We start from the raw sequence: 144,179 nt of genomic DNA, 5'->3' as shown, positions 1-144,179 counted from the left end.
TCTTACCTTTTTGCCTAGACATGGTATTCTTCTTCTGAAGGCCTTCCTCCCCGATGTTGAAAAGGCATTTGATGGAAGCCTGGGTACCCCCCTTCCTTGACCCTTCCTGTCTCACTGCACTGACTAAGCCTGGCATAATGAACCACTTGACTGCTCGTGCAGACAACTGCCTGATTCTGTTTTCTTTTCAAAGGAATACGATGTTGCTGGGGCTCTCTCGTCTGTCTCTCTCTTATGCTCTTTTTAGTTCTTCCAATGCTTCCTCTTCTTTGTCTACTCTTCTGGCTACACACAAGCCTCAGTTTGCTCACTCGTATTGCTATCCTTGCTGGAGACTGGCACTGGCCCTGCCACTGGTTGTTTCCCCTTGGTGGGCCGAAACCAAGACGTACTGTGCAGGGATGTTTTTTAAGTACTGAGAAGTTCTTCTTGTGGCTTGTGATCTTCCCAAGCGGTTGAGGCAGGCATTTATAAACAAAAGGGTTTTTGTTCACTTTGGAGATGTCCTGCTTGGCGCCCTGATATTTCAGTGGCTTAGGGGCTATGACACACCTCGTAGAATGATCTGACTTGATTTGTCTAAAGTGGTTTCATAGCTGTCTGGTACTCTTTGTGTGTATGTGTGTGTGTGTGTGTGTGTGTGTGTGTGCACGTGTGTGCACAGGTATGTGAGTGCGTCTGTGAGTGAGGGTGAAATTACGGCCTTGACTTAACACAAGTGTTTTAATGAGTGTGTATGCATTTGTTTGTGTGAGACAATACTGATAATCATGAATTGCATTGATATAGCACTTTCCATGAGCTCTAAGTGCTTTCCAGTGAAGGGGGAAACTATTCTCAATCACCACCAATATGTATCAAGTGATGCCACCTTAGTAATGACAAAAACATACTATCAGCCTAAGCATTGTTTTGCCTAATGTCTATGCATCCATCACTGTGTTAAGCCTGGTCTTAAACAACTCAGCAGTATGTGCATCTACCAAGAATCCTGCCAATCTATTCCGCTCATTAACAAATCTTTGTGTGAAAAATCCTTTCAAGCATCAGTTGCAGAATTTTCAGATCTAGTATATTGTTAAACATCACAACAGCTCCAAGCCAGCAGAACAGCTTGTGACTGAGCAAGGTAAAACACAGAATTAGACATTTTTGATCATGGACTTCCATCTGTGAGGAGTACAGAGGGAGTCAGTGCAGTCACATTTACAAAGATAAGTTGTGTAGTAGCTGTATCATTATTTTGAAGAAATCATTGCATTTGGAACTGTCTGCTGCCACTTGAGTGCCAGGCTTTAAAGTAGAAAGGATTCCATCACAGTGACAATTTCCATCACAATTTAGACCAGGGGTCCTCAACATTATCCAGAAGAGATACAGGGTTTGCTGTTTTTTTGTTCTAACATTGAAACATCAGTCAATTCAGATCCAAGAGACCAAGACTGAGGCAAGTTAAGTGTGTAATCAATGAAAACTGTTGCATGACTAAGTGATATGTTGTGTTTATTATTAAATGTTTTATTATTTTACATTTTTATTTTATATTTTATTATTTTATATTATTTATATATTTATAAGCAACTTAGAAAAGCAAAAAGAATGGGTCTTTTGAAAAAGCCAAGGACAGACCTGAGGGCAAGGCTTTAAAATAGAAAGGATTCCATCGCAGTGAAAATTTCCAATAGTCTCAAATTGTCTCAAATTTGATAACTTCAGACTCAACTTCAAAGACTTGGACTTGAAGACCTATGACTTGTGACTAACTTTGGACTTGAAACGAAATGACTTAAAACAATGTGATCAGATGCAGCAGCCTGTAGCAGAAGGCAGAGCGTCATGATTGGCTAAATCACAATAAACTGTTCATTTGAAGAAGAAATAAAAAGAACTATGAGTAATACAAAGGCTCCCAAAGATAATCAGCTTTTTGTACAAAAAGTAGGCCATCATCAAGACAAGAGCAACCCGCAAGATTTACAACAAAAATTCAGATGTAAGTGCCACAACTTCAAACCTTGTTTGGCACTTGAAGTTACAAAAGCAAGGGTAAGAACGTACTGGTTAGCCAGCGGATTTTTGCTAGCCCAACAAACACAGCACTGTGTTTGTCCAAGTTTACTTGAAACAGCAATAAATTCTTTCTGCATGAAGATCTGATTATAATATGCTTTACTAGCTATTACATAGGAAGACATAATTCTGTTGGTTTGAGAATTTAAAACATTAAATTAAACACACATAAGGACTTGTTTAGGACTCAAATTTTTAACTCAGTGGCTTGACATGATCACCGTAATTTGAGACTTCCCTGTTTTTGCTTGGGGCTTAATTATTGGGACTTCAAGCTCAAGATTTGAGGCTTATGCTTGTTACTGCAAAACTACGACTTGATGAGGTTGTTGAGGATGAAATACTAATCTTCAAAAATCCCATTTGATAGAGTAACTCACAATTGAACCTTTTTTGCGCTTTCATGAACCTTTGTCCATCCACATGAATTACTGATCTGTGCATATCGAGGGCGCAACACTATGACGTAGGCATAACTTCACACAAATTCACACCAATCGTTACTTTTATATGTGCCGCGCTGCCATGTGGACCAGTTAAAGGAGATTGTGTATTATTTGCAATGAGAAAAGCAACACGCAGAGACAGTTGGTTGGACGAACGCAGTCACATGAATGGTATTATCGTTTTGCTTTTAACGAAATAGCGGTTTCAAAATGAATGTGTTTTAAATAATTTTGCTGTGTATATCCTGACTTATTTGGTACCACGCACTCAAATGGATACTTTTCGTATGTTCCCAGGTGACTGTGAAAATCACAGAACATTTCTGTGGTGAAAGCCAGTGCTGTACATATCTGTTGTGAAAGCCATGTCGCCTTTATTTATTACGTAGGAAGTTCAAAGGTCAAGGGCGGTTTGCACTGACAGGTTAAACGTGCGAGCGCTTGTATTCTGTAGCTAACGTTAGTTACTGCAAAATAACATTGCAACTGCTAGCAAACGTTAGCTAGTCTAGAGATGTTGACTGTGCAGCGGTGCACAGGAATGCTGTGCAGATTCAACCATATTCCCAGGTAAAATAATATGTGAATAGCCAGTGGTCTGCGAGGGGCTGTTGTAATGTAACTGTTAGATGGCCATCTTGATATGACAAGAACATGGCTAGCTAGCGCCATAGGCTAACTGTTTATTTCTGTGTTGCTTTTTTCTTGGTTTGTTAATTCCCATTCATACTGGCATTGGTGCCAGTTTACGTCCAAATGTTGTTGTCGTCCATTCATTGCTAACTTGGATAACATAGCAAAATGAGTGACAGCATAACGTTACGCCAGTGTGATTTACTAACTTTATAATATTAGAAATACTATTAGCTAACTGCATTTTAAAGTTTTTATTAGGGTGTTAAATTGGCTGCATCGAATCCTGCAATCTTAGCTTTTACCATGATAAGAGATTTGTTAGGACTTTGTGCTTAGCTTTCATTATGTGACATCTCTGGTGATGCATTGCAAACCATGCTGCCAAGCAGTTAGCTAACATGGAAAATCATTGTTATACAAGTTAAGTTGAAAGTTGTTATTTAGGCTAAACTTTGCTACAGTCTAACTGCGTAGCAGTGTTGGAAGGCTGCCCTCATTTCACCCGCCGTTGAGAATGTTGCTAGTCTAGCGCTTTATTTTTTGTATCGTCACTGATTGCATAACTAGGGACTGCGTTCAAATTAAGAAAAGCGCGACATGTTTATACACTAAAAGACTAGGTTGGATTGAACGTCCAGTTGCAAGCGTTTGTGTGAGTTAAGATGTGACACAGTTCTTAAATTCACATTCGTTAAATTCGTGTTCTAGTTAGGTCAACTCTGAAGGGTGTGCGTTTACGACCCATATCCTAGAGTTCAGTGGATCGACCTGACAAAATTTGTAAGGGCTCTGTGCGTAGGTCAAATAGAAATGAGAGAAATAATCAGAACCGCTGTCTAGCACGCCTACACGTTTGAGAATGATGAAGCGATTGCAAATTATGTAGCCCAACAAGTAATGTAACTTGTGGAGCTATGTTCTCGGAGTTAAAATATTATACGAACCCTTTGGAGTTGTGATAGTGTGGTGCTTAAAATTTCAAGCTGATATTTATTTGGACGACATTAAAAGCATAAAAGCTCCAAAGAATGCTCCTATTGATTTTGGCCACGTTTAACGTATGAAAACAAACATGCTTTCAGATTGTTGCAGAACGTTGCTAGCAAACAGTTTTGACAGAAAGGACACTTGTCTGCTGTTTCTAACAGACTACATCAAAAGAGAGGTAGATGAGGGTAAATTTTGCAGAATGGTAATGCTGGACCTCCAGAAAGCATTTGATACAGTGGGTCATGTTATCTTGTCAATGAAGCTCAAGGCTCTGGGCTTCAATGATGGAGCTTTTAAGTGGGTCAGTTCCTATCTAGAAGGTAAACAGCAGATGGTGGGTGTTAATGGAGTATTCTCCGATCCCAAGACTGTGGAATGTGGTGTCCCACAGGGGAGTGTTCTGGGTCCACTCTTCTTCTTTACATCAATGACCTTCAGCTTGATCCTGTGACCTCTTCCTGTATGCTGACGACTCTGCCCTGCTTGTTTCCCACAAAGACAAAAGCGCAGAAAGTCAGTGACTGGTTAAGGGACAATAAGCTGTCCCTCCATAAAGGGAAAACTGAGTCAATCTTGTTTGGGTCCAAGGTTAGACTAAGGAAATCCCCTGGTTTTAGAGTTGTGGTAGGAGACACATTGATTACAGAGAAGGAGTCTGCGAATTATCTTGGTTGTGTTCTTGATAATCATCTATCTGGAGAGAGCAGGGCACTGAAAGTTCTTATAAAGATTAACTATAAGATCAGATTCTTAGCCAGAATCTCCATATTTCTCAATCAAGTGGCTATGGTAACACTAGCAGGTGCTCTTATACAGTGCCACTTCGACTAATGCTTGTTGATCTTGGTTCAACAGTGTCCCAAAAGTTTTTAAAAACAAATTGCAAACATCGCAAAACAAGTTAGTTAGGATCATATTAAGGTTACCAGCATGTACTCACCTCGAACCCTCACACTATGAGAGCCTGAGATGGCTCAAGTTTGAAGACAGAGTGAAGCAGATAAAGTTGTGCCTAGTTCATAGGTTTTTTTTATGGTGAAGTACCAAGATATTTCAGCGACTGTTTTAATAGTGTCAGGGATACCCATTCGTACTCCACTAGAGTGAGCTCCACTGATTTTGTGCTTGTTAGGTTCAGGAGTCGTATAGGAAAGGAGTCATTTTTTTATTCTGCGGCTGTTCTTTGGAACAGTTTGCCTAGAGATCTGTAAACAACAAGAAATGCAAATTTATTGAAGTCCTGTTTGCAAAAATGGATAAGTGGTGACCTTTAAAAAGGACGAGGCTGTGTACATGCCTTACTGTATTACTGATTATTTTGTATTATATGTTGTTTTTGATGATGATGATGATGTTAAGATGATGCTGATAATGATAGTGATGATGATGATAATGATGATGATGATGATATAGCCTATGTCTAAGCAGTGGGCACAATGGCCTTCTATGGCATTTTAGGTGCTGACATTGGATTAAGTTAATCTAATTGGATGTGCAATTTGAGATGTTTGGGATTATGTAATACTGATGCTGATAGGTAGTTTGATTCGGTGTTGATCTACTGATGTTGTTGATGTGTTGGATGTTGTGTTGTAATTTATGCTGCTAAAACACATTTTTTGCATGCTGCCTAACCACACACCCCCTTCCAAAAAAGGACCACAGTGTAAATAATCTATTAGCTTTATTGTGTCTATCCTTGATAGTTTTATTTTAAATAATGTGTATGATAAGCTTGCTTCAGATGCATGTTTTTCTCTTTTTAAAAATTATCGAATAAAATCAATCAATCAACCAATCAATCAATCAATCAAGGAAGCAAAATACGTTTCGGACATTAACCTCACCCTTAATGAAAATATTTCAAAAGGGGCTTCTGTTGGCACAAGTTCAGACCAGTCAGAGGAGAGCTTGCTGTATGGGCAAAGATTAGAATATTTTTTTTCTCCTTCAGTGAAATGTAAATGAAAGTATATCTTATAAAATTTGACTACAGGTGCGCCATCTCCCTGAGCTGTGTGGTGTCCTCGAAGCAGAAGCACACCCTTCCCGATCTAACGTACGACTATGGGGCCCTGGAACCGCACATCAGTGCGGAGATCATGCAGCTGCACCACAGCAAACACCACGCCACATATGTCAATAACCTCAATGTCACAGAGGAGAAATACAAGGAGGCATTAGCCAAGGGTGAGTTTGCCTCACTACAAGAAAGTGCCCATGTGTGTTGAATTTTGTGTGACTTTATTGACTACCCATGGCTCTGGAAGACAACAACAGAACAGATTTTAAAGATCAACTGTTGCTTTAAAGGAGTAACATGGTGTTTGAACGTGTCACTTCCCAGTTGTCTTTAGGCAACAACAAAAGAAATGTGCATAATTTTTTTATTATTCAGTCATTTCAATGTAATTTAAAACGTATTTTTCTAAGCCTAAATTTCCCACTATAAAAGTTCACCCGAACCGTCTGGGCGTGGTAATGAGAACTGTCAGTTAGCTATGATTGACAGACCGTGCCCCGTTACCATAGCTACCCCCATGATACACGCTCTTTTTGGGAGACTTTTCACAAGCTAGCTAGCTTAGTAGTATATCAAGTATCGATAGATAGCTAAGGTAAGGACGTTGACTTATATCCAATTATAATTTTTGCTATCTAGCTAGCCAAGTTAAGATAAAAGTACAACTATAACGTCCTCATAAAAGCAAACTAGCTAACTAACGTTATCGATAACATTGCCTTATGAAAGCAAGCTAGCTAACGTTAGCTAGCTAGCTAGCTAGCTAAATGAATATAACCAGAAATTATCTAATAGTCCTTAAAAGGCACTCTAATTTAAGTGAACCTGACGTTAGTCAAATATTTGCATTGTCTTGCCTGTAAGCCAGCGGCGCAAACTATGGGTCTCGAGTTATCCATGGGTTTACGGGGCCTGGAAAGGGGAGTGGTTACTGTGTTCGTGACGCACCAAGTTGACAACTTTGTCAACCGGTTGAAAATAGGACAATAAATTTAAAACGCATATTTCTTCAAAAATACAGAACGGACATATTTAATACTTTACTCATTGTGTTTCTTCAATGCCTCTTGTGCAAATAGCACATAAAACCGAGAAAGTGTGAAAATCACTATGGTACTCCTTTAAGTCTTTGGTAAATACTGTTCAGCCCATTGTTTTCACCATAATTTTACTATGTGTTCCTCGTTGCACCAACTGTATACTTTTCTAACTGTAGCGTTCGATGGTCATATTTTTTAAAACAAGACTAGGTCTAAACCTAGTATATGACTGGACCTCTCTGGCCGACCAATGGTGTAACTTCATCACTCAGTCACTCAGTCAGTCACAGACATTCGCGTTTGTAGGGCTGGCTCCGCTGTTGCGGTCCAGCCGAAAATAATTTAAATTGTTATTCTTCTCTATGGATTTCAGGTGATGTTACTGCACAGGTTGCTCTGCAGCCTGCTCTGAAGTTTAATGGTGGTGGCCATGTCAACCACACCATATTCTGGACAAACCTGTCCCCTAATGGAGGAGGGGAACCTCAAGGTAATGCAAGGAGTAAAGAATTTTCACTTTGTGACTGTATAGAAGACCTGGATAAAATGCGCGAGCATCTAATTATTTGTATTTGAAAAAGCGGTTTCCTGTATATTTGAATCTTTCTAATAAAATAAAAAAACAAACCGTTACCTGCAGTTAAAGTTCTCAAATGCTAGGCTATTTGGAACCAAATCTTAATTTTCTGTGTTTAGGTGGATCCCACTGATTCTGGCCAGTTTTACGTCAAGTATTTTGTCCAATTTCAAAGATAATACCACTTTTCTTATTCGCACATTAGAGGCAACCCCCTAAAAGTAGCCTATATAACAAATTCCACATTGAGTGAAATAGTATATAATTAAGTATTTTTTCCCCAAAGTAAATTTGTTATCCTCAAATACTTTTTCCCTGCGTATACCTACATATAATGATTACTGAATATGATATTATTTTTATAGTACATACTTCCATATGTCAAGTTAAATTCAGTTTATGAATGTTGTATTGTTGTATTATTCCAAATGAGGTCACTTATAACATTAAAATGCATATTTTCAAATGCATCCAAAATTATTTTTACATCCAGATTTTTAATTGAAAATACTGTTTTTTTTAAATGCATATGTAAAAAAATATATATTTTCATATGTGAAAATAGTTCTGAATTTATGTCCAAATAATTTATGTATTTAAATACCATGTGTTTTTAAATGACAAAGAACTACTTCTTTCCAAGAGTATTTTTGGATAGGATACATCAAATACGTTTTTTACGTATGTTTGCTGTATGACCATATTTGAGATTTGCCCTTTTGCACTAATCTGTCAGTCACTATAATAGTTGCAGGATACTTCTCTCTGAAAGAGCAATGTGGTAAGTGATAATTAATAGTGATAAGTAAGCAAACTGATAAATAATATTAAAATATTAAACAGATTACACCAGTGTTTCAAGTTGTAATTTCTTCTGTAAAACCCTTAATGAGAAATTGGTTCACTTTAATTATTATTTTTTTTTAAATAAATAAATTTACAGTGCATTCGCAGTGAAGTTTTTGGCCTCTTGCTGTCTCGCAGGGGAGCTAATGGAGGCCATAAAAAGAGACTTTGGCTCTTTCGAGAAGCTGAGGGAGAAGATGTCCATGGCGTCGGTTGCCGTGCAGGGCTCCGGCTGGGGTTGGCTGGGCTACGACAAGGAGAGCGGGCGGCTAAGAGTTGCTGCCTGCAGCAACCAGGACCCCCTGCAGGGAACCACAGGTCAGCCACTTCCTACCTGAGGAGCTGTAACTGTACTGTGCACTTGGGACTAGAAGGACATGGGTTCACATCTCTGGTGGAATCAAATCAAATCAAATCAAAATTTATTTATATAGCACATTTCACAAACAATTGTCACAATATGCTTCACAGACAACCCTGGCCAAAAACCCCCTCAGGAGCAAGCCTAAGGCAACAGTGGCAAGGAAAAACTCCCTGTAACAGATAGGACAAAACCAAGGACGAAACCAGGCTCAAGGGGGGAACCCATCCTCCTCTGGTCGGCTCAGGGTGCAGCTTTGTCAGTCAGTCAAAGTTCACGCTGATCAAATTAGGCAGCTAAGTGACAATCCTGAGGTGGCGGCTCAGATGATGCGCAGGACTGGGTGGCGATGGCGGGGAGCAGCAGGCAGCGACGGAAGCGGGCAGGGTGGAGACGGTGACAAAAGAGGCCGGACCGCAGCGGCAAAATTCTCGGGATTTGGGGCAAGAGCCCCGTCGGAAGCATGGCAAAGAAAATTGAAAAGGCCATTACAGGGAGTGTAATAAAGTACCAGGAGTAATCTATAGCTGCATAGCTACTAGGATAGGGATTGAGATCCCATGCTGTCATGAGGGGTAGACAACCATAGCCGCCTATCAAGAGCCAGCCCAAGTAAAGTGGGGTCACATCTGATTGACAGGTGACGGTAAGGAAAGTAATCTATGGCTACAGGCTTCTCCCACCCTGTCTCCAGACTATAACTGATTATAAGGAATGGGTTGGAAATAATCCTAATCCATAGCAGTTTGAGCAAATCTAGGTCTTACCATAAGCAGGCTTGTGTGTACCACCAATTGTAGGACTCTATTTGTTTCGTTAGCCTGATTCAAGTAAAACCTGAACTAGATCATTAATGTCCAGCTGAAGCATTGAACTCGTTAACGTGTTCTGTGAAAACTGGGCATCTAACATGATCATTTCAAAGGCAGGTGAAGCAAGAGTAGGTAAAAACCCAGCCCTTTACCCATACCACTAACTAGCAAGTAATGTTGTAAAGGGTTTATTGGTAAAGAAGGGGTTTGGATTTTTCCTTTGGAACAAATCATAACCTGCATCCATGACAAATATTTGAGCCATATTACATTTTAAATAGATTTTATTTCAACGGGAGTAAGAAAAAATCAGTAATACTGCTATAACCACTCCTGTCTCAATGCTAATTATAATACTTGTGGCCACTAGGGGGACTGATGTTGTTCTTTCTTAATTAATTAATTAATTAATTAATTTATTTATTTTCTCCTTTTTTAGGTCTTATTCCTCTCCTAGGAATTGATGTGTGGGAGCACGCTTACTATCTCCAGTACAAGAACGTCAGGCCGGATTACGTCAAGGCCATCTGGAATGTTGTGAACTGGGAGAATATTACAGAGAGGTTTCAGTCGGCTAAGAAATGAGACCTGTCACACTACGCTAATGAATACTTCTCATTAGGACATACCCTTGCCAGTACACTTTATGCAGTGATTCTGACCAACTTATAAAACACTTATTCAAAAGGCAGGTTGAGAGAATGGGTTGAAAAAATAGTAATGTTCAGATGAGAACGCTGTTTATCCCAGTCAGTCAGTTGAAAATCTAAAAATGTTAAGAATATGGTTTACTTGTGTTTAATAAAAATATATAACAATTTTGAGTTGTTTGTATTGGACTTCTGCTCACACATTTACAGTTTATCGTAGTAGTGTAGTTGCGAGGGAATTGGAATCTGAAGGTTGTGGGTGTGAGAACCAAATTAGGTATCCCTTATACTGCTTGGTACTTTATTTGACTTTATTCCAACTTCAGTGACATAATCACCAGTACTGTTGGATCAGATTTAAGCAACAATATGTTTCTTTTTATTTTTTATTTTTGTTGCTTCTTTGTTTTTTGTTTTTTTTAAATCCCAAATTGGAATGTCTAATTGTATTTATAGGCCTGTCTCATTGCTGCAACATCCTTCTTTGGGTCAGAGGAGCACTGATGAGGATGTGCCTTCCTCTGAGGCATCTGCATCTAGTCACTGCTCTTCACTGTAGTACTTTAGCTCAGCTTTGCGAAGTCATTGCGTGGGAAAATACACTTCACGCCCAGTCCTGCTGAGTGAGCCCACCTTTTTCCGGGATAATGTGCCCGCTAATAATGCACCAGGCTAAGGGGCTGCCTGCAACAGTCACAGTGATGCCAGGTCATGGGACGTATTTACACACTGGAGCACTGTTGTAAAGGTTTAGACACCCAGCAGCACTCGTAATGCATAACCTGATTATAAGCAGGTCTGGTCAGCACTCGCTGTTTAAGTAGCCTCGTGAGCCAGTCCCTTTTTTCACTTTGTTCAACAGAGCCTGGCCGATGCCTTGACGTTCTAGGCATAAACGAAGGAGGCAACCTCCCAACCAATCAGAGTACGGAGCGGCGGCGCTCCAAATGTGGTGACGATTTTGGCCAGGCGTAGTCTGACGTGCACTGGAATAAACATTACCGGAGGCCAACTTTTCCACAGACCCGCATCAGTTCGCCACTATTTGGGGAAAATGGCTAACGTTAATGTCAGAGCACCGACCACACCATCAAAGTTTATCACCGAGATATGCAGAGTCTGTGGTTCGAGGTTCGATAATAAAAGAAACAAACACAGTTTATTTATCGGTGATAAATTTATTTACTTTTTGGTTCAACAATTCCACTTGCTCCTCCATTATTGATTGTAACGGGCAAACAATCAAAACCATTGCTTCTTCTGGCCATTTTTCTGGTATTTATTTGATAGGAGACTGCATACCGTAGGCCACGCTTGAAAAATTAAACTTTTGCCAAATCCTGTAGGCAAGCAAGCGAGTACATCTCTGTTCGATAACAGCGTGTCCAAACACACGTGCTGAAGGTCCTTCAATGAAGTCACGCCATGTATTTGGCAAGTCGGTGATATAACAGTATTTAAATCTTCGAATTTGTCCATAATTCTGTTTTTAGCAGATAATTTGGGTTAGCTCGATAGCTTTGTCCGTTTCGCTGGTGTGTTTCAGTCGAGACTTAGATTGCAGTACACGCGGAACAGAGGGAGTGTCGGGGGGGGAGGACGGAGAACCGGCACACTGAGACAGACAGTTTGATTAACCAATAGGGAAGCAGTTCGTCCTGTTTAAGCCACCATGAAAGCAATCAAGAAGGAGGAAATATTAAAATATGACTTTGGCGTACACATACCTAGCTTTAAAAAAGACACATTGACACCAGTAAGTATTTGTTTGAGAAAAATTCTCTCCTGTCCACAAGCAATGTGTGGCACCAATACCTACTGCCATACTAAACTTATCATAAAGTACGAGTGGCATGCTCGGTTTGCATTAGTTCAGATCCAATTCTGTCTTCATTTTAATGTCCACAACAAAATGCTCCAAATGTTTTGTGCTTTTATTGAAAGTGTTTTAACCTTCTGCATCTTCTGCTGGTATGGCAATGCTACTGCGGCACAGAAAATGACTGTCAGAAAAACTGTAACAATGGCCAGTAAACTGTTAAGGATTACATTACCAAGTATGGAATGCATCTACAGAGGCAGAACGGTGAATAAGGCAAACAACATTGTGGGTGACCAGAGGCACCCCCTTGCCTTGCCTCCTCCACCTTGAATTGTTGCCATCTGGGTGACGATATCGCCCCCCTCTATTTACTAAAAATAGATCCAAGTTTTCAATTGTTCCACAAGCCATTAAGTTTTTGAATGGGAAATGCACTAGCACCTTATCCCCCATGCACTTTGACCACTCCTTCCTGGTCACAAAGGATGTCCAGCTGGTCTGGGCAGGAGTTGCCCCCCGTCCTAACTATTGTTCTTTCTTTTTTTCTTTTTTTACACCTAATTTATTGCAAGGTGCAAAGTATGTGTATGAGTATGTCTATTAGTGATTTTTGTGATGTTATGATGAAATGCCTTGTGATTATGCTGCAAACCAATTTCCCCACAGGGACAAATAAAAGTATCTATCATCTATCATTTAAATCCCGCCAGTTAAATTTCTTTTCCCATTGAATTTTCTGAATTCAGTTCCCTTTGAACAATTTTGAGTAAATTCAACAAACAATTTAAATTCAATATTCTCACCACCACCAGTTCCTTTTATTCTGTCTGTCGATTAGCTAATTCCCCATAATTTGCTTCCCTTTATTCTGAAATGGTTATAAATTCATGCATGGAAAATAACAAATGATTGTGGTTTTATCATTTTTTTAATGTAGATAAAAGGGACATTTTTATAATTTTGAAGTCATTTTTGTGCTGTTGCGGTGAGAAGCATTACAGTCAATTATTTTGGTTTTTGTCATTTACATAAATCTATATGATGTTACTTTTCAGAGTCATTATACCTAATAAACAGGGTTGGGCTCAGTCTCATTAATTCATTTCCAGTTACAACTGCCCAAATTCCAATTGCATTCTTTTAATTCCAATTCATGAGAAATTCAATATGCCATGTTTTTTGCTGAAATCATCCCATCTTTTAAATAGAAATTGACCCGTACCCTGCATCTCACGAAATGCAGCTGATTTTTCCTTTTAAAACAACCACTTGTCCAGTAATGCTGCGAACCCTAACAACAGGCTGTTGAGGCAGATGTATGCCCAAAAAGTGATGTAACAGGGTGAAACGTTGCACCACAGCCAGGTGGCACACCTGTAGGGCCACTGGGGTGGAACAAGATCAAGGTAATTGAACTGCAGTGGAAGAGGTGCCACAGCGTGTGCCCAGATCACGTTTCCCAGTCAATAGCACCTCAGTGTGTGGGGCTTATGGGTGGCGGCGTTGCAGGAAATGACTTAGGCTGTTTCAACTGGTTTATAATTTCCGATAATGTTAAATCCTAAAAGATAAGTGTGGTGAAATATAAAATCTTCAATATAAGAATGAATTTCAGAAGTAAAAATAGGCATGATAGAAAGGTATCAGTTATTGCCACTTACATGTATATACAGTGAGCACCATAATTTTTGTTCCAGAACTCTTGGAGCTCTATTAGGTGCTTTTTAGCAAACTGTAATCTCGCCTTTCTGTTCTTCAGGCTTTTCAGTGGATTGCATCTTGTAGTGTACCCTCTGTAGTCCTGCTGCTGTAGTCTTCTATGTATGGTAGACTTTGACACATCTACACCTGCATCCAGGAGAGTGTTTTTGATCTGTTGGGCTGTTGTCAGGGGGATTTTCTTCACCATAGAGAGTATTCTCCGGTCATCCACTACAGTGGTCTTCCTCGGTCTACCGGGTCTTTTGACATAATTGAGTTCACCAGTTGTTTTTTTCTTGTTAATGATGAACCAAACTGTGGACTTGGGCATGCCCAGGGCTTTTGCAATGTTCCTGATTGATTGATTTTCATTTCTGAGCCTTATGACGACCAGCTTAATTTGCATCGACACTGCTGTCTTCCTCATGTTGTCACACCCCAACAACAATCTCCAAAGGCAATTGCAAAGTCTAGAATCAAGACTAGACATCAACAGCTCTCTTCTGCATTCACTAACGACACAAATGAATACACCTGCCCAACGAAACACATCTGTGAAGCCAATTCAACAAATACTTGTAGTACCTTTAAATGGGGGGACCATGTACTAAAGGTTCTATAATTTCTAAACGGTTCATCCGATATGTATGAAAATACCCTCAAATTAAAGCTGACAGTCTGCACTTAAACCGCACTGTCATTGTATCCTTTCAAACTCAAAGTGCTAGAGTACAGAACCAAAATAACAAAAAATGTGTCACTGTCCAATAAATTATGGTGCTCACTGTAAGTATACATTGTGAGAATACTTGAAATATATAGTTTATATCAATTATGCAGAGTATACTATTTTTCCACATGGTATGCAAATGATTTGTACTCTTTATAAAAAATAAAGATATACATCTTGAGAGACACAGGATAAATTGTGGCTAATGGTGCAGCTTTGCTGTTTTATTTGGTAGGGGGAAAGACACGGTCTGTTTGGTCACTGCTGATCTTTTTGATGAATGAGAAAAAACTGAGCTGACAGATAGAATTGGAAGAAGAGGCCATCGTGCAGGGTTACTGAACAATGTCCACTCAGACAGAAAAGGGAAAGGGAGTGAGATGAACATAACTCATGTAACTGGCATGAGTAAACCTGAAACATCTAGCTAATCCTTACAGAATTTTCTCATTTTTAAATATCATAAATACCAATGGTGAGTTTAAAGGTTCAAAATCCCCCAAGAGTTGTTAAATATACCAAGAAGTCATAAGTAAGCAATAAGCAATGCTTCAGTATAAATGGATGCAATGAAAATGCAATGTAAAAAAAGAAAAGTTTAAGTCGCTCTGGATAAGAGCATCTGCTAAATGCCTGTAATGTAATTTAATGTAATGCTTGCATTCCAAGTTAAGTAGGGCCTATCTGAACATAGCCTAAATGATATAAATCTCATGACCTGCTGTGGCCTGTTCCCTTGCATGCGGAGAACAGTCATCAGTCATTTCAGAGATGCTGTATCATCCTCACTACACTGTTATTGTTTGCAGGCCCACGTCAGGCCGTCACATTGGAGTCCTCCTAGACAGATCAAGTGTCTGCCCTGAATGCCTATGCAGCAAAGACACGCTCTGAGTCGCGTCAAATGTGATAGGGCCGTCTTGGCATTTCTGAACTGCCTGTTCAGTTAAATTGTCCTATTCTCCCTGCCTGCAGACTGTTACAAAACATGTAAATAAATGAATAAATAACAGCAGTTACTGAGCCCAGTTTTTAGCTACTTGCATGGAATGGCAGTTTGGTTGAAAAACCCTACAGATCACAGTGCCTCATCAATTACACATACAGAGTGTAAGCCATACACTGTCATTTAATGCTGGCCATGGTATCGGGTGAAACGAGGTGTTGAATAATGCAAGCATCTCCACCGCTGCTCCATGTGTCACTGCCTTTATGCCAAGGTATCCGTCACATCAGTGGGAAATTGCTAACACTACAGTTATGTGCTTTTTGTGAAAAGAGGTGACGTGGGGACTCAGTCTGGGACCACTGCTTGTGCCAATCATAGCCAATGGCAACCAGGTCTCACGTCTTTGCGTTAAAAGAAGGCTGTCGCCATTTTGCAAAAGTGTGTCCAGTCCCTCTGTTATTTGGTGTAGTGAAAATGGATGTCAAGAAAGGCTTGTTTAAATGGGGACCACTGATTCCAGCCAGTTTTGAACAAAGTATCATGCTTTTTCCAATTACAAAGATTTTCATTTTGATATTCATGCTCTGGAGGCAATCCCCTTAAAAGAATATAACAATTCCTTGTTGAGGCAGATTGGGTTGGAAGTCAAATTTCCCTGAAAACTCTGAAAATTGAGTTTTATAGTCCAATACATTATAGCTGTGCACCAGATGGCAAGCTCTAATTCCAATTTAAGACATACATCAGACAATTAACCTGGGGATTATATTAAATAGTTGCCATTGTGAATGAACAAACCTGTTCTTCAACAGGCAAAAGTGTAACACGGGGTTGCTAATTGTAGGCTACTGGGTTGACTGGTGCTCACCCAAAAACTCTACTATATTGTATCCAATATCTGAGACCCCCAGGGCAATGTATCTCTGGGCTTCTAAATCTGTTTATCCTCATGAACTTTTAATATGTGTGACCTGTGACACTGTTTTTGTACATATAATTTGAAGTATTTATAACTGTACTATATTCTGTAAGGTTGCCAAAATAATTGGATAAAAATGGAGAGGAGAGTGAAGGAGAGTTGGACTTTATGAATGGACAACTCCTGATGGTGGGATACAAGAGGTGTAAAAGGAAAATACTTAAATATTGTCTGTATTACTCACATCCTTGAAGGTTTTTGAGCTTGTGAGGTAGAACAAGGCATCACAAAACCAAAAATGGGTGGAGCTACTATATGCCATCATTGACTGCATTGATTCATTTCATTGTGGTTTTTTGTGGAGAGCAAAATTGTTGATTGGCGCAGTCAAGTTAATGATTACCCACCATTATGCAGTTGCCCCAGTTATGGGGCTCATGAAATATTACTACCATCCCTAAAGGATTGGTATCATAGGCTAATAAGGTTTACATTTATATTCTGACTTGATGAAGGCTGTTTGAGCCACTATGCATGGATGATTTACAATCAACCATATACTAGAAAAAGAAATCATTGAACACAATTTCAAGCAGCCTAGACCTTGTTCCGTTAATTGTGTTTCTCACAAATTGAGCCATTTGGGAAAACAGGTTAGTGATAATAATGGAAAAGGCATGGATAGCTGCATCTACTGTATGAATTTACATTGAGATATTTGCAATCCAAATCATTTGACACAACACACATAACCAGAATTTTTTGATGTTTCTGCTACCAGTTTCCAATAATCAAGGCCTCCTACTGAATACTAGCTAACGATTAACAAACTCTTTTGGAAAACAAACTTTTATGTTTATAAAGAATTTTCTGCCCTTTGGATATGTAATAACTGTGACTCTCGTGTCCCGATCTGATGGACAGTGTGGCAGAAGGAGTATGGGATACGTACCATGCCGATGACATAGACACATCACCACAGGTGCAGGTTTCTGCCTGTCTCTGCCAGGTGCTGAGCTCGAAGGCTAACCGGCGCTATCGCCTACATCGGCTGCGATAAGCTCGCTGGCTCATAGCTGTCATCGTCCCCCTGGGGATGACCTGGTTCTTCCATGTGTATTTAAAGTGGAAGAAGGTAAGAGATTCTACAGTTACAATCCACCTCAGTCCAACTGCGGCTACCCTCTACACCATTTTTGTATCCCACAACAATCTCTTCTTACCAAAAGTGAAGCCTGGGCCCTCTATAACACAAGGCTTCCAACACAAAATCCAAAGTTGCAAAATAGGAATTTAGCTAAGATAAAACAGACCACATTTATAAAGGATTGAAAATGTGTATGTGCGATGCTATATTCATTTTCAGTGCCTACCAGAATGTTTAGAATATAACATAAAGCATAGTATATATACATATTATGCATATAAGCATACATATTTTAAAATCTCATTTTTACACGTAGATTTTGTGTGAATAGTTCACAGTCACTTATCTTGACATTGTGGAAGCGGATGATGGTGCCTTTTGGCAGGAGAGAAACACAATGATTTAAAAGGTAAAGCTATTACACTATGTAAACTAGAAATCAAAGAGTGTTATAAATCTTTGTTTTACCTGGGGGGTTGTTATATGCAATCCAGATAATTCTAACACTCAGTTTTCAAATTGAGAGTTACCTTTAGAGTTTTAATTTAGAATTATTGGCAGATTACAGTAAGTATACTAGAAAACTGTAGTATACCTGTAGGCAGTGGAGAGGAACCTTCAGCTCTGAAAAATGCAAGCTTAATGACAGACAGACTCCATGTTCAGAGACAGACTGATGGAATCCCTATGCACTAGGGCCTGGTGAGTATACCCGGTGTCTCCTGTCTAAGAGATGCACCTTGTTTCCAGTCTGAATGGAAGGGTTGCCATGGTTATACTGAGGCTAAGTACTGTAAGGTCTACTCTCCCCCACCCAATCCATCTTCTCTCCTCAGAATAAGAAAGGTTCATAAAATATTTCATTACATAGCCTTAAGAATAAAGGCTTATTGTTTGCTTCTATTTGTTTAAGTGTTCATAAACTTGAGGCAATTATTATATTGCATAGTGTTTCATTGACGTTTTCTAGAACAGGCAGTTGATAATCCGGCAATGTACTCCGCTAGCTTTTCCAAGGACCAACAGAACTTCACATTAAGCTTTTTAAACAGGATTTATGCTCGAAAGGTGGGCTAATGAATGGTAGGCCCACAGTTTTAATTCCTTTGCTATTCCTGTCTAGTAGTTGCCTAATTAATTGGGATTAATCCATTTGATTATGTAATGGAGTTGTTTGGCAAGGTAATAATGGAGATAGTGGAGTCTAAAGGTTTGAACCAGGTAGGTGTGGGTTGAACAGGGATCACTGAGAAGAAATCTATTTTATTTTTAATAGTATTGTCCTTTTGATAGTATAGTTTAAGCCAATGAGAGATAGTGGTTGTGGTTCATCCAACATTGAAGATCATCATCTATTGTTTTGCGTAGTTGGTTGAAATTGAGTTTCAGATTCAGATTCTTTAATGGCCACACAGCCAAGGCTGGTGGAATTTGTTAGCGGTATAGTATAGTAAAGAAAACAGCAGGGTACTAACATTTAACACCAACATCACAATAATTTATAACACAGTACAACATGGAACATCCCAGACAATTTAACACAGTACAATATGAGACATCATAGACACAGGATATGACAGACAGCACACAAGAGGACAGGTGATTTGCAGAGGGAGTTCAGAGTTCTTATGGCAGTGGGATAGAAACTGTTTTTGAAATGGGTTGCTTGAGAACCACTCCGACAACTTATTATGAAATATGAATACCTAAATAAGTGATGTTACAAGTATGCAGAGGGGTAGCATTCCAGTTTTTCACACAGAATGGAAGGATGGTGGATTTGGACCAGTTAATAGAATAATTGGAAATCTTGGAGACTGTTTCATGAAGCTGGATGGGCTCTTGTAATGAGGAACAAGGGTTTTGTTAGAAGAATAAAACATAATCTACATGAAGACCAAGTTTATGTTGTATGCAGAATGTCTGAATTCTGCTGTCAATGGCTCCATAATTTGGAAAATAGGGAGGGCGTGCCTCCCTGGTACCTCCTTGGTCCCTCCCATAGATCATGAATCTTTGTGATATTGGTTTGTTAGTAGTGATTGTGGCCATAGGTAAAGTGTATAGTACTTTAATTGAGTTTATAAATGAAACCAAATTTTTGTAAATCAGAAAATACATTTTCCAGTTGACCTTGTCAAAAATCTTTTCTGCATCTAAAGAGACTATAACTGCTTCTTATTTTTGAAGAGATTAGTAATGCATTAAATTGAATTGTCTGTGCATATTGTTGTATGTGAGTCTACCTTTAATAAAAACAATCTGATATGGATGAATTATAAACTGAGGTGAGATTTCAATTCTGGCAGCTAAAGCTATGAGCAATGAGCAATCTGTTAACAATTGGTGCTAGGACAGTCCAAAGCACCAATTGTTAACAGATCAAATAGGTCTTGATGCTTTGTTATTAGACATATGCTTAAAGGCATGACAGAATTCATCTGGTGCTATTGATATCTGTAGTGCATTTGCTTGTTCTTCACTTAGCTGCAGTAAATCTATATTATAAAGGGGTTGATATCTTCTAAGGTGGTGTTGTGTTCTGAAAAATATAAGTTAGCATAAAAGACGATGAGCCTCATGCTTGATTGAATCCCGACCATGCCAGTGCTGACTGTGGCTGGTAATATGCATGCTGTGTCACCCAGGGTTAGGGAAGCTTCAGTCGGTAGAGATCCGCTTCTCATTATTCTCCAGTGAACCGTGCTGGTCAATAGACACCTGGAAGGCTGCCTGTTTGGCTACAGATAAAGTGACTTCCTCCATCTCATCTCTGTGCAAGGCCAGGTTGAGGGCTGCACTGTGGTAAGAACTGCAACATGGCATCACATGCTTCAAATGAGTGTGTGTGCTCTCCTCAAGGCTCCAGTTATGAGTGGTGATATAAAATTTGGCATTCCAAATTGGGAGATAAAAAAGATGGGCAAAAAAGTCACACAACATAAAGAGTTGGAAGCAGTTACAGATTTAAGCCCATAACGGCTAATCATCTGCCAAGCAGTAACGCAAATAGAGCAAACAATAGAGCAAACTACAGTGCTGTCTGGGACCATCCTATTTAGACTCTGCTAGCACATTCCAAGACCCAGACATGTTCCTTTGCAGCTTGCTACAGCTTCCCTTACATTGCATTACATTGCATTGACAGAAGACCATTTTATAATCAATAAGAGTACAGCTAACTAACCAACAATCAGTATTGTTATCAAAAGTAAATGCCGATTCACAGCTAACCAAGTTAGGACAACTGTACCTATAACATTACTATTCTAGAAGGAAATTCAAGAAGAAAGTGGATAGCTAAAGAAGGTCAGAGGAGCCATGATACAATCTGAAACATGTCTTGAGTCTGAGTAAGAAGATGGATAGGGCCTCTCTTGTCCTGACCACCGTGGAAAACTCACTCCATCACCTGGGGGCCAGAACAGACAGAAGAAGCACCACCAACAGTACCTGGTCAAAATATCATGCTGATAAATCATTTCACCTCAGAGAATTAAAATTGTTTCCTAAAATTATCATGTGACAGTGAAACATTTTGTTGCATGTAATTTCATATGTAAAGATATTGTAAACAATTGTATGTTATATGCAAACTAGTAGCCCAACTCAGGCAGAGTGAATGAGTCACTTAATTACATCCTTGGTTCCAAAGTGTGCCCTATGATTGATGGAACAGTATGTGTGGTGGGAAGAAAGAAAGAAAGAAGAGATGGGAGAAGAAGTGGATGTCGAGGGTGAGGGGAAAAGGAGTGGGGAGAAAGAAATGGAGAAATAAAATGACAGAGAAAGGAGAAAGAAAATGATGAAAGAGGAGGGAGGAGAATAGAGAGAAATAAGTTACAGGAGGCAAATTGCGAAAACGCATAATTTACACAGGGCAAACAGTATATTCCTGAAGGGGTACCTTTTTTGTTCTCTCCTACCCCAGTGAACAAGATATACCAGCAACATAACGTACGCGAGTGGACTGTGCCATATTAAGACCAACTGAATTCATCCATGTGTATCTTCCTCCTGAAATCTTTTATTTTCTCGCCTTGGCGGTAATGGAAATAGACTAAGCTGGATTTGGAACAGAGCTGGATGGTTTAGTAGACAATGGCAGAGAGAACAATGCAAGGCTCCATATCCACATTGAATTCCCACGTGGAACAGAACACCATTAACAATTGAAGACGAAGGGCTCCAAGCTGCCATCACATGATGTGCCAATTTATTGCCACATCATATTATTAAACACGAGTAGAATATAACCCCGAGGTCCATAACATTATTAAAGGCCAAAGCAGCATAACCCAAATTGTCCACAGATATGCATTATTAAGGGGCTCTAGCACAGGTGCAAACAGGCTAACTGTCTTAAGCATAATTAGACAGCTCCCAGGGGAGACTGCTCATTCTCCAATCCAATGAAACTTTAACTGTCCTCTGCTGTCCAAGAGAAGATGAGGCCATTCACAATTAATTATTCATCCCTGTAGGTCTCCTTCACTTATTTATTTGATGGATTTTATTAAATCTTTATTCTTCTTCAGCATTACAAAGTAGTTACCACTGTTTGCAATGTTTTTGCACAGTTTTTCAAGACCATGTGTTTTGAAGAATTGTCACCAGGGGATTCACACAGGTTGTAGTTTTTTCCCTAAATGGAAAACCTTCTTTGTCAAAGGGATGCTAGAGTTTTTTTTATTATTAAATTGTGGTAACATACATCTGAACAGCTTTACCTGCGTTTTGTGTGTGAATTTAATATCAGCAGAATTAGTTGTGGGAGCTGTACAAAAGGCATTTTCTTAGTGGTTACAGCTTCTATAGTCTTTATCTTCCTGCTCTTCTCTTCCATTCACACTTTATTCATTGCATACATATTATGAAATTTTAGAAATATATTTGTCTGAAAGTCAGCGCCACCATTTGAGGCCAGCCTCTATTTTAAATTTCAGCAAAACAAAAAGAAAAGCCTGCTTACCTTTTGTAATCCAACTATATAAGATGATAGCTGAGAACTGAATTTATAAAACATAAATAAATAAATAAATAAATGATAATTTCTCTAAGCGGTTGAGTATTAGCTGCTTTAGATAGTATTGAATCTGTCCTTACTTGAGCTTTACTGTTTTGCCTGAAAACAGAGGTTGATGAATGAGATGCTCAAGAAAGGAAGTTTGAATCTCTCCAGAATTGTACTGCATGTTTTTAAACAAGCTGAGTGAACTCTGAGATGTCAAGTGGAAATTAATTCACAAAGCAGCACTCAAAGTGCATTCTTCGATGTTTCATTTGATTATTAAACCACTGATATCCTCAGTAATTTGTTTGGATCACAAATTACCCTCATCACTTTTTATCCCAAAAATTGAATATATGCTCTAGATTTGCATTAAGACAAAAAAGTAGTAACACATCTCACACTTGTTCATTTGCATTTTTTAAATATTGCAAAGTCTTACAGTATGGCCATTGCCAGCTCCCAATATCAAATCCTTAAATTTAATGTTTATAGAAGTGGTTTAACAGAACAATGCAAGAAACCACTCTTACTTTGCTGCCTGTATTTTGAATCAATGTGATTTGCTAATACATTTTTATTTAATACAAGCTTTTAAAAAAATACAACCTTCATTTTTATTAATTCACAGAACTATTTATAGTGAAGATGTGCATGGATGGGGCCTTATAAACTAATGAAATTAGATTTTATTTATATAGTACTTCCCACAGAGGGACTGTCAAAAACATACAATACAAGAAAAGCTAAGCAGTCTTTGCCAATTACATAAAATGTGGCATGTAATAGAATATGTTGATAAACCATACTCCAATTTTAATGGCATGTCTTGCTATCTGCTGGTATTTGTAAGTGTTACGTTTGCAGTCTCACTAAAAATGTCAGGTAGGCTAACAAGGGTAAACCTGCTGAGATGAAACTAGATACCTTTTTAGAAACTGGGAAGTGGATGCAGAATACAGTTTCAATTTTAGCCTTATATGCTTGCACATTCAGCTTAGAATCTATATAGCATTTGTGATAAATAATTATATTATTAAGTACAAATTGATGATCAACACATTTTAAATAGTTTCCAAGAAACTTCACATATTTGGAATTGTGATTGCACAACAAATTTCTCCCTGATAATCAACTCTGACTTTGTTCTGAGGCTGCATCCCTTTTACATAAAACGTTAGAGTCAATAAATAGAACATTTTGCTGTGTGCATAGGCCTACTGGACCAGAGTAATTTTCGTACCGTTTTTACGTGTGTAAGTCATTGCTTAAGGGAGACCTGCTGGTATTTTGAAGATTTTGGGTACATTCAACGCTCTTCCGGATAACCCAATTATTCTTTTATTTTTTATTCTAATAATCCATAGGCTTTTGGAACTATACGGCATTCAAATGATTATTTGAACGCGTTGGGCCCTCCATCACTTAAAGCCCCATCACTAAAAGCCGATTCATAATGCCACATACTTAACCCGTAATTGTTTCTTAAAACTCTGAAAATATAAGTTATCTTGCCATTGTACAGATATGAGCTTTTTGATGGCACAATGTTGGCTGTCTTGGTCGGTCCAGTTCTCCATGACGTCGCGGTGTAATATCAGAGGGCTCCAGTCATAGTTACCGCAGTCTCGGATTCTGTCCTGATGCAATATTCATGAACGTATCGCATCTCCCAAACCCAATTCCTGCATTTGACCAAACCAAGTTTTTTCGTGCTACTCAACTTTTGTGGACTATGATGGAAACTCAAAAAATTGGAATTTAGGACGTCTTCTTGGGGAAAAATATATTACTTCTGGTTTCTCCGCGAGACCTGCAGGCCTGCTGGTACGAAGAAAGTGAGGCGTTTTGATGCGGTATGTATAGTTTTCTTTGAGCTAAGTTTTGGTTGTACTTGAAGAACGTTACACTATGGACCGGTGCTGAGGTGCCTCGTTATTTTCTACAATTGGGCACTGTGCGCTTAACTTTGACACAAATGCTTAATTTAATACTCGTATATTTTAATAAAATGAATTGTCTGGGATAAACTAGTTCTGCTTCATAGATGAACGTATTTTAAAATTAAACTTAAAATTAAAATTAAAACAAAATATATTGTGAAAAGTACGTACTTTAGATAAGAGAAGCATGTGGTTTTTTCCACGACACCCGACAGACAAATTCTGCGAAGATAAATTACTGAATTTACAGTAGTTTAGGCTAGTCTAGGTGATATGAGTTATATTAGCACTGCGTTGGCACTGTTTGCAATGTATTTAGCTTGGTATATATTTAAAAATGAGCTCTTCCGTTTTGCAGAAAAAAACAACTCTTTTATGCTGGTTGTTGCTTTCAATTAATAATTGTATTGAATATGCTATGTCAATGTACAGTACAGTAGACATTAAATAGGATCTATAACATGCAAGTTACTATGCTTCATTTTAGTGTTAATGTGCTTGCAGTGAGTGTCACTCACTGCAGGCGCATTAACACTAACCCCCAGGACTCCAGAATATCCGTTGGATATATATATATATATATTCATAAGAAGGTTGTTCCAAGCAAAAAGACTGACTCTTGACCTTAGTCCAGACATGGGTAATTCTGGTCCTGTGGCAGTTAAAATACCTGCAGGTATTTTCCCACCAATTACCCTGACTAAATTAATTCATTGGCTGAATGCACCAACATTGGTTAACTGGTTAACTAGATTAGATCACAAGGGCACAAGAACAGTCTTTGGCTGTCAGTCATGTGTTTATGGAGAAATGTTGGTAAAATGTCAGTTGGTGTAAATATTACAGCTAATTAAGTCATTAGCAACAAAGCCCTCGTTGCCTACCTCTGCCTTTGTCTCAGCCTTCTGCTTCATGCGCAAGTACTATGTAATAAAAGACTATGTAAAAAAAAAAATACAGTACAATAATTAAAGGTCATTTGAGAGTGGTCTGTAAAGCTTATCAGTATAAATTTAAAGAGAGACATTTATTTTATCCTCTGTTTTCACTAATGTTTGAAGGTAGTTATTTTTATCATATCTACCAGATGAAGGGGGACTGCTTATGCTAATTTTCTTTCTGGAAAATGATAGGTTACTTTCTCCACAATTTGATAGAACAATGCATATTAGTGAAGCATATCATACCCACATATTTTGCTTTTATTTTATTTTTAAAAAATACAAAAAACAAGGAATTGTTTGAACCATTTTCTTCTTTTGTTCCACGTAGCACAGAGAATGTGAAGAAAACAGCCGACAAGTCTATTGCTCATTGATGGATTAAGGTCAACCTTTTGAATTATTGAAAAGTTCTTGAAGGACAATCAGTGACTCCATTTGTAAGTGTACTCCAGTCTCTTCTATGGTGGCAGCAATATCAGTGTGCACATGCTTGTTCTTTGAAATATATTTTTTGTATTAGATGCTCCTTTTGTTAAAGATGTTCAATGTTAATCAACTCTGATTGGTTACATTGTACTGTAATAGAATGTATTTGATCCCTCTTGGACTCATTTAAATATGTGCAGAGCCTAAAAATTATCACCACAAATGATTAGTTAAGCCATGAGTGAAGTCCAGCTGAGTCTGGTGCACGCTTCCTGGAGTAGAATTTCACACCCCTGCCTGAACCCAGATGACCTTGACTGCTGTTGTGATGCATTCTATGGTCACCAGAAGTCAGTATACACCCCAAAATAATTAGTCTGGTAATATTTTCAAACATCACAACAAAATTGTAGCACCCACCACAAAGCAGGCTTGGAAAAATGAGTTGTCATATTGATAGGGCTTTAGCTACAATGTGTGAAATATGTGTGGTCCTAATGGAAAATCAAACACATTTTCTTTCTCTTCTACAAGTTATTGATTGTAGGGTATGGCTGTAGATCTGTCATCTGCCAGTCGCAATATAGTTTGCATTCGTTTAATTCTCCACCAATGTGAAGAAATTCAAAGCGCTTAAACAGCGCTGTAGGCTGCGGGGTGGTTTATCCTTATAAGGCTCTGTTCTAGCGCATGGATGGGTCCCGTGGTTTGGGATTGAATCCTGACTGTGCCAGTGATAATTGTAGCCAATAACCCCACATTGCACAGTATAATTTGTGGTAGTCTCTACAGTTGGGAAGGGTTCAGTTGGCCCGGATCTGTGGCTCATCACTCTCTAGCATACCCTGCTGGTCTGCTTGCTAAAGCTATATTTGAAGTGTCTTCTTCTACTTTCTCTTCAACCTTGGATTGTGGGCTGTTTTGTGAAAAAAACAAAACAAAAAAAAAACAGCTGGCAACATTGCAGGCTTTGCAGGAATGTGCATGCTTGTCTACGCCCACCCACATCAGCATTATGAGTACGGATGTAGCCTATAAAATTGGACATTCCAAATTGGGGGAAACTGTGGGAAAACATGAATTGTTTGAGGTTATTTTCCACCAATGAACAGGGAACACAAAGGGAATCCATGCCATCATCATTTCTTTATGACTGTGTACAATTAACTATTATTCACTAGAAAATTGAAAGTGTTAAATCATGTATGGTGCTACATTACATACTATTTGAGCCCATTTTATCAATTTTATTTCATGATGCAAACACTCATTCTGTTGAATTAACACCAGACATTTGCTTTTTATGGAGAGAGATAACTCCTCCAAATAAGTTAAATTCAAGTCGATGTTCAGCCAGTCACAGTTAAGATGCAATAAAGTTTGATTATTGCGCTCAGAAACATCAGATCATCTAATTGTATTTTCTCTGGAGAACTTGCCTTATAGCAAAGTGTTCAGTATAATATCAATTGTGATACAACACATTTTATTCTCGCACTGTGTATTTTATCCCATTGGACTATGAACATAGTCAGCTGAATTAATCCATCCCATTTTTCTGTGATTTCATGTGATTCCTATACTATGTTTAACCCTGGCTTTTATCTACTACGCAGAGCTGGTTAGGGAGTGTTAGCAGCCATGCCGATTGGAAAGAGACAAAGCTCTAAGGACCATCACCATAGAGGAGGTAGGAGTGAAGGCTTGGGTTAAAGAAATGTATGGGTAGAGAACAGGGTTCCATTGTCCATGGTAACTACTGTGCTCAGTGGTATGTGGAACAAAGGTTTTTTCCTCCATGATAAGTCCTCAGTTCCTTAGTGTTATGTTTTTAATTCATGTTTTCAGTGTAAGCTATAAAACAAACATTTTGACATTCCAGCCATTGATAAGAAAATGGTAATGCTTAGTTAACATGGGAATCCTTCTCTAATGGCAGCTGTCTGATTTGGCCAATAAAATGTCTGAATCTCATACAAATCTCTCACTGATGCCAGATATTAGATATTCCCTCTGATTCTTGGATCAATGCATTTCAAATTCCAGAACTATGATATTTCCTGTGAAATATATTTTCTCAGATCTCTTTGGCACCAGATCTCTGATATTCCTTGTAATGTGCCTGATTATCAGATGAGCCGGCCATTCTTGACACAGAGGACGTGGACGGGCCAGATGTACACTTGGGAGGGGGTCCCGATCCTGACACTGTCTCGCTGGCCTCTGTCACGGCAGTCACCACCAATGTGTCCAATAAGAGGTGAGCACCAAAACATCACAGCTCATTCAGGCTGTAATTTATGTGCACAGTTACAAAAATTACTTTATGGTATATTATTATTATTATTATTATTATTATTATTATTATTGTTATGTGGGTTTTTTACTATGAGAAAAATATACAGCATTTTTCTCCCACAACATAATTTTTATGTAGTAGTAATTTAAGGCAACTGTCCTTAAATCTCATTTTAAAGAAATCATACACAAATATACACATATACACACACCAAAACACAAACGGACACAAGCACGCACACATGTGTGCACATGCACACACACACACATACAGGAGAAAGGGTACATTAATCCTTAATTTTTTTAATTCAGCTCTCAGTTTTACATTTTATATATTCTGTTAAGTATTTTACATAAATGCTACATTTCTAATTTAGAATTGGTGGTAGTAATAGTAATTAAGTTTATCTTTTAGTTGTGCTGATAATATTATTCATGTGCATGCTAATTTCAGATCAAAACCTGATATCAAGATGGAACCTAGTGCTGGGAGACCAATGGATTACCAAGTAAGTAGAAAAGCATCCTGTTAAATGTTAAGGTGACACTTTACATTAATCAAGTATTACGTTATTCTGTAATTTAGCATTGTTATTGTTTGCAACTATTATGCCAGGTCTTTATTTCAGCTGAACATTATGCTAGATAAATTGATAATTAGTAGATAAATCTAATCTCATGTGACTCATAGCGCTTACAAATTTTATGTTGTCATTATTTATTCAACAAAAAATTAGACAAAGAAGTCATGTGTGAAAAGTAAGTGAGCCTTATTGCTTCCATATCAGTTAAGAAGGCAATTAGAAACAGATGCTGCTAATCTAGCACTCACAATTAGTTGATCATCAGGAAGTGCTACCACATGTACATAAAACTGTAACTTTTGAATTTTGCCTGAAGCATTCAGGTTTGTGTTAACTGAGAATACTGAGCATACCGAGCACGGACAAAGGATATCTGAAATATATGAAGCCCATCATTCCACAGTGGGACAGATCATTTACAAATGGAGAACATTCACAAAAGTTGCCGATCTGTCCAGGAGTGGGCATTCCAGCAAATTCACCCAAAAATCACACTGTATTTTCTCCAAGAAATCACAAAAAACATACAGAAAGAATGTGACATACAGGCATCTACAGACCATTGTCAACATGGTGAATGTTAGATTTCCTGACTCAACCATCAGTAAAAACTGTATAGGTTGCATGGACGGGTAGATAGGAGAAAACCCATTCTATCCAAAAAAGAACATTGCAGCATTAGGTTTGCAAAATTCCACTTATATGAATCATAAAACTCATGGAACACTGTCCTCTGGATAGACAAGACCAAATTGGAGTTGTTTGGCTGTAATGCATAATGCCATATTTGGCAAAACCGAACACCAGTCACCAAAAGAACCTCATCAAACCATCAAACATTGTGGTGGAGGCATGATGATCTGAGCCTGCTTTGTAGCCACAGGACTTGGATGTCTCACAGTTATTGAATTCATCATGAATTCCTCTCCAGTGTATTGTAGAAGAAAATGTGAGACCAATAGATAAAGCTTGGCCGAGAGTGGATCAGGTCAGGCAACAGGAAAATTATTTGAAGTACACCAGTAAATATACAACTGAATGGCTGTAAAAGTAAAGATTCTGGGTTTTGGAATGGCCAAGTAGATGTCCAGACCTCAATCCTATTGAGATGTCATTGGCATCAATGAGCTTAAGCAATTTTGTAAGGAGAATTGGGCCAGAATTCCTCCAATGCAATGTAAGATACTACAATTAAAAACAATTACTTCAGGTTATGCGGCTAAATGGGGTTCTACAACCTACTGAATCATGGGACACTCTTGTGCATAGGAGGCTTCTGCATTTCAGCAATGACAAAGTGAAATCTGTTTTGAGTTATTGTACATGAGGTTACATTTATTCACAATTAGAGTGCATTATGAAGGTATTTAAATATAATGATTAGGCTTACCTTACCTGAACAAAAAATTATCACTGTAACTGAAACACCAACACAAAATCGAATCCCAAAATGAGCTTTGAATATTCAAGTGACCTTTGACTACAGGATGAGGGGCTTGTTTAAATTTGCAACTATTCTTTTGGGAGACAATGCTGACAGGTGAATTATCATGGGCTCATATAGGTTCTTGACAGCACCTCTGTAACTGAGTCTGAATGTGTGAACCTACCCAGGTTAGTGTTACCATCGTCGAAGCCCGACAGCTGGTGGGATTGAACATGGATCCTGTGGTCTGTGTGGAGATTGGGGAAGAGAAAAAATACACGTCTATGAAGGAGTCAACAACCTGCCCCTACTACAATGAGGTGGGTGGCTACCATTTCACTTTTTCAATTGAAAAAAAAACAAGATGCACCAGCCGACGTAATATGACAGCCGACTAACAATAAACACATTTTGATGTCACAGGAGAGAGAAAAGTTCAGATCAGTTTGTTACAGTGGTTACTAGCCTCCAAGAAAAATTCTTATTTTTCTCTTCAGGCATGCAGGAAGTTGTTACAGCGGCAACCTAATTCATCTTTTTCCCTTTCAGTACTTTGTGTTTGACTTCCACGTGCCTCCAGATGTGATGTTTGACAAGATTTTGAAGCTGTCGGTGAGTAAAGCAATCCCAGTGTGAAGCTTGTGCCCTCCTGGTCCTACCTCATGCCCCTCAGCTAAGCCCACTGTTCTCTGACACTTAGATTTTAATGACCTGCTCTTGCCATAGGTGATCCATTCCAAAAACCTTCTGCGCAGTGGGACGCTGGTTGGGATGTTCAAACTGGATATTGGCACTGTCTATTCTCAGCCTGGTAGGAAAAGCACAGATGCTTTGGTCTGTTTAGTCATTGTACCTTTTGTATTTTAGAGTCTATACAGGGCCCTGTTTTCAGCTCTACACTGCTGGGTGATTATGGACTACAGTCCTGATTAATGGCAATGGAAATGCAGAAATGTGGCTGACATTCAACCACCATTTGCCACACAACTGAATGCAGGTGTTAGTTTTTTCATCACAAACAGTGAGTTCAGATATTGCCAAAAGTGACTCACTAAACTTTTTTTAAAGTCAAAGTTAAGGAAAGAATGTTCTCACTTTTTGCAAGGCTAAATGCATCATGTGCTCATATACATCAGAAGTCATCATAATTGTGTTTGTACTGTATATAGTTAATTAATTTCTGATACCTGTTTGTTCTTTATGATTACTTTTAAAATGCTGTTCATCCTGCTTCTTAACCCTCAAAGAGCATCAGTTCTACCACAAATGGGCCTTCCTTTCTGACCCGGATGATATTACTGCTGGGTGTAAGGGCTACATCAAGTGTGACATCGCTGTGATGGGGAAGGGAGACAACATCAAAACTCCTCACAAGGCCAACGAGACTGATGAAGATGACATTGAAGGGTAAACCATGTCGGAAGACATTAGTTTGAGTCCAGAGGTCAAATCCTGTTCATAGCAATGAGCTAAGTTGAACTTGGAAAAAAGTTAGTTATAAACACTTAATTGTTGTCCTCAAAAAAAGTCCTCAAAACATACTTTAATTGCAGTCATGTCTGGCTTTTTTTCACTGTTGCTGCCTTATTCAATCAATAATTTGCTTGATCTAAATTCATTTAGGGCCATATTTACTAAGAATTTGTGGGGGTTTTGTAGACGTTAATGAGACAAATAGCATTTTTCTATATTTACAAACATCATCAAAATGTAGTTGCAAATGCACACATGATCTTTAGGAACCTGTTCGAGAAGTTTGGGAGACGATGACTATGGAGATGGCTATTGGGTACAGAATTAAACAACGTGAAATATTAAAACTGTGTCCAGAAGTTTTTACGAATGAGACGAGTTAACATTTTCTCGGAACATTTAAAGGTGACAGTACCTGTCCATTACATCCATGTATTTTGACACCTGTCCAAAACTTGACTTTAACCAGAGAAGGAGTGGTACAAGGAGGTGCACATCCGCACCAGAAATGTGGTAGAACGCACATTCGGCATCCTTATGAGCCAATTTCCTTGTCTGGACCGTACTGGTGGAGCACTCTTGTACAGTCCGGAGAAAGTGGTGCTGGTGTGGTCTGCTGCATGATCCACAATATTGGGATATGCACAATGGAATGGCAGAGGAACTGTTTGAAGTGAAGTGAGAGGAGAGCGGGGCTCCTGAACCGATGTGTAGGAGATGGTAGACAGAAGTGTGCAGAAGTGATTAGCTATTTTTTATAATGAGGATTTTTAGAGTTTTTCACCTTCGTTTTTCCAGCTCCTGAATAAGTCCTATTTAAAGGGGTAGTTCACCCAAATTGCATAATTCTGTAATAGTTGTCCATGGGCAGTAGTTTCCATAAACTGGCCCATCTGTTTCTTCTGCTATGCTGCAGCTAATAATGGATTTCAGGGTCCAATTTCAGTATTAGCAGCAACATAGCAGGAGAAGAAGGGCTAGTTTGTGGAAACTACTACCCATAGACAACCATTACAGAATTATGCAATCCCTTTCATTAATGATCTTATTATATGGCATCTTTTCTTTGGTGTGTCACCTGATGTATTGCCAATTGTTTGCGTCCCTGGCGGCTGGCAGTAATTAGCATGTTTAGTAAATATGGCCCTTACTGTCTCAGCTCTGAGAATGATATTGATTAATATCATAAAAAAGAGAGCTGAAAAGGAAACTTTATGGAAAAAGTGTTAATTTATGAAAATTTCCCATTTTCCATTTTCATTGTTAGAAAAATTATAATGTGTTTCCTGGTTTACCGAGTAGAGTTATGATGGTTCCAAAGAGCTGCCTCTGAATGTATCCTTTACAAAGTTGTAATTCTGTATGTGAGCTTGATTTGCAATGTACCTGGTGTCAGTCTGTTTGAAGAAAAAAAAGATTTTCCTAGAAACATAATCTCTTATTATATTTCAGGAACCTCTTGTTGCCAGAAGGAGTTCCAACAGAACGTCAATGGGCACGCTTCTATTTGAAGATTTACCGGGCTGAGGGGCTACCCAAGATGAACACCAGCATCATGGCCAATGTGAAAAAGGCCTTCATAGGAGAGAACAAAGATTTGGTGGACCCCTACGTTCAAGTGCTCTTTGCAGGGCAGAAGGCAGGTTTTCTTAAGCAGGGCTGATATTGTATTGGTTCATTTAATATGAGCTGATTCTGTTGTTGGCAACGGAGAAAATATAACAAAAATGTTCACAAACAGGGGAAGACCTCGATTCAGAAGAGCAGCTATGAGCCCATCTGGAACGAGCAAATCATCTTCACTGAAATGTTCCCACCCCTCTGCAAACGCATGAAAGTCCAAATTCGGGATTCGGACAAGGTGAACGACGTGGCCATTGGGACACACTTCATCGACCTACGGAAAATCGCCAATGATGGAGACAAAGGTGGATCTGGGCTGTGTGAGAGCAGAGTGACTGCATTGGGCTGTGTGCGACAAACAGGTTCCAATTTAATCAGAAATGTTATTTGGTAAAGCAGTAAAGATAACATGCTATTAAGACTGTGCATGGATTTAGCGCTACTCGATAGCTCACTCTGTTAAGGTACCAGTTCAGTGAGTGGATGGGCGCCATGGTCTGGACTCTGGAATTTGCCTACTGTGGCCAGCAGCCTTGTGGGATCACGCTTAATTGACAACTACATTGCCTAGAGAGGGAGGGTTTTATTTTGACCTGCGCGCTAGAAAAGCTTGCACAAGAGGGGGTTTTGCGATCACTTGTGTGTGTGTGTCTGTCTGTCTGTCTGTCACAGGTCCTACAGTTTTGCTGATTTTTCTAATCAAATCAGTCAAGGATAAATAAAAAATGTATATTTTTCATTAATGTCTATTGACATTAATGTTCAGCATAAATGTTACACTATTGGAACGTGCAAGCGTGATACTACACTTTTTGCACAACGGTTAGTATGGCTACACAATAGACTATTGAGTGGATTAGAATAGTATACATGGGCTTCCCAATTTCACAAATCTCAACTAAGACTATATAATTCACTTTAACTCTTTATGTTCTAGTGAATTATATTTCTCTTTGTGCTGACTAAATTTGTAATGGGCTATGTGTGTGACAAATAATTACGTATATTTAATAAAGTATATACCACTAATACTACTGGTGCGGTTACTGCTACTACTACTGTTGTAATAGTGGAGGAATATTAATAATGTTAATAGTGCTATTGTTATTCCTCTTCTTTCATGGCAGGATTCCTCCCGACCCTGGGTCCAGCCTGGGTGAACATGTATGGCTCCACTCGGAACTACACCATCATGGATGAGCACCAGGACCTGAACGAGGGGCTAGGCGAGGGCGTGTCCTTCCGAGCGCGGCTCCTGGTCAGCCTGGCCGTCGAGATCCTGGACACCAGCTCCCCTGACGTCATGAGCTCCACTGAGGTGCAGGTGGAGGGTATACCCAACATCTCAGAGGTCAGCAGCCCTAACCCGGTTCCCAGAATTCTACATTAACTGAAAACTTGCAGGTTTAAATCCAAGGTGGGGCATTGCCATTAACCCAAACTGCTTAATTAAAAATATCCAACTTTTTATATTTATGCATTTTAATAATGACACAAGAAAAAATGACACATTATTAAAAAATATATTTAAAAAATGGCTTTTCAAAGTCCTCATCTGAGCAGCTTCTACTGACATATACACATGCCAAATCTAATTTGATAATGTTCATTTTGTCCTTGTTATAGTTGAAATATCACTACACATTTTGCGGTCATCGCTTGAAATTTATTTCACGTTTTATATAAAAATAAAATAGAGACCTTGTATTGTTTTGGGCATGCCTTTTGAAGACTTAGTTTGTATTCGGTATGTCTACTCAAAACCATAATTTCCTTAATATGTTCATTTGTCCTGAGTATATAACATGTGTCTCTATGTGTGCTGGCCTTGTCTCTCCCTCCCCCACCACCATTGTTGTTGTTGTTGTTTTTTTTAAAAAATAAATAAAAAATATTGATCACAAAAAAAAAATCCTTTCTAACAGGCCCTCCCTAAAGCCTGCATTCATACTTTGTCGCATGACCCTTTCAGCAAGTGTCCTACGACAAAAATGACATATTTACAACTATTATTTACAAAAATTGTTGCACAACACTTCTTCAGTGTTGCTGCACAGTTTTGTTATGCCGTGGACCACGTCATACTTTGTTGCTCAGTGATTTGACAGCCAGATGGAACACAGAAATTCATAGTCATAGATGCTTTTTTTTCACTCCACTCCATTATTTTGTTTTTTACCTATGTTGATAAACATGGAGGGAATAGAGGAAAAACTGTCAGAATAAATAATACTGTATGTGCAAATGGATGGATTTGGTTAAGTCATTGAACCAGTTTGCCAGCATCATAAAATAATTGAAATGCCTGTTTTCATCCAGCATTTAACACATCTGCTTCACTTGGCTAGAATGTATTTGCCTTGTTCATCCGTCATTTGGTTTATCTGACTGGCAGACCACCTTGTTTTTCTGTTCACATCATTTTTTTAACAAGATTTAAAATTTCTTTCTCCTCTGTCTCAATAATTTCACTGGGTGACACCATGTTTTCATAAATGTAAACATCAGCAATATGGCACCTCTCATTACCATAGAGACAACAGGTCCCTCCCCGCGGGCCTCCACTGAAGAATGAATGCGAAACGTACAGCAACACCTTCATTTTTGTTGCATGACACTTGTCAAAAAAGTTGTGCGACGAAATATAAATCAGACTTAAGATCCATTTTGGCATCACTTATAGTAAATATTCCTATGATAATGATTTCTCTGTCTTGTGTTACCCTGCCGTAGTAACGCTCTTTTTGTTTGGTTAAGTCCTACTATAGTATTATTTGTTACATTTGGGTTGTTTTAGAATGCCACTGGAAAGATTGAAGAGTTCTTTCTCTTTGGAGCCTTCCTGGAAGCCACCATGATTGACAGGAAGATTGGAGACAAACCCATCAACTTTGAAGTCACAATAGGTAGAGTTCCCGAGCCTTGAAAATGTCCCCATCATGTCCTGTCTCACAGTCATATCAGCAGCATGTTTCAGCACACAGGGAAAGTTAATTTGTGCATTAACCATTAGACTACCATATTAGGTAACTATGGAAATGAGATTGACGGGGTGACCAAACCAAAGACGGGGAGGAAGAAGAAAGATGGTGGAGGGAGCGATGAGGAGTCAGACCTCATCCAGGGCTCCAGTGATGAAGAGACGGAGGACGACAGGGACCTGGTTTCAGTCGCCACCACCCCACCTATGAAGCCCGTCATCACAGACAGGTTCGGCCCACCAGGATAGTCTGGAACGGTGCTGTGGAGAGGTCTAATTCGCTTACAGCTTTGAGAATACTCAATAGCACTGTATGACATTCCATGGCACCAGGGGTTGTTCCAATGGACAGTGAACCATGGCCTGGATTTCATACTTGACTAAACAATAAATGCAAGTGTAACAATGGTTAATGTAATGACCACTGGTTAGTGCAGTAAGTTATTGCATTAGCTGGCAAAAGTTATTACAGTAACCATTCAAGATTTTTATTACATTAACCAGCTGTTATTGCATTAACTAGCAGTTATTACATCAAAGAGGACACAGTTAATACATTAATCGTTTTTTTATTACATTAACAATTTTATTACGTTAGCCATTGTTACAGCCAATGATAGTTTTTTGTTCATAAGACCTGTTTTGTGAGTTAACTCATATCTTTGCAAAGATTGCGCATTTGACCCAAGTATATGTATGTGTTTTCCCAGGAATTATTTCCATTTGCCTTACTTTGAGACAAAGCCATGCATTTACATCAAGAGCTGGTGGCAGGACCAAAGGAGGCGACTTTACAATGCCAACATCATGGGCAAGATTGCAGACAAATTGGTTTGTCTTTTTCTGAACACTGATTACTTGTGTTTTAAATGCTGCAGCACATCATTGTCCATGTAGACTGAAGAATGGTGGTATCACACACTGAGAAGGAGAGTGAAAAGAATTCTCAAAAGAGTTGAGAAAGAAAAGAAGACTGCTGTAATTCAGGAAAATGCAAACAGATTGGCTCGTTCTCTTGCTAATACTGTAGATCAGAGGTCTAAATACTGAAGAACACTATCACTTTTGCAGGCAGAAATGCAGGTGTGTCTCTTAAAAAAATACATGACTGCAGATGTAGGGTATATTTCCGCCCACAAGTTACATTTAGTTGGATTCTTCTTTCATGAGTTCATCACACTGAGCCAGGTAGCTTCTGTTGGTTGTTTGTCACATGATCACCCCGTTTGTTTATCCTGTGACAGGAAGAGGGGCTGAATGATGTCCAGGAGGTCATTAAGACTGAGAAGGCATATCCAGAACGCAGGCTGAGGGGGGTCCTAGAGGAACTCAGCAATGGGTGCAGGTTCGTAGCAGTTATGAATTGTCCTTATATAGCAGCTCAGTGGCCACCACAATCCTATGCTTTACACATTATCATTTTTAATACACATTATCATTTTAACACTGGTTGTGTGAAAAATTCAATCAATCATTAAAAATTTATTTTTTCACTGCATTACCAAGCACCCGGCAGAGTATGGTTCTTTCACCAGGTGAAAAACCAGACAGCCTGGTGAGAAAACACATAATTAACTGAATCCAAGAAAAGGCTGTTATGAGAAACTCCTGGAAATCAGTCAAATAGAAAACCAATGAATTTTGGCATGAAGATTTTGTTTTGGTACTATTCTTAAGGGCATAGCTTTAGAGATTCACCAGGGATTTAAACTTTCATCTACACTTGCTCACAAGCCTATTTCTCTTACCAATAGCCTTTTTTGTCTATTTATAATGTTTATGCCTTCTTGTTTCCTAACAATCTTAAGTCATAGCATAGAAACTGTGCAATATTAAAATTTTGGCTCTGACCATCATGTAAACACTGATTGCCATTTTTAACTTCACAGTCGTTATGTAACTCTGGCAAACAAGGACCAGAATCAGATGGGAAGAACCAAACTGGACCGAGAGAGACTCAAATTCTGCATGAGAGAACTGGTGAGACACATCAACCACATAATATTGCGTTGTGAATCACTGGTGATTAAAGTCTAATTTTCCTCAGACTTTGGCTTTCTTGTATGGTTATGATGATAATGTTATTGTAATGTAATGTTTCTTTAATTTTTTGATAATTTAATTTTTCCCATTCAAGGAGCAATTTTCAATTTCACAACTATGTTAGATAAATCAAAAATCTTTATTGATTCAATTTAAATGATAAGAACTAAATAATTACAGAAATACCATCCAGTAACAAACATTTAGGAAAGCTAATCAAGGTTTGGCAAAGCTAACTTATGTTAAAGCAAAGCTAACCTTTTATGTACTGTGGCTGTAGCTGCATTGATAGCATCACTGGGATTTGTTATGTATGGAATGACTGTTATGTGTTTGTATTTGAGTTGTATTTGAGGAAGATAATGTGTTGCAGTTTTGCAGGATCGCTCTGAAACTGTTAAAGCTGGGATTCTGGTTTACTGACTGGTACCGTATATTCTTTTGATTTGGTTCTGTTGGTTCTGCTAGGAAAATATGGGTCAGCAGGCAAAGATCATTCGCTCCCAGGTGAAGAAGAACACAATAAAGGAGAAACTGAAGCTGGTTCAGAATTTCTTGCAAAAGCTGCGATTCTTGGCAGATGAGGTACTGCACAAAAATACACTCTTCTTCAGTTTCATTTCAAGCAAAAGCTGATCACCTTGGTCAAATATTAACATTATAATTTTGACCAAATGCTGAAATGAATTCAGTTGCATGCTGAAACAATCATGGTGATCAAATTCTGAAATTATCATTTCTGTCAAATGCTTAAATGTTAAAATCAACATTGCAGTCAAGTTCTGCAATGCTTATTTCAGTGGTTTACTGAAATGCATGTGTTCATTGCGTGTCCTTTAGCCTCAGCACAGCATTCCTGACATCTACATCTGGATGATGAGCAACAACAAGCGCATTGCGTACGCCCGTGTCCCCTCCAAGGACATCCTCTTCTCTCCGGTGGATGAGGAGAGTGGCAAGGACTGTGGAAAGCTCCAAACACTCTTCCTTAAGGTACCATTCAGATTCCCTCCTGCTCTTTTCTATATTTGCATTTGATTTACTAAATGTTTGCAATGTGAATATGAAAAATAAATATTTTATGACACCTCTTGACACTGCACTTCTGCTGGTGTTGATCTTGACTTGAGGTGTTCTGTAAGTTGCTCTGCAAAGTGTCATGGCAAACTTGATGAGGCTTCTTAATCTTTTTCTTCTCATCTTAAATTTTTTTTTGTAAGAGAACAAATATACTTTGGGAAATAATTATTAACCAGGACCCTTTTTATTGGTATGTCTGCAGTTCATGCATAATTCCTTCATTCTTCAGCTCCCTTCAGCACCCATAATTAACCCATAAGCTAAGACCATCTATTACTTGTTCTCTGTGTCCATTCAGCTGCCGGGTAAGAAGGGCTTTGGGTCTGCTGGGTGGACAGTGCAGGCCAAGACGGAGCTGTACCTCTGGCTGGGTGTCAACAAGCAGCGCAAGGACTTTCTGAGCGGCCTTCCCAATGGCTTCGAGGAGAACAGGGCGGCAAAGGGGCCTGGCATGCTGTCATCTCCTCCCATCAGTCTCACCTACACAAGTAATAGAAAATAATAAACAATATTTTAATATTTAATTATAATAATGCTCATAATCATCATCATGATCATCATTGCCATGATTACAATGTTAATAATAATGAATTACATTTGTAATCTCGAAGTGTAAGTGTCTCAAAAACAAAGCATTTTATAGTTAGGGTGGGGAAACTCGCCTCAAGCCTTGTAAATGTGATGCATGGCAGCCATTTTGTGCCGGAAAGCTCACTTCTCACCAGCTGAGGTGGAGAGTGTGAATAAGCAGCCAAATGAAATGCACCCTTGGGCTGCTGGTGGCTTACTCTGAGGTGCTCTTCTAATGGATAGATAGGCCGCATGCTCTGGTATGAAATCCTGACTATGGACGACAGCCATGCACATAAAGCACTAGCAAAACCCAGGGAACAGACGTTTTCATTCAGTCCGGGTGACAGCATCCCATCATGCACCCGCAACCCCTGCTGGTTGGTTAGGCAACTGCAAGCCATTCAAGTCTTCCTTGAACTCTTGTCTGTGCAAGCCTGAATTACAAACGGGGCATCAGAACAATTGGTATGATAAGAATTGGGGGCTAACATTGAATGATTCAGAGGAGAGCTTCTAAGAGCTGTCCCGGATGTTGCAGCAACAAACCCAGGTTAATATAATTGGGCAATCTGAATTGGGAGGAAAAAAGGGAAAAACCATAGAAAATGGCTGCCTTTAGCTTAACTTTATAGGCCAGTCAACGGCTCTGTGGCATTGGCCTTAATGTTGCTCCCATGAAAAAATATTACTGTTGAAAGCCTGGTTGAGTCTGTATGATTTATGATGTTTTCTTCTCTGGTGTGTTGTCACCTGGTTACCTGGTTAAAATAGTTGAATTTATTTAACCATGGACCTCACGGAATATTGGCTTGTTAGCCAAACAATGATTCACCCTAGGACATACTCAAACATACATGCAATACTCATCTTCACTCAACAGCACTGCTGATGTGGTGAGAGATTGTGGGGCCAGTACTGGTTTCAGTGTGCCTTTGTTCAGACCGAGCTCTCTGGTGTGTTCCCCTCAGTGAAGCAGGTGTTCCAGCTGAGGGTACACATGTACCAGGCCCGCAGTCTGTTCGCAGCCGACAGCACGGGCCTCTCCGACCCCTTCGCCCGCGTCTTCTTCTCCACCCACAGCCAGGTCACCGAGGTGAGAGGGACGGTTGCACACTTTCGGGCACTCGTCCGTGCATGTGATGAATGCAGCAGACACACGCGTGCCTTGGTGTTAGAGAAAAGGCTAACCCAATACACCGTATATGTAGACCTCTGTTCTGTGAACCAGGGAGTGATTTATCTCTTAATGCTGAGGGCTAAATCCACAAAGAAAAAAAATTACAAGCGCAGTTTGTGCTTCTTATTGCGAAACAGCCCAAGTTTCATATTCTCTGTTGCATTAGTTCACATTTGAGGCTGTGCATCCTCTCAGTTGTACGAGGTCAATTTTTTTCAACTTAGAAATGATTCTTGGTGCCAAGTTGTCTCCGAATGCACAAATAAAGTTAATTTAAATTTGAGGCACAAATAATGGTGCAACAATAATAAAGACCAAACAAAGAAGCAATGGGCCACAGATGAGATGACCTGCAAATGAACCTCTTCAGTATTTCTTGTAATAGTTTACTCTGTAAATTTTGGGCCACTTTGAATGAATGATTTTCATTGAAGTGGCACTGTTATTGGAGTTTAATTGGAGTCTAAATATTTTCTTCCATAATTAAATAGTCTTCTAAAACTGTAGCAGAAAACACATTGCAGGGGTTAGGTTCAATGTAAAGATGAATAATTTACAGATGATTTGCTCTCTTGCATGCCTAACATGTTAGCTCTATTTCCCATTACAGCTATGAGTTGTAGCTGCCTAGTTTATGAATTACATGGAAATGGACCACACATATTACCATCAGATTTTATGTAATTTAAAAAAAAAAACCACATATTTTGCAAGTGGTAATTTAAAATCTTTGTGAATAGGACATGCCCTATATTGAGCCGCATTTGTATTAAAAAGTAGTTATTTTGGTGCTGATTTATGCAGATTACCCTATTTAAATATGCATGACCTAGACGGCGCACCATTTCACTACTTCCCTGGTAATGCAGTTGTGTGCACTTTCCACCCACTGCGGGTGCTTTGCTAATTATATGTATTTTTTTTCTTAAAGTATTTAAGACATTAAAAAAGGTTACGTAGTGCATTTAAAAATATATTTAAGGCATCCATGAGTGTGCTGCTTTACAATGCGTGCTTAGTCTAATGTAGTACCTATTCTTGACTATGTATTTTCTTCAGCATTTCTTTACAGTACATAACACCTGCAATATCACTTTAGGACTGAATTCAGTCAAAATGAGTTACAATTAAATTTTACTTCAAAATAACTACAACTGCTTCTTTTCTTCAGCTGCACAGTTTCCTAGTTGATTTTGGTGATTGCTGAACTTTTCAACTTCAGACTTGATTGTGCTTCAACTTAATACTGGAATTTAATTGTGAGTCAGGCAAAAATGTTGGTTTGCCAATGTCAGGCTCCATAAAGCACATAAGTATGAACAGCATCATTCTGATCATCGTTCCCTCATGTCTGTGAAGGGGAAAGAGGGAAGATAAATTGGGCTTAAGACATGTCAAAATGGTGCCCTTCTATTTTGTCACCTCAGGTGTTGAATGAGACCCTGTGCCCAACATGGGATCAGCTTTTGGTGTTTGATAATGTGGAGCTCTATGGCGAGGCCAGCGAGCTCCGGGACGACCCGCCCATCATCGTCATAGAGATCTATGACCAGGACACAGTGGTGAGCTCTCTCTGCATGGCTTCTCATTCAAAATGCAATGATATATATGTATATCTAAACAAACTAATTTGATCACATAGAAACATCATTAGAATATAATTAATTATGCATTATTATATAAATTACAGATTTCCAAATTGTATTTATTGATCTGAAATGTAATAAATAAATTCATTTCAGAAATAAAAATACAATTGTCTAAAATTAGTCATTTTAATATTATACCTTATACATCTGTCGAACTGCTGTTTTATCCAGCTTCCAGACCCCCACCTGTTTGTCATTGTGTAAGCTTTAATCTTTCTCATACCTGGAGATTGTTTGTACTGTACTGTAGTCATGATAACATCAGGATGGCATAGGAGCAAAACAAGTCCCCATACAAGACAATATTGAATCTTTCAACTGGTAATACCTCTGTGGGTCGCAAATCGATGGACACCCAACATATCCCTACATCCCTTTGAATTTTACATCCCTATGTTTTACTTATTGTCTCACTGATGTTAAAAGGCTGTGGTGCTGACTGTTTTTTGTGGCGGGATTCCAGGGCAAGGCCGAGTTCATGGGCAGGACGTTCGCCAAGCCTGTCACTAAGATGTCGGACGAGGATTATGGTCCCCCTCGCTTCCCCCCTCAGCTGGAGTATTACCAGGTTTACCGGGGAAACTGCACAGCAGGGGACCTGCTGGCCGCCTTCGAGCTGCTGCAGGTGAGCCAGGAGAACATGAATGTGCTGTTTCATGCTCATTTAGTGCCTATGAAGAGACTGTATAGTGCTTATACAAACTTTATGTAGCTCACATAGAGGATCCTTGATTACTCATCATCATCATCATCATCATCGCTGTCCAAATGTTTATTTTGCTGCTGCAGCTTGGCATAGGTGGAAGGGCAGACCTGCCCCCCATTGATGGCCCCACTGACATGGACCGCGGCCCCATCCTCCCGGTACCCATGGGCATCAGGCCGATACTGAGCAAGTACAGGATTGAGGTGAGAAGCCTCTCTCTTCATCCAAACAAGTTCTGTCACAGATCACTTAGCACTTGCCCTGTGATGACACCTAGGGGTGGAATGTAGTACAAACAAAGAGACAGCCAGTTGTAGAAATGCCAAGGCAAATACAGTCCTGGGTTGTAGATTATATTGCGGTAGTGTATTTAAAAACTTTTAATCGAGTAAACTAAAACCATTATGTACACATCCAAACTTCCAAACTTAATAAATACTGCACCCCTCCACAAACATATTTTACCTAGATGCAACTAATCTGGTGCAAGATATTCACTAGATAAAAGCATTTTTTATCCACTTGTTATACCTGAGCGATTGGTTTTGTAAATCAACTGTTATAACCCGTTGCTTTGGTTACGTTTCCTTCTATTTTAGGATTTCTAAGCCAACAGCTTGAACATTTTTGCATAGTGATTTAGAACTGAAATGAAGCAAATTACCTGGAGTACCATGCCTGTACACAGATATAATGCACGTCTGTCAACCAATCAGAATTTAGTATTTATCGATGCCATGTATAATAACTGTATACCATGTCTATGATGTCTGATGCTTCTTTACAGTTCTGTTTCAATTATCACTCCGCAGCTAAGCAGTCATTCAAGTCAAAATATAAAAAGAAGTTACATGAAACAATCATTGTCAGTCACAAAATGGAAACATTTCATGTCAGCTTTGCTATTCAGAGCTACACCAACCACTGCCTCAGCAGCACCATAATCCAGAAACTGATGCAGGTCTTCAGGCGGGAGTGATTATGCCCGTAAGTGGGCATAAGCGCGAGAGCTCTCTCCGGAGCTATTGGCGACTAAAATTTGGGGTCTAGAGAAGGTCACCAAGTCAAGAAATGTGCCTCCTCATCCTAACAAAATGAGTAGACCTATGCAACATGATCCCACTGATGTTGCAGTTTTTCAGGGGCTGCGCAATAAATGGGAACATTCAAATAAACATTAATAAGGCATAAACTCTTGTTAGCTCACTAATGGTAGCTTGCTAGCTACAGTAGCTAGTTTGGCGCAACAGAAGAGAGGTTATTAACATTGCATAGCAACCACCTGGCACTATGTGCAGGCAGCCAGTAACTGCTTTCTTGAAAATTATTTTTTCAAGAATGTTGAATAATTGAAAAAATAACGAATTTCACTCTACTGTTACCATGCTTTTAGTGGGCACTGTATTAGCTTAGCCTAGACTTGAGTGATCAGTAGCCTAGTGGTCAGTAGTCAGATTACTCACTGTGCTCACCGCTACTCAAATGCAATAGCTTAGTGATTATGGCAAACGTTCGTTGGATTTTGACTCACTGGCTACCTTGAAAAAAAATCTGAAAGATCAAGTCGAACATGAATCAAATTATAATTTGGACATGTCTTTAGGGATCTGGATACACCCCCTACTTCCCCCAGGTCATCCTCATCTGACTCTGGCTGCATGTGAAAATGTGTATCTCGCTGGTGGATAGCTGACTGTAGCTTCTCTCTGCACTTACTTACCAGCCAGTGTTATGTGAGCTGTTGAGTGATAGCAAGCGCATACCCACCAAGGAGTGTTGGCGACTGTTTTTCAAGAAAGCTGCTGTCTGCTCAATAAGTCACTTGGCCTTTTTTAAAATAAAGTTGCTAAAGCGGTCTGTAAAGTTCTTAGTGACACAGTTGTCAAGTTTGCAACAGCACGTACATGTAAGGCATAATAATGTGCTGTTGCCATGCTGCTTTTGGGAAGTCTTCTGGTTGTGGGTGCCTAGGTGGGGTCAGTAAAAACTGGGAACCAATCGCAGCTACTAGACATTACATATTTAAATGAGAAAGGCAAGATGCTTGTGTGGGTGAAGAGCCAGAACAGGTTCCAGAAAATTATTTATTAGAAATAATAATGAGTTTTTTTGACTGAAAAAAAGAAAAATTATCTAAAGGCATTAAAGAAGGGCCAGGAAATTATAGAAAATTGCTCAAATGTAGTAAAAAAAAGGACCCCTTTAAGTGTAGGATTCAGCAAATGCCCCAAACAACATGGCAACAATGAATGAGAAACAATACAGAAAGGCAGTGGTTCCCAAACCTCTCCTCAGGGATGCCCAGCCAGATCCAGATATTTGATGTGTTCCACATTAAGCACACCTGATTTAACAAGTCAAGCCCTTGATTAGTTGCATCAGATGTGCTTGAGATGGAACACATCAAATACCTGGATGCGACTGAGGGTTCCACTGCAGTAACAAGCCCCAGGATTAAACACATCAGAACACAGGACACATAGAACACAACAAAGTACATATTAGTGTATTAGAGTAATGAACGGGGCAAGGTTTATAGCAGTAAATAAACAAACATACAAGAACTGAATGAATAGGGAACTGTGAGTTCTGAAAATGGCTAAAGGTGATGAGAAAGTTCTTGTGTTTCCAGGTATTCACCACTCCATTGCAGGATTTTAAAAGAGAAATACTGAGCCCAGGATTCAGTCATTTAACATTTAACATTTCCTCTTAAAAAATAAAGAACTGAGTTCAGTGATTACTAAATTTATCACGTTAAAATATTAAATAAATCCTATGTTTAAATTTAGACTTACAAATAAGTGCAATTTTTTTCTTCCCCAAAGCTTTGGTAAGTTCAGCACTCACCAAGAGTGACTTGCCAAGATGTGCGTGTTAAATCACATCTGCATTCATTTGGAAGTTTGAGTTAAATTTGCGTTAAGGACAAGTGCTGACTGAATCCTGGCCAAAAAGCTGAGGCAGTGATCTTTCCACTGTCCTGGAACATTTTTAACAGTGAAGCACTGTGATGCAGGTGCTGTTTTGGGGTCTGAGGGACCTGAAGCGGGTCAACCTGGCCCAAGTGGATCGGCCCCGTGTTGACATTGAATGTGCCGGAAAAGGGGTCCAGTCCGCCCTCATCCAGAACTATAAGAAAAACCCTAATTTCAGCACCCTGGTCAAGTGGTTTGAGGTGGTGAGTATCTGCTAAAATTGTGCCATGATGTCAGGATCCCTCATGACATTCCAGGCTTGTTATCAGAGCATACCTCCTAATCACAATGAGTGCACCGCTATTGTTGATTCTACATGTGCAGCGTTTTCTTTCCCTGAGGGAAGTGCTTGTAAAATTAATGACATAACAGAGTAGCTTTATCTGGTATTAGCTTTGCCTGCAGTGCTGATCCATATTTGTGTTTTGATCATATATGATTGAACATAACAATGTATGGCCAAATGCAAGATCTTTTGTCTTAATGTCATTTGAAAAGTTACATTTTCCCCCTGCCGTGCATTAAGTCTACGGGTGGCCCATACACCCCATACACAGTAGGATCCTTTGAAGCTTCACTGCTTATTTTCTCCAAGGACCTCCCTGAAAATGAGCTCCTTCACCCTCCCCTCAACGTCCGGGTGGTGGACTGCAGGGCCTTTGGCCGGTACACTCTGGTTGGGTCCCACGCTGTCACCACCCTTCGCAAGTTCATCTACAGGCCTGCCGACAAGAGCGCCAACAGCTGGGCCAACTCAGGTTCAGCAAGTTATTCTCTTAAGTGTAAAAAACCAGAAACATTTGATGATAAAGATAAATCACCAGAGTTAACACGCCAATCCTATCCTGTTAATGAAGAAGAAAATTTACACAAACACATACATACACACACACACACACACACACACACTCACACACACTGATATATTATATATAATATATATAGCCCACATCTAGAATATACTGTACAGTCCTATGAATTTAGACTGTACTGAACTGGAGTGACAAACAGTCATGCATATGGCTTAAACAAGTGTCATTCACTCTGTCTTCCCACAGAGGAAATAGTCATCAACACGGAACCAGAGCCCCACGTGAAGAAGGTGGAGACGGTCGTAAAGCTGGACTCCGTAAGACTCTTCAGCATTTTGTTCCTTTCTACAAGTACCTATTCATTGTCTGATTAAGGAACGTGTTGTTTTTTGTATTTAACATTAAATTTGATCTTTTCTTGTAAATCTTCTCCTTTAGACTTCAGATGCTGTTGTCAAGCTGGATATGGTAAGTTCTGAGGATGTCAAATCAAATGGCTGATAATTGGTGTGTGCACTGCAAAGGTCTATTTTATGTGTATGACAATAGGTATTGGAAAATTCTTCAGAAAAACACCCCCCACACTTACTATTTTTCATTAACTTTGACATACACCCCAAAGCCGTACAAAACAAATCCAAGTTAGAATTTTTTCAATACAGATGTATTTTTTCAATGCAGTGTTTTCACTATGGTGACTGAAACTTCCCAAACTCTGTTTTTGAAGAAATAAATATGAGACTTGCATTTAATTGCTTGTTGAAGAAACATCAATCCAGGGGTCAATTCTTATAAATGCAGTCCATTTACCATTTACCATTAAAATGGTGGAGATGCTTGTGAGAGTTAATGCTAGTGAGGCTACCCTTTATGGTTTGAGAATTAACATCAATGATATACTGTATATTGTCCTTTATCACAGAATGAGGATGAAAAGGGGAAGAAGAAAAAGAGAAAGAAGGGAGAAGGGGAGGTAGAGGAGGAGGAGCTGGATGAAAGCATGCTGGACTGGTGGTCCAAGTACTTTGCTTCCATTGAAACAATGATGGAGGTAAGTGTTATTGGGGCACCTCCAGCTCAGTCTTGTTTCCAGTGGGATAAGGAAGAGAACGGCGAATGGGGATTTACTTTGTTGACAGATTGCTCAATAATGGTAAATCAGCTATTTTGTCTGTTAAGATACATGTATTGGTATAGAAAGTTGGCAAGTTACCCATGTAATCACACTGTGGTTAAAATTTGCACCATGTCACTGCAAACTGTTCTGTGTAATTTAAACGCAGCTACATTAATTACGGATAAATATTATAGAGAGAGAAAGAATATAATGTTCAAAAGTTCATCTACATGTATGCTGCTGAGTAATTAATATGGGAGAACACTGTGATAGGTACCGTAATGCCAAATTAATTAATGATATGAATAAAGTAGGCTACTTCATTTAGCCTGCTTTTTTCAACGTTCAGCTGTTGTTTTTCATAAATATAGAATACATTAGAATTCCAAGAGTATGACTTTCATTTGTAACAACTGAGGTCTAATTAAAATACACTAATTAATTGTTTCAGTTAAATTGAGCCACCATGTGGCCAATGCTGTAAAGTTCAGATGTAGCGTTTAACTGTGGTTCCTTCACCATAAATTCTCATATCTAAAGATTGTATCTTATTTTAAAAAATAATACATTTATTTATTAAAAAAATATATTTTAGTGTACAGTACGATAGCTTCTGTATTTCAGTAATAGCAACATTTGAATCTAACATAGCCTTAAGTTGTGAACTGATAATATGTCAAAAAACCATTCCTGTAATTGCTGTGAATATACTGCTAGTAAGAAAAAAATATTCTGGGATTAATGCTATTCTTTCAAGCTGGTCTTTATGTTTTTTTAAATCACAACATAATTGTTATAGTCTTGGGTTGTACATTAATTTGTAAAAGAAATGACAATGATTTAGCATTAAAATAAAAAGAAATGAATCATGTCTGTGTCTCCCAGCATCTCAGGGCCCAGGAAGCTCTTCTAGCAGATGCCGAGGACAAAGAAGACATGGACATCGCAGCTGAAGGTGGAGGTAACTCCACAGATATTATTTCACTATCAGTGTGCATCACAGGAAGTTCACTGGCATCATGTGGGTCTTGTGGCTCAAAAGCTCTCTAAATTGTAGTACATTCACAGCCTGTGGAAGCAGGAAACATGGAAAAAATACATGGCCCTGCATGTTGCATCCTTGAAGATTATGGTTCTAGTACGATCTTGAATTGTTCGGTAGTCTCAAGAATCTCTATATTATTTAGCTATCTTGTGAGTTGACAGGAATTGTGCCACATAGCTATTTCTTTTTCATCTTCAACCCTTTTTAGAATATACAGATACCTCTTTGCTGATGGCTCTTTGGTACATCTGCTGGATTTTTTATTATCTGGGTTCATGAGCTGCTCCCAGTATATAAAATCATCACATTCGCTGCCTGCGTCAACCCAACTGAAGGATTGCTCGTCTCTCAGTGGTGTGGCGTAGCAACCAATGAACTGCGTGCAATGCTTTTGTGATACCCCCATACCTGCGTGAACAGGAACCCAGCATCCCCCTCCAGTCTTCCATTCCTCTATCCCTTCATCCATAAGTCATGCATTTTTCAAGACATGAATGTTTGTGCTCACTCAGTGCTTTGAGACTCCCCCTCTCCCATCATGCACAGCATATGCTTGTGCTGCCATGAAAGTTGGCCCAAAATCACATTTAGTGATTCAGTGACTAAATTAATCCAGTTTGTTCCCTAATCTATCTTTTAAATTGAATTAATCTTAAATCCAGTTTGTTCCCTAATCTGTCTTTTTTTTACTTAATTCAATTTCATTTCTCATTCATGCAGAAAGCCCTAATCTAACCTGATCCTACCTAACCAATTGCAGTCAGAACACTTTCATAAAATCATTCCCAAATGGCTGTAAAATAATGCTGACTATAAATAATGTAAATGATATACAAACATTTTACACAGTGTACTAAAAGGGCCTATTAAAATGATTAGTAGTGACTTTTAAATCGGAAAATGAACAGGTAAAAGGCTAATAAGAGAAATATTGCAGGCAGATTTGGCAGATAGTCTGACTGATCAGAATGACTGAGACTGGTTTCTCTTGCATTAGCCAGAATTGGAGGAACAACTTTCATGGAAAATTCATGTCTCGGGCGCTGTGCGCTTCCCATCTCCCCCTTTCATCCCCACCCCCAAACCCCCCTCCACCCTTCGTCCCGCCACCTCTCCATCCCCTGTCCCTCACCCCTCCCCGTGCCTCTACCCTACCCCCCCCCACACAATCAATCCCCATCCCCCTCCTCCCCTCCATCTCTCTCCCCACCACCTCCCCCATATTCAGAGATCAAACCTGATGACTCTCCTATAAAAGGCTCCAAGGGGAAGGAGAAAGGAAAGCTAAAGGCTAAAGGGGCCAAGACCAAGGGGCAGCCCGCGGAGGGGCCGGAGCGAAAGAAGCAGAAAATCCATGAGTTACAGGTGATTAGTCCCCTCTGGCTCATGCATGGAACCGATACATTCACATCTGTTTATTTCTCTTTTTTGAGATTACCTTACTGTATATATGACAGTAAAAGCAGATGAAAGTTTGTCGCTTATGAATGTTTTGCTACAATTTACACACTTTTGGTTGAAGATGACTTCTTTACACAATTTACATGATAGGTGTACAACAAAGAGCTGGAGAATGAGTTTGAGAACTTTGAGGACTGGCTCCACACCTTCAACCTGTACAGAGGAAAGAGCGGAGATGATGACGACCAAAATGTGGCGGACGAGGACAGACTCATCGGCAGATTCAAAGTAACAGAAGAGAGAGGGTCTTTTTGCCAATTTTGGGACTTTTACAGCTAGGGTTATTATGCAAGAGTGCTCACAACTACTGTACATCAGTGATAAAGAAGCACATTAGTCTTTGTTTTTATCTGTTAAAATTTAAACCTATCGAGGTTAACACCTGCTGGTAAATCCACAGTGCCAAATATAATACAACTATCTCTGGATTAATGCAGCAGAACAAGTACATTACAAAGATGCAAAGTTAATGCCTTCATAATAAATGTACATGAATTCACCCTGGTGGTAACCTTCTGTCTGTTGTAGGGCTCATTATGTATGTACAAATTACCACTTGCTGAAGACATCACCAGAGAGCCAGGCTATGACCCTAGCATGGGAATGTTCCAGAGTATTCCACACAATGATCCTATCAACATCCTCGTCCGTGTCTATGTCGTCAGGGTATGTAAATTTAGTAGCCTGGTTCTGTTCAATTGTCTGGTGGGGATATTGCTTGCTGTTACGGATGGGAGCAAGCACGGTGAACATATCATTGTGACCTCCATTTTGGGGTTTCCAGAACCCTTGCTTTCCCATTGATACATGTTACTAACCAAAATATATGTATACTGTATATGTCATCCTTATCAAGCAAAACCATTGTTAATTTTTTATGATTTCGTTTTTTCTCCTTGAGCTCTGTTTGCTATAACTGTTTTATACAGCAAAAACTAATTTTGGTACAAAATCCCATGTGACTGAACCATAATGTTCCATTTGTACATGGAAAATCGAAACAATAAGCCTTATTGCTGAATTAAGTAGCCATTTATGAAAATTCTTTTTTTTTTGGAGATACAGAGTTTTTACAGTGCACCAACAGTGCATATAAAACACAGGGAAGATTTGTGAGTCATCATTTTTTTGTGGTATTTATTAATTTTTTTTTTACATTTTGGAAACATTTATTTTTTAATATATTTATCTATAGACCAGAGAGAAGATACATAAAGAGATATAAAATGAAAGTGTAGCATTTTTCATTGAAAATGTACTTTTGAAATTTTAATTTTAAATTAATTTTAAATTGAAATTGAAATTTAAAAATGCACTACAGTCTGTATGTACAGTATGCGGACAGTGACACATTTTTTTGGGCACATTGGATTTCAAATAAAACAATGAATGCAAGGTTAAAGTGCAGACTGTTAGTCTTAGTTTGAGGGTATTTACATCCATATCAGATAATGTGTGTAGGAATTACAACCCTTATAGCTCCCCCATTATGGGGGACCAAAAGTAACTGGCTGGGCAACTGGCTGCTCAGCTGTTTCTTGACTAGCTGTGTCTATTTGCATCATTAGTTCACATACAAGAAAGCTAACAAAAGGTCTAGAGTTGACTCTTACTGTTGTCTCCCAACATGGGGACCATGTTGAGAGACATTTTGTTGTTTCATTTCAAATCAAATGTCCCGGATACAGAGCGAAATCTACAAAAATTGGATCACTGTCCAAATACTTCTGGAATGCACTGTATCTTCAGAAAATATTATGAAAAATACAGATCCTTACAATAACTGCTGTAGGATATACAATGGATTAGCCTACATGTAACACATTGCAATCCACCTCTAAATATTAGTAATATAGCCATTTTTTAAACCCCCTCCCCAAGCCCTTGAGGATCCCCAACAAGTGGAAATGAGCTCATGTCATCATGTTTTTCATGAATTTGCAGGCTACTGATCTGCACCCTGCAGACATCAATGGAAAGGCTGATCCTTACATTGCTATTAAACTGGGAAAGTCAGAAATCAAAGATAAAGAAAACTACATCTCCAAACAGCTGAACCCTATCTTCGGAAAGTGAGTTGAGGCACGAAATCTGTGTTGGAGACTTTATTATCCCAAGTTGATAATGTTCAACTTTCCAGAAATCTCATTCAAATTTGGTTTGGCTGGAACAAGCGATCCCTCCTGTGTTTCTGTAATTGTTTGATACATATCATTTTATAATATGCCACAGCAGATTTTAAATGGAGTATTCAAAATGATTTAGTTTATTTAATTTATTCTGTAAAAAGAAAAAAATTGGAAGTGACCGCTTTATCGCATGCATATAGTGTCTTTCCGGTCCAAGTCTGCTGTACCTTATAATAGAAGGTGTGAAACAACATTTTCTTTACCACTCAGTTTTGCCAGCCATTTAAAAATAATGTCTTTTTATAATCTCACAAATGTGCAATTATCACTAATCACTGAATATTTCCCCCTCAGGTCTTTTGATGTTGAAGCCACATTCCCCATGGAGTCCCTGCTAACCGTGTCGATCTATGACTGGGATTTAGTGGGGACAGATGACCTCATCGGGGAGACTAAAATCGACCTGGAAAACCGCTTGTACAGCAAGCACAGGGCTACCTGTGGCATCTCATCAAACTACGCCATGTAAGGAACTCTCAGAGATAGGGCAGCAAGGCTTCATCCCAGCAAACAATTGTTGGATCCCAGTGAAGCTTTATGACCCTTAAAATTGGCAGAGCTATTCAGTGTTAGTAGAGGCTGGTTTGGATCAATCATACTGTTTTACTTTTCAGAGAAAATTATTTTTGAATGCTTGAAAGCAAAAAAAGTATGAATGGTTGCTCCACCCACTATGGGGTCATCAAGCCCCATAGCCTCTCACCTTCTCTCAAGTTTCTATAGCAACATTACTGCTTGTCTCTAACTGGCCTATCAAGGGTGTTTCACTTCATACATTGTGTTTAGGACCATACCATTCTTCATGTTAAGTCCTTGGTTGGTGTGTTACCTAAACAAAACTATGCAAGCAAGCGCTAGAGCTTAACTAAAGTAACACTTTCATTAGAATTAAATGTACTGATCTTTGTACTGATCCTGTTTCTCATCACTCTTGGTGCCCAAATCTTTCTTCATCTATTTGTTTTTGCTCCAGAACATTTCTTTCTTTCCCCCTTGCTTGCAATATAAAAATGATAAAAAGCTGAATAGTTTTTGTGTGAACTTGTGGCTGAAGAGGAACGTCTAGCATTTGAGGTTTTTAGGTAGGATGAAGAAACCCAGCAAAATAGTGTAATAATTCACCATACCTTATGCTATGTTTGTTGTTTTGTTTTTATTTGGAAAAAGATTTGGAAAATCATTCTGTTTCCTCAACTGATGAGAGCAATGCATTGTTGAAACTCTGGTTTGGTCATATTTCGGGTTTGGTCACACACGGAATCTGGGTGTTTCTATACTGAATGTTTTGATTGGAGTGCACTTTTCTGTCCCTTCAGACATGGCTACAATGTGTGGAGAGACCCCATGAAGCCCACTCAGATCCTGGGCAAGCTGTGCAAAGATGCGAAGATCGACGGACCGCACTACGGCCCTGGTGGACGGGTGAAGGTGGCGAACCGCGTCTACCTGGGACCCACTGAGATTGAAGACGAGAATGGTGGGAAGGCAATCCATTTTCATTGTTCTTACACTGATGGAGCAAAGCCTTAGGGCGAACTGATTATTATATTTGTCTGTTTCCCTTAATGGTAACTGTAGTAGAACGTCAGACATACAAAACTTGGAATTACAGACTGGTCAGTCAAACGGCATGAACTTGAAAGGAGCATATGGAATTATGCAATTACCTTTTCAGGCTTCTTATTATGATGCATAGATTCACTTTGTTACTATCACTGATGTAAATAGTGAAAATTAAAGGGGAAAGAGGCAAGCTTTCCATTGATAAAACAGCATGTTTTAATGTGTTTTGATGGATGAGTTTATTAATTACCAGTATTTCAAGTTGAGCTGGGTAGTCAGAACCTGCCAGCGAGTCTGCTGACCTCTGTGCCCTTTTCAACGTTTCCTCACTGATACCATGTCTTGTATGAGATCCAGTAGCCACCCCTAGCTTACTAATGAACTTACAGTTTACAGTCCAAGTTAGAGCAATGCAACCATTCTGATCATTAACAAATAAATTACAATTAAAATTTGATTTCACTTTCGAAGTTCCAAACATTTCTAGCAACCCACTTTCCTGATTTCCTGAGGTTCTGCTGTATTTCAGTATTTCATAGGTATGACCTGCACAAATGGATTAAGTGACTGGCCCTTTTTTTCTTAAACATCTTGGCAGGGTTATGCAAACAGGAACACTGGTTATGCTTCATCCATAATAATCATAACTGATACAGACATTCATTATTCATACAGTTTTGATTCACACATAAATGCATTTGCATTTCCATTTCAACTATATCAATTAAACTAGAGTGGCACTGAGAAGATTAATCATCTCTGTCACTCATAAATTTTTTTAAATTTTTATCTCAAGCCTCCTGAGTTACTGAGTCATTAATAACACTGAGGCAGATATGTACTGTGAGGCATCTAGTGTGGAATATAGGTTGTGTTTATGCGGCAGGGCTAAAACCTTGATATGAATATTTTAGAATTTCTGTTCTTTTTGTCAGCCTCACTTTTACAGGCAGGCTTACCCATATCCAATCAGAGACATCGGCTTGAATCATTTTGTCTTACTTATGACCTAATGATGATGGCTTTAAAAGAATAGATTTTCAAAAAATACGGTCTCAGAGTCCTTGCTCAGGTTTGTATTGGAATTTAGATACAGTTTTATTTCATGCAGATTTTACTGTTTGCATCTTGAGAAAAAAAACTGAACTGCATTGTAAATTGTAAATGCAAAAAATCCGTAAATTATGTATTGTCACATAATTTACGGATTTACTGCAAGTGGATTGGAGGAGTACATGAATTTCAGCTGCAATTTTCACTGTAGCATGCCTAGCACATCAGTGACTCTGCAGCCATTCTGCCAATATTGATTCAGATCTGTCTGTTACATTTTTAGCTGTCCTTTTCACAGACCAACAGACATACTGAAAAAAAAACTGCAGTGATGGCCGTTTCCTCCAAGTGGTAGCCCAGCTAAAAGTTAATGGTAGAACATTCTCAGCACTTTAGGAAAGTTCATGTAAACATTCTCAGCGCATACTGTACATTTTACAGTTTGCTAGATGTCCCTGGAATGCTATCTCTAAATCAAAATAAGCATTGCAGGAATGGGCTGAATGATATTCAGTTTTGTTATTAAATGAAAAGAATTTAAACGGTGGATGGTGATTCAAGTTTATTTTAGCAGCAGGACTGTTTGGAATGTTGAACAGATCTGCCAGGTGGATACATTCTTTTGGTACAATCTTAAAATGTTTTTATGTGTTTAATGTATTATTTTTGAAGCGTATACTCCATGTTTTTACATGACTAAATGACAAACCACCAGGGGACACTACCAGTAACTTTGTTATGCCTCATACCTGGATATGTTACTGTGACTGACATAACTTCTTTGGAAAAGTTTTTTTCTCAGATCGTTAAGCCAGCCTTTTTTATTATACATTTATTTCACAACAAAATGAGAATGCAGCCCCACATTGTTGAAACATTTCATGCTAACTGGCTTAGTGGAATGTGTTTGGCTCATGGAAAAACTGTGTCATGAACAGTGCCTGGTGAATGCTTGTGTTTGGAGTAGGTGTAGGATCATAGGGGCCTAAGTGAGTTTAGAAAGGTATGCTGCTGGGCACAGGGAGGTTTTCCCAGGGATGTGAGCCCCAATAACCAGTCCATGAGTGTTGTGTCCTGCAGGTCTGAAGAAGCAGACGGAGGAGCACCTGGCCCTGGCTGCACTGAAGCACTGGGACGACATGCCACGGGTGGGCTGCAAGCTTATACCCGAGCACGTGGAAACCCGCCCCCTCCTGAACCCTGACAAGCCAGGCATTGAGCAGGTAGGCCCCTTCCCTTTCATGCCCTGAAAAACCTGTGTTCGAGCAAGCACATTAGACCCCTCCTCAAGCCTGAAAACCAGGCATCAAGTTGGTAGACCCTGCCTCTCCTCAACCCTCACAAACCTAGCCTCAAGCATGCACCTTAGATCCTTCCTCAACCCTGACAAACCGAGTATTGAGCAAGTAGATTTCCATCCACCCTAAAAAAACAGGCAACTAGCGGGGAGACCTCGCCCCTGATGAAGTCAACAACTCAGACCTGTACAGTGAAGCATGTACAGTGAACCCCTTTCAACTCTGGAGAGTATGGCATCAAGCAGGTAGAATGTACTAGATCACTCATCACACTCCAGCAGACTTGGAGAGATAATTAATTACTGATCCAGTTAAACTGGAAGATGATTCATTGGCAGGTTCTGAGAACCACACTGGGAATATTGCCAGGACACTTTGCAAATTTTGTGAGATCACAAAGACCACAGTGAGTCAAACTTTGGTTTACCATCTCACCAGAAAGATAGACTAACATACTGCAACTCAAGCATTTTGAAGGCTCCACTACAAGGAGAGCCACTTCTGTTTTTGGCAATCAGTTGAGTCAATGTCTTGATAGTCACTGTGGGAACATTCAGCTGTACAGCTGAATAATGGCTCTGCGGCCAGCACAAGATAAAACACACAGATGCATGTACTCATACCATTTTATTTGCACATACAAGTCAATAATAGCCCTAACCATAAATATTGATCCGCAGTGACACTGTCTTCTCAGTCTGGGAGTTTAATTGAATTCAGCTGGATTCAGTCAGTCAGTGTTAGGGTTAGGGTTAGGGTTAGGGTGACAGTGAATTCTGTTTGAAGAACTGCACTGAAGAGCTACATGTCTGGTCAGCTGTTGGAACATGAATTGATTGATGTGCCTTAAATCCTCATATACTCATATTTTTGTTCTACAGGGAAGAATTGAGATGTGGGTGGATATGTTCCCAAAGGATATGCCAGCTCCTGGACCTTCTGTTGATATCTCCCCTAGGAAACCCAAGAAGTAAGAATCATTTTGCAGTGAAGAAATACAGTTGGCTGATTCTGAGAATATTTTAACAGATATTTTGGCTTCAAGGCCTAAAATTACTAAACACAAATCAAGAGCAAACTTCAAGAACCAAATGGAGACCTGGATGTTCAGAATATTACCAAAATACCTTTTATTACAAAATTATTATTTTCAAGCAAGTGCATAATGTGTAGCTGCGATCATCTACATATTGTTTCAGCTATTTAAGCTAAATGGTTTTTGCTTGTTAATTAATTTATGATTTACATAAAGATATGCTAACATGTTCAATTTTGTTTACATTCAATGTTTCTTAATGGTATTAGATTAACTTTAAGGCCAAAGCACTTGTTACAGGTGTAATTTTAAATAGACTGAATCATATTATTTCACAATTGTACACTAATCATGCACTGAACTGATTCACAATTAGATCCAACTGTATCCATATAGTCCATTGGTTGGAATATGCAGCGAAAAGCAGTGCTTGCTTTTTGAGTTCTCTGAGCCTTCTTGACCCTAATGCGTGTTGTCATTTTGCAGATTTGAGCTGAGGGTGATTGTCTGGAATACAGATGAAGTCATTCTGGAAGACGACGACATCTTCACCGGGGAAAAGTCCAGTGACATTTTTGTGCGGGGGTGAATATGACACATATGTGTTTGGTGTGAGAAGTGTCTCTGGGTTATTCGTTCTGTCACAACACCCAGTGCACTTTTATACAGTAAATGCAGTAACAAAGACCAACAGGAGCAGGTATGCAGTTGCAGTAGTTATCCGAATACAATGGACACATTATGCATTAGGGCAGTCATAGTTTCCTGCTTTTAAAGTAGAATGTTAGTTTTGTCAATATATGTGAATAGAAACCTTTGAGAATGGTTTTGAGAAATGGCATCCCAGTGAGACATATGGTGTCCAATGACTCATACAACATAGCACAGAATCTGGGTATGTTTCCTTGGTAATAAATTACTTTAGTAATTTGACTTGAATTTAGACCCAATTTTATACTTGTTTTTTTATTGGACCTGTTTATAGTTGTTTGATAAATCTCATACATCTGACTGATATTAGATGATTATGGCGCGCACAGAATGTGCAAAGCATGTTCTGTCAGGGAACTCAAAAATCACAGCCGACCAATCGGTCGGCCCCATTAACTGCATACTCACGCGTTTCCACAATCATATATTTACATATATTTACAGTCTAGTGTAATAAATAGCTACAATTTGTATAGTTCCATGACATTATTACATTATTTTATTATTACATATTTGAGTTGGGGCTCCTCAGCCATAGGGTGGTTATCTCAGCGGGCACTAAGAAAAAACTGTTTTTGAAACCACTGTAGATGGTGACAGATGCATGAGGATCTTTAACTAAACAAAATGTCCTCCAGTCATGAGGTGAGTGTCTAGTTTTGTTATTCTGACAACTTTTCCCAGCTGGCTGAAGGGACAACAAGAGGACAAGCAGGATACAGATGTTCACTACCACTCACTGACGGGCGAGGGCAACTTCAACTGGCGCTTTGTCTACCCGTTCGACTACCTAATGGCTGAGGAGAAGATCGTTATTTCCAAGAAGGAGTCCATGTTTGCCTGGGACGAGACCGAGTACAAGATCCCCGCCCGCCTCAACCTGCAAGTGTGGGATGCCGACCACTTCTCGGCTGATGACTTCCTGGGTACCACAGCCCTCCTGTGTTTATGTTCTGTCAGAGATCTTGTCAACATGGCTGGCTTTGATCCAGCTAGAGCATTAGGCTGTTCCACAGTACTTTTTTTTCATATTGGTAAACACTGTAGGCAGCATTATTGCTGTTGTGTGAGTGTGTTGTGTCATCAGTGGACTATTAGCGGAAGTCTACTGTAGCACAGTGCAGTTCTTCATCCCACACTAAGTCTGCAAGGGCTCTTGGGGCCAACCTTAGAATTCCAGGTTTACCTGGTTTTTTTTTCACCAAAGAAAACAGGTGAGATTAAATATCTGTGAAATTATTTAATTGATCAATTAAGTGTTACAAATGAACACTGACACCAGTACAACCTGCAGCACTCCAGGACCAGGGTCAACCACCCTTGCTTTAGCCTAGATGTTACTGGTTGTTTTCAGTGAAAGGAGCAGCTGTCCTACCCAGATTCCCTCTGTCCACACGGTGGGTTTGAGATTGTGGTTTCCTGTGTGCAGGTGCGATTGAGCTGGACCTGAACCGGTTCCCCCGTGGAGCAAAGACAGCTAAGCAGTGTTCCATTGACATGGTTGTGAATGAGCAGGAGATGCCAATGGTGTCCATCTTCAAGCAGAAAAGGATCAAAGGCTGGTGGCCATTCGTTGCCAGGGATGAAAACGATGAGTTTGAGCTCACGGTAATTCATGAGCTGACTTTTTTGTTTACATTTCATACTGTTGCCAGCAGGGTGCACTGTTATGCAAATGCAAATGATACATCACACCACAATAGTGTTTATTAAGTGAAATCCATGTTAGTTTATGAGGGGAGAGTATTGCAGCTAGTTAAAGGTTCATGAACCCTGTAGTGAGTGTTTTGCTGGAACCAAATGACATGACAAAACATTATAATTGGTTTAATTAAGTGGCTTGCAGATAAAAAAAAGTGGTGTTCCCCATTTTTGGGAGGCTATTTACTATTTACTACTTCCATCGCTAATTTCACCCACGGTGGTTTACTGCACTGTGTGTCTCATAGTAGGAAATTTAAACAAATATAAACTTGTGCACGTTCATCCTGTTACCTATAGTGTCAATTCAAAGTTCATATTTTAACTCTAGACCTTTTGTTCCTGTCTATAAAAATTGTCAAATATATAATAACCCAGAGATTTTATTCAATTCAATATGTCTGGGTTGGGTCTGCTACTTGGTTGATTATCATTCAAAAGGGAGATCACCCAACCCACTCTTAGTCACCTGACATAACAACCACATACTTTGCTATTCCCCAAAGTAACATTTGGGTTCCTGTTATGGTACATTGTTGCCTCTGACTTTCTTACTACTGTTAATGTGTGAATGTAAAATAAACATTGTGTTAGCCCCGATAATGATACATTCCGCTAATTGTAGAATTGCCTCCTCTTCACAGTATTAGCAGTAGCAGTCTTTAAAAAAAATTATTTTTTAAACTTTGCAATGTATTTTTTCATTTCATTTGCCCAACTTGGGGCTGAACATTCCCAATTTCCACCGCAACCAAGCTCTAACGGAGTGCAATTGGAGGAAGCGCAGCCTGTAACTCTGGTTCATATCCTGATGAATGAATGTTGTCCCAGCTTTTTGGCACACAGGTTCATGCGACGATCGTGTTATTTCAGTAGGTTTTCGGTATATGCGACCTGCTATGATACAGCTGCCTTATATACTGTATGTCTGATGATATGTGACCTCAAGACAGAGGGTCAAGGCTTGAGATCCAGCCCTCATTGAGATTGCAGCATGCACACCCTCACTAAGGAAGATGTGGAGGGAAAGGATCACATAGAGGGGGATCTCATACATTCTCAGGAAACAAGGGTCCCTTAGCTTGTCTCCAAAAATATGCATGTTACTTTTGGTATATTCCTACCATTGCCCTTGAACAAGGCACTGGGCTAAGAACTGGAGTTGGGCCCTAGGTGCTGCACTGTGGCTGCCCACTGCTCCTAAGTTGCAAGGATGCGTTATGTGCAGAGGACAAATTACCCCACAGGGTTTAATAAAGTAGATCTTATTTATTTTACCACAGGGGAACCCTTTTTAGTTCTTCATAGAATCCTCTATGGTAGGTGTGAAAATAGTGATAGCTTGCAGATTTAACTATTTTAAGAATCCTTACACTAGATATGGTTCCTCTATGGAGACACAGAGGTGCCTTTTGGAACCCTTTCTTCTAAGAGCATAGCATGGACACTGTGCAAGCAATCAAAAGACTTCTCTGAAGCAAAACTGCATGACTTTATCTGTGAAATAAGTGCAGTTCAAAGTTAATGGTCAGATGTAACTGACTACAAATGTCTACTCCATTTGCATTAAATAATTCCGTCCTAACAGGTTCTGAGCCTTTATTCTATGACACCCCTATTTCTTCATACCAATGTCCTGGCTGTTCTCACAGGGCAAGGTGGAGGCCGAGCTGCACCTCATGACAGCTGAAGAGGCGGAGAAGAATCCCGTCGGACTTGGACGCAGCGAGCCAGAACCCTTGGAGAAACCAAAGTAAGTGAACCATTCACAACGTCCTCCTTTATTTCAGCTCTTGGGTTGAAAAAAGTACACAAAAAACCAAAGAATACGCAAGCTTACAATCTGGAGTTTTATTCGGAGTTCCATCACATTGTTCCACCAGTGTACACATCCCATATAAGCGCAAATCTGCCTTTGTAAAAAGACTGGGGGTTGTGTGTATTTGTAAACAACAAATGTTGATTGAATGCAAGCTGGTATCTCCCGTTTCTGAGACTTGAAAAGTGTAGTGGCATAGGAAATGTAGCAGTGGGGAATATTCAGTGTTTAATCCAGTGGGACTCAATCCTGGTCTTTGAAAGCCACAGGGTTTGTTGGTATTTGTTCTTTCCTTAAAATTGACTAATTCACACTCTAGAAACTAGGTAAAGACTTTGAGACTTCGTGGCCCAATCCATGTGGGGCCAGCTGCCAATTTGTGTAAAAAATAATCTTCATGTGCTCTGTGGTTTGACTCCAAGCCATGGTACTTTTTGCACCATTTCTATCATTTTTTCAGCCAGTGTCCCCATCAGAATAAAGTTTTAAATTACATAAGGCTGTCTGCTCTCCTTTAAAAAAAACTAGGGGAGGTGAGTTAACTGTGCAGTCAGCTGCTTTAATTGAAGTGCTTAGTAACAACAAAAACTAGCAGACTCTTAGGCTTTCTAGCACCAAGGTAGGGGACCTCTGGATTAAACATTCCTACAGATCGGTGCTAATCATTAACCTCTGCTTAATTATATGTCTTTGCTCCACCACCCCCTCTCTCCCTCCCTTCCCATGTACGATCACAGTCGGCCTGACACCACGTTCCTGTGGTTCCTCAGCCCCCTCAAAGCGATCCGTTACCTCATCTGCGCCCGCTACAAGTGGCTGATCATTAAGATCGTGCTGGCACTGCTGGTTCTGGCCATGTTAGGCCTCTTCCTCTACAGCATGCCGGGCTACATGGTGAAGAAGATGTTGGGGGCCTGAAGAAAAGGCACTTCCCCCATATGAGACCACACCCCTTCCCCAGCCTCTTCCACTAATCTGCACCTAACTCCTCCCCTCGCCACCCACATATTGCATGGGCACTACAAACATCCTTGATTTTTGAACAGTTACTCATTTGTTTGTTGTTTTGGATCCCCAGTTCTGTGGAAATTTATGATATGGTTTTGATCTAATATCTGAATATCCCTTCCATTATGCCCTACACTAAGTGATGCAGACACCTTATTAATGTTAAGGTTTGAAGCTCCACTATGTGATGATTACATGCAGTGGTTTAAATTATGACATGCATGCCACTACATGCCTCACAGATTGCCAGGAGACATCCCATGTACTCCTTAGGCATACTTTGAGCTTCAGTTTGGAAATCAGAGGGTTTCTGAAAGCACAAAGTAATTTGATAAAAATTCAACTGACATCCCCGTAACTATTTTTACTTACACTTCTCTGGTCCTTTCAGTGTTTAAACTGTCTCCTCTACTAAAACAGAGTACACATCAAATTCAATTCTAACAAAACGAATAAAAAGCAGTTTACCTGATCGCTAAAATGAGCGCTAACCACTAACTCCCGCTTCACTTATCTGTCTCTGCGATCCCCCCTCTCTCCCTCCCTTCCCATGTACGATCACAGTCGCCCTGACACCACATTCCTGTGGTTCATCAGCCCCCTCAAAGCGATCCGTTACCTCATCTGCACCCGCTACAAGTGGCTGGTCATTAAGATCGTGCTGGCACTGCTGGTCCTGGCCATGCTAGGGCTCTTCATCTACAACATGCCGGGCTACATGGTGAAGAAGCTCCTGGGAGCCTGAAGAAAAAGCTTTGCCCTCCCCTAAAGGACTTTCAACAACACATTTGCAGCCTTTTACTATTTTCTTTACTTCAACAATTCTAGCACTACTAACATTGTTTTTTTTAGACTCAGTATATTAATTTGCCATTACATCCTTCAGTAACGTAAGAGCAAACATACAATGATGGCAAACGAGGCTAATGTGTAGGCCTATGCGTGTCTGTTTATTCTAGCTAAAATTAGCCATCATTTGCATGCTAGCTAGCTAGCTACTGTATACTATGGTGAGAGTATGATTTTTTGGGGTTTGTTGTTTTGAGTAACCTGAATCCATTTCCATTTAGCTGTAGTTCACAGTATAAAAATTGCTTTGTATTTCAAGACTATCACTTTGCAGTTAAATTAGCAGAGAAAGATGTTAATATTTAAAGGCTTTAAACATGATATTTTTACCTCCACCAACAGTTGATGGGGGTTATGTTTCCACCCCATTCTGTCTGTCTGTTTGTCTGTCTTTTAGCAGGATATCTCCAAAAGTTATGAACATATTTGTTATGAAACTCTGTGGAAAGGTTGGTCATGTGGCAAGAAAAAAATGATTTATTTTTCACACTGATTGGTCAATGGGGGGCATGGCAGTGGGCGTGGCTTTTCACCCAAAGGCATATAATTTTCGAACAGATTCATGTAACACCACAAAACTTTGTTAAAGGTTTGACCGGGGGTAAAGAACAGATTCATTTATCACACCAGCTGGCCAAAGGGGGGCGTGGCGGTGGCCATAGTTTATCACAAAAAGGAACGTAACTTCTGAAAGGGTTCAGGTAACACAATTAAACTTTTGTGTGTCTATCAGTAGGGGCGTACTCGAGGACTCATTTCTGACCACTGAACAAATATAGTGTCGATTGGCCGTGTGGTGTTGCAATAACTGATTAAAATACTTCAGAGTGACTATAATTTAAACAGGCATATCTCAAGCCTGATTCGAGTAAGTTATGAAAATGGGAATCTCCTGATGTGGGGGGCATGGAAGAAATGATTAACTTCAGGTGAATATGTGACATGTGGAACTGGCATATCTTGGCAATCGCAGTGTTGGTGGAGGTATGCGCTCTACTGAGTGCCATCTTTTTGTGTTGTGTGTGTGATAGATAAGTGATCATTTAATACCCATCCTAAAAGTGGCCGCAAACATTATGGGCTTTAGTCTGGTAAGTATCTTCAGTTTGAACACTGGTGGAATTAATGTGCCTTGCACCGATAGGCTACTGCTGTGGTTTTCAAAATTGGTCCTGGGGACCCTCTCTGCATGCTGACTTCTGTGAAAGCCAATATCATGATAAATAAGTTTTAAAATAATTTGGGACTGTTTTGCATTCCTAAACACAGCAGGTTTGGCTCAATTCTATTTGCTCCTGCATTGAACTCTTCATTTTTTACAAATAGTGTAATTTCAGTGGCCAGGTGACCACATTTCAGCAATTAGGACCCAAATGATTTTACCTGTCAGTCTATAATTGGATGAATTCGAAAATGTGACCATTGTTTGAAGGAATCATTTGTCACATTGCACATTACAGAAAATTAAAACATTAGTTGAAATTCCCCATGCCCACAGCTGTAGCTATTTCTGACATTATGTGACCATAAGAGGGTAAATCATCCTTTGGTAGTCAATATCTGATTAAGAACAAGTTACGTCTCATTAATAAGGTTATAATTATGGTATGAGAAAAATCAGCATACACAGTGGATCCCCAATGAAAAATCCTGTATAAATTAATGTGTTTTTGGTAAGATGTGTGGCGTAGTCTGTATGACTAGTGTCTACTGTCAAGCCGTACGTGATTCCCTCCATATGGGCAGGGATTCAGTCCCCTACCATGGCACCTTTTGAGTTCTGGTCCCTTCTCTGTCTGTTACTCTCTCTCTGCTTTCTAAATCTCTGAATACATTTTGCATTTTTTTTTATTATTAGTTAAAGGTTTTTATCTGTTTTGCTTCCCCTTGTCTATACTCTGAGAAATAAAGGTACAGTGGAGGTAAATTTCTGTTCTTTAGGGAACAATTTTGCCAAATATACCTTGGAAATACAACATTGTTCTATTAGGGTACTAATAAGTACCTTTCACTTATTAGCAAATGAATTATGTATTTCTGGCTAGGGGTACAATGTTATGTACCTATAGGGTATCACCCCAGTGACAGGCATGTGTACCTTTATAGGAACTTTTTCATGCCCTTCTTCTGAGAGTATAGATATTCCAGCCATTACATGCTACTCAGCCACTTCATTAATTTGACTGTTTGAATAATGCTTGAAGCCACATGGTTTGACATACAAGTTACGACAGTTGTGTGCCACACATCTTGCCTGACATACTCCCAGGGATATTTTGTGAACTCCAAGGGGTACTGTGTGCTTCTGTTTGGAAACTATGTTTCTGAAAGTGTAGGGTACAATGATAAAAAAAAACTTAAAAAAAACAACTAAAATGGCAGCACTGCCGCTGTTTAACTTATCACATTCAACAGAAACAAAAGGGAATTTATCGTATGCTATGTCAACAAGTAGAAATCAAAATCAGTTCTCAGTGCTAACCACTAACCCCTGCTTTGCTTATCTTTCTCTGCGATCCCCCCTCTCTCCCTCCCTTCCCATGTATGATCACAGTCGCCCTGACACCACATTCCTGTGGTTCATCAGCCCCCTCAAAGCGATTCGTTACCTCATCTGCGCCCGCTACAAGTGGCTGATCATTAAGATCGTGCTGGCACTGCTGGTCCTGGCCATGTTAGGCCTCTTCCTCTACAGCATGCCGGGCTACATGGTGAAGAAGATGTTGGGTGTCTGACAGGGAAGAGTCTGTACATCCCACATGACACCATGACCCCTTAGGTCCACTCCCTGCCCTACAGAATGGTGTAATAAACTCTTCCACTCTCTCTCACCGGAAACAATTCTGCCATTTGCTTCCTCTTCATTTTGAAATGCTGTTTTTCCACATCCTGCACATTTTTTAAACATGCCTCTGCTAGGCTTGTCTGAAATGATAACGTGATTAAAAAAAATGAAAACTGCTTTGGTTATTTAAGAGTGACATTGCATGCACTACTGTAACAGATGTAATATTATGATTTTGGTCTGTAAAATGTAATGAAATTCTTGACAAAAAAAGAGGTTTTTGAGACAGAAGAGAATGTTTTTGTTTTCTAACAATTATTTTAAATGAAAGAAAGAATAGGCACACCATGTAGGACATGGATGTCACCCTATGCAGTGAGACAAATCAGTTTGCACTTTGTGGTTTTTCAGATAGCTTGCCCTTGTTGAAATTCCTACTTATTTAATTCATATTTTACTTGCGTGTATCTGTGTTCAATTCAAAGAATAGATTGCCGTACTTGGTTTTGGTTGTTTATATGTGTGCATGTATATTTCTTTGTCCAACAGGGTAGAGTATTTCTGTGTGTTTTAAATCACAATGAATGAATAAAATTAAATAAATTCATAAAAAATGGCCCTGGATTGTCCCTACAGTTTAAGGGTGTATCTAGATAATTACTTATGGGGTGGCAAGGGGATGGCATGGGGGCAAGTTTTCATGGTTACAAAGGTAATTAAAAAAACAATAATATATTTGTTGATTTTAAAACAAATAGGCTCTAAATTGTGATACTGCCTATAGTAAATGTACAACCTGTTCTGCCATTGCACATTTTGTTTCAGTTTTAATGGTTTGATGTGAGCGTTATATTGCAGAAAAACACTGAGTTTATTATTACATGTTTGTCTTCATGGCAGTTGTTATCTACCTATCATTCAAGTTAGTAGTAACCGCACTGGCTCGATCATTGAACATAATAGGTTATATGTAACATTCTTATACAGCCTATCTAGCGAACAAGTTCCAGATTTGCCTGAGTCTGAGATGGGATTTGAACTCACTCATCCATTTGTTTCATAGGCAAATGCGTAACCAGTCAGCTAAAGGGGAAATCAAGTGCAACGCCCTTATTTCTTTATATTGCGTCACCAGGGAGTGTTGTCCTGAATTGAGGTGGCAAGGCATATTTGTGGGGTGGCAGCCCACCCCAGAAGGTCCACCACTGCTCCAGGAAGAACTACCACTCCACAGATATTGGTTTTGTTTTTGTAACAGCTTGATTTACCTGAATCTGTTAATGCAATGTTGGGGGGTTTTCAATCAGTGGTCTCTGAACATGTCCTCACCTGTATTTAGAAAATTAATTGTGAACATGAAGAAATTGTGAAACATATTCAGTTCATAAATAATTTGGAACAAGTGTTTACCGTATCATCACGGTTTATGTAAGGACCTTTAAATCTGGACTAAACCTGGTCTGGACTAATTTAGCAGGATGTCCAAATTTGCCTTTGGCAGTATATCCCAATTATTAGAACATGTTCACAGCTTCTTCTTTTTTTTGTTTCAAATTATTCCATATGATTCTGACAGTGATTGCTGTGGACAATCTCTGAATTCATAAAATGCTTGTGTCAAATTTCAATAGGAGGTAAAATTATATCTGCATGTAAAAACTATTAACAAACTCCATACCTATTGGTGCTATATTAAAGGTTCTGCAGATTCTCACTAATCAATAAACAACAAGCTTTCCATCCATGATACACAGACCCTCACAGAGAAGAAAATGGGTGATTTTTAGGATTTTAGGATAAAAACAAGTGGGTGGCAAATTTGCTTTGAAATCCAGTTGGAAAAGTGCTGTCTGTTACATTCAGAGACTCATAAGCTACATATCCATTGGCATTCTATCTTTTACACAACTGAACATAACATCCCAGATCTTATGAAGCAGTCTGACCATATCACTATGAGAGCCAACGACAGAGAGAATCAATGTTTTCCAACACTAGTTTATTTAATCAATAAAACTCAAACAGAGTCTTGCACACCAATGTTATGGCCACTGTGTTCCCATTGAGCGTCTGGTGCGCGGATGCAGGTGGGAATGTCCAGTGCAGGTGACTGTGGAGTTTAACTGTAAAAAGCTGCAGAGGAAGGGTGGGGACAGCTTGGACTGCAAAACCTATAGTGGCGTTAACATCCTTCTTGAACTCTTGAAGTCTTCTTGAAGTCTTTAAAAAAAAAAAAAAAAAAACCTGCTTAATGTCAGATTGACTTTTTTCCAGGTTTCCTGCATCCCACAATCTTGCCATTTTCAGATCACAACCTTTGTGGTGATTGAATCAGGCGTACAATCAGATACAAACAGAGACAAAAAAAAAAAAAAAAAACAAGAAATTTAGCAGCAATTCATTCATCCACTGAAGATGTCAACACTTTTCACTCATTAACTTGTGAGATGACTCTGTTCATTCACCTTTAAAGACCACAGCCTGCCTCTGGTTGACATGTAGGGCTCTATTATCTGGAATCAATGTAGCACGGTGCATGGGTGCACTCAGTGGCATGCCATTTACAATTTAAATAGAACATACATACAGAAAGGAACAGAAGAGGAAAACCTGGTTTCCACCTCACGCATGATTAGTAACTGGCCAGCAAATGATGTAGAGCCTACAAAAAACAAGATTGGCTAAAAAAAGTCTCTGTATTTTTGCTTATTGACATGACTATATAACCAAAATAAGTGTTTTTAAAACATTCACATCTCATCCAATCATACTGTTTTTGGTAATAAAAAATATAACTTTCCTAATTGGTTGCTGGTTTAAACATCCATGCATAGTATGCTCTTTTTGAACCAACATTGTATTGTCCTGTAAATACTGCAGATATTAATGATTTATGTTGTTATTTTTCATTGTTACAATTGTACCACACCTCTGTTACAACTGTCCTACACATACTTTGCAGTTGTAATATCGGACAACGTTAACGTTTGTTGTTTAAATTGTACATTGTACAGTTTGTGATCACCTCAAACTAAATGTTGTTTATTTATTGTTAACTTATTGTTGCAGACAAGTGTACACTCTTTTTACTGAAATCTCACAGCTTTTGATCACATTCATTTTAAGTAATTCAGTAAAAATATTTGAAATATCTCCTTGATCATGGTAATGACATTCAATGATTATCAGTCATTTGAAATAAAGTATACAAGCCAAAAAAAATTTTTTTTTCTTTGCATGAATATTATCATTTTATGTCAGAAAAAATACTGGACAAAGCAACGTGTGTTCCAGCTGATTATTAAATTTCCACCAGTAATGCATTGCTCAACTATGTTGGTATGAAATAATACATATAGGAATTTGTAATGATTATTATTCTAACTCAGATGCTTTTTGTTTTATGTTGATATTACGTTTCTTACACATTAGATTTATTATGCCAAACATAGATTGTTGCAAAATACTGCATGAATCGTCAAACTTTTTATGAATGCAGTCTATCCATAATTTGTGCCAGTACTGTAGCTATCATTTTGACTACAGTCAATTAAAATGAAAAGATTATTCAAGTTATGTTTATTTTCATTCTTGTCATTACAGATGGGTGTAATAAAAAGAAGGAAATATAGTACCCCAGGAACCACAATGCAGTATAAGAATTCATAAACAATAATCCATAAAATAATAAAAAGACAATAAATGCAAAAGTATGCATTTTTCCTGCTTCTGGGATTTGTCTCAACATCAAATTGGACAGCATATAATCCACCAAAACCATTGATTGGCAAATCGAAATCCATGACAAAATTATTTTTCCAGTATGATGGCTTGCAACGTGCCATGCACTCGCCAGAAAATAGAGCCCTTAGTCATTTTGAAGGTATTTCACAGTACACTGAGGCATGATAGCTGAAGAATATTAAGCATCTGTACAGAACACCTGTCACGTCTCTGCAGTTCACATTCCTCAAAGCTTTGACTAAGTTTGGACCAAATCCCCACATAAAAATAGTTATTAAAAACAGAAATATGACACTGACATGCTCATTGGAGATATGGAGAAAAGGTGAATGGTGAGCATTCAAAATAATTCATTTGCCTTATGAATAATAATAATAATAATAATAATAATAATAATAATCTCCAGTTTTGTTTCTTTTCCCTTTTTCTTCAGACAGGGTACTATCCCTCCCCAGTGCAAATAAAATTAATAACAAATGAGAAAATAAAGCTTCATGCTCTGTCAGACACAAATAAGTAGTTTTAAATAACTTGAAAGAAAACTGACCGTCATAATTTTCAAGTCAGTCATTTTTTAAACTGACAACCTTGAAACAATACACAAAGTACAAGTAAAGTCATTAAGAAAAATATTTACATATTAAATATGCTGTTTTCTAGCTTTTCCTTTTTGTGTTTTGTTGTATATAATACATTTCCAAGTAATCAAATGGGAGCAGCTGACGTGATACAGAGACGGGTAGTTGGTTTTGTTGCATTGGTTATTCGCTTATCCCTTACCCAGCTAGATTTACATAGGCTACATTTTACAAATTATCCATTTGTACAGCTGGATAGTTACTGAAGCAGTTTTAGGTTAAGTACCTTGCTCAAGGATACAACAGCAGTGAATAACCCAGGATAGAACCTGCTACCCAACCAATATGCCACACTGCCGCCCCTCACTGCCATGTGTGGTATCATTATGAACCCCAGTCAACACATTTTTAACACTTTGAAAATAGAGGTGAGAAAGCAGGTAATACTTTACTTGGACAATACTCCAAAAGGTCTACCTAATGCTACCATACACCTGTCATAACCAGTCATAAAAGCATATTATAGCTTCCGACAAATGTCATGACATTGTTTCATTATCTGCAGGGATCATTTTGAAATTGTTATTTTGATTTTTTTATTGGTAAAATTCATGGTAAACATTATGACAGTGTTACGACATCTCATTAATTGAAAGATACTGTCATGGCTGGTTATGACAGGTTTTATACCATCTTTATGACAGGTTTATGGCATGTAATTCAAGTAAAGTGTTACCAGGAATGGTCCGGATGAGTAAATACCTCCTTTTTTTGGGGAAGGGTGTTGGCAGGTTCCTTAAATCTCTTTTTATCAGAATACTAAAAGGTCAGCCTGCTGCCTTACCCTGACATACAATACATTAACTTTATTTGTTCATTCCTCATTTTCTACGCCATGCTAAAACAAAATTTTTGCGTGTCACAAATTTAGGAAAAAGTCTTGCTAGACTGTCACTGGCTAGACAAGGAGGGGCAGGGGTTAAACGGCTGCTTAATCCAGGAAATGTAAATGTGGTGCATGTAGATGGCCAGGGGAGAGAGAGGGTGAAGGAGGAAGGGAGAGAGAGAGCGTGCAGAGGTCATGACAAGAGAAAGTCTGAGGAAACCGGAGGAGGGATGGCAGAGTAGAGAAAGAAGTGCAGTTCAGTATTCGTCCTGGTCGAAGGGCGGCTGCTCATCAATGTCCTCGTCCTCTGGTGGAGCAAAGCCATCCTGGAACACAAAGGACACAAACCCATTACATGTCTAAGAGATCACACATTTGATCACTGTATAATTACATATATGAACTTGCCAATATTGAGGTGTTTCACATAGAAATTGCACTTACAAGCCACAAACGCGTTTCAAAAACCGCGTTCATGCAACATCAGGCGTTTCGCTATTAGTAATATATTCAAATTAAACCTACCCACTGTCACATGCAACGAAGCTGTGACACAAATCACAGTTGCTCCAAATGTAGTTATTGTGTGTGCTTTCATTGTATTTAAGCGCAGGATCTAGTGCTCTGTAATTGTCATTACATGGGCTACAACTTGTATGTTTATCGAGTGGTGCCCTTTCACACACACAAAAGTGTGCTCCTTCTCAGTCGGTGCACTGATGGGAATTCGAAAACTATCAACTATGCCTTGTGTTGGGGGTCAGGAAGCGGAATGAAATCAGTATTTACAACACACACAGCTGCTGTTGCTTTACAGATGCATCTGGATGCAGAGACTTTGCATATTCCGGCATTGTCCGACATCCCCAAGAAGGCAAGCACAGAGCTGCCAAACCTCATACTCATACAAATTTATAAAACAAGTTTATAAAACTATGCCATAAGTATACTTTTTCTGAACTAAATCCCAGGTAGTGTACTTAAAAGTGCTCTTTCACTTAAATGTAAACTTTGATCATGGTTTTAAAGTACTTAAAAATGTTAAGCTATACGCATTCAGGAGATGCTTTAGGTATACTTAAAACAGGCCAATTTAGTTTTTATAAAGTATTTAAAATATACTTTAAAAATAAACGTGATGCTTTGTACATTTCCATACTACTTTTCTGTAAGGGGACACTTGAAATGAGACAGGTAGGGCCATGCTTCTGTTAGTGATTTATCTAAGATCTCTGTTAAGAAGGTGGCATACACTTAATATTTAATCTATATGGAAATCTATATCGTTTGGTAACTTCATTTTCTCTGTAACAGTTAGTTATCTAAAGGATGGGTGAGATCATAGAAGATTCTTTCTGAAGCATGCCTCCCTCTGCACAAGCAGAGGAAAAGCCATACTTTGAGGGAATGGGCTGTGTGAGAGGTCATCATACTTTTGTTTGCGATTTGAAAGCAATGGATTTTCATGAAATGCCTTTTGAGGAGATATTTACGGTGGGTCTGAAGTGCAAAACACAAAAACAAAAAGAAAATGCAAAAACAGAACTTTCGGCCCTGAGGTGCAGATGCAACATACAAAAACAAAAAGGAGTGGTCCTGAGGTGCAGATGCAACATACGAAAACAAAAATGTGCAGCCCTGAAGTGCAAAACACAAATACAAAAAGAAAATGCAAAAACAAAAAGGATGTTTGTTTTTGTATGTTGCATCTGCACCTCAGGGCTGAAAGTTTTTGTTTTTGCGTTTTCTTTTTGTTTTTGTGTTTTGCACTTCAGAGCCACCGTAGTTATTGCTGTCTGCGAGTGAAAATCCTTGCAAATCGCTTCACATTAAGGAGCCCGATTCACATTAAAGATTTCATGGCATATGGAAAACAGAGGACGGTTCCCCAGAGGTCTATAAAAAATTCTCCAATGTGCCAGTGCTTGCTGTGGCCAGTAGCAAAACAGGAAGCCAGGTTACAGTCATCTGCATCATCTGCAGTGAGCTCGGTGTGGTGGCAGTGGTGACTGGTTACCTCTGTGGCATACAGGATGTCGATAATCTTGCCGATGATGGGATTGTTTTCACTCTCGTGCTCCTGGCAGATGAGCTCGATGTCCCGTAGCTTACTGAAGTAGAAGTCTCTCTCCTTCTCCAGGCCATCCACAGTCAGCTTAAGCTCCATTAGCTTCAGAAAAGCGATCACATTAAAAAAAAAACAGGTACACAAAAAACAGATCATACTTGAATTACACAACTTTTAATCCCCTTTTTATTCTTTTGCAGCTATTTTGATGTGTCAAATATTACTATTTTTATATTAATGCTCTGTTTTAGTGTTTTTTACTGCAGTCATCCCCAGTTTAAAGATTTGTCATGGTCCTGTTTTCCTGTCTGTGTTTCCCCTGTTGGGCCGCCAGATGGCGGCACTTCTGTTTTGTGTCCTGCTCCCCCCCTGTTAATTGTATGATTGTTTCATTGTCTCGTTATCCCATCATTGTTCCCACCTGTCTTATCCCCTCCTTCTGGTTTGATTGTTTTTTGAGTTCACCTGTGTCTTGTTACCCCTGTCTATTTAAGTTCTCTGTTCCCTTGACTCGGGTGCTGGTTCCTTGTGTTTGTTCCCGACTTGTGTTTCCTCAGACCCATTGTACCTCCCTGCGTTTTTTACTTGTTTGTGTTTGTTTCCTGACCATATGTACCTGCCTGTGTTTGTTTCCGATGTTTGTTTGCAAACCACCGATGATACCTGCCTGTTTTGTTTGACCTGCCCTTGTGCTCTGTTTGACCTGCCCTTGTCCTCTACCTGCCTGTGTTCTGCCCTGCCCATGTTTGTGAGTTCCTCTTGTTTTTTGTTTTATTTAGATATTTTTTGAGTTTGTGTTTTTGCCCTTCGTGTCCTTTCTGTTCCCTGTTTGTTTGCCTTATTTAGATTTTTTGAGTTTGTGTTTTTGCCCTTCGTGTCCTTTTCTGTTCCCTGTTTGTTTGCCTTTCTGTAAGTAAAGTCTTTGTTAATTCTCTCCCTTTTGAGTTTCGTGTTTTTTTCCACTCTGCGCCTGGGTCCCAGCACCCGAACCGTTACAAGATTACCTGCTCCCGACATCCATGTGTCTAAATTACAAACCTGAACTACACAGCACATGAAACTCTCTGCAAGCATGACTTGAATTTGCTGGTTTTAAATGTGCTTTTAGACACTTTGCATACTTCCCTAGATGTGCACATTGCATGGCATAGTTAAAATTATAAGATACTATATTAAGTTACCTTTGTCTGTCAAACTAAAATGGGAGCATTGGCTAAAATATAAACTGCAAGCAAATGAAGGACACCTCCAGTGTTATAAAAAATCAGTGAGTGGATCTCCAACATTTCCTTGGTGTTAAGTGTCCCATGTGTCTATAATGTGCCAAACAGGGGATGGGCAGATGTGTATGTGCTATTACTCTTACAAAAACGTTGCATGTGTTCAAAAACCACATGTGAACACCCAACATGTGAAGTGTACACATGTGAACTATGAAAATAATCATACAAAATAAGAGTAGAAAAAGGTAACCTATGTTATTTGAAGTCACATGTTTTGTTTTCACATGTGAAAATAGTATTCCACATTTCAGAAAGTCAGTGACGTGGAAATGTGAAGCTGAAAATGACTCAATGTGGGAATGTAGCCTATAGACATAAAAAAGTGCAATTATATCCCCTGTGCACAAGACAATGTTCGGCATCCTTCTGTATTGAGTCGGATGGAACAAAGAAATATTGCATTTTGCTAAATATTTGGACAGATTTCTTGCCTCTGTCCCAAAACTTCTCCAGTGCTATTGCAGTGCAACTGCCTTGTGCCATGGGAGTTTTACAGGGAGTTTTGTCAATTTAAGTGTGCAGACTTGCTTCAGGTCAAAACCCCTAAAAGCCTCAATGGTTGAAAGAAACGTGGTTTCTTATGGAGGTTGAAATATGTTGTGAGTTTCTCAGAGACTTCTCTGAATGTTTTCTGTGCTGTGCTATGCTGTTCTGCGATTATGCTGTGCATCTGCTGAGCCAATGCTTGGTATTGATGTTTTAGTTGCTTAATGTTATTGTACATTTCATGTATTCTCATTTAAATGAGTCCTTTGCCATGTTGCATGCTTAATGTGAGTTAATCCCCTAAATTCTGGCTGCATAACAACTCCCTGAGCTGTGCCAGCTTGGTGAGATGTTAATCTCGAGGTCCACAGATCTGGAATAGAAGTTGAGGTCTTGGGAATGATACAACACAGAATACTGTCTGCCCCATCTTGCATTCCATGGCTCAGGTGGGTGTTTCATCAATAGATATGAACCTTGCTCTGTTATTGTGTTCTCACCAGTGCCGTAATGTTGGCATTTCAGGTTAAATACACAACATTTGGAATCAGACCTTTGAGGATTTCCTGGCATGTTTCCAACATGCGACTTGCATTATTCGAGAAGAATGCAGTCACGTTGTTGAAATCCTACTCAAAGTCTAAAAGGCATTTCTTTATGCCATCTGCAACTGAACGAGAATTTCCAGTATAGCAGCAAGGTACAATGACTACTTTCTAATGTGATGTAATTGATTTTCCTTGCAAAACAAATACAGATGCAAATCATTGTCTGTGCCATCTGTTTGACCCCGTTGTGACTGCAGACATGCCTTTAGCTGACTTCACCTGCTTTATTTTTTCTTTATGTGTATCAACAGCCCATAGCACATTTACCTAAGCGTTTTGCAGAGGGAATTGACCTGCCATCAATTACATGCTTTTTGAGAGACGTGCTTAATTTGGGGTTATCCAGTTTGTCTAGCGCACTCAAAAATACATTGGTCAAAAATCGTGGATAACATCCATCGGCCACTTAAAGCTGTCTTGCGTCGTACTCACAATGATTCTATCTGGCTTTTAGTCTTCGTACAAAAGCTAATTTTATGTTTTTTGATTTTACATGTGTTTGTGTGTGTACTATAAAACTATTAAATATAAATCTTGCTAAAGTGAAATATCCTTTTATTTTTCAGTGTCAGGATTTTCAGAGTCAGTGGTTTCATACTGTCCATGGTCCAGTTATGATACTTCTACACATAAACAGCAAAATAAGTGTTAACTCAACTCTGATGGTGTACATTTGATCTCGACTCATAAAGACTGTGTTAATGTTGAACTAATACCAAGCACTTTACTTTAGCCTTCCTCAGGATTCTACCTGTTGATTTAGTTCCATGATTTCAGCATCGCTGCCCCCATTTCTGGCCATAGAGGGATTCTTTCTTATGCCCGTGGAGGGGGTGGAGTTGAGGGCCCGCTGCGGGGTGGGCATATTCTTGGGTACTGTTGGTGATGTCCTCTGTGGCACTGACAGTGGGAAGAGAAGAGTGGCTGGTTAGCATGCAGCCTGATATATGTCAATATTTCCAACAGACCACAAAATGCACAACTCATTCATACTGTGAAATTGTGATTGTGGCCACAATTTTCTTTTATCTTTGTTTGACTTTGTTTTTATTTAATCTATTTTAGCTCTTTAAACACAACACCATACACACTAAACAACACATCCAACTATCTATGAAGTTTGGCTCATTTGGCTCTTCTGTGAATGGCAGTGCAGATGTTTTTCAGGTCAATGGTCACATAAGAGTGTGACTTAATGGACCACATAATGAGTGGAGCTACCACATGGTGAAAATCAAACACCACAGCTAGTCCAAGTCACTCATGAAATCTCACATTCTGGTCAGTACAGATTACATAAAAATCCATAGGCCACCGCATGCTCCAGGCCATTTCAGGAAGACGTGGCAGAAGCCTGTATTTTCACCCAGAATGCCATTAGGTGTTTGTGTCTTGTGTTTGTGCAGAAACACACTCACATTGATTGGGGTTTGGTGCCATGTCCTGGCCCTGCCTTGCTTGCAGTGGATCATACTCCTTCCCATCATAATTGGCATCGAATAACTTTTTGAACCACTGAACAAACTCGAAGTTGTCCTGGAATTTTCCCTTCACCAGTTTTTCAACCGGGATTATCTGTTGAGAAAATAAAAAGGGAACAGAGGCCTCCTCTCAGTCCAAATGCAGTGTGCTTTGTCCTTTATACACTGTCCTCAACTTAGGGATGATGAATACCCATGCATATTAGGTTCTAGAGAGTTGAATTTCATGGTGTTTTAGTGTAAGAAATTGACAGAAGAATAATTCACTCTAACACCACATACACTCTTACATTCTGTCTTTAATTGCAGAATTAATTTTTACACACAAATCCAATGTTTACATGGGTTCAAACAAATTTTTGTTTGCAGAAGTTCTGCTACAAAATGAAAACCATGAGACTGGCTCTTTCATTTAATGTGAACTGAATATATGTGTGAGTATGTATGTGTGTGTTATTTTGGCTTATGGGGGCTGCTTAGTGTCTCATCCTGTTAAGGGAAAGCACTGTTTCAGTGCTTGGATTGGCCCACCAGTCTGGTTTTCAATCTGGACCATGCCGACTGTGGAAAGCATTCCTACAGGGAGACACACAATTGGCTCTAGCTCCATCCAAAGATGGCTGGGTAAATCAGTCGGCTGGTATTACAGCATCTCATCACTCAATAGCGACAAATCTGCCTGTTGAGCTGAATATGAAGCACCTTCCTCTGACCCATCTCTGTATGAGTCTCACTTGCAAAATTAGAACAGATAAAAGACTACATGTGCTTTGGAGGAGAACACATGCTAGTCTGCACTCTCTCAAAATGACAGCAGAAGTCATATCAGTGAGCACTGATATATACACTGCCTGGCCAAAAACAAAGTTGTACACTCTAATATTTCGTTGGACCGCCCTCAGCTTTGATTGGCATTGTTTCGACAACCTTATGCAACGTCACAACATTTATTTCCGTCCAGAATTGCATTATCTTGTATTGACGACGGGAGTCAAACCACTCCGTCAAGTCTTCTCCAGCACATCCCAAAGCCTTTCAATGGGGTTAAGGTCAGGACTCTGTGGTGGCCAATTCATGTGTGAAAATGATTCCTCATGCTCCCAGAGCCACTCTTTCACAATCTGAGCCCGATGAATCTTGGCATTGTCCTCCTGGAATATGCACATGCCGTCAGGGAAGAAAAAATCCATTGATGGGATAACTTGGTCATTCAGTACATTCAGGTACTCAGCTGACTTACTTTTATTGCTGCATAACGTAGCTGAGCCTAGACCTGACCAATTGAAGCAACCCCAGATCATAACACTGCCTCCAGAGGCTTGTACAGTGGGCACTGTCCAAAAAATCCAAACGGTGACTTTTTTTTTTTGTCCAGGCAGTGTATATATATGATCAAGCATTCCTAACTGCAGAGAAGAGAGGGGAAAATCAAGTTATTTTTATTTACAAGTCCTACCAGGAACATGAATGGTATTCACCGCACATAGAAACCAACTACATATAAAATATGACAACCACTGAATATCTGCCGTTGCAGTTCACAATGCATAGACTGGCTTTGGATAAGTGATGAACAGACACTCACTTTATCGACGCTCATTTTCTTGAAGGCGGCTTGCAGCACTTTGAAGTTGTGTATGTACTCGTGTTCCAGCCTGGCCTGGAATTTGACTTTCTTCAGAAGGACACAGCCGGGGAAAAGCATGTCCATGAACTGGCAGTATGCTGCTCCTGAATAAGGAGAGACAGGCTTCTGGATAATGCATCTGTGATACGACATTTGCTTATTTCTAACAAGTTTTTACATATTAGTCTGAACTACAAGTATAGGTGTGTGTGTGTGTGTGTGTTGGCTGAAATGTTTGGTAATCCTAACAAGAAGCCTTCTGGTCAAAAAAAAAAAATATTCAAAGCTTTGAAAATGCTTCATGTTTGTGTGCATTTTGTTTGTAATGAAATGTGAAGACACGGAGTGGGGTGCATGGACGGCGGTGATTGGGGATGACCCCCACCTGAACACAGCTGCTCCACCTTGGTGTAGGTGAGCTGCAGGGAGTCGTTGACCCACGCCAGCATGTCATGTCGACTCAGGTTATCAATGGTCACAGAGGTGGAGTACACATTCACTGCCATCTCCCAGCTGAAACATACCAGGGGTGCTCGTAAGTAAAGGATTTTAAGGCTCTAAAAACATGCAGATTCTTGCCAGTTTCCATCCTGGGGAAGCTGAATTGAATTTAAAGTTATCAATGCAGCATTAGAAATGATAAAATCAGCTTAACCTCCTAAGTCTTGGTATGCGATCTCTGTGTTCCAGTTATGGGGCTCCAATTGGCCCTTTGTAGTTAGGTTGGGGGGCATTGGCCCTCTAATACAACTGCTAAATAACGTAATCAATTCCATTAGCTACAGCTTGCATTTATCTGGAATATTACCCCACAACCGATGTATCCTATCTGTGCAGCATATATTCTTGGCCCTGATACACTGCCTAATTAATTATTCCACTCTAATTTGTGCCATACCTCTTTCAGGTTATCAGCACTCAGATGAAATCAGAACTTATTTATGCATGATTATCATGTGTCTGTCACACCACTGATTACCACCTGTGCAGAAAATCATAGACTGTAATCCAGATTTGCTCAAGGTATTGCTGCTTCATGTTTGATGTCTCACTCCTGATGAGGTTGATGAATAAAATCATGTGATGAATATTACATAACTTCACATTCTCAGTGTACTTACTACTCTATATCAACAATGGCAATGAAAATGCCTCTGAACACTAACAATGTGCACCCTTGGCAGTATTTTGCTGTGCTCTACAGTAGGTACTCTAGGCCGATGTGGATGTGTGTTGTGGGAACTGGACTTAAAGTCAAGGCAGCTGCAGTTTCACCTATAAACAGTAAGTATCCTACTGTATTAATTAGACAATGTGGAAAACTGTAGGAGCTCTAACCTAAACAAGGCTGCTACTATGTGTGTCTACTGTTTGGCTACATCATCATTTAGCTCTCCCAAGGCTGAAATTTTCAACATTTTTCATATTAATTGCTTTACATTTTGGCCTTTAGCAGATTCTCTAGACCTGAAGTGATTACATTTTTACATACAGCCCATTTATACAGCCAGTCCATTTATATAGCCAGACATTTCACTGAAGAAGTTCAGGTTAAGTACTATGCAGGGTACAACAGTGAATGACAAGCCCAGTTCTCTAACCATTACTGCTTACTTCGCAAGTTACACGAGGGAGAGCACCATTCAGAAGGAAGAAAATTCATACCCTGAAGAGGACAAACCAAAGATTTTATAGACCAACAAGATGCTCACCTTCATGTTCTTTTCATAGAAAGCACTGTCTCCCTACTATTGAAGCCAAAATATTTCAACTGGAAATTGGCTATTTATGAACTGTAAAATTGCATCAGAGCCTAGCCAAACCTCCCGTAGCTGTAGGATGTATAGAGGATGGACGAAATACAGGAGCTGTCCATCTGTTTAGTCTATAAAATCTTTGATTATACAGCCAGTTGTTAGTAGACCTCAGAATATTGGAACATCTGCAGGTGAGATCAGGCTATTTAGCCAGATCTTGATCTTTATTTAGCTCTATCTAAATAATGAAAATACATTTTGAAAAAAATAGCAATGATGAAATAAAGATGATGCACAGCAGACCAGCAGTCTACACAGATAGAGTGATGGATAAATTGCAGACAACTCAGCCAGTGAATTTCTGACTGAGAGGACGCAAGACACCACTGAGTGAGATAGGGCTACAGAGGGCTGCATAGTGGGTTTGGCTGTTTGTACAACAAACACAAGCTTAAGATGAAGAGCTTTTATAATACAGCTTATATCATGGACAAAATTGCCCATGGACAAGTATGTTGGTGAGTTTTGCATTGTAGAACAGATAAGACAGAGCAACTGCATTGCAGCCAAGAACATCTGCTAAATTTCAGTAAAGTAAATAACTGAATTGCTTCAAAGCACTTTCCTAGCTTTCCTAGCATTTTATCTAAATCTTTACAATTAAGATTGAGTTCACTGTTTGTGATTTGAGCTGTACGACAGTATGTTCTGATGTATTGCTTCATTCTCAAGTGATGTGGGATATCCCCATAACTTATCAAGGCCAATGTATTTATACATCTATTGATTCACTGTTGCACCAGAGATTCATAACCCTGCTTAACACACAATGTATGTATTTCTTTAGAATGAAATGTGAATTCCCTTCAGTATCTCCCATATATTCATTACTTTGTCCAAATCCAAACATCTATCAACCATTCTGCAATGTTTAATGCCAGAAGAATGGGTTTACTTAGCCCCCTCATGTATCACCCCCCTTTTTTAACAAAAGCCTGAAAATGGCAGGCATACCGATTTCACCGTGATGTGCGTTGTCTGTGTATTTCAAAATGCAAAGAAGGTGAGGTCCCCCCAAACTTATTTTCGAACCCCAGGTGTTACAAAATAAGGAACTGTTATTGTTAAACAATTTATAGATATCGGAAAAAACAGAATGAATGCACATAAACCGATTTGGGACTTAAGGAATTAATGGACTTAAATTAGGTTACTTACCAATTTCCAATGACAATCATAAAATGACAACACATATATTTTCATTTTTGTTAGAATTTTATAAAGGTTTATTACTTTTTATAACCTTTAAATAACAAAGACACATGTAAGTTCCCCTCCCCTAGAGTACAGTACCTTTGTAGAGAGTGTCTTGGAATGATCAGTTGAAGTGTTTGATTCCTGTGGATACAGGTGGAACCTAAAAATTAAGAAAATGAAAGAAAGAAAAATCACAACAAACCACTTCTGAAACAAGACAGACTGCATCATTTCATATAACAAATAACGCAAAAGTTTTTGCTTATTTTAAAAATGATTATTATTATTATATTATTATTATTTCCTTGTAGCATAAGAGAATGCAGACCTCAGTAGTGAGTTATTATTTAAACAGAAAGATGCACTTCTCACAATGCAATGGAAATATGATGGAATATTATTTGATTATTCAGTCTTTGGAGCCAGAGACAACATAATATCATTTTACTTAAAATGTATTTCAGAATTCAACAGAAAAAAAAGACTGCTGTAGCTGGCTTGACAATATACAGTATACCAAGAGCACATCAAACATGTACAGAGCAAAACAAAGCAAACCTTTAAAACATATCCCATACCAAAAAGAAATATATTGGCATATATTTCCATATATTCATAATGTATGTGCACTATATGTCAGTATATGTTCATTCCTGTTCAAATATATTTCTTATATTCAGAATATACAGAACATATATTTGAATATATGTTTAAAATATGTCACAGTATATTTTGGTTAGAAATATATGGACAAGAATATATGCATAAATATATGGCACAGTACATTTTGGCTAAGAAATATATGGACAAAAAATGCAAAGGTATACAATTAGCCTACACTCCTAGCTATGAAATGTACACTAAAATGAATGTATGTGGCATGTTTAGGTCAAGTACTTGTGCTTGAATAGCTATTGTCTATTTGATTCTGTGGGTCAAGGAAACCCCAGACATCCTTGTGGAAGTTAGGTCCCCTGCAAATGAGGAATAGTAAAGTTTCATTATTTTATCACAATGGCAGACAATTAAGAATCTTTTCTAATCATAGGTTTCACTACCCATCTGTGTACAGTCATAATCATATCTAATTAAAATTTTCTCATATGGGGTTCCTGGGACAAAATCTCAAACCTTGACATGAAATATTTTTTATGATCGATATACAACATGGTTTAAAAATAAATTCTATACAGATTGTCTTCACATTATAATAGTCAGAAAACATATATGGAAATATATTTAAACAAAATATATTTAATGCGACAATTTTTTATATTTACATATATTGTTAATATATATGTTCAAATATATTTTACATATGGAAATATATTTAAACAAAATATATTTAATGTGCCAATTTTTAATATTTACATATATTGTTAAAATAAATGTTAAAAATATTTTACATATAGAAATATATTTAAACAAAATATATTTAATGTGCCAATTTTTAATATTTACATATATTGTTAAAATATATGTTAAAAATATATTTTACATATGGAAATATATTTAAACAAAATATATTTAATGTGCCAATTTTTAATATTTACATATATTGTTAAAATATATGTTAAAAATATATTTTACATATGGAAATATATTTAAACAAAATATATTTCATGTGCCAATTTTTAATATTTACATATATTGTTAAAATAGATGTTAAAAATATATTTTACATATATTTCTTTTCAGTGTGGGATGGCATATAAAATGTATAAAGTATGTATTCCATGTTAATAAAATGTGTGTGTGTGTGTGTGTATGTGTGCTGCTCTATTAGTCAGAATCAGGATGATGTAAGTTAGAAGCTGTGCTTCTGGAGCATTAGTGAATATATGTGAAGCTACATTTAGCCACTATCTACATGTGCCCCAATTTCAAAACCTATGGTGTCTCTGTATAAGCTGCTTTGGAGCTACCTGAAGTGAATTTTCTCACTATAAACGACAAGCCCACTGATGCTCCGACACCTGTCATTGAGAAGCTTCTGTCACTATCCTTCATAAAATAATATTTTTGTATTTGTTTGTGTTTTATGAAGGATATTTTTGATACTGTGTTCTGTTGGCCAATCAAAACATGGGCTAAAATGGAAATATTTACAAAACTCCAGAAAGTGAACTATCCCTTTAGGTGCTCAATTGAAGTTTCTGATTGGCTAAAGAATCCACACACCTAGTTACCTAGGCCTAAATTGGACTGAAAGGAAACCTAAAAAACCTGCAGACACCACAAGCCTTCAGGATAGGGCTTTGGATCTCTGTCACTTCTCAACACTTCAGTTATGATGTAACACCTTCCCATGTCATAGACATTAAAACTGGAGGATTCATTCATTTGCAATTAAATGATTACAAGCGAGTGACCTTTTACAGAAAATGTGGCATGTTAGTTAACAATAATGATTTGTTCTAAAGTGCTTTTTCCTTCACTTTAAGGACAATTATTAGACATTAAGACAGCATGATATAAGGCCATTCATTCATTTTTACATTAATTCCCAATTACATGTCTACTCAGGGCACATTGGACTCCCATTTGTAAGGGTCTGAGCAATCCAGTTATTAGACTTTAAAACACAATGTAACAATTCAGGTACCCTGTTTATATAATTCAAAGGTGAAAATGCAACAAAACGTGTGGTGTTGTATTAGCTGTACATAATAATTCAAGTCTAGAAAAGTGTCCTTTTGTGAAAACAAATCATACAATTAATAAAAATGTATCAATATTTCAGATGCATTCAGCCAAACCAATATCAAAAACTGTCCTACTATTACTATGTGTAAGAATTGCAGTATTTTTTTTTTAAAAAAAAAGGAAAAGTCCAAACCACCCCTATCATTGTATCTTTTTGCTTTATTCTGACAGGTAGAAGGCAGAGAAGGTAACATAGAGAAGGGATTACAGCTCAAAAGGTGCCATGGCAGGGGATCAAACCCATACGCACAAGGCAGGACCAAGCGGCCAAAACCGGGCTGCATTTCTAAAGCTCACTTCCTTGTCTTGTTGAGAGACATTGCTCACAAGTGCCAGTGCGGCTGGCACCAGCATAGGTGTCAATGCTAACAATACGGTAAAAATACAATGTCAATAATTTTTTTCCCCACAAGAAGTCGTCGCAATAGGTGTTTTTTCTTTGTCTAATGTCTCCACATGTGGCGATAATTTATTGTGCTATTTGGACAAGACAGTAATACTTGGACGAATTAGGGACAGTTTGCGTCACAACCAAGTCACTGTATCTCACATGCTTAGTGGATGAGACTTCATGTCCCTACTGCTCAGTATTACACAGAAACACAAGCACATGATTCCACTTTGTCCGACATGGCGGCGCTCACAAACTACACTTCCTGGGTTTCAAAACTCTTTTCACCGAGACTTAAGGAGAGACAATGGGTGACGTCACAGTGACTTTGTCCATATTTCTCTACAGTCTATGGGCAGGATTCGTATATGCTTTGAGAATTGGCCACCTTATAGACAGCACCACACATCAAGAATTGTAATCTGAAGATGGCATACACTGTTAAATTCTCTGAAAATTATTATAGAGGGAACTAACTGACATGTCTATATGTTTTTTCTCTCTAAATGTTTCTATAGGCAACCTGCATCATTAGGTAAAAAAACTGTGGCCAGAAATACGCCAAAATTAGCCCTTGACCTCAACTTATTAATCCACGCAAGTGTTGTTTTCTTCTTCACAAACATTTTAGCAATTTAATGTTGATTGCTGAACACAACAAATATAGTCAAATGAAAGGTCCATTCTGACGGTCATAATAGCCAAAAGTCAGCATTCATAAATATTTGAAGTATTTTATTTGTAATTTATCAAGTTAAAGTTTTGTACTTTTGCTATTATGGAACTCTATGATCTTTTCAGTTAGGCCTTTTCCCCATTTTTCCATAGCTCATTCAGCCTCTTAACTTAAAGACATGTTGACTACATTCAATCACCACCGTTACATCAGACTCAAAAGTTACTTTGATTTGATCAAAAAGACTTTTCTGCTACAGGTCTCCAGATCTAGTAAATAGCAGGAAAATTAAAGTTTTGTAAAAAAAAAAAAAATAAATAAATAAAATAAATAAATAAAAATAAAAAATAAATAAATGTCTCAAAAAGCAGACAGACAGGCTTGGATTCAATAAAAATCACTCTTTTTCTCTGCCTCAGAACTGAAATGCATATATTATTGCTTCTTCACAATCAATTGGTAAGTTCAACAATTATCAAAACGAACAACTTACTAAACACTAAATCACTATAAAATAAAAAAAATTCAAAGAACCACTTTGAATAGAAATGTTGCTTTTTTAAGTTTCTCGATCAATAAGATTTTTAAAATATTTTTTTTATTTTATTTTACCTTAATTTATCCAGACTGGTTGACTGAAAACTAATTTCTATCAAACTGGGTAGAGACTGGAAGAGACTGAGCAGCCAATCAGATGTAGGGCGAGATTGTGTGGCCAGATGGAGACAGCCAGTTTCATGTGAATTCTGGTAACTTTGGAAATTATAATCAAAATTATAAAGGCTTTACAAAGTTTTAGCCATAAAGGTACATTTAGAATTTGCTAACTTATGCACATTTAGTTAATATGCCTAATTCGACATGGGAATCTTACATGGGATCATACATGTGTACTGCATATAAGTTCCAGGGAGGAATCCAGACATGTATTGTAGTTTCTTTGACAATGGGAATGCAAAAATAACTCAAGACTGTATGTACAGCGCAATACAAGCACCCCTGTCCAGGAAGTCATTGTTTACTGGGTTGGAAGTGACCTCATCACCTCATCGCCTCCTCATTTGTGGCAGATAGGCTTATATTTATATGGGTGTGTGTATGGGGGGGGGGGGGGGTGTGAAAATCCAAGTCATCTGTCTTGCCATGGAGTGGGGAACTAAAGAACGAGTATTGATCTTCTGAGTGCCTACCTACCACTAACTTTTGAATAATTTATGGATGTGATGCTGGGCATCTGTCATGTTCCCTGGTGGAGCTGAGATGCAATGATGGTATGAAAGACCAGAGCGATAACATTCTGTAAGAAAGGAAATAAAGATTCACGGCAGAAGACATGCAGCCTCGGAAAGCAGAAGGGTTTTTTTCAAGTGGTGCATGACACAGTGCTCAAATGAAAATGGATAAATAAAGAGCACTACAACACTTGTCTTCAAAATGGTTTTGTTGTAAGATGTATGATTAAATTAAATGTATGCTTCTCATTTATTTAGAGTATATTCTTTTTAAAAAAGGAGCGTTGCCTACAGGGCTCCTCTACTCTCCACGTTCCTCATGTAAAAAAACAAACAAACAGCAAGAAACCCCACCCTACCCCCAGTGTGGGCCATAATGAATGCCTGTTCACAGAGAATATATTATGAGGAATACAAAAACAAATTCCAGCATGATAGAGCGGAAAAATCACTCAGAAGGAAAAAAAGGCTTCCTCTTATTGGAACTGTAATGCCCAATGACATGGTTTTCAATAAACCCTATACACTCAGTGGCCATTTCATTATGTACACCTGCTCATTATCACAAACAGCCTGCTCCTCCAAAGTGGCTGCAACTCAATATATAAAATACGCAGACTTTGACCGTGATGACTGTTGGTGCTAGACGTGGTGGTTCCAGCATCTCAGAAACAGCTGCCCTCCTAGGATTTTCATGCAGTACAGTCTCTACAGTTTACAGAGATTTGTGTAATGAACGAAAAACATTCAGTGAGTGACAGTTCTGTGGGCAAAAACACCTTGTTACTGAGACAGATAAGAGGAGAATGGGCAGACTCATTCAAGTCAGCAGAAAAGCCATGAATGCTCAAATAACAGCTTTTTACAACAGTGGCGTGCAGAAGGGCATCTCTGAATGCAGAGATGCAGGCTGTAGATCCCTGGATTTGGGTGCCAGAGCAGACCCTGAGCCTGTCTGCTCTGACTGAGAGACGCAATAATGACCCCACAAGCAACTCCATCATATTGGACATCCACGGCTGGTGGGGCCCGTCTGGAGCAACGAGCAGGACCCTGGCCCTCGATGCCTTTATCCTCATCAGAACTGCTAACAAGAAAGGAAATGGAGGGAAAGCACATAGCAGAACCTGAGGCCACCAGTTTGCCAAGGTGTCAATGCCTAGCGTCCCATTGGGGCCCACCAGGGAATACCACAGGGGGCAAGGAGTGGTTTCTTGAGTAGCAAAGAGGTCTACTTGAGCTTTCCCAAAGCGAAACTAAATGGCCTGCACAATGGTGAGGCACAGACACCATTCCCCTGGTCTGGGGCTGCAGTTACTTGCTTCTCTACAGTAAATTGGGAAAAGCTCTCCATAAAGACATTGGTCCTCTGTGGTGACAGAGAAGTTTTCATCAAAACCAAATTCAGCACCAACCTGTGATACATCACTGTTCTCGAGTGGACAACGCAGCTTTTTTCCTGTTTAGGGTCAAGCCCAATTTCAGCAGATGGACCAGTACCTTTCTGTATTGCTACTAGTCTGTTCCTCTGTAGGAGCACAAATTACCCAATCATCAAGGTAATTTGCGATGTGGATGCCCTGACGTCAGAGAGGGATTAGAGCTGTATTCATGCACTTTGTAAATGAGCAAGGGACTAGAGCCAGGCTAAAAGGGAGAACTTTGTACTCGAACGCATTGGCTTCAAAGAAAAAACAGAGGTACTTCCTGTGGGAATGTGAAAATATGCATCGGTTAAGTCTACAGTAGCGAACCAGATACCGCGCCGGATGGATGAGAGGAGATACGAGAGGCGGAGCATCCGGAAAAGACTGGAATTTAAAGAAAACGTTGAACCCTTTTAGACTCAGGATGGGACAAAAGCCCTTGTCCTTCTTTGGTATGAGGAAATAAAAATCTATCTTGGCCACTTCCAAGGTGTAAAAAGTGTTGTGACGGCTGATGAAAGAGCCTGAGAATACATGTATGTACCTTTTATTTATTATGAATGTGACTTTTTTACATTTTGTTTTTCATTACCCTAGCAGATTTAAACCATGCCCCGCATGCATATGCATCGCAATGCTATCCCTTTCTTATATTTGTTTGTTCTTGGAAAATCAATCAAGAGTTGTTAACAAAAAGAAAAAAAGAGCCTGAGAACTGGCTTTGTCCCTCAGCAAGGTGGGAATGACACCCAGAAAACAGGGAGTTTTGGTCTTGAATTGGGAACCCAAGAATATCGGGTTCATTGGTGCCAGTAAGAAATGGCAGGGAAAAGACTTCACAAACTTAGGTTAACTGAAGGCGTGCCTGCCTGTGTAGTTAAATGCCTTGAATTGACTTATTTCAGATGTCTTTTGTAAACTACAGTGGTTTCTTTCATATAAAATGTTACCAAAAGGTCACCCACCAAAGTTGCTGGTTAGAGTGAGTAAGTTACACACCACTACCAAATTCTACCCACATTTGTCGGGTGGCAGATGTTAATGTCAAGCCCTATATATGGGCGTCACGGTGGTACAGTGGGTAGCACTGTCACCTCGCAGCAAGAAGGTTGTGGGTTCGAATCGCTGCTTTCTGTGTGGAGTTTTTATGTTCTCCCCATGCCCACGTGGGTTTTGTCCGAGTACTTCGGTTTCCTCCCACAGTCCAAAGACATGCAGGTAGGCCTCTTGGAGACTCTAAATTGCCCATAAGTATGAGTGAATGGTGTGTGTGCCCTGTGATAGATTTGTGGCCTGTCCAGGGTGGAATCCTGCCTCTTGCCTAATGCATGCTGGGTTAGGCTCCAGCATCCCCGGCGACCCTACCCAGGATAAGCTGCTATAGATAATGGATGCATCTGTTTACGTACGCACCAAAAGTATGACCATGGTAGAGTGACATTTGTTATTTATGCTAAAGGCATTTAGATATGAGACAAAGGTACAGACAATCTGCTCTCATTTCTTGGTACTTACATGCATGCATGCATTACCATTTTGCAGAAACAGCTGTTTTAATGCTGAGTCCCATTTTCAGCTGTGTAAAAGTTAACAGATTAAAATAAAAGTAAATCAAAGCAATAAAGTCTAATATTTAGTTGCACAGCCCTTAATGCAATAACGGCATCAATTTTACAACCCATAGACATCACAAATCATTTGGTATCTTCTTTTGAAATCTTTCCTTTCCATGCCGCCAATGCAGCCACTTTTCTTTATTCTGGGGGGTTTCTGTCTTCAGTCACCTCTTCAGCAAGTGAAATGCATACTTGAATGGATTTAAATCAGGTGACTGACCTGGCCAGTCCAAAATTTTCCATTTTTTCCCAATAATTAATTCTTTGGTTGCATAGGCAGTGCATTTGGAGTCATTGTCTTTTTGTCGGATGAAGCCCTGGCTGAAGAGTTTGACAAATTTCTTTGTAATTAGTCACACAAAATGTGTCTGTACAGTTTCAAACTCATTCTACTGTGGCCATCCTCCATTATATGATCAATAAATATGAGAGGGCCTGTTCCAGAAGTGGCCATACATGCGCGAGCTGTGACGCTACCTCCTCTTTAGATCACGGGCAGTTCCTTCCTTTCTCCACACTCTTGGATTTCCATTAGTTTCGTTAAGGTCTATTTTGGTCTCATCTGTCCATAAAACTTTGTTCCAGAACTGTTCTGGCTCACCTGTATTTTTTTTGGCAAATTCTAATTCGGCCTTTTGATTCTTGCTGCTGATAAGAGGTCTGCATCTTGCAGGGCCAATAATTCTGCTCTCAAAGTATTCTACATTATGTTGGTTTGTGATATTTTCACCCCTGTCCCCTGGAGACTGATGGTGATATCACTGACCATGGATTTAAGTTTTTTCTTCACAACTCTCAGGATTTGTCTGTCATCAACCGTGTTCCTTGGCTGACCTATACAGTGTTCATTTATGATTCCACCAGTGGTTTCTTTCTTTTTCAAGACTTTCCACATGGCTGTACTTGATATTTCTATACTATCCTTCTCAACCCTTAAGTCACCCATATTCAGGCCTGCATAGGTTTATTTGTCTTCATTGCATTTTGTACACTGAAATTTTCAATCAGTCTGGTCACACAATATACAGTTTGAAAGAGTTAAAACTCACGGTTCTATCTCTATAAACTATTTTACAATGCCAATGTTTTACTGACAATAATACCTCATTTTGTAACATGTGGGGAGGCAAAACAGGTTTGGGGGTCCTCCCCTTCTATGCATATTTGAAATGGAGATGATTTGAATCAAGGTTAAAGGTATCCTTATCATGGCAAGGGTCCTATGAACAAAATCCACAGAAGTTTTGAGTCCCAAAAACGTGCTAACTCCAAGAAACATAGATAGAATGGCCACTGTATACTTAGCAATACTCCAGAGGAATTATCATTGTTGTCCATTTTACCCTGACATACAAGACAACAGTACTGTTTGTTAATACTACAGACCATATGTTACTATCTTTGGTTTATAGCCTATATACACTCTGGAACAAGATGAGCCCACCTACAAGGTTCTCTGACCAGCACTGGCCAAGCAGTCTCGCAGCTAGCAACGACGTGACATGGAGAGCATAACTTCTTCTCAGTACATAGCCAGACAATGCCAAGCTATTATAGTGATGACTGAGAAGCATTTCAGCCAATGAAATTACATTTTTAACAGTGTATATTTTTTTAGGCTTGCATAAAAGTCCAGACATTGTTTCTCCTGCATACACAAACCATAACATTTTTCAGTACGCAAAGGCAAAAAAGCTCTGGAGACTTTCTACCTAATAAGGTTGTTGTTTTACAACAAAAAATGATTTTGCAATATCTAAGTCTAAACAGGAGACTCTGCATTTGGAGGCCTTGAAAGAAATCACTCGTCTGAGTGAATGTTTCTGGGGAGGACAGTGAAAACAGCTTTGATTCCACAGCCGAGGGCATGTTCAATGAAGAGCTGGATCGCATTTTATTTCAGCGAGTATCTAAATACATTCTCAAAATATTTTTACTATTATTCAATATGGTTATAAAGAGTAGCCCTGATTTTCAATAATAAATATAGCATGTGAAATTGTGGCATGTGTTTGACATGTTGATGGTGGTGGGATATTTGACTAAAACTTCAATCCATGGACCACAATCAATGGATTATTAAACTAGACAGGTGTGGTTATTTTCTACAATCTTCCAGATCTGCTAGAGGTGGCAAGGGGAAAGCGGGTGGGGGGGCGGGGGCGAGAGTTCAGAAAAAACAATGCAGAATATACATTTTTGGTTGTATTGTCATCAAGTTTGAACCAGAATTTGTCCAGTGTTTTCTGTGACTCCATTGTGTTTCTAAGCTGAACAGGCAGAGCCTCAAACGTCTGTAAAAAAATCTTTTAGGTGAGAAATAAGCTTCCACTTACACTGTGTCTGAGCTTCTGTTACTTTGTTTCAGTAATATTTAGAGTAATTATGCCTGTAGTCAAAAGGTTTCAAGTATTTTAACCACTTCATTATTTGTCATTTCCAGGCGTGTTTTAAAAAGGGGGCATTACAGAAGGGGTTAATGAAATTTCTGTCCTCTCAACATACAGATCAGTTGTTCTCAGCCAGTTAGTGCTTTGGTCTTCGTGATGGTGTATGCCTCTGACTCCAAGTGGAGTCTCCACATAATGAAATTATGAAATCAAAGGCTAAAACCAAGACTAGACACTTACTGCTTTTTTATGTGTGCATAATCCGTGCAAAAGGAAACACCTGAGCAATAGTGACTTACTAAACAGTCATCTATTAACTTACATCTGCAGACCTGAAAATGTGGGGACTCAAGATGAAAGCAGACGTTTCCGTAAAATGGTAAAACATATACGCATGCAAATACCATGAAACAAAAGCGGATTGCCTGTAACTTCGTCACATATTCATCTTTCAAGCTCAAATCCAAAAGTATATAGCAAAAAAATTATTATAATAATTCACTCTACTGTTCCCATATATTTTGAGGACAATGCAGATACATCACACAACAAACTGTATGGTTCTGAAGCCAAGAAGCCTTGTACAGTCTAAAGTTCTTTCAGTTGGGGTACAGCTTCTGGGGAAAACCAGCCTGCTAACATTTTCAGGGGATATGGACTCGACACCAACTTACAATTGACAAATCAACATCTGTCAATTGACACAAATAAAAATGTAATTTTTTTATTCAAGCACAATTTGGCAAATCCAGTGGTGAGGAGAAATGAACATGCTAAACTGTATTTGTGAAGAAAAAAATCACATTTCAAGTGAATTATGAGTCAAGCCATTTGCAATCTCCTGTACAGTAACATCCAAGAGTTTGAAAAGTATCATCAGATGTATGCCATACTGTACAAAAGGGCTCTACTGATTCTATACTGATTTAAAATTCCTTTAAATTGTGTTTTCATTTTGGGTGCTTTTCTCTTTGCCCGCAAGACTCACTCACCTCTGACTGGCTCCGATGCGTCACATGGTTACCTGGCCTAATCAGACGAGACTGCACCTTGTGCACAAAGAGAAAAACAACACACTCTGCCCTGAATGCAACTGAAAGATTACACTGGCAAAATCATTAACAGCTGGTCAGGTTCAAAACAGCTGACTCCTGGCTTGCTACTGTAGCTTTATCTGTTTACTTGGTACAATTGAAAAAGGAAGGTTTTTGTATGACCTCAGGCAATTAGTTGCTTACAGTATATATCCCTGGAGGTCTGGCAGGCATGTATTTGCTTACTGTGGTAAAACCTGTTTAGTGGTCGAGAGGGTAGGTTTGGGGAGATAGAATGAGAAATATAGTAGACCAATGAAAAGAGCAAATCAGACACATGTCAGAGAAAATGAGAGATAACTTCCACAAGATATCAAAACCAAACTTGCACACAGTTTGCAACTATATCTTCAATCAATTATTTAGCAATTATTTTTCAACCATGCAATCACTAAAGGACTACTTGGATTTGTAGCTATGCCAAGGCTGGTTTATTAACAAACAGTCCAAAGCTGTACTTTTTCTCAACAGAATTAACAAAGCTGATCCTTATGAAAATAAGAGATAATCTTATTAATTTCCCTGCTTAGATATGAAAGGATGAGCAGATATGTTTGCAAGTCATTATTTGCTTGGAAAAAAGGTTGATGTTTCACTCTGTGCTAAGGGAATAAACAGCAGGTCTTTATTACGTTTATATTTTTAAAAATAAGTTTTCTGGAGCCATCAAATTATATAATTAATTAAATGCACAATTTTCACATTTTAATCTTGGATACACTACATTACTTATATAAATCTAAACATCAAATCTCAAAAACCGAAAAATATAGCCAATTTACAGAAATGAAATAAAAAACATAAATCTGGCCTACAAATATATCAGCAAGACAGGAGACACATATTTCAAGCCAGCTGAGAAATCAAGATAGCTGACAATCATGAAACCACATAGCCTATATTATTGTCCCATGTTGTAAATGACTAGAATTTAAATATGCTCATAGGTTGTATGTGTACACTAGTCGCTCTGCTACACATATTATGTAGTAAATACACTTAAAATGCTGTACAGGATAAGGAAGAACCGACCGACCCCAGTACAGACTATTTGTCTACATGTAAATGCACTTTCAATTATCTGTTTTACAATAGATTACTTTTTGGTTAATATATCTTGAAAGCCGGACTTTACACAGTAGCTCCACAAGCATACGCGCACCGCCCCCCCCCGCGCGCACGCACACACACACAGGCACATCTACATACAGATTTAAATAAAAACTCAGAACTGTTAAGAACGTTTCATGTATGTAGTTCCCAACATTGTATTGCAGCAGCAGTATTTTATAGTTGTATTTTTATATTTATTTTTTAAATAGGAAGTGTAACTGTATCCCTGGCCCTGATGCAGACTGACTACGCCAGCCGCATATGGTACCGCCGTATATGAGAAGTTGGCCTATGTGATACATTTCTTATGGAATGGGGTAAATCATAGGCTGACATGTTGCGTCATTACAGGAAACCATATTCCTATACCTGTAACTTATAAGTCCGAAGTAGCTATAAAGTACGCCATTTGAAAGCATCGTGAATGATCAACCCTATTGTCCTGTTTCCACACTCGTCGTAAACCATATGAATCCCAAATGCTTGAGTAAATATACAATGAATTAGCTATCAAAAGTCGCACAACTAACGCTTCTGCGAAACTAGTGCCATTTAATTCCATCGGAGGGGGGTCCCGGGATCGTTCGAACAGCAATGTGCTTTGTCATTCAGGTCGGTGATGTGTTGGATGTTTGTCATAAATGCTTTATATTTTACCACACACACAACTTTGTTCAACAAGCCAAAAATCGTTGTTGCTTTCAGTGCTAAACTCTTTCGTCTTTTCAAGGTAGCTCCATCTCCCTGCGCTTATTATGCGCATACGAACACTTAAAAATTATCGTACGCGTAATAATTTATGTTAATGGATTGATTTGCGATACGTAGGCTACACATAGTAAGACTAAATGACTTACACAATTACGCCTGTGACAATCACACTACAGCAGCTTTTATGAAAGGAAATCTGGAAATTTTGCACTGAATGAGACTTTGAATCTATTGCTTTAACTTTGAATACATGGTTGAGAAGCAACTGCTTAATCTGAAATTGCATGCTGTCATTAATGATCGAATCAGACAGACATGCGGTCGGCGGGTTTGGGGATTCATAATGATATTATTCCAATGCAGGCTATAAACCTACTAGCCCTATGTTGGTCGACTAATAGGCCTCTGTACTACAATCAAATCATCAACTGACTTTAAAATGTGCATGTGGCTGGAAAATGAAGACTATTTACACGATTTTATCTCATGCAGATGCATTAAAAATACGTTGTATATGCCGAGGGGTGGGAAGGAAAATCACCTGCGCATAAAATGCAACGTTATAATGACGCCTATGTATCGACCCCCTCTGCAGGCCTTGCTGGAAATATCATACAACGATGACAGTGTTGCGCCGAGAATATTTCCCAAGCTAAATATTTTCAGTTTATACAACTTAACTATTTCTGGGCGGTAATTGCCGAACCGAGGCGTTTACCAACTGGACATGATGATGCTATAAGAGACACGTTTGACATTTCCCTTTATTTATATTACTTACTGCGTTCCAGAGATCCCCCCTTCCACTGTTGTTAGCCAGTTATAGCAGTATTCCTTATGCGTAGCCTGACAGTCGCCGCTGCCGTTGCTAGCTCTTGCGCTGTGTAGCGGTTGGGAAGCAGCTCGGCAAGGTTGCCAGATTTACGACGCACTGACTTATCATTGTCGAATCATCCTCTTGAAGCATTTTCTCATGTGTGTTAAATAAATTATAATATGATATAGGCCTACTTAAATATTTTTGTATCATTCTAAAGTAATTATGATTTATTATTCTAAATTAATGTAGCAGGCCATGTTTGACATAGGCACATTGGTTCCAGTTGTAATTAAGTACTTGAAGTAATTAGTAGCCTGTATTTGAAACATCACCCCTGCATTTTCTCAGCACTGACTGTGGAAAGATAGTGACATAATGACAGGTGTACATCTGGGAAGTTATCTGGTGCCAAAGTTATGCGCTGACTGGAGTGTGATTTTAAGTTCATAAAATGGTGGATGGGATTCATGCTGGAGGTGAGAGAATAAAATTAATTCCACGTAATTGTGTGTATCCCTTGAAATTGGTGAATCTTTGCAACCATCATCACTAAACCAATTTCAGTTTCCTCAGTTTCCTTTTAGGATCTGTGCCACATGACACTGAAAATCTGAGAGGTACTGAAAATTTATTTTTCAATATACTTTTCATGATATCATTATGACTTAATTTACCATTTAAAAGAAGAGAAAAAAAGAATGGTAAAGTATTCCATCAAACCGTGTTTTATTGTTATCTGAATTTAACAAAGACACACATTATGTGCAAGTATTGTCTATTTCAGGTGTAGTTTAAAAGCAGTGCCAGAAAGTTGAACGTTTTTTTTTTTGTATAGAGTGATGTCTGTAATGCAGATGTAGTCCTATTTGTTTTCAGGTAAAAACCTTTCTTTTTACTTGAATCTCTGAAGTAGCAAGTATATTCCCATGAAATCATTCCAATTCCATGTCATTTTCAAGTCTCTGGCAACCCTTTCAAAAATGACGTAATAGAGCTTCCTTCTGGCAACCCCGCTGCTACGCTACAGCGTTCTGTATCACAATGCACATGCGCATTTCATGGGTTTTTTATGAAAATGATTGTCCATTTTGCCCAACGATATAAGCCAGGTATCCAATCGATTGCTTTAATAGATTGGGATGTCAAGTAGTATAAATGCTGATTTTGCCGGATTTCTAAAAACTTTAAAAATGTTGTTGTTTCTTTGCACATCGGACTAAAAGCAAGTGCAGAAGCAACATACGTAGCCTACAACTGCACCACGCCTCCGTTCTCTTTAGACAACGGCAAAATAGGCGAACACGGTATTCCTGGTGCAAAGAACTTGAAAACCATTGTTGCACAAATATGAGGGAATTACTGTCTCAAAAATAAATAAATAAAATGAGCTTCACAAACATTTTTCATAACTTACAAATAAAGTAATTGTTTCACAAACAAATGCAAATGATCCACAAATGAATGTAGCTGATTCACAAATAAATGCTGCTGATGGTTCGCAAAGAAATGTAACTGGTTCACAAATAAAAACAATAACTGGTTTACAAATATGTTTTTGCACTCGCAAACAAATCTCTCCCGGAAAATGACTTGATGTGCATTTATGCATCATCTGGTGAATGTGGAATCACGTGCATTTATCTGTGGAGTTTAGAGACAATCCTCACAGCACAATTTGCAAATAGATCCACAAACAGGTTTTTCCAAGGAGGTTAAATGCATACTATGTAGAATTTTTTTTACCTTGAAAATACTATAAAATAAGGCATAGCTATAATGCACTGACAATCTCTGTTTTCACACACTTTTGTTGAATTTGTTCAACTTTAGCTTATATGTTGTTCTAAAATGTGTTTGAGATGTTTCAGAGCATACCACTCATTTCTGTATGGAGAGGGGTGGGTGTGGCAACAGAGCCTGTGGTTTGGGATCAGATTTCAGTGGAGTGTTTGTAGCTAGCTACAGTATATAGCTGCTGCAATAGCAGAGGCGAAGCCCAGATACAGCGAAGCAAAAAGACAATATGACAGGAGTTTTAACCTTGGAATTGCTTTTTCCTCAGAGGCATCAGCTAAAGCAGGGGTTCTCAACCTTTTGCAGACGCCCCCCTATCGAATGGCCAAGTCCCATACCTCCCCCCCCCCCCAACAAAAATGTAATTATCAGCCCAAAATGTAGGTTATTATTTGTTGATGTTCGTGATATTATGTTTTTTCTTTTAATCAAACAAGCCTACCTATGCTGTTTAATTTGCAGACGAGAACTACATTTTAGCTATGTGTCATAACCCTTGTTATGTGTCTTGTCTAATCTTTAGTATTCAGTGCCTTACATTTGCTGGCTGTGCTCTTTTGTGCTTCTTGTTACTTGTTGTAATCGTGCTTATTTTATTATAGTTTATTAAATAACTCTTCCTTGTTTATCCTGGTTCCTACCTTTTGTTTCTCTGTTCAACTCAGTACCCTACATCTCGTAACAATTTGGCATGCTCTTTTTATTTTGGGGCATATGCTGTGTTTTTCATGGATCAAACAAGCCTAGGCGATTGTACAGGAAAGAAATATTTTGGCCACAATAGCGGCAGCCTATAGCCCAGCAATTAAATCCTCATTAATATGCCTATGAATTAGCCTACCGCTACAGACAATGACACAGAAAAATGCAACAGACCAGTCAAAGTACAGGAAATGCTCAATGTTCAAAATGTAATTAAATGTTAAAGAGGAACAGCCTAGCCTACAACAGCCAATAAAATGCAAAGCAGGTTGCGTGCGCAACATTCGCGGCAAAAACAGGAATGTTCAACAGCCAAGGGATGGGGGGAGCAACTTAACAAGCTAATCACAAAGGAACACAATACAAAACCAGAAAATGTATCGTTATTTATTTATTAATTCATTTAAAATTTAAACGTAACTGAATATTTTTTTAATTACCTAAATCAGCCAATGAAAGGTGGGCAGGTGAGCGCGTGCAATGCGCCTTATAAAAACAAGGACACGTTCAAACGTGTTTCACAACAGAAAGAGCAACAGTAATAGGACGGCTGAAATCGTAATGTGAGCCCTGTGCTTGGTGGTTCCGCGCCAGTTTTTTCATCGCTGGTTGGAGAGAGGTGAGCTTCAGCTGTAATGCGCCTGAGGTGGTCAAATTCAGACGGCTGCGTTAATTGGGCTGCATATAGACCACTTCGCTGAACCCCTGCTCAACGAGATATGATGTTGGGAACTCCAGAACTAGCAGCCTGGTTTTCTCCCAGAGAGTGGGGTAATGGTGCGCATACACCGTCCACATGGTGGCCCAGCCGGAGGTGCGGAAGGTAGCCTGAGCCTCCTCGTCACACTGCAGGTCGAAGATATGCTCTTGAACAGCTGGGTCACAGTCGACAGCTGCGTCACCCAGTCCGGAACATCAAGGGCCTGGAGGTCTCGAAATCTTGCCGCCATCTCCTCCTTCATTTTGAACAGGTGGTTGGTATATCAGAGGCAGTGTTCAGCCACCCAGACACCTAACATAAGTTCACCAACCAAAATTTGCAGAATTGATTTATTATTATTATTATTGTTATTATAAGTAGTAGTATAGTTATTATTTAAAATGTATTTTTCTCTTAAATGCATTTTCTTTAGACCTACTTAGACTGTAGCTATGAGATGGCAATTGACTACCTCAGAAAGCTTTAATTATGGTTTTTCAGTCAATTGACAAAATTATTCATTATCTCACCTTAGTCAATTGAGGGGAATGCACCAATTGTTTCCTGCCGATGTTCTGCCTATACAGCTCCAGCTTGTTGTTGAAGCTGTGGATGACGGCCTTGGCGTGGACAAGGGTGACTGCCTTTCCTTACAGTTTGAGGGCCACCTCATTCAATTTGTCGAATATGTCAGCCAAGTAATGGATGTCACATTTGTATGACCTCACTTGCTCGCTGAGAGTGGGGTCGACTCTGCCAAGGAACTCCACGACAGAGTCATACAGCTCGCAAAAGCGCGCAAGGCAGTTTCATTTTGAGAGCCAGCGGACCTTGGTGTGGAGAAGCAGACGCACAAAAGTTTTGTCATTCTTGCAACATAGTTGCCTAAACAGTCTGTCACTCAGGGCATGGGCTTTAATTTTGTTTATGACCTTGACTGTAGCGCTCAGCGAATCGTGGAGAGGTGGACTGATGTGCTTCGCAACCAGATTGTGTCGGTGCAGCACACAGTGCACCATGAGGATGTGCGGGACCTTCTCCTTCAACAAAGTGGTGAATCCATGGTACCGACCAACCATGGCTGGGGCACCGTCAGTGGCGCAGGCAAGGATGTTGGTGATCGGGATGTTCTTCTCCTTGAGATATGCATCTAAGGCAGGGGTGCTCAATACGTCGATCGCGATCTACCAGTCGATCGCAAAGGTAGTATTGGTAGATCGCATGAGTACCATGGTGGTTGAACGTGACACTTCCCAGTTGTCTTTAGGCAACAACAAAACAAATGTGCATAATTTTTTTATTCTTCAGTCATTTCAATGTACTTTAAAACGTATTTTTCTAAGCCTAAATTTCCCACTATAAAAATTCACCCGAACCGTCTGGACGTGGTAATGAGAACTGTCAGTTAGCTATGATTGACAGACCGTGCCCCGTTACCATAGCTACCCCCATGCTACGCGCTCTCTTTGGGAGACTGAATTTTCACAAGCTAGCTAGCTTAATAGTATATCGAGTATCGATAGATAGCTAAGGTAAGGACGTTGACTTATATCCAATTATAATTTTTGCTATCTAGCTAGCCAAGTTAAGATAAAAGCACAACTATAACGTCCTCATAAAAGCAAACTAGCAAGCTAACGTTATCGATAACATTGCCTTATGAAAGCAAACCTCCTAGCTAGCTAACGTTAACTAGCTAGCTAAATGAATATCTGATATTCTGATAACCAGAAATAATCTAAAGGCACTCTAATTTAAGTGAACCAAACGTTAGTCAAATATTTGCATTGTCTGAACAGCAGGACGGTGTGTCCTGTCAGATTTCTTTACGGAGCGTGGAAATGGGAGTGGTTACTGTATTCGTGACGCAGAAAAATGACAACTTTCTCAACCGGTTGAAAATAGGACGATGAATTTAAAACGCATATTTCTCCAAAAATACAGAACGGACATATTTAATACTTTGCTCATTGTGTTTCTTCAATGCCTGTTGTGCAAATAGCACATAAAACCGAGAAAGTGTGAAAATCACCATATTTTTTCCATCAGACGTCAGCCTATCATCCATCCCGTCACTTGATTGATATAGGGCAGCCAGTTAGATGACATCTGAAATTTTCTGACACTTAGGTCACTGCGCATGCGCAAACAACGGCGCCAAGTGCAGCAAAACTAACAAGCTAGTCAGTCCAAGTACCGTTCCACCATGACTGATGAACATTTGGAAGTGTGCTTGAGGCTGGCTGTCAGCAGCTACTGTCCGGACTATGTATCCCTGGCTGATTCAATTCAGTGCAAGTCATCAGAATAAACTCAGGTAATGACAAAAAAATGTACATAGTTAATTATGTTGTGTTGTGCAATATTGGCTCATGCGGTTATGCAAGGAACATCAACATACATTGTACATATAAAGAATCCTCAATATATTTGTAAATAAATATATGTTTTGCATTTTTGTAGTGGGTAGATCATTTTGACTTGGTCATTTTATAAGTAGCTCGCATGCTGAAAAAGTGTGAGCACCCCTGATCTAAGGTGTCAAAGATCGTCTGGTCTTTTGTGTCCGTCTCTAAATACTTTGCACCTGCACTTCCAGAACACATCTCCTGTCTGTTCTGGCCCCACGATGGTGGAATGACCTCCCTGTGGAGGTCAGAACAGCTGAGACACTGACCCATTTCAAACGACGACTGAAGACTCACCTCTCCCCATCCCTCCCTACCCCCCTGTAAATGACTGTAAGCTTAGGGTTGTAACTAGGCAGCTGTTTCGTAGGTGACTTAGGTGCATTAACTGTCTTAACTACTGCTTGTATTTTTTCCATAGATTGCGTTGTTGCCGTTCTCGTTGTGTTACTGTTAATCAGTTTAACCTTCAGGGTCCAAGTTGAACTATGCGGTTGTTCCCTGCACTTGGACCGGTACTTCTCTCTAGGGGTTGTCATACTTGTTCCTGGTTATGGTTATACACTTTGTTGTACGTCGCTCTGGATAAGAGCGTCTGCCAAATGCCTGTAATGTAATGTAATGTAAGAGGAACTCCTCAGCTATTTCCCTGGAGGCTACATAGCAGACGTAAACCATGAGCAACGCGTTGTTGTCAGAGGTTGTGGTCTCGTCCAGCTTTATGCAGAACAGATTCCGTCTCAGGATGCTGCACAGCTGCTCCTCTGTATCCTGGCCCATTTCATCAATCCTCGTCTCAGTATTGTTGCTCTGCGGAATGGACTTGATTATTTGCGTGGGATCGCGCTCCAAGACAGTGGACATAACCTCTCTTATGGCAGGCAGTACCAGTTTCTCCCCCACAGTGAATGGATATCCACATTTAGCTATAAGCAGAGCGATGTTGTAAGATGCTAAAAGCCCGCTTTCATCCTGGCTAGCTTTTTTGGCAAACAAACTTCTGATCGTGGTACGCTTGGCATGTTTCTCCTTAAGGCCCTCGATATACAGACGCCCCTTACCGGCTTTGTCCGGGTGAATTTTGCAAGGCATGACGTTTCATAGCCTCATTAGAGAAAACTTGTTCGCACACAAAACACATCGGAAGTTGAGGGTTGGTAGGAGATAGCTAGTATGAATCCGAAGTTGAGGTAAACTACAGAGTACTGTCAGCATTTTTTCTTGTTCTGTGCCATTTTGTACAATGATGACAAGTACAATCTTTATTTAATGTATTATGTTAGCCCACAAAGCTACGGTAATAAAGTTTCAGTTTGTGAAGTTGTCAGTGTGCTTCGAGTTACATACCGGTACTGGCTATGGTGACAGACAAATCCGAATTCTGACATTGTGGTGTACTCCAAAATAAACTCAATTGTGCTTTAGTCAAAATAAAAAAAGTGTTTTTTCGTTATTCAGACTAGACCTATAGTACTGTCTTTGCATAGCTATTCCCCGCATTTACGCTAGCTTGTTTCAGCCACAGGGTAGGTGAAAGAATGCAAGTGAAAGGCGTCTAGCCGGCTACTAGCTGGTGAGAAAGGACAATCTGGGTCTTATGACAGTGAACTGGCATTAGGCTATTTAAAAATATTTATAAAGAACCAAAGCCAACAATGATTGAGCGGACAAAAATAATGGGAATGAAAGAATGTTGCAAAAACACAAGCTAAATTGTGACAATGCAACGTCAGTCTGTAGCTATGTTGACGAGGTCAAACAAAAAGAAGTAGCCTATACACACAAGGAAATGGTACTCGCAATAATAAATCAATCAAGGACAGCGAAAATATTTGAAAACAGTGACTGCTGAATTTAACCAGGGCCTGTGACATTAGCCTGCCCTACCGTATGTAACAAGATACCATTAACTAGCTAGTTACGAACACCTCTAAGAACCAATCGCCTGTGAGCTAGCTAGCCAGCTAGGCTAATCCCGCTAGCCACCACACTCGCAGTTGGCTAACAGGGTTGCTACTACTGTTCATGGTTGTATCCGACCAAGACACTTTCCTTCCCTCAGTGACGACTGGAAGGCAGCGGTTGCTGAGTAGTTCTGAATGCGGGTTCAGCTCAGCCAACCACAGATGGTTAGCATTACAAGGCAGTTTTTCTTTTATGTAAGGTTATATTTCTATCAAATGTATCTGTAGCTACGTTACTAAGCTAGCAATGTTGCCAGACGCATGAATTAATTCCCCCTAAAACACTCCTCAAAATCCCCCATATCCAATTGACTCCCATACCCTATGGATTTTTAAATCCCCCTACATTAGGTGTAAATACCCAGTCAGGCAACCCTGCACAGAACTTTCAGCCATGTTGTGTATGCGTAACATCCTCTCTGTGTTCTTACCGGCGAAGCCACAAACTGTGGGCGGAGCGCAGGCATCTATGAAGCCGGAATTCTATTTTTTAATTATGGTCATTGTGATTTCTTTTCTCTCGGACCTTATAGGCTATCTGTTAGTTTGCCCCTGTGTTTGAACATTAATACTGGGCAAACGCCCCCCGTAATGGCCACAACGCCCCCCTCTCATCCATCATGCTTCCAGCGCCCCCTCGCAATCTCAGAACGCCCCCGTTGAGAAACGGTAAGCTAAAGTGTGCCAAGGGGATGGAAAACGATGTGGAGTTAGCTTGTTTTCTGTTGGACCTGTAAGTAATGTTACCTCTAGCTATCCAGCTAACTACATTAGGTAGCTAGATGGCCGAAGCCAGATACTCATTACATTACAGGCATTTAGCAGATGCCTTTATTCAGAGCGATTTACACAGTTCTTACATAGCGTTTACATTGCATCCATTGATATAGCTGGACATATACTGAAGCAACGCAGGTTAAGTACCTTGCTCAAGGTACAACAGCAGTATCCAACCCAGGAATCGAACCTGTGACCTTTCGGTTACAAGATCGGATCCCTACCCATTATAATACTCGGGGTGAGTGGGCGTGGTTGAAAATAGAGGAGGAGACTTCTTTGATTGTAACCACAGGACCACAGCACGGCTAAAAAAATCCAGCATAGTATGCCTTTAATAGATAACATTTTTTTTTTACTGCATACAGTCCAGCCAATCAGATTTTAAGATATCCTTAATGGCCACATTACTCCAACCAATCACAGCACTTAGATGGTGAACATGGCTGCGCTTTAAGATGCGCAACAAATGAGTATCATCCTGATAACAGTGTGCAGTTTGTTAGTTACAACTTCTTATTTTTAAGTTAACTAGTTAGCTTGCTAATTTTCAAACTTATTGAATAAAGTCATATAACTAAAGACCCACGAGGAAATACTGCAAATAACATTTTTCTGGCATAGTTACTCAGCTAGCAGTCGCTAGCTAGCTAAAGTTAGTGTGTGTCATGCCATGGCTCAAAATACCGATCACTGCCTTCAGCACTTTAATGACGCCAGCCCCTTCTATAATTATTCTGTAGTAAACTTGATAATGCTGACAGCGAACTCCTTCACATGTAAACAACAAAAAAGGGGAAATTGTCTTGATTGATATAACCCTTTCAAATGTCCGAGTCACCCTAGCATCAGAGGACAGGGAGAAGGAGAGTGCTGAATGCTGAAGAGACAGAGGGAGTGAGAATATGTGCCTGGGCAGGGTTTGTTATGGGCTGGCCTGGCCACAAGAATCATTTAAAATATTGTGGGGTCATTTCTGAATGCAAAAAAGTATTACAAGACATCCGCAAAGAATTCACAGATTTCAGTTTCCTGGATCCTAATGTCATTTTTGCTTTTCCCCCCCAACATGTTAACACATTCATAGCTGTAATATAAACAATACTGTGGTGTGTTCAAAATGATCACTCTGATATCTCAAAACTGTACTATGGATGGAACCCAATAATTTGACAGGTTTTTTCCCTATTAATTTGGGATTCAGTTCTATGACTATGATTACAGTAACTGCAACGTTTCCGCTGGTAAGGTTTTGCCGTGGCCTGGCGCCATGGCAAAATCCTTGCCGCCATACCATACATTTAAAAAAAAAAATTTAATAATAAAATAAAAAAAATATTTATATATATATATATATATATATATATATATATATATAATATATATATATATATATATATATAGCCTATATATTAAATTCTGAAATTAAAAATGTTAAACTTTCTAAATATTTCTGCCTAAATGCGCTTTCAAAACCATACTGCCGCGTCCACATATTTATTTTCAATAAGAGCCTAGCGCTCCATGCTTGCTCCTTTCTCCCTCCTTTCTGACTTGCAGTGCGTGAAGGTCAAAGCGGCACTTTTTTTTCAGCGAGCGAAAGACAACGAAAAGGTAGGTAGCAACACTTCAAATATTACAAAAATACCATAGTGTTAACCAATGTTTGAACTGGATCAAAATAAGTGCCAGTACCTACTCCTCAAAATACATACTGAACTGTCAGTTGGTACTCTGCTGAAGGCATCGGCACGGCACAGATTGTAAATACTGATTTTGTTACTGACATAAATGTGATTAAAACCACAAGCGGTGTTGGGAGGGATCCAAGCATTGGCACTATTGCGCCCCCTGTGCAGCGATTTTAAAATGATTTTGTCCTCATGATCATATTCCCAGCGTGTTTTTGTGCGTTTGCAGAGAAACTCAAATACTATCAATAAAAATGGTTTAGCTATTTCTCAGCATAATGACGGATTCAAAGACTAAACAAATTCACCCAATATTGTCTTCAAATGGATCCATGCAAAGAAAAGTAATTATTCATCCTCTCAAAAAGATTTACTAACAAATTTTAGTAGCATGCACTCTGGCACTATCTTCCATTGCTTCCCCGTGGCTAAAATTTGGGCGTGTTTTGTTGACATAGTTAAAGCACCGTACATTCACCTGAATGACTAAAGATACATGCCACTCAAAGTTCCGACCCTCCCCTCACTGATAAAAACTAGACCCGACAGTGTTAGTTGCGTCGCCATGGATGTCTCCTAGCTGCTTGCCGTAAAGGCCTTTACTATGTCGTAACACTTAAGATGGCATGTCGTAACACTTAGATGGCCCTGCGCATATGTAGAGCAGCAGCGCTTCCGTGCCGCAAGTAAAAAAGTCAAAATGGCGGGCAAACAATATGGCGGACATAGGAGTTATGGCCTTTCAAGCATGACCCTTTGCTATAGCGCCACCATCTGGCCAACATAGGCGATGTGTAGTGCCTGAGTAGTGAGGGGCCATAGGAACCAACCTACCACATTTGGTTGGTCTAGGACTTATGGCTGCTGAGCCTCAGACACTTTTAGCAGAGAAAGCTTCTGCGCCGTAACTAAAAAGTCAAAATGGGGGCCAAACAATATGGCAGACATAGATGGTCCCAATAGCAAAGTTGTAGAGCACATTCAGATGCATAAGTCGATGAAATTAGTGTTGATGACTTATGGTGTGGGAGTTATGGCCTTTTAAGCATGCCCCTTTGTTATAGCACCACCACCAGGCCGACATAGCTGATTTGTAGTGCCTGAGTAGTGGGGGGCCATAGGAACCCACCTACCAAATTTGGTTGGTCTAGGACTTATGGTTGCTGAGCAGAGAATAATAATAATAATAATAATAATAATAATAATAATAATAATAACAGATATAGGGTTCCAGCAGCATATGTCTGCAGCAGCGCCTATTCTTCACTGATTCCTATGAACAACTCAGGATTATTTAGCTCGTATGCAGCCTGTGTGAGACAGTAGACCGTATATACCTCCCCTTTGCCGGTGTTACTGTCGTCTCCCGAATCACAATGAAGCTCGACGAGAAGCATCCAGGTTAGCCAATGCAGAACCAAGAGAAGAGGCGAGGGGCGGAGGCAAGGCGGGCCACAGAAATAGGGTGTTGTCAATGGCCTTCTCTATCGTGGACAAGTAGCCTTTAATAAGAATTGACGGGAAAGCGTAGTTGTTACGTCGGTAAATAAACAAACTTGTAACTTTTGAAAATACTTGTGCCTTTCCGAGTCGAGTTCCATAAGTATTTGGTGTGAAGAGGGATGCTAACCATTTCAGTTGGCTAGCTAGCAGCTTGCTAGCTAGCTAGTTTGCAGAGTACCGGCTTGAGACTGGGAGCCATTTTGTCCCGTCTGGCAGAAAGGAGTAGGAAATAAATTTATGAGCAACATTTTGAGCTGGCTTGCTAAGTAGTTAGCGCACGTAAGTAAGAGAAACGCTAGAAACTTTGTTAAGCCGGTCGTTCTGCCTCACAGAGTTAGCAGACATAGTCAAATTAGCTAGCTATTTTAAAGAAACTAGCGCCAGCTACTCCGTCTGGCTACGTTACTGGATAGTTCGATTGGTATCATCTGGTATTTTCGGCGATTAGCCATTGTTTGGACAGACCTCGGTGCAATAATTACATAACGTTTAGTTTGTTAAATGCCAAATGGCGAAGAAGACCTACGACCTGTTGTTCAAACTGCTCCTGATCGGGGATTCGGGTGTGGGAAAGACCTGTGTGCTGTTTCGCTTCTCCGACGACGCGTTTAATACCACCTTCATTTCCACTATCGGTAAGATGCTCTCGTGGTTTTGTTTTTAGCCTCCTGGCTACTACTAGCTTTGCTCGTGGTATAGTGTTTTTAATTGATGGCTGATCTAGCATTTAGCGAGTCTTTTATCTCGTTCCCTTGCTAATCTCAAGAAAACTTGTTACACAGAAGGGTAACGTTAGCTACATTTCGCAAGGGATTTAGCTAGTACTGATTAACTTCATTTTCTCGTCACAAAGCATATCTATAAGTTAGCAAGCAAGCTATGTGTATAGCTAATCACACAATGTAACATTTTGTTTGTCAGTTTACTCTTGACCAGCCAAACAGGACGTGTTGCGATAAACAAAATAATGTTAGCTAGCTAGCTAATCTAGGTAAAGTTAGTTCTGCATTCCAAAAGTACTTACAGCATGGAACTTGGGGTGTTGGGGTTATGTTTTGAGAAAATTGATTGTGTTGCGAAGTTGCTAGTAAATGTTAGCTAACGTTAGCGGTGTTGGGCCTTCTTTAACAGCAAATGGTTGGAGGCAAATCTGAGTCCTGATGAATTTCGTAACCAGACTAGTTGTGTTGTTGCACGTCAATTTTTGTTACCAAACTTCTCGCACAAAATTCACATTTTTTAAAGACAAGCGATAATTCTCATCTCCATAGCAAAATTTACTGCCTGTGCATCTAGTTTTAACTAAAAATAACGACGGGGGCTATTTCATATTAGTTAACTTAATGGTTGGTGAACTTAAATAATGAACAAAACTGACAGTACGCGCCAAGGTGAATAGCCTACTAACGTTATTTAAGAATAGTACAGCACTTGCACGACACCCACATATAATTAACCCACACTTCACCGTAGGTAGTAATGTAGCTACTCACCCCAGTGAAAATGGTTGGGTTTCCATAAGTGATGTCGACATGTGCAACAAGAAAATAGATAAGGGTAGTGGGTGAAAAGGATACCGAATGCAGATCTATGATTTGAGTTTGTTACTGTATCAGATAGGTATACATTTACACGTTTCCGTATGACGCTATGTTTTGCTTGTGGCCGTCCATCAGTTAACACAAAGGAAAGGAAGCTGGATTTGGTGGTAATTTAGATTTGTCACTGTTTATGGGAGTTTCGTCCATGCTCACTTTAACGCACTGGCACTGGAAGAACGAGCTAGCTACATTCCAAAGGTGTCTGGTCTCTAGGGGATCAGTGTTCTGGGGAATCTTTAAGGAAGGATTTATGGCAGGGATTATTTGCTCCCTGGTCACAATTTTAAATTGGTAGACCGTTTAAGTCTTTTCTCCCCCCCACTCCTGAAATCCTATGGTCATGTACACTCTGCAAATTTACAGTCTACATACAGGACACTAACGGTGAGGCTGTCAGAGTGAGGGTGGGAGAAAAGTTTTACCTTAAAAAAAAAAAAAGATCTGGATCCTAGGGTATTTGCTGTTCAAATAAAAAAACGCCATAACATGGCACACTAAAGAATTTTGGGGGCATACTTGATTCTGATGACTGTTTTACTGATGAACTTTGTCATTTTGCTGGTTGTGTTGACCGCCAGAGTTGTGATGTTTTTAAATATTCCCAGAACCCATGCCCTGGAACTCTCTTAAAGTTACTATTACCTTGCCACTATTTTCATGGCACCTGGTCAAAGTTGTTGGGGGAAAAAACATGTAGCCTACTTTGAGAATATCTTCTGTCCTGGACATTTTTAATTCTTAAAAGTAGAAGGATATTATAGCAGAATGTGTTAAAATGAATGGAACAATTAGATACAGTTCTGTTTAACTTCTAAAGCTTTTTCTTTCCTGAGACACATTCACTAAGATATTTTACAGAATATCAAGAAATAGGAAAACCGAGAGACAGCTTGAACCTCAAAACAACAGCAAATGCGATTAAAAAAAAAAAAAAAATAAAAATTGGCTAAATGGTAACAGGAAGCTAATGGGAAATCTGTCAGAACATATAACAAACATATAACATGTTTGTGCTGTTTGTAGTCTAATGTGTTAAGCTATCTGGTAAGAGACAACCCATGCAAAGAGGCGTATATTAGGCTACTATGCAGGTCAGAAGAGCAAGGCACGGTTGTGTAATGGAATAGGCCTGAACCAGCAGAGGGTCAGTGGTCTGTGAACTCGGTGTGGTGGAAGTAGGCAGAAGCCCAAGGGAAGAGAGCAGAAATGGAGATTGGTCTTGACTCTGATAATTACCATCTTATGTTTTGCACATGTAGAGGCCTGAGTGTAAATTGGAAACACCCCCAGGGTGGCAATGTATCTAAGAGATTTGAAGAAAGGGGCGTACACAGCCATGAGGGTGATCCTGAACTGAACTGACTCTCTGAAACAACACAATATAACAGCAAACCAAACAAGACCAGGTCAAAACCTAGTAGCCTATATGGCTGGACCAGCCGGCCAGTGGTGTGACTTCATAACTTGGCCGACCAGTGGTGTAACTTCATCACTCACCCAGTCACTCAGTCAGTCATAGACATTTGCGTTTGTAGGGCTTGCCTTGCTGTTGTGGTCCAGCCAAAAAAGTGTTCGCATGCAGTGACAGGGCCGGAGCACCACAGGTACAGCTCAGCTGACCTTTATGGTCCTGATCCACATTTCCCTGCACATCTTTCACTGTAAGATTGACTAAAAAGGTGAGTTCTGAGCCTGCACATCCAAACTGTGTTTGAAGTTCAAACTTAAGGGAAATTATTCCATAAAACATGAGCTCTGTAGGAGAAGACTCTGCCCCTAGTGTAAATTTAGCTATTCTTGGAACTTGCAAATAGTGCATGGAGTAGTTGAATGCAGAATAAAGGATGTAAGACATTCATTTAAAAGTCTCACAAGTTCAGAGAAGAACCTTGTCATCAATTTTAAATTTAACACCAATCAATGATGGTTCAGATTTCTTAGTTTTTTTAAAAGTACCGTAGCAGCTGCATTCTGTACCAGCTGGGGACTTCAAGATTGAATTGGTGCAGCCAGATAGTAAAGCAATACAGTTGTCCAGCAATGTTATATAAGCATGAACCCATTTTCTTGGCATCATGCAGGGACAAAATCATCCTCAATTTGGATATACTCATGAGGTGAAAAAAGGCCTCTTATGATAGTATGTCTGCTTGAAAGGAGTGAGTAGAGTTCATAGTTACGCCAGGGTTTTTAATGACCACATTAGCTGAGAGTGAAGCCATGTAAATTCAACGAAAAATGTAAGTGACACAAGCATGTTTGCGTAAAGATAATATTATTAAATTCTAGGCCATTTTTTATTTACTCGGTGCATCCAGTGGCTAAATATATTGGCCACATGGTGTGGGTCAGTTCACTCATCCGAAACATATAATGAGCTCGTCTTACTTGAACTTTAGTGGGTAAGAATGAAAGTTATGCTGTTACTTTGGCTGTTTAGTTTGAATATGTTACCAAAATGCAGCTCCTCCTGCCAGCTGAACTTTGAAACAGACAGACCGTTTCACTTGCATCATTATGTGATTTGCCAGCAATCCCTCTGCAGTTTCTCTTCATTTAAGCCTCGAGTCACTGGCTGTCCTGCTTTATCCTTAAGCACTCATCTGCTGAGTGGGCCATTTCTTGCTGTTGCATTTTCTGTGCACTTAACAAGTGCCACCTCAACACTGGGGTCTTGCCAGTTTGTTTTGTGTCTTGTTTTTGAATGATTTTGTACCTTCTAAAGACGTTTTGAGCCTGCTGGGTTTTTCCTGCATTGGAATGTCTTAGGTGGGCCACCTAAGTATTTTTTCAAGTGCCAATAGGATAAATTATGCAATAAAATAAATAAAAAAATCACCCATTTATTGGTATAGTTTGGTCTTGAATGATATTGCATTTTATGTTTTTAAAGTTTTGACTGCTTATGAGTTTATGTGCAACCTTAGACACACTCTGTTGACAAAGAGTGCCGACGACTACACATGCCACTCAGATGTCCGCTATTGATGTGATTTGGAACAGAAACCACCTGCCTTCATAAATTTTGGCAGTTTTGTGTCTTTAAGGGGCAATTGTCGCTTTATTTACGAGTCATCTGCTGGCTTTTAACGTGCATGTATACGTCATTGTGTGAGGTAACTGGACATAATTCCATGAAAATATCCCAAATATGTGTTAATGGTTTATGCAAATATGCGATTTATTTTAACTGCAGTTGAATAGGAAATGGTTTGGGATTTGCAATTTTGTGCAAATACCCAAGTTATGTGATAATCCGTGATGCAATTAAGTGGATTCTACTCCGTTGTCATTAACCTACACTGTTTTTGCCAGATGTACAGATTGAACTGAGAAATAAAATTCTGGAAAAACTTATGTTGTTACAAGGTGCATGTAACACCAGTGACAAAAATGATGATCAAAGCATTCTTTGAGTGAATGTAAAAAATATTGAAATACTTTGTGTGGATTCATTAAGTCACAAGGTTAATATTGTACCCTAAGTTTTGAGTGGCAAAAAAGAAATGCATTTCAAGACATATTGCAATTTCAAATACCACTATTCCTGTAGAATGACCCCTTAATCCTTCAGTATGAGCTATACTGTGATATGGTGAACCATCTCATTAATCTGGACAAAAGTGATCTGGATTTTATAGTCCTGCCTTGAGAAATCTGGATTGACTTTTTCTTGAATATAATTTGTTATAAGTGAAGGGCACGTTGGTTTGAAGACACCAGTACAAATTCTCATCAGGAGAGAAAAGAAGCTGCTGTTCTAAAGGGTGAAGATGATGAACCAAAGCTTATAGCCTATACCCTAACAGAGTGCATTGACCCACCCACCTAATGGCTTGTTTGAGGCGTGAGTAGGTAAAAATTTTCTCTCTCTTTCAGGAATTGATTTCAAGATCAAAACGGTTGAATTACAAGGAAAGAAGATTAAACTGCAGATATGGTGAGTGAACATCATTTTGAAGTTGAATTAAACACAATTTACAGTCAGCAGGATGGTTCTCATCTTTTTGTGTATCAGCAACCTCCTTGTGGAGATGCCTGCAGTCTTTGTGTTTACTGCCAATGAAATTTACTCTTCCAGCCAATGGCTGTTCAGCTGGTAGACTACAGAGTAAAACCATGTGGTGGATGGCAACACAAACCCCGAAGGAGAGTGCTTGTCTGTCTGCCTTCTCCCAGAGGGAAGATGGTGGTTGTGATGAGACTGGCCAACGAATAAGATTGTACGTTGAAAATTGAGAAGACTTGATGATTGGTTTAAAAATGAAAACTTGGAAGGTCTTCTCAGGTTTAACCATAAATCATTGTGATCTAGCATACTTTGCTAAACAACACCCTTCAACACTTAAACCATAGTTGTAGCTACTGTCGTAAATAAAGATAACAGAAGTGCAATCTGGTGTTTTAGTTTTTTTTTACTGTACTGATTACTGCAGTTGATAATAAGTGGTCACCACTGGTGCGTTTCTCCAACCAAACACTTATTTTGAACGTATAAATAGAGTAGGCTAATATTTGCAGTACAAATAACCCATTAATATTTTTGCAAAGGCAGTGGAATTTCCCGTCAACTTTGAAATTTTCCACTGAATTTTTCCATGGGAGTTTTGTCTTGGCCACTTTGGGGATTTATATTTTTCTTTCTTAATTGTGTACATGCCAGCACACTGTTCTCATTTTGGATCAGATCTACCCCTAAAATCACGAATATAGTGTGATTTAGAATTTTTTTCTTTTGGATGAATGATTAGCAGTGATGGACGAAGTACACAAATCCTGTACTTGAGTGAAAGTACAGATACCCTTGCTAAATATTACTTCACTAAAAGTAGAAGTCTTCAATTTAAATTTCTACTTGAGTCAAAGTACAAAACTACCTGCTTTTAAAAATACTTAGCCTAAATGCAAAAAGTAAAAGTAGTATTATTTAGTATGGTTATGTTTGTCAGGGGTTTCTGACATGACAATTTTAAAATACAGCAGGCAAACTAAATTGTTTACCTCCTAACATACTGTATGTAAGAGTGAAAACTATGGTATAAATACAAATTCACAGTTTAATAAAAATGGAACAAAGGCACCATCGATTCCAATATTTCACTATCAAATATCAAAATACATTGAGGTTTCCTGGCGACTTAGCCACCAGAAAGGATATAGCACAGGCAACAGGTCATAGCTTATTGCGGAAGTGAATGCTATAAAAACGCTATTCCAAATGAAAAATTACTAATGAAAACGATGTCAGCTAGGTATATCAACAAACATATGTCTTATGCATACCCAGAAGTCCTCAATAATAATAGTATTTCCCAAGAAATTACGAAAAATCATTGACAACGTTTCGTCAGGTGCAGCGTCTTTGAACACAGAGTGAATGCGATGATGAGGACTTTCGGTTGACCTATAAAACGCTATTCCAAAAGCAAAATCAGACATGTTATACATGGTTAGAAAGCTTATACTCTCACCTACTGAATAAATGAATTCTCAATAAAGCCAGACTGTACTAAAAAGGGCAACAACGCAGTAAATAACACACGTGCAGAATCTTCTGGTCCGGTCTTACTCCAGAAAACGGCTTGTAACACCACACGTTGCTTTCGGTGTTGTCATCCTTTGTAGTACAATCTGGCTTGATCTACAGTTAATCGATCTAATAGGTGACAGAATAAGCTTTCTAACGACGTACAATATGTCTAATTTTACTTTTGTAATACCGTTTTATATTCCAGTGTATTCTAAAGTTTTGTCTCATTATAGCTGCATTACGAATTCAGTCTGTGGTAGCACTGAAAGCAACGCTTTATCACCCCAACTCGTAGGTAAAAGACACTGCACCTGGTGAAATTTTATCGATGAATTTAGTTGTTTCTTGGAAAATACTATTATTCTTCAGAAATTCTGAGTGTGGCCGAGGCATATGTTTGCTGATAGACCGAGCCGATATACTGTTTTAAGATGTACTTGGACTGTTAAGCTGTCTCTCTGTTCCAAATCGCCTGTCTATACTCGCCTTCCCGCCTAGCTAAACGTCTTTGGTTCAAAGTGTCATGAGCTGATCGAAACGCGCGCTGCGCCCTGATTGGTAGGCATCAGTATGAATGTGATGTCATATTATTATTCTATAGGATCTTTTAGACAATCCATTGCTGCCATCTTGACCAGGACTCCCTGGCAGAAGAGATATTGTATCTCAATGGGACCTTTCTGGTTAAATAAAGGATAATAAATAATAAATAAATAGATTTTCTCCACAGCAAAGTAACGAGTAACAGACAGATATTGCACAAAAGTAGTGGAGTAAAAAGTAGGATATTTTGTTTGAAATGTAGTGGAGTGAAAGTAAAAAGTCTCCCAAAATGGAAACACTTGAGTAAAGTACAGATACTTGAAAAAGGTACTTAAGTACAGTAATGAAGTACATGTACTTCGTTACTGTCCACCACTGGTGATTAAGTGCCCTGTAGCAGCAATAGAGCATCAGTGTACAGTTGATGCTTTTATCACATGTATGCTGGGAAAGCTTCAGCTATCTTGTAACTGCTATTTAACATTGGGATCTTGAGTTCTCTCGTGGACAAGTTAAACTAATAAAGTCTATCGAGTTAAGCTGTTCTATGCCCTTTTTTATGGCATTTTTATGCCTCCGCGACGGCACAGCCGTGGCCGGAGGCATTATGTTTTCGGGTGGTCCGTCTGTCCGTCCATCCCGATTCTCGTAAATGCAGTATCTCGGGAATGCCTTGAAGGAATTTCTTCAAATTTGGCACAAACGTCCACTTGGACTCAAGGATGAACTGATTAGATTTTGGTGGTCAAAGGTCAAGGTCACTGTGACTTCACAAAACACGTTTCTGCCTTGAGGGAATTTCTTCACATTTGGCACACACATCCACTTGGACTCAAGGATGAACAAATTATATTTTGGTGGTCAAAGGTCTGTGACCTCCCAAAACACGTTTTTGGCCATAACTCAAGAATTAATACGCTAATTATGACAAAGTTTCACATAAATGTCTAATAGGATAAAATGATGAAGTGATGACATTTTATATCCAAACGGTCAAACAGAGCACTGGCTACTGGTTGACGGAGGCATACAACCATGAGGCGATATTTCTAGTTTAAAAAATAATATGGGAATATGGGAGCATTTTAGAAGAATGGCTAGTTAGTGTGCAGTTTCATGTTCTTAATTTCTAATCAGTGCAAGTTCGCTAGTGAGCGTACAAGGTGTATTGAAGCTAACATTACTATATTTGTGTACATAGTGAACAGAACAGGAGGGTTAGTATGGACTCCACCGCAAAAGAAAAGGAAATGTCTGTGGAACAAAAGACGTTGGGAACCGTTGGGCTGATGGATTGCACGTGGCACTCTAATTACAGCATTGGGCAGATGCACTGCCCACGTATTTATGCTCAATTCTGCTAAGACACGAGAACGACAGACATGTGAATGACAGTTTTAAATGTTTTTTTTTTTCAATTTTATAAGATTTTCAGATTTATAATATACAAACAATTAATTAAAAACAAAATATTAATAAATACAGGTGAGGTGGGGCCCGTGGAGCGCTATCCACATGCTCAATGTGAGCCGCGACGTCAGCGGTTCGAATCCGACCACCGACCTTTGTCGCACGTCTCTCCCTCTCACTCCTCCTAATTCTTCCTGTCTCTCTACACTGTTCTATCAAATAAAGCTGAAAAAGCTTTAAAAAAAACAGATGAGGGGTAAGGGGGTAAATCTAATGGTAAATGGGGGTAAGTCGAATGGTAAATGGCAAATGTCCGTTTCTGTTGCTGAAGACCCATGGCTATTACTTGTTCCGACTCGTACCCGAGAGAGGAGTGCTGTGGATTCGAACCCGTTCAGGTCTTGGGTCTTACCTTGGGTTTTCCGGTCCGCGTGGACCCGTGAAGACCTTCAGTTCTTTTTTCAGAATAAATATTTTGGTTTAAATTTAATTTCCTGACTCATGTTTAGGAAAATTAGGGATTGGTTCATAGAGCCCAGCAGTGAAATGTGATGAAAATACCTTAAATGTTTTACAGGTTTTGTGGTCTACTTCAAATCACAAAAGCGACAATCTGTTAACTTTGTATATGGTACAATTCAGGATATGCTGATATATATTCCATATACTTTAGGACTAATCAGTGATAATGGATGTGTAAGCAAAGAGTAGAGACAGAAATGTCTGTATTTTCAGATTCTTCAGGAAAAAATGATTAATCCACCATTTTAATGATAAATATTGATAAACAGGCTGTCAAGAAGATCGGCAAGCTGTTTTTTTTAACGTAATAGTGGTCTTTGCTTTACATTTGCATTATTTTAGAACGCATTAAGGACTAAATAGCATTGCTCATGTCTTGCCCCTGTATGTGTGTGTGTGTGAAAGTGTGCGTGCGTTTTCAGTATATGCACACACACACACACATCTATAGTTTTGTTTTTTGGTGGAAAAACTTAACTATAATCACTATAACAGGAAATTTAGTTTGTTTTTGTTCTTCAACTTCAGTCTAAAAGCTTCTCAGGGTCCCTTTTGTTTGTTTTTTATTTAAACTTTATTTCACCAGGCAGGTCAATTAGGGACATATTGTTATTTACAGTGATGGTCTGGAAAATTGACTCCCTTGACTCCAGTGAGAAAATAGCTTTCTATCAGCAGATAAATGTAAAATAAATGAATGACTCTTTCCCCAGGGACACAGCAGGCCAAGAGCGGTTTCACACCATCACAACCTCCTACTACAGAGGCGCCATGGGAATCATGCTGGTGTACGACATCACAAACGCAAAGAGCTTCGAGAACATCAGCAAGTGGCTGCGGAACATAGATGAGGTGAGCACCGAACGGTCTCTTGCACCAAGAAGGCACTATTCCTCATTCTGTTTTTGTCCCTCTTGTTTTGAATGTTTCTCTGTTGGTTTACATTCCCAGTAACAACCAACCGGCTGTCCACGGCAGGCTTAAAAATTAGTCTTGTCGGCTCATTCTGTCAAGACTGTGTTCTGGTGTGTGGATGGGTCCCATAGTGTGGTATCAAATTCTGACCATCCCAGTACTGTCTGTGGATGGCTGCCATGCAGGTGAGCATAGTTAGCCATAGCTTCACCAGGGAACGGTGAGATTTTAGTTCATGAGACTTCCTCCTCCTGCGCTAGCAACCTTCTCTGTTCGGTTGGGACCCACAATGTCTGCGTAAACCCAGACTTCTCTGGCCTGATGTCTGCACAGACTTAAATGCTGGACTGCAGTGACTTCACATTTTTCTCAGGGAGGGAAATATGTTCTTGTTTGCTCTTTACTGGATTTGGCTTGTTGAACCTGAACTGAAACCACTTAGGCATTACAGATTAGTAGAAATTATTGGTAAAATAAAATAAAAAACTATGAATTAGTCATGTTACATTGGCTCTCTTGGCTATGAAACTATGAAATTTAGCAGATAAATTAAACTTTATCTGGTATACACATCTCCTACAAATTCTGTAGGGTTTCTATCGGGGTTGGGTATCAAAAAACGGTGGCAACAGACACTGACCGAAATATGTCGATCCTAGCGAGTATCAAAAAATGTTTGGGGAAACGGTGCCAGATTTCAGTACTATATGGTACTTTCCAACACAAATGCTATTTTTACAGCTAGCCAATACTGCTGCCATTGTTGTATCCAGGCAACAGGCCTGACAAATCAACATGAATCTCCTTGGGTAAGAAATGTGATGCTGTGCCTTGAAGTTAAAGTACCCCTCCGGATGTATTGTAAAACCTTAAGAATATTCTATGTTGAATACTGATTAGTTTAATATGGTTTTTCCACCAGAAATGTTCAATAAACTACTGAAAATGGCTTGGTAGCATCTCTACACCTTTACCTTCATTGGGAATGCCAGAATCTATGAATATGCAAATGAACTCCTACTTTCTGCTGTGGTCTCAGGATATGTAGGCGGCACGACATCCAAATTCATAATATATCGCCTTCTGCATGAGCTTCTGGAAGTATTCATCTGTGTGAAATGGTTCGTTCGTCTACTCAAATCAACTGTGTTTCGGGGTTATTATCCACGTGTCGATCCTAAAACAACACACCAACTGTTACAACAGTGTCACTAGCTAGTCATCTTTCTGTGCACTAAGGTTTCAGTTTACCACGTCATTCTCCAGTAATTTGCAAGTGAGAGCTCTGGTGAAAGCGCCTGTACAAAAATCTATATGCTGAAAGTCATGCTTTCAATAGGAGTTCAAATACACATTTTTATGCCTCCGTGACGGCACAGCCATGGCCGGAGGCATTATGTTTTCGGGCTGTCCGTCCGTCCGTCCCGATTCTCTTAAACACGATATCTCAGGAACGCCTTGAGGGAATTTCTTCAAATTTGGCAGAAATGTCCACTTGGACTCAAGGATGAACTGATTAGATTTTGGTGGTCAAAGGTCAAGGTCACTCTGACCTCACGTCCGTCCCATTCTCTCGTGATTCTCTCGTGTGTATCTCTGGAACACCTTGAGGGAATTTTTTTAGATTTGGCCCAAACGTCCACTTGAACTCAAGGATGAACTGATTAGATTTTGGTGGTCAAAGGTCAAGGTCACTGTGCCCTCACAAAACATGTTCTTGCCTTGGTTGGCGGAGGCATACAACCGCGAGGCGGTATTTCTAGTTAAACCATAAAAAAACACATTTATTGGTTGAGGGGGTCTTTAGAATTCTAAATATGCAGCTCTCCAATTTCTATTTTCATGTTTTTATTCATTTATTTATTTATTTGCGGGATGAGAACTGGATAAAATGTCTATAGATAACAGTGGGTGGACACAGGAACAGAACCTCTGCGGGAGCATGTGGGAAAGGTCAGAAATGTTGCGAATGCTGGTGGGAATGGGATTCAAAAAACAGTTCCGTAGCTATGGTCCAGTGTTCCTTTTCTGATTTATTTTTGTATTTTGTTCAGTACTTATGGGTCAATGCACATGCTTAACTTGGGCCTGACGCACCGTTTCTCTTTTAGCATGCTAACGAAGATGTGGAGAGAATGCTGCTAGGCAACAAGTGCGACATCGAAGACAAGCGGGTCGTACCAAAGACAAAGGGAGAACAGGTGAGGTGGTCTGGTCTAATTTCCCCTGCACTTTTCCCCTTCCCAATGAGTTGTGTTGTCCTAGGCCAGTGGTTCACAACCTCGGTCCTGGAGAGCCCATGTGTATCCTGGTGTTTTTCCAACCACTGTTGCAATCCCAGAATTTAAAGAAGCTGTTAATTTTTCTTAATTTGGTGCTTTTCTTGTTTAGAGGAATTATTTACCCTCTTAATCCACATCATGTCATAAACGGCTATTCATGCCATGTAGAATAAATGTCCCATGTTCACATTGTGCTTATTGGGCTAAACTGAAAACAAATTATTTAAATGATAAAATTTAGGACTGAGATGAATCAGTAGGCTGGACACATGGTATGTTAGAATTCAAAGAACAAGTGATGACCCAAACCTGCATAATTTTGTGTAAGGAAACGATTATTAAAGAACTTAAATACGTGTGTTCAGCAACCTAATTAGGAGCCAATTGATTCTCCTCAGCTTTTGATTTGATCTGTTAAAACAATTTTGTTGCCTCTTTGTGCAATTATTTGCGAATATAGCCGGAAGTGAACATTTTAATTCTTCACGGCATGCATAGCTATCTCCTGCATGATGTGACTTAAGAGGGCAAATACTCACTCTAAATATGTAAAGCACCCAATTAAGACTGATTAACAGCTTGTCAAAATTTTGGGATTGCTACTGCGTTTGGAACAAAAATCAGCATGCACAGGGGGTCGCCATATGTTGAGAATGAGCTATGTAGCCTATGTGAGCTTAGATTCTTTTTTTGTACTTTTGGTTAATTTTTGGGTATTTAGAATGCCACTTCCTAGTAATTCCCACATCCTGGTCAGTTGTTCTTGGTTGCAAGCTAACATTATACTGGTCAGCAACTAGACTACGATCAAAGTTTCCCATAGTTTCACTAAACCTCAGTCATTAAAGAAACCTGCAAAGTAGCGTTTGTCAGGGGATCCAGATTTCCCCCAAAGCATTCCTGGAGTCATAGCTTGTTGCTGTTAGCCGCTTCTGCTGATTGGAAGAACATTACCAATGTCCGTTCATTTCTTCCAGATTGCAAAAGAACACGGCATCAGGTTTTTTGAAACGAGCGCGAAAGCGAACATCAACATCGAAAAGGCCTTCCTCACGCTAGCAGAAGACATACTTAGAAAGGTGAGCATTCATAATGGTATTGGGCATGTCCTTTGTTCCAGGCACTCTGAGATTAACCAGTCAGTGATGTAGGCAACGGTAACCGTGCGTGCCAAGTTTTTGTAGAAACGGAGGGGCTCGTTGAGGAAGGTATTCAGAAACGTGGTATAAGTGATGAGAATGAGGATGCGAGCTACATATTTCAAAGCACATTTCTTTAATTATTTTCTACTTAAGATTCTATAGTCTGTAGTAGAATATTAAATTAAAGTAACAGCCCCTAGATCTAATGCATCCTTGTCTTTATGTTGTCTCCGTAAGTGCAGCAACTCCTTAGGGAGTTGTCAGACTCGTACTTGCTCTCATTAATATTTTGATGGTAATTAGTAAGATATGTTAATGGGAGCAGTAGCTTTGGCCTTGGACAGGTTTGGCAGTGTTCATCTAGTAAGTGTCATGTAGTAAGATCATTACATCATTGTGCTTTTAGTTTTTTTAGTTTAGTTTCTTGAATATAGCCCTCCATTAATTTATTTAAATAAGTTTTCCAGTAAGAGGTGGGTCTACTGTTGATTAAAAAATAGACGTATGTGTCATGAGAATTTTTAAAAGGATTGTGTGTGTTTATATTTTCATGCTTTTATTCCTCATTGTGATTTTGTGGCAGTCGCCGGTGAAAGAGCCCAACAGTGAAAATGTAGATATCAGCAGTGGGAGCGGCATCACCGGGTGGAAGAGCAAGTGTTGCTGAACAACTCATCCCCCACTCTTCCTCTCTACACGCCCCTTTCCTCCTCCCTCTCTTTTCCATCCAAGTTTGGGAGTAAGCCTTGTCATCTGTTTTCCCTCATCCCTCACGCGCCATCTCTATCCTCTAACCACCGCTCTTCTGTTCTTCCACTCGCATCCGCTAGACGACAATGCGTTTTTTTTGGTTTTTTTATTTCAAAATATGTGTATACCTGTAGGCATAAAGAAATCATGTTATATTTTTTGTCATTTATTTTACAACAGAACTTTCACAGCACAGGGTTTCAACCGACCACCACTTTTTCACCGTTTTAATTTGTTAAAGTTGTTCAGTAAAAAAAAAAAAAAAGGGCCCAGGGTGAGTTCAGCGACCAAATCGCTGCCGTTTTTTGCACCGGTGCCCATGGGAGATGTAGTCCATTGCAGGCAGCTTTACAGCAAGCCCTGGACTGCACCTGTCAGCCCCTTTGTAGTCCTCTAAGCAGTGTTTCGCTTACTGGACTCACCCCAGATACACCTCAAGACTTGTACTATTGTGGGAAAAATAATTGCAAGAATAAAATCATGCAAATTTAGGATTTTGTATAGTGCAGTTGTAGAATGTCTGTTCTGTACAACTACTTTGTCATTTGCAGTTTGTATACAAACGTTACAAAATGAGTGTTGTATAGGTTTAGTGTTAAGTTTTCAGTGTCGGATTACATTTGTCCTGTGCCTTATGTGGATTAAGAGGAACATAACTTAGGGACAGGGGTGCCACTAAGGCCTGAGGTCCTTAACTCTGGTACTGGAAAGCTATGTCGGCTGCGTCTTTTCATGTAAAATCAAACAATGGTTGAGACTTACGAAAGCAAGAAAGATGACAACTCTGTAGTTATCAGCTACGTTCTGAGTACCTGTGAAAACCAGCACGCTCTGTGCATCTCCAGAGCTACAGTTAGGGGCCCCTTTCTTAGGTGTGGTGCATTGACCGATATTAACTTGACAGATTAATATAAAGTTCTTATACACTTAAAATGTATGAATAATCTAAAAAGGTTGGGCAGAAAAGTTTTAATTTCTCAAATTAGAGGAGGATGTTTTTTCACTGTGTTTTATTTTACAGTTACTGGGTATTTTTTTCCTTTAGTTATTTTCCTGCATGCTAATTTCTTTGGATTGGAAAACTTAATTTTGCCAAGTTGGTCCTCAAAAGAAATGGCACTAAACTTGCACAGTACTGGGAAGGGGGGGAATAGATAACTAGCTCTTTGGAAATTCAAACAATTTGCAGATCCATTAAAATAAGCTTGTTTAATATGTGGTGTTACTCCTTTATTTATCCATTTCTTTTTGTGTTCAGTTTAAATTTATCCAGTATTCGAAATGAACAGATGTGTTGTGTCTAAGATATAAGGCTCAGCATGCACTCATGATCAATTTTACCAAGCCACTCAGGGGGTCACTCCTAGTGAATGTACCAATGTAATTACTTTAGTTGGTTCAAGTATATGTGATGGCTTGTTTCAGAAGTAGTTTTCATTCTTCACAGCATCACTTGCATTACACATTCCCAAGGTGAATGGTGGATGATGGGTATGTTTTTACTTGGGAAATGCAGTTTCACGGCAGAAATGGAACTGATCACATGTAGGGCTGTGGCTACTGCATTGAAATGGCAGAAGTTAAGCCCATTTAGGGTTGCGTTTGGGTCGGTTGAGAACTGCTCTATGTATAATGTACTCTTTGTGACTGACACGCATTCTCGAGATGGGGCTGGAAAGATGGAACCTCAATGTTTGTATTTTCAAATGTGTCCAGTAGATGGTGTCAGTGTTACAGCTGATGTATTAAATCCTAGCCAAATATTATTTTTCTTGTCCACTGTCAGCCAGTTGTGAGGAGATTACTGTTCAAGCATCTGCAGACCTACTGGTAAAATTGTGCCTTGCTAGGATTTCTCCAGCACACAATGCAAATAACATGAGTTGACAGTTTTGATAATATAAATATCAGTGTTTTTGGCTTGGATTTGAACTGAGTATTGAACTGATTTTGCATATGCAGATGAAAACAATTGAGAGGTGGAATAGGCTGTAAAATGACTTTTCACTCCGTTGTACAGAAGCATCTGAACGGCTTCCAAATGCGTTGAAAGTGAACCATTGCCATGTTGTGCCTTCAGTGGGCTGGTGATAAATGAAATGCACTCTTCCTCTACTGAAAGGCCATTCGCATTGTCATATGGTATAATCTGACACCGCTACTGGGAAGTCCAGTGTTACATCTCGTAGCGAACTGCCTCCTGTCCGATCAGTATGTGAGCCAGCTACAGAAGTGCTGTAATATGTAATGGTATTATGATAATTAATGGAGTAGTTTGAGTTAGTTTGAGTTAGGTGCATACAGTTGAGGCCAAAAGTTTGCATACACCTAAGCTAAAGATATTCAAACTCTGTTTTTCGAGACTCCGCACATTTCATGTTACCATACATTTCTTTTGGCAAATCAGTTAGGGCATCTACTTTGTTCACATCAGAGGCAATTTTAAAACCATCGATTAGAGACAGATTTATTTCAACTTTAATTCACTATATCAGAATTCCAGTCGGTCAAATGTTTACATACACAAAGTTGATTGTCTTTTTAAACAGTCTGGAAGATTTTAGAAATTGATGTAATGACTTTTTAGAAGCTTCTGATTGGCCAGTTGTCATAATTAGGAGTTAATTGGCATCCGCGGCTGTATTTAAGGGCCTGTCTTTAGAGCCACTGCCTTTTTGCCCTTGATACCATGGGAAAATCCAAGCAACTCAGCCATGACCTCCGAAAAAAGAATAGTGGACCTCCACAAATTTGGTTCCTCCTTAGGAGCAATTTCCAAACAACTGAATGTACCACTAGCATCTGAAGTTTGCAGGTGATCACCAGGACGAAGACCTAGCCTTTTGGAGGATTGTTCTCTGGTCAGATTTTGATATAGTACATAAAAGCTGACATAAATCTCTCTTAGCTGTTATTTTGAAATTACTGTTCCTCATACAGAAATAAAGTAGATACCCTAATTTACTTAACACAGGAAATGTATGGTAACATGAAATGTGTGGAGTTGTGAAAAATTGAGTTTGAATGTCTTTAGCCTAGGAGTATTCAACCTTTGGCTTCAACTTTATGTAGGTGACAGGAAAAGCATGATCTCACCTGTAGGAGTAATCGTTCCCTTAGCGCATGGAAAATGTTCACAACGTCCTCAGTGCTACAACTGTGGTGACAATGAAATAATACATTTCACTCCACTGTGCTGGGGAAGGTAGGTTAGCTGAGGTGCCTTTGTTAAGCCTTTGTGTGACCGCTGCCTTTCTCTTGGGCTTACCTGCCCAATATAAGGCAGGTGCAGTTTAAAGTTCTGTTATGCAGATCCAAAGAATTTCGGTCAATTTTGGCCAGCGATTACCGCTCTGGTAGGTCCACACCTGGCTGGAAATTTTCAGTTTTCACACTTTGATCTGCTCATGGTGCCCAGCTGGCACAGAATGTTCTCAAAGTGCATTGTGAGGACATTTTGTGTTTGCTGGGAGGAAGGTGTCTCTGCTTTCAAGAAATATAACCTTTGGAATGTCCTCCGTCTTCCTCTGGCTAGCTGCATTGTTCTGTTTTAAATCTAATGGTAATACAAATAGAGCAGAGCTCCAAGGTGTAGTGTGCATCAGAGAGTGAAAAAAATGTGACACTGAATTTGTTTTGGAGTCTGTGCTCTCTAATGTGAGCTGCTTCTGCTAAAGACAACATGGTCACAAAGGAAAGGTGGTATGCAGTCAACTACACAGCCTTCATGGAGAGCCACTTAGACCAAAACAGAGGCCCTGCACCTGCAATGGTCATTGATCCTTGAAGCATGATTGTGCCATAATCCTGGGGTGGGTTTGTGTGTATGCAGGTATTCGTGTCAGACAATTAACCCCTAGTTCAGTTAGCAGTTGAATTTGGAAATAAATCATTACTGGTTCACTTGGAGATAAATGTTTTATATAGGGGCAAAAAGTCTTCAGATGTCATTTGTTAGCTTTAAAATGAATCACATTAAATATCAGCCTGTGCAAATGGGCTAATTAAATAATGAAGAGTAGGGGTTGGTATGAATATGGCCCTAAATTATTATAAATTAGTGCAGCTGCAGAATTTATATTCATTGGCCTCACACATTTCTTCCAAGGAAATAATTTTCCTTTTTCATACATTTCGTTGCTTTGTTGAAATCCTCAACCACTGTCTATTTAAATTCAGTTAAATTAAAGTACTGCACAATTGAAGCTGCATAGGAGAAGATGAAGAATAATATTTTAATCTGTACAGGTCGAGAATGAAATTAAGTGCAGCTATACATTTCTGTCAACAAAAATTCTGTCATTTCCCTTTGGTTTTACATGCAATCTATATACAATGATATGTCTTGGACATGCCTGAACAAATGGAGAATATTGTATAAAACGACACTCACCACAATTGTACATTCACTGAAACAAGACGTTTCAAAACTAATTTTGTATAAAAGGCATTCAGGCAAGGAAAATGAAGCACACAAAGAATAGCGCTTATAAAATAAAACACCAACCAATGCCTACCTACAACATTGTTTGAACTTAGCAATAGCCTGACCTTTTTGTGTGTAATTTTTCCTTGGTGTACATGTGCATTGTCTTCAAATGATCCCATAATTATGAATTTCCTGGCTATTCCCACATTAACAACGATCAGACCATCCCTTTGTCAACAATATCATATTATTCTATATATGGAGATCCAATATATTTACGCTCTTGATTTGTCTTTTCTGTGACAAGGGAGGGCTGTACTGATTTTCATGATTCAGTTACACACACCAGTGTTATAACATAACTGATTTATTAAATGAACTATTAATGAAAAATATACAGTTTTGTCATTTGAATTGGTAAATGTACTCATGACATTGCAAAATAACATTTCTTTGATGCTTTGGTCTCCATTAGATATGTCTGGATATTGAATGTATTATAAAGCATAGTTGATAATATATTTGGTGTGCATTTATATATATATATATATATATATATACACACACATCATTTATTTAATTTTAGTACAGTGTATCTTGTATATTTTCTTTACATGGGTCGTTGCTACAACATCTTCAGTCAGTTCAGGAGGACCTTACACAATTATGCATGTTCTGAAACCTGTAGCAGCTGTTGCAGCCAGGAAACGGAAACCCTGCTGACTGAACTCAACCCTTCCTGGGTGACGCTGTGGCCAAGTATTCATCTCCTTTTGTGACTCCCAGCTACTGTCAGCACTGGAACTGTAAGAATTTGATTCAGACTGCACAGGTGATCCGATGGGTGGCTCTACTTGAAAGTCATCCCCCCCACCGCCACCTCTGCCACATTACACTTATTTTTTCCTTGACTATTTCTAGTTGTAATGGCAAGATTGTGTACCAACAAATTAAAGAAACACTGAAGTATTTTAATGGGTTTGTAGAGATTGTGAAATTATAGCTCTTCTTCATATAGTAAAAGAGGACCCGTGTTCATTGTTGGAGCCATCAGTGGACTTTCGAGCCGAGATGTAAAATTCTGAGGTGACTGATGACGACCGCCTGCCGTAAATGTACTTCTTCCCCAGGCACCACAGATCTACCAGAATCTTCCGGAAGTGGTTTCGGAAATTCACCCCAATGAAGGCGTACAGCACTGGGTTGAGACAGCAGTGGAGGTACGCCAGGGTCTCTGTGACCCTCAGCGCCAGCTCGGCGGCCTTCTCCATCCCGCACCTCTTCTTCTTGAAGAGGCCCACGGTGCGACACAGGAGGGTGACGTTGTACGGCAGATGGCAGACGATGAAGACCCCAACCACGGCGATGACCACACGCACAGCCTTGTGCCTGTGGAAGTTCTGGGCCTGCAGCAGGGTGGCGACGATGCTGGAGTAGCAGAGGACCATGACCAGCAGGGGGAGGAAGAACCCCACTGCCACCTGCGTGCTGGGCACCAGCACCTTCACCAGCCTTGCGGTCTCGTTCTGGTCGAACCTAAAGTAGCACACCGCCGTATTCGCATCGCCCCTGCCGCTGTAGGCCTCATACCTGTCGTTGTATAAGAAGGTGGGGACGGAGAGGGCGACCGCCAGCACCCAGACGGCTGCGCTGATGAGACGGCTGCAGAACAGCGCCTGCGAGCGGAACCTGAAGGACCGCCTAGCCTGAACGATGGCGATGTAGCGGTCGCTGCTGATGCAGGCCAGCAGGAGCATGCAGCTGTACAGGTTTATGCTGTACACGCCCCGCAGCAGTTTGCATACCCAGGCTCCCATGCTCCAGCTGTTTCTCTCGTTGTATATTATGAGCGGGAGGGCCACGACGAGCAGCAGGTCAGCCAGAGCCACGTTCAGGAGGTACACGTCCGTCATGGACTTGGCTTTCTTGTAGAAGGCGAAGGTGATGATCACCAGGATGTTTCCCAGAAAGCCCAAGATGCAGATGATGGAATGCACATAGGCCTGCACCATCAGTTCTGTCTCATGGTTGCCATTCAGATCACACGGCATTTCATCGTAGTCATATGATTCCTCACCGTCGCCATAATAGTCAATGTTGTAGTCACTGCCATTCATTTTTCCAGTGTTCTGTGAAAAAAAATAATGCAATTATTAAGACAATTATTTGGAATTAAAGATGCTCAATTAACCACGTGTCCATACTCTGTTAAATATTATATAAATTATTCCCAGGCCCTTATCACATTCATATGCTCATATATTTTTAAGACAAATTATTGTAAAGGCATACTTAATACCCATAGTGATAATGAACCATAAAAAAACTATGTCATTACTGTAACATGCTGCCTAGATAACACCATTTCTGAATAAAGGAACAGCACATAAAAACTGAGATTTGGATAGAACATCATTGAAGATTCAAACCATTTTTGGCTTAGTTAGGCTGGCTCACAGAAACCTAGATTCCATCAACATTTAAAATACAAGTATTCAAATTAGAATGATGAGCTAATTTTGCTGACCACAGAAGTTGGCAATGCAAGTCTTGATTGTGGTATATCTGATCCATGGTTAAGACGTGTCATGTGTGCATGCTGTCTAGTAGATTTAACTTACCTACCGATGATTACAGGTGTCTGGTGGTCCCTTGATGAACACTGAGAGAGTTTTGGATTTACTAAAACACAAGAAAGTACACACACAGTTACCTACACAAACATGACAATTAAATTCAGGAGCATCTGACCTCTTTATTTAAACACTTCCTATTTGCACAGCAAAAAATGTGTATTTATCCCAAGCACTCTTTAGGATAATTGTTGGTCACTGTGTTTGTACTGGTATTTTTTCATTTTTGCTTTATGTATACTTACTTTAATTTTTTAAATTCACCCAATGTTATTCTTACACTTCATTCAGTGGCTTGTGTTGCTGCTGTGGCTTCTACTTAATTTAAATGGGCATAAATAAATATATGTAGCTTCTTTACATTTTAGCCCTTTCTTCTCTGCTGCTGACTACTAGTTATAGTGATTCCTGTGTATGAAAGACGTAAGCTGACAAAGCAGATGTGTATGAGAAAACAGAAATGAGCTCTTGAAGTTGTAGAGCAAGCCTGTTTACTTGTGGCGAAGAGTCAATATTCAAAAGGCGCTAATAAAGGTGTCATCACCTGCACTGAGATAAATATTTTTTTCTTTTGAAAAGTTTGACTCATATTGTCCTTGTTGTACTGCCTCAATTTTAAAATAACTGACTGGCTTGAATTCATGAACTCAGTAACAATAAAATTGTCTACCACGCCGTCTCCAACTCTTCCTCTCCTCTCTCTCAGGTGAATGCAATTCCATTCTTCACTGGGGTTAAACATCAGCAGTCATATTGCCAAAGCATTTGGTAATATGTTATAAAGTGGTTTGAAACTTATACTTAAAATACTCCTTTGAGACCAACAAAACCAGAATGTGACACGCTGACCACGTTCTATATCACAGTTAATAAAGACAGTGGTGGCCCAGAAATGTTTAAATGGGCCTCAAAATCACTAAATCTACCAGTAATTGCTGTATTAGATCAACCAGTCAATTCCCAATATCCCCAGTGCAGTAATTATTCAACTTTACCATTAACAGAGCCCTTACAAAAGAAACTTGGTGATTTATTTAGTAAAGCTGTAATCACCTTGCCAGGCAACAACCCCAGTGGCTAAATTAAGCTCTCCGGGCCCAATGCTGTCTCTCATCATGGGGCACTCTTTAACTGTGAGTCATCATTCACACTGCATCGCTGCTGGGAAACCGGTTTCATAACACCCCATTTAAATTGGCTGTTTGCACCAGAAACCATTTGTGTGATGAAGATGGCCTATGAACGGCAGTCTGTGGCTTGCCTTACTTTCCAAAATGCAGGTTACACATCGATGAAGCTTGAAAAGCAGGAAGAACACCCCCAAACCACATCAGTCATTTCCTTGTGGTGCAGATCACTTCACATACAGATCATCTCTGATCTTTTCATCCTCATATAACCCCTTATATGTTTGAAACATGTTTGTTTATTGTATTAAAAGGTTTACTTTTCTGAATATTTTCAATTGGTGCAATAGGTGTGTAACACAGTTTGAGTTGCCAATTCAAACCTGAGATACACAAATTCAGCTTGAGCCCATGATTGCGCACCTCGGCAGTTCTTGGCAAGCCCTTTAAACTTGAGTCCATAGCTAAGTGCTTAACTAAGGGCTGCACGTGTTCTTTCAATCAATTACAGTACTAATGAATTACCGAAAGAAATACTATATACACTAAAATTCTTGCTAAAGTGAGGCTTGCATTTTTAGCCTCCACCATTTCTTCCGCTTGTACATTCGAACCAGTATCAGTTGTTGCTGCTGCTCCTACAAAAAAGTTCATTTTGCTAGAGCGTTATCGTGTCTCATGCATACATCAGAGGGTATTCAGTGTAGCTTCCAGGGAAGTTATCCTCTTCCAGAAGCTCTTATAGAATTGAGACGGCTGCTTGCAAGCCATCAGTATGTACTGTAACTATGCAGAGGGTACCTCTCGTCCGGTACTTGCCGAAGTCGCTATTTATTGCTGGCTACCATCCTTTGTATGTTCAATAGAGCAATTCCAGCCAAAATGAATAGGCTTTCAGAATTAGCTGGTTTTAGGCAGCCTGTGATAAGCTGACAGATTGCATTCAGAGCGGAGTCTATCTTCTTGGCATCCGTAGATCTCTCCCATGCAGGACAGGCATATTTGATGGTGGAATATGCCATAATGCTATGGCGCTGGAACGCAACGTCTTTGGGCTTGCACCCCATCTTGTGGTGGTGACCTGGCTTAGGATGTTATTTTATGTGGTCAATATGACTCTCGAAGGTTAGACATTGATTGAGAGAACTGCCACGATATACTTCGTGCTCACACTGAGTCAATGCAGTCCCATACCAGGTTACTTTTATCTGGCTGCACAATTTCTGAGGTAAAATGCATTTACTTGATGGATCTGATTGAAGGTGATTTCTTCATAGTAGGATGTTAATCCCGCTAAGGCCTCATAAAGTGTTTCTTCAAAAGTCACCGCTTTGGGCAGTGAGACAGAGATCGTCGGCATATATGAAGCAAAGGGTGACATCATCTATAGCAGTGGTAACCAACCCTGTTCCTGGAGATCTACTGCCCTGTAGGTTTTCACTCCAACCCTAACAAAGCTAATTAGTAGAAGCAAGTGAGCCAAATGAGGGTTGGAGTGAAAACCTACCAGATAGTAGATCTCCAGGAGCAGGGTTTGTTACCACTAATCTATAGGTTGTTTGTGTTTGTGTATATTCCATTGAACTCAAAATATTGCATTAAGTTCAACAGGAAAGTTAATCAGGAGAAACAATGCTTGTAGTATCTACTGCATATCTGGTAGGAGCACGGGGGTTTGAGGCTCATTTGATACCTTGGACCCTTAATGACTTAAAGGCATTTAGCCAACAAATGTGTTCCACACTGTATCAGCATAATTTATAGCTGAATCTAGTCTAGTTAAAGCTTAATTTTTTGACATTTTGGGTTCTTCTATATCTACACTCTTTTGCCCAGGAGTGTAGATATACACATACATATAGTAGTGGTGAGAGCACGCTACCCAGAGAGAGACTATTTTTATGCCTCAGCCATCTGCTGTGCTTGCCACTTAACTCAACAAAGAATCTGAGATTTTGAAGCATGCTCTCCAACAAGTCAATTAAGTGGATCTTTCAGTAATAACAGTGTTAAAACAAGGCATGAGTGTCGGGTCATCTTCTGCACCACAACACAAGGCAGATCTTACTGCACATTTGTATGCTGCACATCTGTGCCCAGATTAAACAGAAACAACAGCAAATAGGCCTGATAGTTATATTACAACTAATAAAAATGCATATAGGAGATGACATAAGTTCAAATGAGTGAAGGTGGCCACACAAGCAAATTAAAATAAAAACATTACATGCTTTAATTTAGCAGATCTATGCTCCTTTGCAGAGAAAAATTGCAGCCGCGTTCAAATGCGTCAACTGAGGGCAACAGTAGCCTACTGCAGGGAAGAATAATTCAACACACTGATAAACAGGTCATGATAGGGATAGTTTTACTACAACGAGCAATGCTTTTTGTTCCTGTTTGTGTCTTCACTTCTCTAATACGGTTATATACAATCACAAAAACAGCCATTCAGATACTTTGGCTGACTTCCAAGCTTTGAACAATAATGTGATTTTAGAATTTTGAAAGGACTTCCCTGGTTTCATCTCAATTGTAATACATGGTTACTGGACAGTGATACTCAATCAAACAATGTGACTATAGCCCATGATTACAGCCCTTGCTTTGAAAACACACTTTACCTGTTAATGACAGGAATGATGTTAATGACTTAAGATCAAACATATGACAGCTGTACATAAATCATAAATTGAATTGGTAATGAGCAACAGTTTCATTGTTCTCTCTGAACAAAAATTATACTTAGCTAATGCACATCTTCATTTAAAATGTGTTAAATTAATATGTTATAATATCTCGATTTTTCTTTTGTTTTAATGTGGAAATTTCATTCACGCTCTCCAGTCATAGCTACACCTGAACATAATGACATGAAATGGCATGGATATGGACCAAATGATGCTAAGACATTCACTGCACTGACCTACATAGTAAAGTAACTGCTCTTTGTTCCATGGTACACGTTTGCTGAATCTCTGTCATGGAATGTTTAATTATTGTAATCTTATATGGTTCACGTTTTGGATCTCAAAGGCAGTTGCAAATGACAACACAGAACACAGGAACAAAGCAGGGGCCTTTTCTATGTGGTTTTCTTTGATCTGATGATGCAAGGAAAAAATGAATGCAACATAACCACACCAGGGCAATGGCAGGAAGCCACCTTTCTGTTGTCTATGATCAGGGTTTTGACAGCAGTATTAGGAAGAAATTATGGCATAAACTTTCTGTGTCAAAAACCATAACTATTGACTAAATATGCTTAAAAGACTTGTGCTTTACTTGTACTAGTATTTAAACATTTGTTAACACTGGCGATTATCACAGCCCTACAAAACAGTGTTTCCATGATCTTTAAAAAATAAATAAATAAATAAAATAAATTTTCTTAAAAAGAGGTTTCTAAATAAACCTGGTTTACCAATAAATGGTTTTTGCTCCTTTATATTTGCTACTTCATATTTATCAATATTGTGTCAGGGCTATCTGATCCTTCCTCTCTGCAGTCTGACCTGGATATTGACTGACATTGGTTCATACACTGTGTAGGTAACAACCACAATAAAAAAACTTTTATTTTGGAATTGTTTGTTGTGCCCACTTCACCACTGACCCCCCACCAGCTGTGCAAGGCACACTGCAGCTGAAGTGCAGGTCCTTTGATGCACTTCCCTCTCAGCCAGTGATCATTTTCCACACTATAGACCACACAATACTACAGCTGACTAGCGCATATTGGAGGACAGTTGTGTTTCTCACTGTAGCTGATAGCCTTTGGGTGCCCACCACATTGTTCCCACTCAGCAAATTGTCTTTAAAAAGATGTTGAAAAGACTCATTTTCCAATCGTTTAATATATGTTTGGTTTTGGGTGAAAGTGCAAGATGAATAGACAACCTTTTTAGGTTGTTGTCTCAGCTTGCAAATCACTTAATTTTGACACAATTTCAATGTCAAATAATAATTCTAATTATAATATTTTGCGGCTCACTACACTACTCTAATTTAATTAGAAATGATTATTTAAAATCAATAGAATTTTTGGAAAAGAATGTATATATAAAAAGTATATAAACCTGTGTCTCGCCCAATGCATGCTGGGATAGGCTTCAGCACTCCCCGCGACCCTGCCCAGGATAAATGGGTATAGATAGTGGACGGATGGATATATCTGTGTGTGTGTGAATGCCTGCGTGTCAGCTGAGCTGAATATCCAAACTTCCCTTTAAACTGATTATCGATTTTAACCTGTTTTCAGTCATCCTCATTGAGAAACTGTTAAAGTCCTGGCTAAAATCCCATATCTGGCTCGTGCAAAACTTGCCACCTAATCATCCCCTGATTTAATTGGCTAAAAAATGTTCTCTCCCTCCAGTGGAGCTGCTCAGTGGCCAACAATAGAGGATTTGCGGTTGTACTGGTCAGATCTAAGGTGTGAATGTGTATAAGTGTGAAGCAGGGTGTTCCTGCAAAAGAGCATCCGTGCTCAGTGAACCTACCCTGGGTAAAAAAAGGTTAAATAAAAAATAAAACAAGTGTGTCAACTATCTGAAAAATCACACATCTTCTTTCTTCATATCATACTAGGGAGATTAAATCATTCATAAATACCAAGTACACTTAAAGAAAAAGACTCAACTATCAAGCTAGATTTCAGGACAACCAGCAATAAAGGCCATCTGACAAAACCTGCTCTTCAAGATTTAAATGACAAAATTTGTGCATTGCAGATGAATATTCTCTGAGTGAGAATGCAGAGAATGAAGAGTATACATCCACAATTTAAAATGATGTTGATTAAAATGTGCACTATTTTGCCTTGAAAATATAAATAATTTTATTACTCACCTAATAGCCTAATTGAGAACTGGCTCGATATCTGATGGTATTGAGTACTTTTGATTTAATCATTACATTGTCAATCAAGGATAATGACTGAGAACAGGTTGAGACTAACAATCAGTTTAAGGAGAGGTTTTCTGCAAAGTTTGATGCTGAAACTTGGATTATGTCATGGGTTGTTGAAAATGCATTGGAATGGGTAAAATATCTGTGGAGCAGTCCAAAAAAACATACAGAGTACAAGGCAGCGATAATGACATTAAATTCAAGTAAATATATACACGCCATTTGATATCAGCACCTGTACTCACAAGTCGTCAGGTAACAACAGTCTTCCGAACAGGCAGTTTGGCAGGTAGCAACAGTGTAAATAAAGATGTTTGGTCCAGAGTTCTAAGCATAAGCTCTTCCAGTCCCACTGAGCCCTAATAAGCAGGAAATGCTGAGGTTTGCTATATGGTGAAAACAGCTCTATTTAGCGCTGAGCAGGTGTGGTGTGGTCTGCTCAGTCTTCTGATACGCACACAGCTAGGCACACTGAGCTTTGACATTCAGGGCTGCTCTATTTTCTCTCTCTCTCTCTCTCTCTCTCTCTCTCTCTGCGGTACAGTGCAACTCCTGCTGTCACATGTTTATCTGATCACATTTTCCATATCTTTTTGATTTTTTGTCTACTTTCCATATGCATTAGATTACCAAGTTACACTACCACCATGTTTGACTTTTGGTATGATGTTGCAACTGTGAAATTCTGTCCTTGCTTTATACGCCAGACATAATGGGACCAATAATAATCCAAGATATTCTACTTCAAGTTTATCTGTCCATACAATATTATTCCAAAATGCTGGAGGATCATTCAGGTGCTTTTTTGCAAATGTGAGATGAGCACTGATGCTTCTCTTGGTTAACACCTTGCTGAACACCTTGCTGCTCTCCCATGAATCCTATTTTTGCACAATTACTTTCTTATTGTGGAGTCATGAACACTGATCTTAGCTGAGGATGGATGTTCTTTTGTGACTTCCTGGGATGAGATCTTGCTGTACCCTAGTAGATATTTTGGCAGGCCGGCCACTCCTGGGAAGATTCATCACTTAGAAATGACTTTGTAACCCTTTCCAGATATATTTCAACTACTTTATCTTCTGAAATGTCCTTTGATTGTGGCACAGTGTGCTTGTATAAACATTTTGGTGACTACTTCACTGTGATGGTAAGGTTCAACATGAGTGAAGTTTGGATTCAACTGGCTGCAATTAAGCCTAACTGTGTTCAATCAGCTGAATAAAACTATCAATTAAAGTTGGTCAATTGGTTGATTGACTTATTAAAGGGGCAATTACTTTTACAATTTTCCCATGGAAATATGGGTGTTTTATAACTGTTTATAACTGAATCCATTCAGTGTGACACATATGCAGTAAAGGAGGAAATTTGGAAGGGGACAAATACTTTTTCACGGCACTGTATATCATTATTAAAAACTATTTTTTAATCCATTAATTTAACATTTTGTCTAACATTACGAATGCTTCACACTATATACTGGCCTTTCATTTCTGAAAAATCTACCATGTACGTACATTTTTTTTTGTTTTTCTGGGTCATCTTGTAAAATGAGACCAATTTGCTCCATCATCAGTTTTCAGAACCTTTTGAATATGCCCTACTTTTTGCATACCTTTCTCTGTCACGCATCTGCTAAGTGTCTCTGTATCTTTGCGAGAGGGGGGGGGGGCGGGTTGGGGAAGGGTTGTCCCTTTTGTCCAATGGAACTGTGCATCTGTACACATTGCTAAGCTGTACATCATGAAGCATTAAGAAGTAGCTCCAATTTAATGCCAAAGATTTAGGAATTCTACAGACCACTAACATTCAACAGGCTTGCTTTACCTTGGAAAGAAGCAAAACTACTGTATATTCACATCATCTTCTTGAAATGATTTACCTGTCTGCAGATTTTCATCTCAAGATAATTTTTAAACACATATGATGTCCATTGATATTACATGCGTGGTACAGTGTCAACTTGTACTAGTTGCCATTCTTGTGTTCACAAAGCTGTTGAAAAGACAGACCGATGAAATGTATTTGTTTTTCTGGGGTATCGAGTCACCACAAGAACACAGTGTTTTTTATTTTCACTCTGCCATTTCCTTATACGCTCATATTGGGTCTCTGAGATTTGCATATACTGGCTGACAAGGTGACATTGCTGTAGAGTGTAACTTCTTTGTGTGAGACACTTGGACCAATGTGCTTGCTATTACCTTTATTATATTAATGACATTTATTCATTTAGTTATTATCCAGAGCACAGTACATCGATGTATAGACATGAAGGCATTCAAAGGTAAACATTATTGTAAAAAGCAACATTGAAATTAATTTGTCGCACATAAATGTAATACAGTAAGTGCATAGAGAAACAACCATTCCCTTTGATGCATACTGGAAATTCATACAAGTGCATGACCAAGGAAAATACTGTCGCAGTTGACTTAATGTTCTTGACAACATCTCTTCATGAGTGTTGATGAACTGTAGCATTGCAAGAGAAACTCCTGCAGTTAGGAAACAGAATAAATGTAGGAGCTGACCATCTGTTTAGTCTATAAAATCTGTGGTATGACCTTTAGCCAAATGCTTTGACTGTCTTTGGGTTATTGGAAGTTCCTTGTGTGTATTTATACTCAGCTCTTATTTACTGAAAGAGAGTTCTCCCATGAAACTGGGCGTTCAGTCTGTTCTACCTTCAACAGAGCTTGTACACACCTGCAGCTAATATTCCAATGTATGAATGCCGCCTTTTCACACTTAGCTCTCATTTAGAAGGATATCACAATATCTTAACTTTAAGTAAATTTAATTTTAATTTCAATACTGATACTGAGTACAAAATAAAGAGAATCCAATAGCAGTTCTTTCTGCAGTCTTCCTACAGTATTTTTGTTGAGAAAGTTATTGTAGGATTAAAGTCACATCCAAACAAACATAAAATCCGCGTTTCCACCCAAAGTACCCGGAACTTGTAATCCCAGGAATTACTTTTCATGGAACTAAAAGGTTCCTTCAGCCCATTATTGTCTGCGTTTCCACCGCAAATTTGAATCACCTGAAATTGAAATATTCTTCCTCGGCCGTTTGGGCATATTTTACCGTTGTCAAGCAAAACTCTCGTTGGTAGTTCGACTTGGACCATTGTTATGCAACAAATAGGATATAACAGGCCAATAGTCAGATTGTAACTGTTTTATATATCCTCTCAAACACATTCATTATGTTTTTATGCGAACATTCACTTTCATGTCTTGACATCCAAGGAGACAGAATGCATTCACATTCCACAAATAACTGGTAACAACAACAGAAAACATGCACACGTCGTAAACAATTTGCTGTTGAATTGATTACTTCGACTCTCATCGTCAATTCCATATAGGCTAATCGCAAAATGACAAGAAAAAATAGAATGAAAACACGGATTTGCGTGAAAATTTTAATTAATATTGCAGTGGTACAGCCACTGCTAACGGAGCAGCGAAATGTGCCCTCCAGATGCGAACCATGCACCATAAATTAGTCCATAGTCTTCCTGGTCTTTTTGTGCAATTGAGGAATTGCAGAGTAAAATTATGGCAGTCTAAAGCCGCGTTTCCACCGCAGGAACTATACCCCGGAACTAGGAACCTTTTGAGGAACTCAGTGCGTTTCCACCGCAGGAACTAGGGTCTAAATTTAGTTCTGGGGGCTTTGTTTTACCCCCCAAAACGTTCCTGCTCGGGGGGTAGTACTTTCCGAAAGTACAGGAACCTTTTGGGTGGAGCTTGCAGCGCTGAACATTTCTGATTGGTTGAGTACTCGTAGCATTTGTGTTGTATTTATTTTCCGCCATTACCCGCCGTGTTTGAAAATATGCAGCGGCAAACCAATTTATTTTCATAATAACTTCAAATCAAACTTGTATGTTATGCGGCGCAGTAGCCTACTTTTGGTTATAGCCTGTCAACGTCTTGGAATTATAACGTGTGCTCTTCTGTTCTTTTCTTGCTTTAGTATTCGTTTTATACAATGCTAAGCATTCGTGCTGGGACAGCATATTACGTAGGCTACCAAAACATTCAAACGGATTAATTCGGTTGCTGAATATTTTCTTCCGGATTTTCTTTGTTAGCCCATTGTAATTGACTCAAAACGTTTGATACAGTTATGTGAGGTATGCGGTAGTTCTGCATAATTAACATTGGTGATACAGTACAAGCAAACTGGAAATCACCTTCCGCACTTTTTATCCGGGTAAAATAACAGGTTAATTCTAGTAATCTTCCCTTTAGCTTTTTCAGACTGCCGTAATTTTACTCAATTTTACTGCCATTTTTCAATTCCACGAAAAGACCAGGAAGACTATGGACTAATTTATGGTGCATGGTTCGCATCTGGACGGCACACTTTGCTGCTCGGCTAGCAGTAACTTCGAAGGAAAGCAAACGGTGGCTGTACCACTACTAATTTACATTTTCACGCAAGTCCGAGTTTTCGTTCTATTCTTGTCATTTTGCGATTAGCCTATATGGAATTGACGAGAAAGTAATAAAACAGCAAATTGTTTACAACGTGTGCATGTTTTCTGCTGTTAATGAATGTGTTTGAGAGGATATATGAAAATCAATAAATACAAAAGTAACCATATATAGTCATTGTTGGTAACCCGTTGTATATAAGTGGAATAAACCCCTCCGGGCTGTCCCGGTTATTAGAAAATAATGTAGGCTACGTCGGTGGTAGTATGGGGTTACAGAAGAAATCATATGACAGATGGACCGACGACAACGTCAGTGGGCTAATTTGCCTAATCTTCGCGGTACTTTAGACCCCGGTGGAAACGCAGACAACCATTGGCTGAAGGAACCTTTTAGTTCCTGGTAAAGTAGTTCCTGGGACTGAAAGTTCCGGGTAATTTTGGTGGAAACGCGGCTTAAAAAAGCAAAAGGGACGATTACTGGAATTAACACCCTGACAAAGAGTGCGGAAGGTGATTTCCTGTTTGCTTTTATTGTATCACCGATGTAAATTACGCAGAACTACCGCATACCTCACGTAACTGTATCAAACGTTTTGAGTCAATTATAACGGGCTAACAAAGAAAATTCGGAAGAAAATATTCAGCAACCGAATTAAACCATTTGAATGTTTTGGTATGTAATATGCTGTCCCAGCACGAATACTTAACATTTTATAAAACGAATACTAAAGCAAGAAAAGAACAGAAGAGCACGTTATAATCCTCAATCTTAATTTCTCATCTGTTCCAAGACGTTGGCTGGCTATAACCAAAAGTAGGCTACTGCGCCGCATAACATACAAGTTTGAATTCAAGTTATTATTATGAAAATAAATCGGTTTGCGGCTGTAGACTTTTAAAAATGGCGGTTGAAATAAAATACTGTCAACCAATCAGTCGACCAGTCAGAAATATTCAGCGCCTTTAGACCCTGGTCCCTGCGGTGGAAACGCACTAAATACCTCAAAAGGTTCCTAGTTTCTGGGGAAAGTTCCTGTGGTGGAAAAGTGGCTAAAGACTCATTCTTAGTGAAACCTTCCCACACAGATGGCAATCTCCCCCATCACAGTGACCTAAAATGTGTTTGTTGTCGAGTATCTGATAAACTCCTACGGTCCTCTTTGAAGGCTTCACGTATGAAACTTGTTTCCACCAAGACCAAATGTGCAGATAAGAAACAAGACCTATAAACATAGAGGGGAGACCATGTGTTACAGTTGGTAACCGCATACTGATACATGGTTTCTTAACCCCAGAACACAGCATATGGTGGGTTTGAGTGTCACGTCCTTCAGGGGTCCCCTTGTGACTCTCTCAACAGCTTTAATGATGAGGTTCATTCTCATAATGAATAATATCACTGAGATAGTGTGTCCTGAGTATGCCGTTTCCAGGGATTGCTGTGCTGGTGCAGAAGATGATTGTAGAAGTGAACCTCAACTTGATACCACCATAATATCTGCAGATCATCTGTTGGGTATGCACCAGGATGTGGTATAGCTTGAGGGCTGTGAAGATCAGGGCAATGCGTAATAGAGCCATACTCATTGGCTAAGCCCAGCTGCACAACTGTCACATTGCCAACAATGATCTTTGCCTCCCTATTAAGATGGCTGATGGTGCTTTGGTGATTGATGAATCCTGGGAATCATGGTATGCCTTTTCGGATAGAGGAGTCGGTGTACCCATTTTCCATCATGTATGCAATCCAACGCCAAGCCAGGGTGGCAAAAAAGATTTCCTCCCTCTATGCTGAATAAGGAAATGGTATGGAACAACTGCTTCATCTTGACAGTCCTTCTTCTTGGTTACAAAAATCTCTTCTACCCTCTGCCAGTTCTCTGGAATTTGGCCTTTCCTTCAGACTGTTCTCATCAGCTTCCATGGTCTACATAGGTGCTCAGGACACATCTTGTAGACCTTGTATAGTAGTTCACCTGAGCCAGAGGCTGCTGATATGGCTCTTGCCTTCTTAACCACTTCAAAAACCTCCTTCATTGTTGGTGGCTGCATTTGTAATTGCCTATTTTGGTGGGCCCACAGGAGAGATCCTTGTGTATGATTCCAGCTCTGTGTTTCTACCTGGGTCTGAATGCATTGCTTTTAGGTTGTCTTCTGTCTTTGCCTTGGTTGCCTGGAGGTCCCCCCCATCCTTCACCTTCCAGTGTTGTTGCAATGACTGGGAACAGGTTAGAGATGAATTTGGCTCTCTGTTTTTCCATCTTTTTCTCACCCTTTCTGTATTCTGGAGTGACTTCAGCCTCACTCTTAGGGTATCCCTAAGTTCTGAAGGTGACAACTACTGGGTATGAAATTCAATGTACAAGTATTTTACAAGTCTCAATATGTCTTTGAATTGTGTACATTAAGCACATGATCGTTTGAGCTTTGTTTGTTTTGACAATGTTACAGTGCACATGAAAATTATTCTGATTTTTTAATAAAGATTGGTAAAAACACTATAAACAATTAACAATGCAAGAATTAAGCCATATCTTAATTGTCAAATATGTCAAACATTCTGCTTTTCTAATTATTCAGCAGAATTAACCAATATGTACACACCACTGTTTCAGTAGTTTGTACTTTATACTGACACAGGGTGTGAATATATTGGTTGATTCTATTGGTTGATTCAAACTCAAAAATATTTAAAAAGGCTGATCTGATGGCTGAAACATCAAGTTTTGCAACTAAGAAACAACATATGATTGTACTGGTGTACTGTGATCGCCAACTACTGGGCATCATTGCACTTCCTTCATCGGCATAAATGCTTTAGTGAATTAGTCATTAATTTGACATTAGTTTCACAGCTGTTGCACCATAAGCAGAATGAGCTGTACCTACCCCTTAGTGTATCTATTTTGTTTTGACATTTACGTGTACGCCACCTATTCCATGTAAACAGTTGTAGCCCTCTGCTGCTGGCAAATGTTGCCAAACAGAATGACGTCATCAAAATTTTGTGGATGAAAGAGAGGATTATGTGATGTGAAACTGCCCGACACAAGTCAAACCCCTCGTACGCTCCACGCATTATTTACAGGGAAAAATAAATCTCACTAATCTCAGAATATGGAAAGTATTCTCAATGACCTGTGGTTGTGTTAACTGAAATAAAATGTTTATCATATTTATTTCTGATTTATGGGTCCAACATACATGATAACAATCTATTGATAAATCCAGTATAACTTGAGAGTCTATAGACTTGCAAATAAGAGTTTTCTTAAGGATATTTGAAAAGAACCCAGGCATGGAGGCTTAAGAAGGTTCTCTGAGCAGGTGTGATAAACTAAGCTTTTTAAAAATT

At 39.3% G+C, this 144,179-nt stretch overlaps 5 protein-coding genes across 13 annotated transcripts; 3 read left to right on the top strand and 2 right to left on the bottom strand.

The window, feature by feature from the left end:
* The first annotated feature begins 2,903 nt into the window (after window positions 1-2,903).
* LOC135254238 (superoxide dismutase [Mn], mitochondrial) lies at window positions 2,904-10,621 on the top strand. The gene is made up of 5 exons (XM_064334399.1): window positions 2,904-3,086; window positions 6,139-6,332; window positions 7,579-7,695; window positions 8,767-8,946; window positions 10,241-10,621. The coding sequence occupies exons 1-5, from the start codon at window positions 3,031-3,033 to the stop codon at window positions 10,384-10,386; spliced, it is 693 nt and encodes a 230-aa protein (XP_064190469.1). The 5' UTR covers window positions 2,904-3,030; the 3' UTR covers window positions 10,387-10,621.
* Window positions 10,622-27,660: 17,039 nt separating this feature from the next.
* Window positions 27,661-64,146, top strand: LOC135254232 (otoferlin-like). Its single transcript, XM_064334386.1, has 41 exons — window positions 27,661-27,733; window positions 28,177-28,303; window positions 28,796-28,850; window positions 30,540-30,671; window positions 30,901-30,963; window positions 31,078-31,162; window positions 31,599-31,758; window positions 33,277-33,463; window positions 33,566-33,752; window positions 34,575-34,798; window positions 36,245-36,353; window positions 36,474-36,657; window positions 37,138-37,258; window positions 37,672-37,772; window positions 38,317-38,407; window positions 38,939-39,055; window positions 39,311-39,463; window positions 39,849-40,038; window positions 41,092-41,216; window positions 42,728-42,862; window positions 43,413-43,574; window positions 43,739-43,858; window positions 46,675-46,836; window positions 47,229-47,391; window positions 47,692-47,762; window positions 47,884-47,913; window positions 48,368-48,496; window positions 49,448-49,523; window positions 50,836-50,972; window positions 51,159-51,296; window positions 51,597-51,734; window positions 53,013-53,140; window positions 53,552-53,722; window positions 54,574-54,734; window positions 56,954-57,096; window positions 58,053-58,141; window positions 58,694-58,792; window positions 59,603-59,844; window positions 60,348-60,526; window positions 62,272-62,372; window positions 63,176-64,146. The coding sequence occupies exons 1-41, from the start codon at window positions 27,685-27,687 to the stop codon at window positions 63,354-63,356; spliced, it is 5,415 nt and encodes a 1,804-aa protein (XP_064190456.1). The 5' UTR covers window positions 27,661-27,684; the 3' UTR covers window positions 63,357-64,146.
* A 4,912-nt stretch (window positions 64,147-69,058) lies between these two features.
* Window positions 69,059-97,134, bottom strand: LOC135254212 (microtubule-associated protein RP/EB family member 3-like). 8 transcript variants are annotated; one of them, XM_064334336.1, is made up of 11 exons: window positions 96,993-97,129; window positions 94,286-94,342; window positions 87,823-88,944; window positions 83,753-83,829; window positions 82,952-83,015; window positions 80,227-80,354; window positions 79,800-79,945; window positions 78,152-78,308; window positions 77,485-77,633; window positions 74,306-74,458; window positions 69,059-72,614 (listed from the first exon to the last, which is right to left on the bottom strand). In XM_064334336.1, the coding sequence occupies exons 6-11, from the start codon at window positions 80,345-80,347 to the stop codon at window positions 72,546-72,548; spliced, it is 795 nt and encodes a 264-aa protein (XP_064190406.1). In that variant the 5' UTR covers window positions 80,348-80,354; window positions 82,952-83,015; window positions 83,753-83,829; window positions 87,823-88,944; window positions 94,286-94,342; window positions 96,993-97,129; the 3' UTR covers window positions 69,059-72,545. The 8 variants fall into 8 exon arrangements, with proteins under 8 accessions (XP_064190406.1, XP_064190389.1, XP_064190378.1 ...); XM_064334319.1 differs by lacking the exon at window positions 83,753-83,829 and having other exon boundaries at window positions 87,823-88,947; window positions 96,993-97,130; XM_064334308.1 differs by lacking the exon at window positions 83,753-83,829 and having other exon boundaries at window positions 96,993-97,130.
* Window positions 97,135-108,488: 11,354 nt separating this feature from the next.
* Window positions 108,489-124,478, top strand: LOC135254209 (ras-related protein Rab-10-like). Its single transcript, XM_064334292.1, has 6 exons — window positions 108,489-109,205; window positions 114,051-114,111; window positions 118,890-119,028; window positions 121,203-121,292; window positions 122,351-122,452; window positions 123,099-124,478. Exons 1-6 carry the CDS (start codon window positions 109,079-109,081, stop codon window positions 123,180-123,182), a joined length of 603 nt encoding a protein of 200 aa, XP_064190362.1. The 5' UTR covers window positions 108,489-109,078; the 3' UTR covers window positions 123,183-124,478.
* A 4,105-nt stretch (window positions 124,479-128,583) lies between these two features.
* Window positions 128,584-136,917, bottom strand: ccr6b (chemokine (C-C motif) receptor 6b). Of its 2 annotated transcripts, XM_064334268.1 has the most exons (3): window positions 136,611-136,917; window positions 130,316-130,376; window positions 128,584-129,823 (listed from the first exon to the last, which is right to left on the bottom strand). In XM_064334268.1, the coding sequence occupies exon 3, from the start codon at window positions 129,809-129,811 to the stop codon at window positions 128,705-128,707; it is 1,107 nt and encodes a 368-aa protein (XP_064190338.1). In that variant the 5' UTR covers window positions 129,812-129,823; window positions 130,316-130,376; window positions 136,611-136,917; the 3' UTR covers window positions 128,584-128,704. The 2 variants fall into 2 exon arrangements, with proteins under 2 accessions (XP_064190338.1, XP_064190349.1); XM_064334279.1 differs by lacking the exon at window positions 130,316-130,376.
* Between the last annotated feature and the right edge of the window lie 7,262 nt (window positions 136,918-144,179).

The sequence above is a fragment of the Anguilla rostrata genome, chromosome 1 (genome assembly GCF_018555375.3).
Source record: "Anguilla rostrata isolate EN2019 chromosome 1, ASM1855537v3, whole genome shotgun sequence".
Lineage (NCBI taxonomy): Eukaryota > Metazoa > Chordata > Actinopteri > Anguilliformes > Anguillidae > Anguilla > Anguilla rostrata.
This window is presented reverse-complemented; position numbering and strand designations above follow the sequence as displayed.

Coding starts and splice junctions, on each gene's coding strand:
- LOC135254232 (XM_064334386.1), top strand. CDS start 27,685: ATGCCGATTGGAAAGAGACAAAGCTCTAAGGACCATCACCATAGAGGA. Junction 38,408..38,938: donor AATTCTGCATGAGAGAACTG/GTGAGACACATC, acceptor TGGTTCTGCTAG/GAAAATATGGGTCAGCAGGC. Junction 53,141..53,551: donor CTGAACCCTATCTTCGGAAA/GTGAGTTGAGGC, acceptor TTTCCCCCTCAG/GTCTTTTGATGTTGAAGCCA.
- LOC135254238 (XM_064334399.1), top strand. CDS start 3,031: ATGTTGACTGTGCAGCGGTGCACAGGAATGCTGTGCAGATTCAACCAT. Junction 3,087..6,138: donor AGATTCAACCATATTCCCAG/GTAAAATAATAT, acceptor ATTTGACTACAG/GTGCGCCATCTCCCTGAGCT. Junction 6,333..7,578: donor CAAGGAGGCATTAGCCAAGG/GTGAGTTTGCCT, acceptor TATGGATTTCAG/GTGATGTTACTGCACAGGTT.
- ccr6b (XM_064334268.1), bottom strand. CDS start 129,811: ATGAATGGCAGTGACTACAACATTGACTATTATGGCGACGGTGAGGAA.
- LOC135254212 (XM_064334319.1), bottom strand. CDS start 87,862: ATGCCCAGCATCACATCCATAAATTATTCAAAAGTTAGTG. Junction 79,946..80,226: donor GGTGGAGCAGCTGTGTTCAG/GTGGGGGTCATC, acceptor CTCCTTATTCAG/GAGCAGCATACTGCCAGTTC. Junction 78,309..79,799: donor AGAAAATGAGCGTCGATAAA/GTGAGTGTCTGT, acceptor TTTTCTCAACAG/ATAATCCCGGTTGAAAAACT.
- LOC135254209 (XM_064334292.1), top strand. CDS start 109,079: ATGGCGAAGAAGACCTACGACCTGTTGTTCAAACTGCTCCTGATCGGG. Junction 109,206..114,050: donor CACCTTCATTTCCACTATCG/GTAAGATGCTCT, acceptor TCTCTCTTTCAG/GAATTGATTTCAAGATCAAA. Junction 122,453..123,098: donor CAGAAGACATACTTAGAAAG/GTGAGCATTCAT, acceptor ATTTTGTGGCAG/TCGCCGGTGAAAGAGCCCAA.